Source organism: Podarcis raffonei, chromosome 3, assembly GCF_027172205.1.
Source record: "Podarcis raffonei isolate rPodRaf1 chromosome 3, rPodRaf1.pri, whole genome shotgun sequence".
NCBI classification, from domain to species: domain Eukaryota; kingdom Metazoa; phylum Chordata; class Lepidosauria; order Squamata; family Lacertidae; genus Podarcis; species Podarcis raffonei.
The window spans coordinates 15,655,255-15,799,433 of record NC_070604.1 but is presented as its reverse complement, the minus strand read 5'-3'; the positions used below and the strand labels follow the sequence as shown (position 1 = coordinate 15,799,433).

Sequence of the window (144,179 nt, the reverse complement as noted above, 5' to 3'; positions counted from 1 at the left end):
TAAGTGAGCATAAAGAGGAAAAATGTTAGCCGGCATAGTATAGTGGCAATGAAAGCTGTGTTCCTATAGATATTTACTTGGAAGTAAAATCCAACTGTATAGTTGTCCATATAGTTAAAGCTATGGTCTTCCCAGTAGTGATGTATGGAAGTGAGAGCTGGACCATAAAGAAGGCTGATTGCCAAAGAATTGATGCTTTTGAATTATGGTGCTGGAGGAGACTCTTGAAAGTCCCATGGACTGCAAGAAGATCAAGCCTATCCATTCTTAAGGAAATCAGCCTTGAATGCTTACTGGAAGGACAGATCCTGAAGCTGAGGCTACAATACTTTGGCCACCTCATGAGAAAAGAAGACTCCCTGGAAAAGACCCTGATGCTGGGAAAGATGGAGGGCACAAGGAGAAGGGGACGACAGAGGACAAGATGGACGACAGAGGACAAGCTACGAACATGAGTTTGACCAAACTGCGGGAGGCAGTGGAAGACAGGTGTGCCCGGCGTGCTCTGGTCCATGGGGTCACAAAGAGTCAGACACGACTAAACGACTAAACAACAACAACAAATCCAACTGAATTTCATTTCTGAGTTTGTTGTTCTCGTCCTCCATCTCGAGAGAGAGACTGGAGTGCACCTCCAGGGGTGAAGTCAAACTGCTGTGTTAGTAGCACTGAAGTGACCTCCCCAGGGTGCAAGTGTGAGCAGTGTGTACAGAGGTCCTGGGCTACCAAGAGGACAAGATCTTGGCCTTGCTGATGTGATCCAAAGGAAACCAGTTGGGCTGCAGGAGTTGCCAGAAGGAGGCATACAAGATGCCATCCAACCCTCTTAGAGACTACACTCTGGATTTGTGTAGGGTTTACTTCTTAACCCTTTCTTCTCCCAAAATATCTCTCAGAGCAGCAGAGATTTAGGATCACAGTTTCCCTTCTACCTTCCCAGGTTGATGAGCCCCACCTGCACCTCACTTCCCTTCTTGACTCTTGGACCCACTGTTGGTCTCAGCCACTAAATCCACTGGAGCCTATCTTCACACTCCGGAGGAAGTCCCTAATGTACCGAGGCTTTGAGACCCATTGGCTACCCTCTGAGTAGACATGGTAGAACTGTACAGTGGTACCTCAGGTTACATACGCTTCAGGTTACATACGCTTCAGGTTACAGACTCCGCTAACCCAGAAATAGTGCTTCAGGTTAAGAACTTTGCTTCAGGATGAGAACAGAAATCATGCTCTGGTGGCGCGCCAGCAGCAGGAAGCCCCATTAGCTAAAGTGGTGCTTCAGGTTAAGAACAGTTTCAGGTTAAGAATGGACCTCCGGAACGAATTAAGTACTTAACCCAAGGTACCGCTGTACTAGAAGAGACCAAGCTATGAATCACAATGATCCGACTTCAAATCTTGCCTCTACCAGGAACACAGCTTGTGGTCTCACCCTCTGCCTCTTCCAACAATATGGGGTTCTACATTTCAGGATTCTCGAAAATATTGGAGCAATGTAATAGCTCAATTCAGACCCACAACCAAACCATGGTTTGGAGATGCTGAAATACGCCACACTCTCATGGATTTGCTTTACTTGCAGTTTAGTGCTCACCATAATTCAATGTGACATCAGAGTTGGAACTCTATAGTTAGTGCTTGCTCTCTGGACCAGAATGGATGGAAAACTCAATTTCTGCATTTTTAATATTTAGATCCTGCCTTATTACCCAGACACAAAACTGAAGGTGGCTTGTTCCAGTCAATAAATGCTTCTGTGGGCCAAATATCCACATCACCACCAGCACCACTCTCACAGGACCAAAGTGTCAAGGAGCATCATACCCTTGGTCCAGACGTAGGCAATGTGATCACCTGCAGACATTGCTGGACTATAAGTCCCACAATTCCTGACCATTGGTCATGCTGGCTGGCTGGGACAGATGGGAGTTGCAGTCCAACAAACATCTGGAGGGCACCATATTGACTTCTCCTGATTTGCAGCATTCTGCAGAGGCTAGCCATGCCAGCCGTTGAAGGAGGAACATCAATGGACTGATGTTGGCAATGTTCAAAAGAAAGGGGGAAAACTTCTTGCCATCTCATCTTGAATAAATAAAAAGAAGCCTCATGAATATTTATCTACCATTTGTGGGCATCTCTCCTCTAAAATGATGACTCTGGGCCAGATTCTTGGGCCCAGTGCTTACATTCAAAATTACAACAACAACAACAACAAAACCAAAAACCCTAATTCAGAAAACAGCCTGATCTATAAAATTCTACTTTCTTGCTTTCATAAATATGACCCTTTAAAACTGGGGAAGTTAGTTCAGGTTGCCTTGACCATGCTGAACTGCTGAGGCTGTCATAGTCCAAGCTATGGCGACTGTGCCTATGCTCCCTTTGCCAGGACTAGTGGCCCTTTAAAATTAGGAGGGAGAGTGCTTGTGCATGTGGGAGTACATGCAGCCATCACAGGGTCATGCTGCTCTTCTCCTGGCAGAGCAGGATGGCCTGGACTGTCCAAGTTGCCTATCATAATCTTAAAAGGGCAAAGGTAAAGCAGCTGGGGGGACAGAATTGCCTCTACATTGTGGGAATGTTCAGGGATGCAGGAGAGGATATATTGTCTGACAATGGAGCTTTCCAACTTGTGTTAACAAGTTCACAATTTAGCAGAATAACATTCCCCCTTTTAAACTTGCAGCGGATGCGTTTGCTCAGGCTCACTAAAGCCTCTATAATAACTGTTCCGGTATTTCCCCCTTATTCGCTCATAAAAGATAAGACACGACACAGTCTTCTATAAAAGTATAAAAAGGTTTACTCACACATCATTCTGTTCACAATAGGATCCCAGAAGGCAGACTTAGCTTAGAAAAGTAACATATATCTAGAAACTATCTCATAAGAAGACAGTCCCTTTGTCCTCTCTTAACTGGAAGCCAAGAGGGCATCTTTGGCTAAGCAGATGTTGCTTCTTCGATGCATGTAGTCAAAGCGAGAGAGATGGCTGCCCTGCCCTGTGCTTTTGTCGTTACCTGCACAGGTGAGGCCACGCCCACCTCTAGTCACATGCAGAGGAAGACTGTCCCAGCCCAGAAGGAAACAGAAAGTTTACCTGCTGGCTGGACAAACATTCCTCCCCATGTGTAAACATCTTCACTCTAGGAATGTTGTACTTGACTGCTCTTGTGTTTCACATTCCACATACATTTATGTGGGCCCTGCAAATGGTGGTATGTCACTTTGCAGTGCAGGCAAAGGAAACATATTTTAACCCTGGCAACACAGCCTTTAGCTAAACTGAAACAGAGTGAAACAGCCATTTTAAACATGCAAGAGTTGGTCCCTTCAATGTGTTGTCCATTCGCTCTAACATCATTACTACTACTACTTATACTCCACCCATCTGACTGGGTTGCCCCAGCCACTGTGGGTGGCTTCCAACACATATAAAAACATAATAAAACATTACTTTTAAAAAACCCCAAAAATTACCTATACAGGGCTGCCTTCAGATGTCTTCTATTTATTTATTTTTGTATATACTTTTTATTAAATTTTCTGTTTTACAATATTAAATACTCATTTAAACGTACTTAAAATATCGATGACTTCCCTTCTTCTCTTTCCATGGTTCATTTTGCATATCATAAATCCCTGCATATTTTACAAAAACTAAACCATTCAGTATTCCATTATTACATCCATCATAACTTATTTACACTGCTGAATTTATCTTAATGCTGCCAATGTTTTCAAGTGTGCACATTTTTTCCGCATATATTCAATAAACTTTTTCCAATCTTCTCTAAATGTATATTCTTCTTGTTCTCTTAGTCTGTATCTTAGTTTTGCAAGCTGTGCATATTCCAACAGTTTAAGTTGCCATTCTTCTTTGGTTGGGACCTCGCTCATTTTCCATTCTGGGGCTAACAAAACACGGGCTGCAGTAATGGCATACATAAATAACCCTATTTGACAATTATTTGATAATTCCATCTGAATTATCTCCAACAGAAAGGACTCTGGGGGTTTTTGGGAAAGTACTTTTAAACATTTTCTTCAGTTCATTGTTATTTCAATTCATGATTATTTCCCAATACTCTTTTACCCTTTTACAAGTCCACCATAACGTAAGATGTCTTCTCAAGATTGTATAGTTACTGTCATGGAACTGCCATCGGAACGAGAGGAGGAGGAGAGGCTCCACGACGATGCTGGAGAGGGGCCAAGTAGGGAGAGAGGCAGGTCTCCTGTTGGGGAAGAAATTCAGCACGACACCAGGGATGGAGGGGGGCCAATGGGGGAAGCGGAGAGCAGGCTCCGAGACTCTTCACTGGACACCAGCGGAGAGAGCACAGGTCCTCCGCTACCCACGCCCACCCTGCGCAGAAGGCTTCCGCGCAGGGAGGCTAGGAGGAGACTGGGCGTCAAACAACTTTTATGTTGGAAAAGGTTGAAGAAACGCCCACTGTCGGATTCTGCCAGCGACTGAGCAGCCACGAAGTGAGGGGCTGTCCAGCCAGGAAAGGTTTAACCAGGCCACCTAGCCAGGAGTGGCGGCAACTTACGCACGAGCAACCCCATAACCATTAGAGTTACTTACCTCCTTAGCTTGGGGGTCACATAATTCCATACCCTCCAACATTTCTCCAATGAAAATAAGGACATCCTAAGGAAAAGTGGAACATCAGAAACTGGGATGGCTTCTGTAAATCTGGGACTGTCCCTGGAAAATAGGTCTGCTGTCCTATTTCAAGGGGTAGCCCTGAGGTCATAGCAAGGAACTCCTCCACCCTCTTCAGTGAAGGGCATGGAAGTTATTTCATGAACCGGCCTTTGGCAGAAATGTGAGTCGCTTTAATCATGCCAGCCAGACACTTAAAAGATGAGGAGGCAGGGAAATCCTTAGCGAATTTCTCATTAGCACTGTGAAGATCAAACATGGAAAGTCACTGGCAACGAATGTTCTGTTCTTTAGAAGTGAAGGCTGATTGCTATGTGAGATTTTCGCAGTGCTGCCAAACCTCCAAAATGCAAACAAAATTAAAACCCCAATTACAGAGGTTCCCAAGCTGTAGACAAGGGACCACCAGTGGTCTGTGAGTTTTATTCAGGTGATCTGTGGCATACCTGTGGATTTGTTGCTGAAAATGGGAGATGGCCCACCCGACACATTAAATAGACATATTGATTTTTAATTGTATTTTTATTGCTGCTTTTATTTCTTATATTGTATTTGAGTGTATTGCACTTTGAGTTGTACGGAATACAATTCAATACAATATATAAGAAGTAAAATAAGCAATAAAAATGTAATGGAAAATCGTTCGGCATTTGGCACAGTGCACTACAATTGCTATAGCAGGCAGAAAAATCATTAAGTGGTCCCCCAAGACCACCAGCAACTTTCAAGTGATCCATGGGGAGCGGAGAGATTTGGAAACCACTTCCCCATAAGGACCTGAAGAAGATACCCTAATTTGTATGTGGTCCTCCAGATATTGTTGAACTTCCAACTCTCATCAGTCCTAGGCAGTGAAGCCAATGCTCAGGGATGATTAGAGCTGTTTTAACTGAATTCACCCAATGGGCATGACTAAGTTAGAGCAAGGACATCAGCAACTTTCATGGGGAGTGGGGAGATTTGGAAACCACTTCCTTATAAGGACTAAGAGGAATTAAATAAGGCGGCCGAGAGAAAATGGCTTGGGCAAGGCTTTTAGAGTTGTTGCATATATGGGTTGAAGGGACGCGGGTGGCGCTGTGGGTTAAACCACAGAGCCTAGGACTTGCCGATCAGAAGGTCGGTGGTTCGAATCTCCATGATGGGGTGAGCTCCCATTGCTCGGTCCCTGCTCCTGCCAACCTAGCAGTTCGAAAGCACATCAAAGTGCAAGTAGATAAATAGGTACCGCTCCGGCGGGAAGGTAAACGGCATTTCCGTGCGCTGCTCTGGTTCGCCAGAAGCGGCTTAGTCATGCTGGCCACATGACCCGGAAGCTGTACGCTGGCTCCCTCGGCCAATAAAGCGAGATGAGCGCCGCAACCCCAGAGTCGGCCACAACTGGACCTAATGGTCAGGGGTCCCTTTACCTTTACCCTTTACCTTTTATATATGGGTTGAAGTAGGGTTCAACTGCCCAGTCACCATGTATACATAGATCACCGAGATCTTTCTGGTGGTCCTCTACAACCCCGGAATTTGCTTGGCCTTTCCTAGGGACTGAGCTTTTAGAATCAGCTGGGGAACCTCTGGCCTACTGTTGGTCTCCAAATCCCATCAGTTCCAGCCAGTGGTCAGGGATGATGAGAGTTGTAGTCCAATAATATCTACAGGACCACAGGTTCCCCACTCCTGATTTAAACTGCCCTGCTGAATTGGCACCATAAACAGGCAGCCAGAAAGCAGCATTTTCTATTCCCAGCAGAGTGGAATAGAAATCTCTGTTTCCCGCCCGCCCCCTCTGCCAGTCTCCCCATCTCCTGTCACTTAGTACGATGAGCTTCAAACATCCTTTTTGGTTAGCGGGGTGTGTGTGTGGCAGAATGTATCTCTTTCTTTCATCTTAGACAGCGGTGTCAGCATTTTCAGATGTGTTCCGCATCCTTACCAACTCCTCCTAAAGAATGTTTTATTTTCCCTTCATGAATTCCTCTGTAATTGAGGAGCTGGAGCTAGCTGATTGTGAATGATGGCTTCTCTATTTGGGAAGAGCTGTTCTGCCTTCTGATTCCAGAGCACTGCTAGTACTTTCTGAATAATGCTGGTAGGAATATGACACATAGTTGGAATCGTTGTCTTTCTCGGGGTCTTCGGGGAGCAGAGGGGATGTCTCATCCTTTCTCACAGTGCAGAAATTTAGGACCCATCCGGCACATGTCTTCAGAGTTGAGAAGCCCAGAGCAATAAATGGAACTCTTCTGTTTGCTTTCCCTATTTATAAAAAAAGCCACAATAGAAAGCTTGCTTCTTAGGGGCCGGTGATGGTGGGGATTGCATCTTATGCAAATACCCAAGGTGAATGTTCAGAGAAACAGAGAACAGATCAGAGAATTATATTTCCCTTGTTTTGCAGAGAATTAGAAAAAGAATTTAGGCTGTTGTAAGCAGAGTTACTTTATTCCCATTTGAGTATCATGTTAAAGATCCAGAAGCAGTTAGATTGCTTTTGACCTCGAACCAAGGGCATAAAGACTGCTTGGGATTAGATTGTTGTTTTTTTAAATGCCAAGGTAGATGTGGTCTCGATGGGGCTAAAATGATCTAGGTGAAACGATCTAGGGGACATATTCTGTGCTGTAGCTAATGTCTTTTTGGAGATAGCAAGGAAAAGAGTAATGAAATGCTGAACTGGAAATGTCCCGTGAACTTTTAAGCTTCCCTTACAATAGAACTGGTGGTGGTTCGAGTCCAGTAGATTATGTTTATCATTAAAAGACAGACATATACACACACATAAGCAAATGTTCTGCCATGTGTGTGGCTACTTCTGCTAGCAATGTGATCCAACAAGAAACATCTCATCAAAGTATCTCTTTTCTTTTCGGATAATAATGTTTATTATTTTTCAATTATAATCCAATAATAGCCTCATTATAACAATGCCAAATTATAATACAGTTACTAATACGAATCGTTCAAATACCAAAACATGTAATTTAGGTACCCCCCCTCCACATGCTAGAATTGATGGTTTGATGATTTTCTTTTCTTTCTTTTTTAAATGATATTTATTAAAAGTTTAACAGTTACAGAAACAAGAGGGGGGGGGAGGCAATAAAAGGTTACAATACATCAAAAAATAAAAAGCAGAATAAAAAAAACAAAAAAACAAAAACATTTAAAAACAAAAACATTTAAAAACACATCCAGTATTTCCATATCTTTGTCTTTCATTTACTTGTTTCATCGACCTCCTCACACCTCCCTTTTTTGTATTCTAATTCAATTAGCTATTTCAGCAAATCCTTTCCATCTTTCTCAATTTTTGTTCTATAATTTACCTTAACACAATCTGACCTTAAATTTTGCACTTTGGCCCATTAACAATCCATCTTTACTTAGTTCTTTATAACATTTCTGCTAAAACCATGTAACTTCATTCTAGCATCCTTCTAGCATTCATTAATTTTACAATGTTTCTGTAAATATACTTTAAATTTTTTCCAATCTTCTTCCACCGACTCTTCTCCCTGGTCTCGGATTCTGCCATTCATTTCCGCCAATTCCATATAGTCCATCAGCTTCATCTGCCATTCTTCCCGGGTGGGTAGATCTTGTGTCTTCCAGTGCTTTGCGATAAGTATTCTTGCTGCTGTTGTAGCATACATAAAAAAAGTTCTATCCTTCTTTGGCACCAATTGGCCGACTATGCCCAGGAGAAAGGCCTCTGGTTTCTTCAAGAAGGGGTTTGATGATTTTCTTTATTTCTGCGTTTCAAAATCTTATTAATTTCAATTTCATTCCAGTCAAAATAATAATCCCTTATACAACAACTGCAATATTAATAACTTCTATTCGTATTGACACGTTAAATGATTTATAATTCTGCAAGTGAGACACTCGAACGATATCCTTGTTCTTCCTATGTGTGGCAATTATTCTGTCCATGATGCTTCTTCCTGTCCTTGAAAAATGTTATGTCTATCTTTTCCCAGTTGTTGCTGCTCTCCATCATGCCTTGGGCGGAGTTAATATCCCATTGTTGCTTCAGAAATTTCTCCATTGCTCTGTCCCATCTCATCAAAGTATCTTATTAGCTTCCTTAAGAATGCTAATCAAACAAATGTACCCTGGATATAGAAACCTAGGGAAAAGATTTAGCTTATGGGTGAGGAACCTGTGGTCCTCCAAATGTTTATTTGTTTGCTTTATTTATTTGAAAAAAAGGTTTAAACCCCTAAAAAGACTAGGTTATGGTCAGAGGAGATGACCCACCCAACTTCCACCTCCAAGCCAAGGGCCAGGAGAACTAGTCAAAAAAAGGATCATGAGTCTACAGTTTTGAACAGAGATAGAGCTGAGTTTGGGCCCTGGAAGGTAGTAGAAATTTGAGGAGTCATCTCTACCTTGAGAGCAAAGAGAAATCAGTGGACTTTGTCTAATCAGGTGTCTAAGTTCCACTACCACTTCGGCTGGCATATTTGTAATTAATACATAAACAGTACAAAATGGCATTATGACTTCAGAGCCTAGGACTTGCCGATCAGAAGGTCGGCGGTTCGAATCCCCACGACGGGGTGAGCTCCCGTTGCTCTGTCCCACCTTTGCCCACCTAGCAGTTCGAAAGAACGTCAAAGTGCAAGTAAACAAATAGGTACCACTCCTGCGGGAAGGTAAACAGTGTTTCCGTGCGCTGCTCTGGTTCACCAGAAGCGGCTTAGTCATGCTGGCCACATGACCCGGAAGCTGTACACTGGCTCCTCGGCCAATAAAGCGAGATGAGCGCCACAACCCCAGAGTCGGTCATGACTGGACCTAATGGTCAGGGGTCCTTTACCTTTAACTTCCTTCCAAAGGGAACCAATGGGTTGTATTCAATGCTTTTTTTTTTTAATAAGTTTTATTAGTTTTCATCAAATTATACATTTTATCCCGAATACAACAAATCATGACTGTTTTGGACTTCCTTCAGCGTCTCTGATAATCATCCATATTTATACCTTTAATACACATTCCCTTCTTTCGTATTGCCAATGTTCCTCCTTACTCCTAATATTTCTAATAAACAATACTTATTTGTTTTTTACAGTGCCTCTTGAAATCCCACTAGCGTTGTATTAACACCACATGTATTTTTCAGATAGTCCACAAATTTTTCCCAGTCCTCGATGAACTTTTGATCTTTACTATATCTAATTTTCCCAGTTAATTTATCCAGTTCTGCATAGTCTGTCAATTTTAATCTCCATTCTTCTATCGTCGGTATCTCCTCTTGTTTCCACTTCTGGGCCAACACAATTCTGGCTGCCGTTACTGCATATTGGAAAAGCTTGCAGTCCTTTCTTCTTATGTCCTTTCCTACAATCCCTAAAAGAAAAGCTTCAGGTTTTTTCACAAAAGTATATCTTAACATTTTTTTCATCTCATTATATATCATTTCCCAAAAGCTTCTCACTTTCTTACATTCCCACCATTGATGAAAGAACGTCCCTTCTTTTTCTTTGCATTTCCAACATTTGTTATCAACCTTATACATTTTTGCTAATTTTACAGGTGTCATATACCATCTATAAAACATTTTCATCACATTCTCTTTCAGTAACGTACATGCCGTAAATCTTATGTTCTCTTTCCACAATTTTTCCCATTCTTCAAATTGAATGTTGTGCCCAACATCCCTTGCCCACTGTATCATTACCGATTTGACCTCTTCATCCTTAGTATACCATTCTAACAATATCTTATACATTTTTGACAGAATTTTATACTCATTATTTATTATGTCTTTTTGGAAAATTGATTCTTTTTCAGTATAACCTTTGTCCTTTAAGTCTTTTTTGAATGTTTCGTTTACTTGAAAATAATGCAGCCAATCATTCATATACTCTTTAACTTGTTCATATGGCTTCAATTTCCATTTCCCTCCTTCACTGATTACCAATTCACCATATGTACCCCATTTTTCTCTCATATTAATCTTCTTAACACTCAATACCTCTAGCGGAGACAACCAATGTGGCACTTTTGGTTCCAATATATTTTTATATCTTTCCCAGACCTCTATTAGTGAACCTCTGAAGATATGGTTTCCAAATCCTTTGTGAACCCTTTTTTTATCACACCATAAATACGCATGCCACCCAAATCTGTTGTATTCAATGCTAGTCTGACTCAGTTGAGATGAAATGGCTAACTTAGGTCCATTAATTCCAATGGGACTAACATTTGATTACACTTTAAGCACATTTCTACCACTTTATTAGTCATGGTTTGCCCCAAAGAATCCTGGGAACTGTAGTTTGTTAAGGGTGCTGAGAGTTGTTTAAAAGACCCCTGCAAAGCTACAATCCCCAGAGATCCCTGGGAAGAGGGGTTGATTCACTCTGGAAATCATAGCTCTCATCTTGAGAAGGAAGGATCTGTCCATTTCAATTCTTTCAGTTTCTCATTTTTCTGGTCTTCAATTCAGTTCTCCACATTTCGCAGCAATTCACGTGTTTTAAAAATAATAGCCTTCATGAAAATTCCTCAGCATGTTAGCGCAATTTCTCCTAATTAACTTATTTTTATATGTAGTTTTGACTAATGCTCACATTTTTACAAACAATCCCCCCTAATATAATGCAGTTATGTAAGTTACTTTCACCAATATCTTCATTTTTATGCATACTTTCCCCTAATGTATTTGTAAACACACACTGCTTGCAGAAGTGGGGTGAGCGAAGGAATGCTTTTCCCCCCAAAAAATAAAGAAGCAGTAAATTTGCTTATGTGATTTATTACCATTCCAGACTGTCAAATGGGATCAAATCACTGACATCATATTTTAACGTATTGGTTGTTAAGATCCATGGCTAATGGAATTTACAGTCATACATAAAGTGTCATTAAAAATGAGCTGGCTTAAAATAAACCTCCATGCAATGAGACTCACAATCAGCAAGGGACCATTTGGTCAAAATAAATGGCCTTTCCTATCAAAAGCAAGGCATTTCGCTCTCTCCGTCTGAAACATGTACACATCAAAGGAGATAAAGCATGAAAGTTAAATGAATGGCGGCAAAGAAAACTTTCAGATAGATCTTTTTCTTTTTTTAAAAAAAAAAGGTTGTGTAATTTCCAGAAGCTATATTCTGACAACCAAAATATATATTATATTTGCACTAAGGTCACAATATCAGAAGAAAATACGTGCTAGGAAATGGAATGTGCTTTCTACTGCATAAGAGCTGGCTTCAACTTTGAGGCAGCTGATTTATCCCCAAAGCCAGTGGATTATATACAAATAAGCAATATTTTTGTCTACAGTGTTGTTGCCACTGATAGGCTATTGGTGGTTTGTGGGGGGGGGGTGTTTAAGAGATGTCCATTTAATCCCCCCCCCAATGATATTTTCTTCCATTAATCTCTGTACTTCGGGTTACAGACGCTTCAGGTTACAGATGCTTCAGGCTACAGACTCCACTAACCCAGAAATAGTACCTCGGGTTAAGAACTTTACCTCAGGATGAGAACAGAAATTGCGCAGCGGCAGCAGCAGGAGGCCCCATTAGCTAAAGTGGTACCTCAGGTTACAAAAAGTTTCAGGTTAAGAACGGACCTCCAGAACGAATTAAGTTCTTAACCTGAGGTATTACTGTATAGATGTGTACATAACCCGTCATGCACAAAGAAGGCTTGAGAGTATATCTATTTTGTTGTCACAACTTAATACAGTGTTGAAATATGAAATTTTGCAGGGGGGGGTTTCTTTAGCAGAACAAAGAGCAGGTGAATAAATCTACTCCAAATTATCAGTGTAAAGTCAACTGCATTGATCTTGTGGCCTGACCAAAGCTAAGGACACAAAGATGAGACTATTGTCCTAAAATTTAGGTGGACTCAGGAGGTGATTGTGCCCCGGATTCTTTGATCTATTTAAAGGAGCCCAGAGATTATGTAGTTAGGGGAATCATCTCTTTTTCCAATGTGCTGGGTTGATTAAGATACAGATTGGAGGTTGTACTTCAACAGCAGTTTATATGCATGGTCAATAGCTAGGGATGATGGGAGTTGTAGTTCAGCAATATCAGGAAGGTCAAAGTTTCTCACACCATTTCTAGTAGGACTAGTTAGATTTCAATCCGGCCTGCATGGATGTGTGAACATTTCAATTCTGATTTCTTCTCTGTGGTCATAGTATGGATAGAGGTGCTTCAGAGAGTGTGTCTGACAAGTCACCAGAATTGCAGGTATCACATTTGCTATATGGTGGGTAGTTATAGTTTGATCACTTCTCCTACCTGGGCAGTTATCTTTCCACAAGGGCCAACACTGATGCCAAAATCCAGCATCGCCTGAGCTCTGCGAGTGCAGCTTTCTCCTGACTGAACCACTGAGTGTTTGAGGACCAGGATATTCACAGGGAAACCAAAATGCTTGTTTACAAAGCTGTTGTACTACCAACCTTACTGTACGCTTGGGAAACATGGACCACTTATAAACACCATCTCTAACTCCTGGAAAGATTCCAGCAACAGTGTGTCTGAAAAATGTAACACATCACTTGGGAAGACAGGCAAACAAATGCCAGTGTAATGGAAGAAGCAAACATCAACAGCATCGAAGCAATGATTCTTCAACATCAACTTCGTCGGACTGGTCATGTTGTGCGGATGCCTGATTATCATATTCCAAAACAACTACTCTATTCCAAACTTAAGAATGGAAAGCATCATGCTGGTGGTCAACAAAAGAGGTTTAAAGACTCTCTCAAGGCAAATCTATAAAAATGTAGTATAAACACCGACAAATGGGAAACCCTGGCCTGCGAGCGCTCCAATTGGAGCACAACCTTTACCAAAGGTGTCATGGGCTTTGAAGACATTCAAACTCAGGACGAAAGGGAGAAAGCAGTGATTCTTCAACATCAATTTTGTTGGACTGGTCATGTTGTGTGGATGCCTGATTATTGTCTTCCAAAACAACTTCTCTATTCTAAACTTTAAAATGGAAAGCTGATGGTCAACAAAAGAGATTTAAAGACTCTCTCAAGGCAAATCTTTTTAAAAAAGCAGTATAAACACCGACAACTGGGAAACAATGGCCTGCAAGCACTCCAATTGGGGAACAGCCTTTACCAAAGGTGTCATGGGCTTTGAAGACACTTGAACTCAGGACGAAAGGGAGAAAAATGCTAAGAGGAAGGCACACTTGGCAAACCCTCACCGTGATCAACTCCTACTCGGAAATCTACATCCCCACTGCGGAAGGACATGTGGATCCAGAATTGGCCTCTGCAGTCACTTACGGACTCACTGTTAAAACGTTCATGGAAGGTAATCTTACTCAGCTACGAGTGTTCACCAAAGGGGTAGCTATACTTTTCCTTGTGTATGATCATTAGGGAAGACACCCAAGAATGATGTTGGGTTCAATCCAACATACATTTACTCAGAATGGATCCATTGAAATTAGGGAACCGAATGTTATTTCGGTCCCTAAATTACAGTGGGTCTATTCTGAAGAGAACGAACTCTGGGGAAAACCCATTGTAATCTTTGTTGGAAGCTGCCCAGAGTGGCTAGGGAAACCCAGCCAGATGGGTAGGGTACAAATAAATTATTATTATTATTATTATTATTATTATTATTATTATTATTATTAATTATTCCTCGGCAAAGAGCTATACAGGTTGTGTGGACTCTATGTCCATTATTGTTGGAGTTTTGTGCTTACTTTGCGGGATGCCATTGAGATGGCACTGCTGGTTTTATTACAACCAGACAAACAAATAAATGGGATTGGCTGCCTGAGAACTTAAGGATCAAGTGGCCCTATTTTATGAAGAATTTGCCATACTAAGGAAGTTATCCAACCACCCAAAAGAAAACAACCACTCTATTTAATACCTTGTCTGGTTTCCTAAATACATTACTGATGCCTCTCTCCCCCCTCCCCAATTTACCTTTCCTTGTGAGGGGTAAAAACAATTCCATGCCCTCTTGATCAGTTGCCAATGGGCGATGGTGATTATTTCTCTCTATTAAATCTTTGCTAATTAATCAAATTGTTTAATTCATCTTTATTGGGTCTCAGGGCGACATACAGTAGATACAATAAACGTGACAACAAGCGATTCTACACTGATTCTCAACAATTAACCCCCCATTCCTCAAGTACATTAGTATGCTCAACATTAATACAGTAAACAGAGCACCATCGAGCCGTGGGAGAGAAAGTAAAAATCGATGGGTGGGTGTTATTTTATCAAAGGCCTCTCCTGCCCTCTTCTCCCTTGCACTGAAGTCAACCAGCCATAATGTGTGACTGGCTGCTGAGTGTGCAGAGCCTCTCTGTGGCTTATCACACGCTCGTGTGTTTTCTTCCTCCCCTGCCTGAAACTGTCCCTTATATAGATAGGGCTTTGAAAGGGAAGAGAACATGTATGCATGAAACCCCCAGTGCCTTATACCTCCTCCTCGAGAGCCAGTGTGGTGTAGTGGTTAAGAGCGGTGGTCTTGTAATCTGGTGAACCGGGTTCGCTTCTCCGCTCCTCCACATGCAGCTGCTGGGTGACCTTGGGCTACTCACACTACTCTGAATTCTCTCAGCCTCACTTACCTCACAGAGTGTTTGTTGTTGTGGAGGAAGGGAAAGGAGAATGTTTGCCGCTTTGAGACTCCTTCGGGTAGTGATAAAGCGGGATATCAAATCCAAACTTTTCTCCTCCTCCTCCTCAAATTTTATTTATACTTTTCAGATTAATACATTTCATCAAATTTGCAATCATCTTGATATTTCAAAACTTGACTTCCTTCCCCTTCTTTCTGCGGTTCCTTAAATTTATTTTTGATATCTTCTGCATATCCAAATTATCTTAATTTGCTCATTTATTCATCTTCTTTAAATATATACTCTTATAAATCTGCAGGTTATTACAATATCCCTACTAATGTTTTTATCTGTTTGCAATTTATCTGTAAATATTCAATAAACCATTTCCATTCTTTTATAAAAAGTTTGTTATCTTGATTTCTTATCCTATCTGTTATCTTGATTTCTTATTCATTTGTGCATATTCCATAAGTTTTTGTATCCATTCTTCCTTTGCTGGGACTTCTGCTTCTTTCCATTTTAGGGCAAACAACATTCTTGCCACTGTAGTAGCATACATAAAAATAAAAAATAAATCTATAGAGTTTAGGTAGTTCTGTCCCTTTAATTCCCAAAAGAAAATCTTCTGGGATTGTTTGTTTTTACAAAGGTTATTTTAAACTTTTCAATTCATTATATATCAAATTCCCAGTAAGCTTTAACCTTACTACAAGACCACCACACATGATAAAAATAACCTTCTTTCTCTTTACATTTTCAACACTTAATCGGTTTAGATTTACACATTCTTGCCCATTTACTTGGGGTTAGGTACCATCTATACATCATTTTCATATCATTTTCTCTTAAACTGTAACATCCTGTAAATTTTATATCCATATTCCACAATCGCTCCCGCTGCATCTCTTCCTTCGAATGGAGCCACGCTCTCTTCCCCTCTCCATCTCCCCCTCCACGCTCCTTAGCACGGGGTGAATGAGTCAAAAGTCCTCTGCGCCGAATGCTGCAATAGGAAAGCGAGATACAGAATTCTCCTGCTTGCCTGTGCCAAGCCACTGCTGCAATGAATCGATTCTGCCACACTCGGCCGCGATTCGTTAACCCCCCTCCACCTGTGTGGGGGTTAGCTGGATTGCTGCAGAAAAGCATACTGCTGTTTGTTTGTCTCGTTTAACCACGTGACCCCAGTCCTTGCAGCCATAAACATTTGATTTCTCTGTATTTATATATATATATTTCCTCCCCTCAATGGATGTAGATGAAATGGCTGCGTCTACACTCTCCCGTCTCCAGAATCTTATCAATGGGGAGAAGGAGAGAGAGAGCTCTGGCTTCATTAGTATTCCAGGGCAAGCCTTTTCGCTCCTGCTGCATTTTGTTCTGTGGCACTCCAGGCACAGAAGGCAGAGAGGAGAGAAGCCCAGAAAATCTATGCAGGTGTCTGGAAGAAATCAGAGCTACTCGGCAGGAAAACACACTTAGATACAGCTCATTTTCAGGCTGCAGCCGCATCGAGATATTGCTAACTCATCTCTTTGTTTGTGGCTAAACATCTGAAGGTCAGAGGCTTGGTCAGTCCAGTGGTACCTCAGGCTACAGACGCTTCAGGTTACAGACGCTTCAGGTTACAGACTCCGCTAACCCAGAAATATTACCTCGGGTTAAGAACTTTGCTTCAGGATGGTAACAGAAATTGCGCAGCGGTGGCGTGGCAGGAGCAGGAGGCCCCATTAGCTAAAGTGGTACCTCAGGTTAAGAACAGTTTCAGGTTAAGAATGGATCTCCGGAACGCATTCAGTTCTTAACCCAAGGTACCACTGTATGTTGTACAAATTTCATTATAATTGTTGCTTTAAAAAAAAAGTTATCCAGCATGACATTTCATTCTTCCTACAAAACTACTATTGTCAGTGTAGTCAACATTGAGCAAGATAGACCAAAAGGCACCTCCCAATGTTCTTATGTAACTTTTGCTGATAAGTATATAACAGGCATGGTGCTGTGGGTTAAACTACAGAGCCTAGGATTGCCGATCAGAAGGTCGGCGGTTTGAATCACCGTGACAGGATGAGCTACCGTTGCTCAGTCCCAGCTCCTGCCAACCTAGCAGTTCGAAGGCACGTCAAAGTGCAAGTAGATAAATAGGTACCTCTCTGGCGGGAAGGTAAACGGCGTTTCCATGCACTGCTCTGGTTCGCCAGAAGCAGCTTAGTCATGCTGGCCACATGACCCGGAAGCTGTACACCGGCTCCCTCGGCCAATAAAGCGAGATGAGCGCCGCACCCCAGAGTTGGCCACAACTGGACCTAATGGTCAGGGGTCCCTTTACCTTTACCTTTATATAACAGTCATAGGCAAACTCGGTCCTCCAGATGTTTTTGGACTACAACTCCCATCATCTCTAGCTAACAGGACCAGTGATCAGGGATGATAGGAATTGTAGTCCCAAAACCTCTGGAGGGCTGAGTTTGTTTATGCCTGGTATATAAGGATGGAGGATGGCTTTAATAGATTGCTGCAGCTAAACTGGCAACGAGGAGCGGCTGCTGGGACGATATAACACCTGAAAGACCTATATTTGGCTCCCAGTATGTTTCCAAACACAATTCAAAGTGTTGGTGTTGACCTTTAAAGCCCTAAACAGCCTTGGCCCAGTATAACTGAAGGAGCGTCTCCACCCCAGAGGTCCAGCTCCGAAGGCCTTCTGGTGGTTCCCTCCCTGTGAGAAGTGAGGTTACAGGGAACCCAGTAGAGAGCCTTCTCGGTGGTGGCACCCACCCTGTGGAATGCGCTCCCATCAGATGTCAAGGAGATAAGTAACTGTACAACCTTTAGAAGACATCTGAAGACAGCCCTGCATAAGGAAGCTTTTAATGTTTAGTGCTTTATTATGTGTTTGTAGATGCTGGAAGCTGCCCAGACTGGCTGGAGCAACCCAGTCAGATGGGCAGGGTGCAATTAATAAAATTAATATTATATGGAAATGTTACCTGCTTCAAGCAAGCATACTGTTATAGAGCTCCTCACCTCCAGCACATTCCCAGTGGTGGAGAGTTCCAGGTGCAATACGAGAAGAGGCTTTAGTTGCCTGAGAGTACCCTCAAGACCCTGAGTGTTCTTGTAGTAAGGTTAAAGCTTACTGGGAAATGATATATAATGAATTGAAAATGATGTTTAAAATAACCTTTGGGGAGGGGGGAAACAGAAGCTTTTCTTTGGGGAATTATAGGTACAGAACTACCTAAATTGTATAGATTAGATTAAATGTATGTGACTACAGCAGCAAGAATGCTACTCGTCCAAAAATGGAAAGAAGCAGAAGTCCCAGCAAAGGAAGAATGGATACAAAAACTTATGGAATATGCAGAAATGGTGAAACTTGCTGGAAGAATAAGAAATCAAGATAACAAACTTTTTATAAAAGAATGGAAATGGTTTATTGAATATTTACAGATAAACTGCAAACAGATAAAAACATTGGCAGGATTATTGTAATAATCTGCAGCTATATAATATATTTAAAGTAGATAATTAAATGAGCAAATCAAATGAATTTGGATATGCAGATGATACTACAAAAAATAATTTAAGGAACCGCAAAAAGACAAGGAAGGAAGTCAAACTTTGAAATGTTAAAATGATAGTAAAATTAATGAAATATATAAATTTGAAAAGTATAAATAAAAACTTTTTTAAAAAGAGTACCCTGAAGAACGAAGGCATCTTTGTAACCCTGGTTGTATTTAAACCTATAATCCTGGCACAGTGAAGACAATTGGATACACTATTAAGGAGTGAGCACAGCCTACATCAGCTTTCCCAAGAGAAACTTACAAAGTCCTGCCAAAGTTTCCAGCTAATGAGGTCCTCACAACTCCCTTTGCAGTTCCTTCGCGGATGAAAGAACATTTTGCTATCTCTTCATCCATTCTCCCCAAGTGGAGGACTGTCACCATCTTTGAGCTCTGATGGGTATCTCATTCCAGAAGCTCGAGAGATATCTTCAGCTATCAGGAGGCCATCATTTGTCATTTGCTCCCACCGATGAAACATCTGCTGATCATGCTGAACTCTTTATCAGATGATCTGCCTAGAGGAAAGATGGTCTGTTGGCAGCTTTTAGCAATATAGAAGATAAAAAAAGACTCCCCAAACACATCTTTGACTCTCTCACCTAGTAGCTTCAAATCCATACAACCCATTTTTGCCAACTGAAATGAGTACTCTCTGCATTCTCATTGAAATATGTAGCTTATTAAGAAGCATAGCACAGGGTGAGAAAAGCCTAGGTGTACTACACACACACACACACACACACACACACACACACACATATATATATAGTGCTTTTGCAAAACATTTTGATTGCACATCGCCCTTAGATGTGTGGCCAAGCAACCCAGAGACACGTTGAAATCATATTCTAAAAAGTACTGTAAATGTTAATTGGCACAAAATGCCATCTTCCTTAACTGACTTAACCGGCTGTGCTCTTAGATAAATAAGATACACTATTCATTGTATCAAATTGTAAATTTCAACAGAAGTAACTCATAAAGTTCAACAAATGAACAAAGCAATTGGTTGGGCCATTTGTCTGGTTCATTCCGATAACGAACGAGACTCTGGCATGCTAACTAGTTATGCGACCCCCGAGCATTTTGTGGAACTGTAACAACATTTCATGTGGATAGTTTGGACTTTATGAACAGACAGGTGGAATAGACACCATTAAACGGATGGACCTTATGCATGAACTGACTAGAGAATGATCTGATCCACTGGGTCTTCTGCTTTGAACTTTATGAGTTACAGTGGTACCTCAGGTTACATACGCTTCAGGTTACATACGCTTCAGGTTACAGACTCCACTAACCCAGAAATAGTACCTCGGGTTAAGAACTTTGCTTCAGGATGAGAACAGAAATCGTGCAGCGGCGGCACAGTGGCAGAAGGAGGCCCCATTAGCTAAAGTGGTGCTTCAAGTTAAGAACAGTTTCAGGTTAAGAACAGACCTCCAGAACGAATTAAGTTCTTAACCCGAGGTACCACTGTACTTCTGTTAAAATTTACAATTTGATACAATGAATAGTATATCTTATGCATCTAAGAACACAGCCAGTTACGTCTTGTGTGTTTATTGAGGATGCTTTACGTGACTGTAAAGGGAATTGGGGGTTGCTTGTGTGTAAAGGGTGTTGCAGCTCTAGGCAACGTTGCCTGGCTAAACCTTTCCCTGGCTGGACAGCCCTTTCTCCATGGCTGTGTCAGTCGCTGGCAGAATCCGTCAGTGGGCGTTTCCTGAACTTCTTCCAACATAGAAGCTCTTTGACGCCAAGTCTCCTCCTAGCCTCCCTGTGTGGAAGTCTCCTGCGCAGAGTGGGCGTGCCCAACGGAGGTCCTGGGCTCTCCCCGCTGGTCTCTGTGGCAGAGTCTCGGAGCCCTCTCTCCGCAGTCCCCCCTTGCTTCCTGGTGTCACACCTATTTCCTTCCTCAAAGGAAGTGTTCTCTCTCTCCCTGCTGGTCCCTTCTCCTGCATCGTTGGGGAGCCTTACCTCCACTCTAGGCTCCGATGGCAGTTCCCTGACAGTGACCATAGGTTTTTTTGTTGTTATCTTCCTTAACTGAGGCATATATTTCCAGCTATTTGGGTCGTCTAGGACTGACCCCTTTAAGCATAATCTAGCACTGTAAACAAGCAACAAAACCAGACCTAGAGCCTGGTCTGTGTGCCTAAATAATGCTCCTCTCCCTTGACCTGAACCTCACCTCCCAGGTTTCTCATCTCCCCTGTGACAAGGCAGCCGCTGACTCCTGATTTGCCATATTGCAACGCTCCCTGGCAACTGCTCTTACCGCTACAGGCTCTGAAGAGCCGCTTCAGACACTATGGGAAGAAGAGGCATGGGGACACACCAGCTCCATCTGAAAAGGCACTGTTTTATTTCCGCACTATTTATTTCCTCAGCGCAACTGCAATATCCTGGAAGGCATTTTGAGACTCAGGGGCTGGATGCAGATGACCGTTTGCTGCACGACATCAGCAGAGAAACCGGGTATGGAGAGGCAAATCTGACTCTGCCAGCCTCAGCTCACACCGTGAGGTTTTCTGCGTGGTCAGATACCACCTCTTGTACGTGGCCTGACTCTACCCCCTTTTACAAGGGATTTCTTCTGGGCAGCAGCAAAATATGGCAAGGTATTCTGGTGGCTTTCTCTTCTCTGTCACCTGGAATCCCACTGAGCCGTGCACCTGACAAGGTTGCTGAAGGCGGCTCACATTTATATTCCTTGCCAATGACCTCTGGGTGCCCAAATTCTTGCAGCTGAGAAGTTCAGCACATTGAAGTCTCAGTCTCAGCTTGCCTTCCCTCTGGCCTGTCACTCCTATGAATAAGTAAAGGGTAAAGGTAAAGGACCCCGATTGGCAAGCCCAAGAGGCTCAGTGGTTTAGACCACAGCGCTGTTGTAGCCTCTGTATGACCGAGCTGTGAAGGCTACTCCTCCGGCTTTCCTCCGACGGTGATCAATGACCTAAGCCTTTGAATGAGACTTCAGGCATGCTCTCCATTCTGCAGAGTACCCAGACAACAGCAGAAGGAGACAGAAATATGTACTACATTGCTGCTTTATTTCTGACTACGCAGGACAGAAAAGAATATTCGTCTGCTCTCTGTGAGAGACAGAAAACAACAGGAACAAAGAAACAGGAAACCAGTAACTTCAACATCCGTCTCCCATCTCCCATGAGGAGAACATAAATTGCGTGGTGGCGGCATGGCAGCAGCGGGAGGCCCCATTAGCTAAAGTGATATCTCAGGTTAAGAACAGTTTTAGGTTAAGAACGGATTTCCAGAATGAATTAACTTCTTAAGCCGAGGTACCACTGTATTGTACATTATTGTATTTATAGTTCAAATTGGGGGAAATAAATACAGTAAATGGACAAAAGTACAAAGATGCACAACATGTTTAGTCGTAAGCGTACCCCAGAAAAAAGAACTGTATATCCTGAGGCAGAACTAGCCCAATAAGGTCTATTCTTGGATACCAGCTTTCCAAGGTCTCAGGTAGAGAACTTTCCCAATCCTCATACCAAGGAAGATCCATTTTTAAAAAGCCAAAGTCCTTTGTTAGAGCTAGAACAATCTGCATGCTTGCTGTCGCTGAACTACCTCTACCATTAGGCTGAGTGAGGCAGCCGTCTCAGGCAGCTGATTCTGAGTGTCATGAAAGAGTAGCAAGTTCTTATTTGTTGCTGTTGTTGTTTTCTTATTGTTACTATCAATTGTATTGTATACAATGATATGCAATATAATTATACGATGTAATATACAATAGGGATGCGGGTGGCGCTGTGGGCTAAATCACAGAGCCTAGGACCTGCCGATCAGAAGGTCGGCAGTTCGAATCCCAGCGATGGAGTGAGCTCCCGTTGCTCGGCCCCTGCTCCTGCCAACCTAGCAGTTCGAAAGGACGTCGAAGTGCAAGTAGATAAATAGGTACCACTCCGGCGGGAAGGGAAACGGCGTTTCCATGTGCTGCTCTGGTTCGCCAGAAGCGGCTTAGTCATGCTGGCCACAGGACCCGGAAGCTGTATGCCGGCTCCCTCGGCCAATAAAGCGAGATGAGCGCCGCAACCCTAGAGTCGGCCACGACTGGACCTAGTGGTCAGGGGTCCCTTTACCATACAATATGATAATTATTATTATTAAGAATAATAATTTTTATTTGATTTTACGAATATAAAATTATTTAAAGATTTCTCCAAATCTCTGGACTTTCCACCTTCCCCTCCATGGGTCCTATTGTACACCCTCTTAACTGCATATTATTTCATGATCCATATTTTATATCTCTCCATATTGTCCATAATATTCACTACATTACAAAATCCTGCTAATGTTTTCATCTGCTTACTGTGGTCTTCTAGATAATTTTTTAAAAAAATTCCATTCTTTGTTGAAGTTTTGATCTTCTTGGTTCCTGGCTTTCTGGTCAGTTTTGCCATTTTGGCATAGTCCAACAGCTTGGTTTGCTATTCCTCTCTGGTTGGGACTTTGTCTTCTTTCTATCTCTGGGCTAGTAACATCTGTGCGACTGTGGTCGCATACGTAAAAAGTATTTTCTGTTCCTTTGGAATGTCTGTACCTACAATTCCTAATACAAAAGCTTCTGGGTTTGTTTTTTTTACAAAAGTTATTTTAAACATTTTTTTCAATTCATTGTCTATCATTTCCCAAAATGCTTTTATAACCTTACACAACCACCACATACGGTAAAAGGTACCTTCTTTTTCTTTACATTTCCAGCAGATATTTGTACTTGTCTAATATGTTTTTGCTAATCAACTGGGTACAATACGATGATTCAATAATACAATCAAAATAATACTGTATTATTTTGGCTACTGGGGGAAGGTGATTGCATGAATTGATCTGCTTTTTTAAAACTCAAGTTTCAAGATAACTTGACCGGCCTCAGATACTGAGCACCTTAACTTGTGGGGCAGCATTTGATTCTTCGTCTCAGACAGCAAAATGTCTTGGTCTGCCTTGTGAGCTATGACCACCACCAACCCCTCCAGCTGTCAGGGGTTCTACTAAGACACCAGATTCCTCCATCCCTATCCTTTGGTGCTGTCCAGCTTCCTTTTTAATATTTTTTAGTATGAATCTTCTGGAGGGAAGTGCCTGTGGCTCACAGCCAAACATTTCTGCCCCCTCGCCAAGTTTTGAAGTAGGCAAAAGAGTTGGAGCATACATGGCATGATCTAGCCTATGGCAAGCAAAGCTGTCAAGGCAATTATCCAGCCATCGCCAGGACCTGTACAACTAGCAACTAGCGTGACTCATGAGCTGATGCTGTTCTTCTGGTGGGAAGACTGTTCCAATTTTGTAAAATTCTCTGGAAAATGATCACTAATCATGCTCCCATCTTTTAAGAATCCTGAATTCAAGCCAGGTTTCTGAATTCTGAATTCAATCCCGTGGACCTCTTGTTAAATATTAAGGCTGGGAATCTTGGGTCCAAATACCTATTTTAAGCATTCCCAAATGATTGCCCACACTCAGTGGGAGTCTGGATTTCTTTCTTTCGTTGAACATTTCCTCTGTGTTGTCTTTGCCACATGGCATTACATAAAGCAAACACATACACACCAATCACAAAATCCTTTTTGGCATGCAGACTTGGTTGAGCAGTTCTTTGGAACTGAGAGTATTTGGGCAGGCTGCTGCTGTATCGCCTGAAATACATGGGGGAATATTGGAACATCTGGAATGAGGAAGCTGGGAGGAATCAGTTATGACCATGCATGAGAGCCTGTTCCCTTCATTAAAGCAGCAACAACAAAAATAAAATGATGGCTATTTATATCTTTCTTGGGTTTAGAATTCGCAGGTTGAAATTGTTATGGTTTTTAAGCTGGGGGGGGGGGTTATGTTAATTTGGAATTATTTTTAATATAATGTTTTTCTGTTTTTCCCTGTAGCAATATACATCTTTAATGACAAATTGAGTCATTATTGCAAGTCTGAGCATGGGTTGAGAAAGTGGTCTGATTTGAACAGAAAGCCTTTTTTGCAGCACAGAGGTGCTGCATTCAAGGTATCTCATAATAATAATATCATAATAATTTTTTATCTATACCCCGCCCATCTGGTCGGGTTTCCCCAGCCACTCTGGGCGGCTTCCAACAAAGATTAAAAAGACATTAAAATGTCACACATTAAAAACTTCCCTAAACAGGGCTGCCTTCAGATGTCTTCTAAATGTCAGGTAGTTGTTTATCTCTTTGACATCTGATGGGAGGGCGTTCCACAGGGCAGGCGCCACCACTGAGAAGGCCCTCTGCCTGGTTCCCTGTAGCCTTTCTTCTCGCAGTGAGGGAACCGCCAGAAGGCCTCGGCGCTGGACCTCAGTAGCCGGGCAGAACGATGGGGGTGGAGACCCTAAAGAATGATGCCTGGTCATCAATTTGGAATATATTTTGAAGCTTGGATTGTGGGGGGAAGGGCCTCTGCCTTCTTCAGTATATGAAGCATCAGGTAACAGGTGATGGGGCTATTCAGATTATGTGAAAGGCATCTTTCTACCTCATACCCTTGAGAGCAGGCCTCTCTAGCTGCCCCTTCAGACTCTCCTCATGCCACCTTGAGCCACGCCCCATAGCAGCCCCACTTTGCCTCCACCTCGAGGGTGCACTCCAACGTGACCCTCAATCTTCCGTTCCAACAATGCAAGGATTTCTGCTTGTGCAATGAGAAGTTTGCCCCTTCTCTTTCACCTCTTTCCATGCCCTCCCCCAGCCCAGATCTGTTCCTGGGAGTTCCCCTGACCCTCTGGAGCAGATCTGGGGAGGGCATGGGGTTTGCACAGGGAAGGAGAGGGGGGAAGCCCCATTGTGCAAGCAGACATCTCTGCATTTGAATACCAGTTGAATGTTATTGTTGTTGTTTAGTCGTTTAGTCGTGTCCAACTCTTCGTGACCATAGACCAGAGCACACCAGGCACTCCTGTCTTCCACTGCCTCCTGCAGTTTGGTCAAACTCATGTTCATATCTTCGAGAACACTGTCCAACCTCCTCGTCCTCTGTCATCCCCTTCTCCTTGTGCCCTCCATCTTTCCCAACATCAGGGTCTTTTCCAGGGAGTCTTCTCTTCTCATGAGGTGGCCAAAGTATTGGAGCCTCAGCTTCAGGATCTGTCCTTCCAGTGAGCACTCAGGGCTGATTTCCTTCAGAATGGATCGGTTTGATCTTCTTGCAGTCCATGGGACTCTCAAGAGTCTCCTCCAGCACCATAATTCAAAAGCAACCACTTGAATACCACCCCACAAATGCTTCTGCCTACCTGCAATGTTGTCCTTAAACTCTGATCAAGCATTTTGCTTGCCTGGATGCAGGACAGAAAGGGGTGGGTGGGGGTGGGTGTAGAACACGGGTGTCAAACACAAGGCCCGCGGGCCGAATCCGGCCCACCAGACCTTGTTATGTGGCCCGTGTAGCCGCCGGCCGCCAGCCTTCACCTTTTATTCTCGCTTTTTTTTTTTTTTTTTGACACAAGAAAGCCGCCTCTTCAGCGCATGCACGGCAGCCTGCAAGCCAGAGAACGTCTGCGCTCTAGCGGCGCCTGCCGTTCTACACAGGAAACCTCCACTTTACATGCATTCAGGAAACCTCCACTTGTTTTTATATTGAGCGCATATTGAGTCCTATAGATACAACCGGCCCTTTGAGGGTGACCAAACTGCTGATGCGGCCCCCGATGAATTTGAGTTTGACACCCCTGGTGTAGAATGTAGCCTACTGTAAAAAAATAATAATGCAAAATCCACATTGGTTGCTCTGCCTACTTCTTTCCTCTGGCAAGAGGAGAGCTATTGCCAGTTGGAATAGCACTGGGCTACATGGACAATAGCTCCTTTCACCCCAAAACCTTTCCTCATCTGTTTGGCCCCTCCCATCTCATTTTCATTCTCATCTTGGCTCACCTGGCCCCTTCTGCTGAGCCAGAAACGACCCGGTTGCCTGTAGATTTCTGTAGATCTTCCGCACCCACTGCCCAGATTTAGTATGCACAGAGCAACAATTCTGCATCTTTCACCTCCACACACACACACACACAATCAGCAAAGCGAGAGAAGCTTTTGTGGCAATCACACATCTTGGCTTTTATTTTTAGCTCTCCTCCTCTCCTGCTTCCCTTTCAGTGCCGCATTGCTCTGCATACTGTCTCTTCTCCATCAGTCTTGCCAGGGCTGTTTCTCTACCCGGCAGGAAAATTCTCATTGTGATGTTTTGAGCATCCCTCAGGTGAAAATTCTGGCCTGGAGTTTTGCATTCAAACCCAGTCCTTGGCATCTGCTTTATTTATGTTAATGAACCAACCCTTCCAGAAAGGTAGCCCCCCCTTTTTAACAGTACCTCTCAGGCCAAATGTTTCTAACCATGCACCCTTCTTTCTAGCCTATTTTTGGTAAATAAATATTTTATTATGGTATGATAGGCTGACAAGCTGTGTTTATTCCATTTCTGTTCACATGGCCTCATATACAAGGGGGAGGGAATTATTTACACTGAATGGGTGGCATCTGTTTCTGGCCCCTTAAGACTGCTCCAGTCTTTTTGAGGTCAAGCATTCAAAGCTCTTCATAGCTAGTGAAGAATATGAAAAGCCTTAGGCTATAAAGAGAGAGGGAGGAAGGGAGGAAGGAAGGAAGGAAGGAAGGAAGGAAGGGAGGGAGGAAGGGAGGAAGGAAGGAAGGAAGGAAGGAAGGAAGGAAGGAAGGAATAAGTTATAGGTTATGCAGGAGTTTGTCAATAACATAAAATACTAGTGGACCACCAGATGCTGTTAGACTACAACTCCCATCATCACTGACCATTGGCCTTACTAGCTAGAGACTGGTGGGAGTCAAGCATCATAGTGTTAAGAGTTCAAGGGTGCTAGACTCCCCTAAAGTCCTGCGTCTGGTAGAGGTTAGAATCATATAAATACCAGGAGTCTTTACATGGGTGGCAAATTTGGTGAGTGTTAAAATATAAGACAGGCCAGCTTCCTGAGTTCAAGAAATCACCTGGGAGAAGAACCATTATGAAGAATGAAAGGAAAGTAATAGGCCATTAACAAAGCAAATACTCTGTGCATGGCAGAGAGAGACTTAGTCAGAAGACAATGCCAGATTTTTAAGACTGAGTTTAGGATTGCAGTGATGCTGATGTGACCTAGAAGTAAGAGGTTGCAGTCTGTTAAATGCGGAAAGCTGCAGAGAGACAGAGCCATGGTTGGTGTCTGTTAGTATCCACGGCTGCAGTTATGGGAGAAGCAAGACACTTGGAGTGTTAATGCTGTGAACCCCTCCGTTGCACATACAGTGGTGCCTCAAGTTAAGTACTTAATTCATTCTGGAGGTACGTACTTAACCTGAAACTGTTCTTAACCTGAAGCACCACTTTAGTTAATGGGGCCTCCTGCTGCCACCACGCTGCCGGAGCACGATTTCTGTTCTTATCCTGAAGCAAAGTTCTTAACTTGAAGCACTATTTCTGGGTTAGTGGAGTCTGTAACCTGAAGCGTATGTAACCTGAAGCGTATGTAGCCTGAGGTACCACTGTATGTGTAAATAAACCATATATCATAAAGACACCACAGTCTCTGCTGTGCCTCATTTCCAAAAGGAAGCATGGACCCTGGGTTAGCAAGACAGTAACTCCTAGTATCCCACACCACTAGGAGGTTGGGTGCTGTGCAACAATATGGAGGGCCGAGGTCAGGCAAGAGCCAGAACGCGCAGTTTCGTCAGTAGCAAGGGAGAGTGCTGAGCAGGAACTGGCGGAAGAGGAAGACAGAGAACTGACGCATGAAGCAGAGCAGGGGGCGGGCCGTAGTCAGGAGGAGCAAGGAGTCAGGGATGGTGAAGAGCCCTACAACCCACCAGAGCCGGTAGGGGGCTTTCACACCAGCACAGGCAAGGAGGGAAATGAAACATAAAGAGCAAAGACATATCGCAAGGTTTCCACACCTACTTTGTTGGCACTGAAATCGAAGGAAACCACTCTCCGAATCTGACTTGACAGTTTCGGAAGCATGATTTTGAACTGCAGCTGTTCTTTGTATATATGTAATAAAGACTGCAAATATCACACTGTGTGTGCTGGAGTTTTACTGTGAAGAGGGAACACCACCTTAACAGCCACTGATTGCCCATCACTGACCTAAAAGAAATAAATGGTGACTGGATCTAGCTTGTTGGGAGACTGTTTGCTTCAGTTCTAGATATGAGATGCCATGGGGGTGGGGAGTTAAGCCAAATGAAAATAAAACTGAACCAGAGCTTGAAAGCTCATGGCAATTTAGTCTACAATCCAGTGTGAGGTTCCATTAAACTGAACAGGGCTTACTTCTGAGTAGACTCACATAGGACTGAATTGCTGCTGCTGCTGCTGCTGCTGCTGCTGCTGCTTCTTCTTCTTCTTCTTCTTCTTCTTCTTCTTCTTCTTCTTCTTCTTCTTCTTCTTCTTCTAGCTTTAGTAAAAGCTGAACCGTAAATCTCTGAATTGCCAAGAACCAGAACTGGAACTGATTCCCTAAGGTTAAAAAAAAAAGTGGGAACCATTTCAGAATAACAGGTTTGATGTTTAATCAAAAGAATGTATTGTTAAATTATATGAACCCAGTGATTTCAGATGTTTCCATTGCTTACTCTGGGCTTTGGTTACCTTTGAATGAGAACACAAGAACCTAAGGTGCTAGATTAGGTCAATGGCCCAACATAAGGTGCTAGATTAGGTCAATGACCCATCTCTGTTCTCACAATGGCTAGCAAACAAAACCTGAGCACAAGAACACTCTCCTTTCCATTGGTTTTCAGCAAATGGTATTCAGAAGCACCAGAGAAGGCCTTCTTGGGTACCAGGTTGACAATCCCTGCCCTGGAGCATCAGAAAACAAACTTGGCTCCATCATCTATGTGATAGCCCAGGAGATATTTGAAGAAGGCTATAATCATTTCTTCTTCAGACTAAACATACCTGACTTCTCCCATTTTTCCTCCGAAGACCTGGTCTCTGAGGTCCTCACTGTTTTTGCCATCCTCCTCTGAACGCATTGATACCCCTTTTATATTGTCATCATTACTCAAAACTGGATGTGGGGCATTCATGCTCCTCAATGTGAAGGTGCGGGGTCAGATCTCACAAAAGATTTCAAAGCCAGAGTGAGTATATTACTCGTTCTTGAGAGGAGGAAACATAGCAGCACAAAGGAGATGATAGCGAGCGAATGCAGAGGGGAATATGGGATGTATTTACTTCAGGACAAAGAAAGGAACGTAAGCACAACCTAATCATGGCTTGGCTCACTGCACTCAAGCTTACTCAACCCAGGTCAGGGATGAAAAAGGTAGCAGGAAACAGAGAAGTGCCGGCTAATCAAAGATTCTCAAGGGAAAGCTAAAATACTGAGGGAGAAAGAGGGACTGTCACACTGGGTTGCCGGAACTGCCTGTCAAGATGAAAGGAAGTATATAATAAATAACCACATAGCCTGCCTCCTTGCCTGCCTGCATTAGAGTGATTCAGAATGAAATGGTTGATCAACACTCTATCCTTGAGAAATGATCCTGGCTTCTGCCCAAACACACACAGAAGCCCTTACTTGGAAGTAAGGAACAGGTCTTCATTTAGGCAAGTCATGGTACGTATTCAGCAGCAGATACAGTTCTCAGACAGGGCCAGCGCAAGAAATTCTGGCACCTGAGGCGAGCCACAAAATGACTCCCCCTTCCCCACCAGGGAAGAAGCTGGGAGTAAAGATTGACATCAGGAACAAAGGGGGGGGTGGAATAAAGATCTACATCAGGATCCACTGCCCCTATGGATCCAGCCACCTGAGGCAGCCACTTCACCTTGCCTCACGGGTGGGCCGGCACTGTGCCCAGGAGTCACGATTTAGGAGTTCAGGAGCAGGGCAAAAAGGTCAGAACCGGAAGGAAGTGACATAGGTGTATGAACGAGTTTTTCCAACCCCTTCCACCAAGCTTCTAAAGAGGAGGCATGGCGGGACCTCTCACAAAGCTCCCTTGCCTTGTGAGAATAGCAAGACTTCAAGAAAATTCTGTAGCGGCAGGTGGATCTGCTCATACCTACCAAGGCAGTGCCTGGTTTGAAGTGAGATGACTGCACCCTCTGATTCAACATCCTGCTCAGTCACTGTCACTTCCTGTTTAGCCCCCACCCCACCCCACTTCATTGATCAAAGCCCTCTGCATTCACAGAAAGTTTCGAGGGGAGAATCAACATCCCTGCTCCCCCTTCCAAATCAACTGAAGTTGGAGTGGAAACGGAAGACCCTCTTCCAACGCAGTTCAGCCACCTCCTTGTTTCTTCTTCCCAATCCCAATCCTGACAGTGCTGAGGTACTTGTGACAGAAAACAGGAAAACTGGGTTGTGAGAGTCCTTTGCTTCAAGGAAAGCACCGTAGATGATGTTCCACTAGGGTTTGTAATATTTCATACATATGCACACATTATTTTTGTACCTAACATAGTTTTGTTTTTGTTTTCTACTCTGTGTGTGTTCATGAAAATGTCATGTATGGGATCTCAGAGCTGGAGAGAAATAGACCATGGTCCATCAAGACTTTGGTTATGACTACAAAAACCCACATTGCAGTGCAAGTGTGAGTGGAAGTGGATACACATTTCTATATATTTTAAAGCTTAAACCCTCTGGTGCATTGGTCTACTTTCAAGTGTGAAAGTTTCCTGATCGGTGGGGGGGTGGGTAGGGGCAGGGAATGAGAGAGTGGAAATGCAACCATAACTAATATTAGAAGCTGTGGATCGTTTTCCCATGAAAATCCACTGCTTTGGGACAGGGGAATTGAGCGAGAAATTAAATTATTTCAATTCATTCATGCAGGAGAGTGCAGAGAAAGCTTTATCCTTGCAAAAAAGTGAAAGGGGACTTTAAGTTAAGTTTGACCAAACTGCGGGAGGCAGTGGAAGACAGGAGTGCCTGGCGTGCTCTGGTCCATGGGGTCACGAAGAGTCGGAGAGGACTAAATGACTAAACAACATGAAGAAGAAGTTAAAATGAGTTCTGCAGAAACCATCCCACTGTCATTACACCCAACTGCTTTGTTTTTTATCTGTTTTGTGGATCTGAACCCAGTGACTCAGAGATCATATGCCTATCTGTGGCTGATTGTATGAAATGCAAAAACATTTTGGTCACAAAACCAGAGTTATTCAAAACATGAGCATGGCATTTTTATTGCAATGTGTCATACCTGTGCAAAGGGTTATGCACATTGAAAAAACAATCCCAGATGCACATAGCACTTTAGCAGCGAGTCTGACTTTGTTTTTCCAGTGTGGGGGAGTTGCTCCTGTGTGGGAGACTTTCTTTCTATTGCAGATCTATACGCTGTGCCATGAAGGAGAACACAGACACACACGAGAGAAGAAGCTATAATTACCAAATAAGCAATAGAACTGGTGCATTGCATGGTAGGGATCCCAATAGAAATAGGATGAAGCCAGAGGGATAAAGACAAGCAATTGTTAGGCAGGTAAGCTTGACAGAACCTGCCATTCCAAAATGGGCTATGGTCTATTAATACACACAGAATGCTTTTGCCTGCACACGCTCATCATTTCTGCATACTAATTGAGCGCAAAATAAGAAGACTTCAAATGTCAGGCTAAGCAGGTCTTACAACCTCTTGATCCTGCTGAGAAATGCACTTCCACCAGGACTTAAGTAGCTTTCATCCCACCACCATTGCGCGACAAGGCCACAATACCTGAAGGAGCATCTCCACACCGATCATTCTGCCCGGACACTGAAGTCCAGTGCTGAGGGCCTTCTGGCTGTTTCCTCACTGTGAGAAGCCGAGTTACAGGGAACCAGGCAGAGGGCCTTCTCGGTAGTGGCACCCGCCCTGTGGAACACCCTCCCAGAGAAGAACAACTACCAGACTTTTAGAAGACATCTGAAGGCAGCCCTGTTTAGGGAAGCTTTTAATGTTTGACAGACCACTGTATTTTAATATTTTGTTGGAAGCCGCCCAGAGTGGCTGGGGAAATCCAGCCAGATGGGCAGGGTATAAATAAATTATTATTATTATTATTATTATTATTATTATTATTATTATTATCTACCCGTCTACCCTCCCAGCATTGGGCCATGGTTTAAATGGGCCCCATGGACACTCCCCCCCACGCTCCCATTGTAGCCCACCTCCCTGGGGTGACCATGGAGCCATACTCCATCGCGAGACAGGACACCACTGCAACCAGTGCTAAAGAGGGGGTGTCCTGCGGCCAGCGCGCAACCTGGACCCTCAGTTAAGAGGACCCGACTTCCACACAAGACATTACTGTGCAAATACAATGGACATATAAGCATCGTTTTAGATTAGGAAACCAACACTGGTTGCTACTAGGATCACCATATTTATAGAAGTACACAAAGGTTTTTTTCAATTCATTATAAATTATTTTATTTCCCAATAAAAAGTTATTTCCCAATACTCTTTTACCCTTTTAAAAGTCCGCCACATATGAAAGAATGTTCCCTCAACCTCTTTGCATCTCTAGCACTTATCTGATTCAATCTTATAGATCTTAGCAAGCCTACTCAGAGTTATGTACCATCTGTAAATCATTTTCAAGTAGTTCTCCTTCAAGGAATAACATGCTGTAAACTTCAGATCGCTCTTCCAAAGTTTTTCCCAGAGATAAAAATCTATATTATGTCCTATATCTATTGCCCAGTGTGTCATAGAGGCTTTGACAAGCTTGACTTTTGTTTCCCAATCTAATAACAGATTGTACATTTTAGATAAAAGTTTTTCTTTGTTTTGTATAAGCTCTTTTTAAAATTGTGAGCTTTGGTCCGAGAAACCATTTTTCTTATCTATTTTAAACATTTCTCTCTTTTTAAATTTTTATTAAATTTTATTGAACAAGAAAAACCTTAAAATACATACAATACCGACATACAAACATTCAGTGAATTGTAGAGATTGTAAAGAGTATAAATAGAAAAAAGAACAGAAGAAGAAAAAAGAAAGAGAAGATAAGAGATGAAGGTGTGAATAGAAAAAGAATGTAATTATATCTGATGTGTGAATCAGTGAAGAAAAGAAACTTCCGACTAAGCCCATTGTACTGATTTATTTAAACTATTATTTACACAGTTACATAAAGTTGTTTTTCTTTGACTTAATTTGACATTTTCCAACAAATATTTTATATTGCATGGCTCATTCAATATCTGCCAGGAAGCTTTTATTGTCCCAGTACCATCTGAGATATTCCTTAATAAGGATATCCATTCCTTATTAACTTCTTGTGTTGAGTTTCTTTTCACTGTCCCCCTTCTCCTTGCTAGTTATAAGTACTCTATTAATTTGGCTTGCCACTCAATATTTGAAGGGATGATTTCGCTCTTCCAATTTTTTGCTGTGAGAATCCTTGCTGCAGTTGATGCATACATGAATAGTGGTCTAAATTTATTTTCATTTCTACTGTCATAAGTCCTAAAAGAAATGCCTCAGGTTTTTTAGGGAATGGGATCTTAAACATTTTCTTTAATTCGTTATAAATGATGTCCCAAAAATCTTTGATCTTTTCACATTCCCACCACATGTGCATATAAGTTCCAATACCTTTTTTACATCTCCAACATAACTCTGACCTATTCTTGTACATTTTGGCTAATTTTGCTCGTCTGTTATCTATTTTAAACATTTCATGTAACTGATGATATTGTAGCCAGTCCGTAACATGGATCCTTACAATTTCCATTGATTTCAGTTTAGGTTCCCCCAATTTTGGGAAACAATATATAATGAAATGAAAAAAAAATGTTCAGATATTCATTTAGGAAAACACCAGAAGGTTTATTATTAGGAATAGTACCAGGAAGTCTAAAGGAAGAAGACAAGACATTATATTTATACGCAACAGTAGCCGCAAGGCTATTGATTGCGAAAAAATGGAAAAGTGGTATTATACCGACAAAAATAGAGTGGCTTGCCAAATTATTGGAATACTACAATATATCCAAAACAATGGGAGAAATTGGAAGGATCTCAAAAGAGAAGATAGACAGGGACTGGAAGGTGTTTAAAGGATACTTGCAAAACCATATTGAAAAATCAGAGCTCCTATTAGAATAAACAAGTTCCATTTTAAATACTGGAATACTAAATAAGATGGAGAACAATGTGTAATAGAAAAAGAAGCATTAAATTAAGTTAAAGGTGTGTGAAAGAAAGTAATAGAAGTGGAAAGAAATTGCAATTGAGTAGATTGGAAGTCTAACACAAAGGTGGGGTGAGGGGTGGTGGATGGTGATGCGAAAAGGAATTATCTGTGGGATTGAGTGTAAGTTAAAAAAAAAAAAAACAGTTTAGGTTCCTCCTCTGTGAAATGCAACAATTCCCTGTAAGTTGCCCATTGTCCCAGAATCAATCTCCATTAAAATGTTGAGTACACACAGACTAACTTGCGTACAAAAGCTCCGTGACCCGCAGTTCCTCATTGACCAATAAACACACAAACATGTGCATTTAGGATTATGGGCTAAAACAGGCCACAACTTTATTGGTTACAGATCTGAGCAGTTTGGCTTAGGCATTGGGTGAAACCAGGCTATATCTTGACTCCTGCCCTTCTTCAGGGAGTCTAACTAAGGGTAAACCACCAGAAGGGAGAGCCCTAGGTGAGAGAGAGAAACCCCCCCCCCCAGCCATGCCATGGTTTAAGACACCCGCAACCACGCCCCCCTCACCAGCCCTGATTGGCCAGGCAAGCATGACACGGTCAGGGTTGGCACAAGGGGGGGCATCATGAAAGGTGGATGGTCTTTTAAAAAAAAACACCTGTCATAAATTATTGATTGTTTATGTGCAGGATATTTTTTTTGAAAAAATAAATTTTATTAGAGTTTATAAAAAAAAATACAAAACTTAATATCAAATATCCAGCATTAGTCTAAATAAGATTTAGAAAAATAGCAAAAGAGAAAAGAGAAAAAGAGAAAAAGAGAGAGAGATACAAAGAAAGGGATAGAAAAAAACTTAAGAGAAAAAAGAAAAGATTTCAAATTCTTCATTTGTCTGTTCTGTATAATCAATACTCACTTCATCTACTCCAATATAAGACCCCAAATCCAAATGTCATTATTTCACTTTGTTTTTCACGCAAAAAGTCTATGAGAGGTTTCCAATTTTTAATAAACATTAACAATGACTTTCTCTGATTAAACATGTCATTTTTTGCAATCTCAGCTAATTTTAACAACCATTCTTTCATTGCTGGTAATGATGAGTCTTTCCATCTTTGTGCGTATAATAGTTTTGTCGCCTGCATGATTTTGATTTATTTATTCATTTGTAGTACGAGAAAGCTTTCAGATTGGCTGTTGCCTGTTTCCAGTCTGAAATAGCATTATCCAGGAACAGTGTGGTCACATAATAATTTTGTACAGGGTACCACATCGAGTTACAATTTAGCATTGTTCTGAAGTAGGTTTCATGGTTGCAGTTGCAGTCACAGCTCCACAGTCCCCTGACAGTGACTAAAGTAAGATATATATAATTTATACTTTAAAAGTTTATACATTTAACTAATTTTAGACATTTCACTAATTTCACAATCATTTTGACATTTCAAACTTGACTTCCTTCCCCATCTTTCTGCAGTTCCTTAAATTGGTTTTTAACATCTTCTGCATATTCAAATTAGCCTAATTTGCTCATTTATTCATCTTCTTTAAATATATACTCTTATGAAACTGCACGTTATTACAATAATCCTGCCAATGTTCTTATCTCTTATCTGGAAATATTCCATAAACCATTTCCATTCTTTTATTATTTTTTTAAAAAATGTTGCCTTGATTTCTCATTCTTCTGGTAAGTTTTGCCATTTCTGAATACTCCATAAGTTTTTGCATCCATTCTTCCTTTGCTGGGACTTCTGCTTCTTTCCATTTTGGGGAGAGTAACATTCTTGCCGCTGTAGTCGCATACATGAATGAGTTTCTATTTTATTTTAGGTTGTTGTTGTTTAGTTGTTTAGTCGTGTCCGACTCTTTGTGACCCCATGGACCAGAGCATGCCAGGCGCTCCTGTCTTCCACTGCCTCCCGCAGTTTGGTCAAACTCATGCTGGTAGCTTCGAGAACACTGTATATGCCTGTTGTCTTTCTCCATGGAGTTTTCTTGGCAGGGATACTGGAGTGGCTTGCCAGTTCCTGCTCCAGGTGGATCACGTTTGGTCAAAACTCTCCACTATGATCTGTCCATCTTGGGTGGCCCTGCACAGCATAGCTCATAGCTTCTCTGAGTTATTCAAGCCCCTTCACCATGGCAAGGCAGTGATCCATGAAGGGGTTATTTTAGGTAGTGAGGTGTTATAAAATGGAATCAAGCAGACAATGATCTGGATTCCAAATGGCCACAACTTTATTGATTACAAATCCAGGTGGAATTTTGGCTCAGGCATTGGGTGCACATGGGTTCAAATCCCAACTTAGCCATGAAGCTCAATGGGTGACCTTAGGTCGTTCACTGCCTTTCAGCCTAACCCAGGGGTCAGCAAACATTTTCAGCAGGGGGCCGGTCCACTGTCCCTCAGACCTTGTCGGGGGCCAGACTATATTTTGAAGGAAAAAAATAAATGAATTCCTATGCCCCACAAATAACCCAGAGATGCATTTCAAATAAAAGCACACATTCTACTCATGTAAAAACATGCTGATTCCTGGACCACCCGCAGGCCAAATTTAGAAGGCGATTGGGCCAGATCTGCCCCCCAGGCCTTAGTTTGACTACCCATGGCCTAAACCACCTTGTGGGATTATATGAGGAGGGGGTGGCCATTTATGCCACCTTGAACTGCCTGGAGAAAAAAGTGGGATAGAAATGAAATAAATATATTAATTAAAAAAACAAACCTATTTACATGGAAGTAAGCCCCACTGAACACAGTGAAACTTACTTCTGGGTAAATATGCAGAGGTTTGCACATTAAGACTCATTCATCCATTCCTCTAATAATATTTATCACATCTCCTGAAACCTGATGTGCCATTCTCTCGCTTTCAATAATACATAATTCTTCACAATTACAGTCATATTAAAGTTAGAAATAACATTTTAGTTCACCAGTTGCAGGCTCTCTCTCACTCTCTCTCTTTTAAGCTGGCCTGGAAATTTGGATGATATAACAGGGGATTTTTTTAAAACAATCTTCTCTTTCACTAAAAATTAAATCTGAGTGTTGCGGGGGTGGGGGGTGTTGTCATTTTTAGAAAGGAGAGTTGTGAAGCGGGGACTGTTTTCCTAAAGGACCTCCAGCAACCTCTTCACACATCCACAATGAGAAACATGCTGTAATGAATACATTTTACTGAACATGTCATGAGCTGTATACAGTCGATTCCATTATAGCAAAATGTCCAGGGAGCTCGTGTGCTTCTGTGCTGAGGTGTCATTGATGAGTGTACACGTATTTTGTTATGGAATCACATTCTGCAGACCGGTGTGGTTTCTCTGGCGTCTAGAGTCAGATCTTATTAGCATTGCCAGGCCCTTCTTTATGTGCAGTCAGTTTCTTAGGAAATCTGTACATCTGCATGGAATATTTAAACCTTCTTTCATCTGGTCTCAGAGTGTTAAGGGCTCCCTGACCATCCCTTAAAGGGCAATGTCCATTTCAAGTTGTGAGTGTGTTGTATTGACACCTGAGAGTAATGACAGGTCTTCTGAGGAATCCCTGCATGCTTTAAAAAAAAAGTGAGGGCAGGGTCTGGACTTCCTCTGTTTAGGGAAGTGTTTCCCAAACTTGGGTCTCCAGCTGTTTTTGGACTACAACTCCCATCAACCCTAGCTGGCATTACCAGTGGTCAGGGATGATGGGAACTGTGGTCTGAAAATAGCTGGAGACCCAAGTTTGGGAAACGCTGGTCTAGGGCATAGGTGCCAGCTCCTTAGGGGTCCAAATTTTTGGGGAGGGGGTGGTCTCCCTCGATGTTCAGAGGGTGTTTGGCTCCACCCCCTGGTGATATCGTGTGCGTGATGTCAGGGTGTCGCATTGAGCCCTCTCAAACATCTTGAGAACTTGGTGTCTCTGGATGAATCCCAGTGATCCCATTGGTAGATCACTGTCAATTTCAGTTGCATGCTGCACTGAGCAGAGGAGTCAGAATGGGTGGTCTTCAAGCTCCCTTTTCAGCTATGTGATTTGGTGGGATTTTACAGTCTTAGCCAACAAGGACTTTCTCCTGTTCTTGAACCAAAATCAATAAATGAATGCCTACTTAGGATCATTTAACACAAATTAGCTCTGCCTCGATGCGGGTGGCGCTGTGGTCTAAACCACACAGCCTAGGGCTTGCTGATCGGAAGGTTGGCAGTTCGAATCCCCGCAACGGGGTGAGCTCCCGTTGCTCAGTCCCTGCTCCTGCCAACCTAGCAGTTTGAAAGCACGTCAAAGTGCAAGTAGATAAATAGGTACTGCTCCGGCGGGAAGGTGTTTCCGTGTGCTGCTCTGGTTTCGCCAGAAGCGGCTTAGTCATGCTGGCCACATGACCAGCATGCGGGCCACATGACAAACGCTGGCTCCCTCGGCCAGTAAAGCAAGATGAGCACCACAACCCCAGAGTCGTCCACAACTGGACCTAATGGTCAGGGGACCTTTACCTTTTCCGTTTAGCTCTGCCTCAGGTGTCGAGAGATCCTGAGGGCACACTCTTGAATTGCCAATTTAAAAACACAAACTGTGGACCAAGGAGATGAGGATAAAAAAGAATGGCTATCCAAGATGGAAGGCATACTATAGCACTGATCAAGGTCCTAAATCACCATCCTATTCAATTACAAATTGGATGGAGAATATTGGCTGAAAGGGGGCTTTTCAGTTCATTGTGAGTCTCACTGACTCCTTGCCTCAGCTGAATCCACCTTAGATGGCATCCAACATTTCCCTGCAGCCCAAAATTGCAGGGGGAGCCTGTCCATCATCCTCAGCCTTCTTACTTGTGAATCCTGCAACATAGTTCAAAAAGCACTGACCTAGAATCCTTGCTAAACGATGAGGGAAGCATGCAGCGAACTCAAGTGAGTGAAAACGCTATTGGAGGTAAAGAAAGGAAGAAAGAAGCTCATATCCTAGACTTCTTCTGGTGGGAAGAGCTGATACATTAATGCAGGCGCCCCAGGCTGCCTACATCAAGTGATGCTGAAGGAGGGGACAGGCAAAGCACTGCCATGTTTATTATAGATATTTCATCATTACATAACAATAATAAAGCCACACTTAATAAGGTTGTAAAGTGATGGTGGAGTAAAAATGTGACATGTGAACAAATCGCTCATGAGGAATGCATGGGAAATTGCATGCTTTGGACCTACCATTATTATATAAGTGCTCAAGTTATTTCTGGAGAAGTCGAGGGAGAGAGGGAGGGAAGAAATTCCTTCAAGCAGGCTAATCAGCTAAGCAGCATTCAAACCTAGAAAGGCTTCTGTGCAATGCTGTGCAGAGACAACATTTCTTTGGGACTGCTATCCGAAAAGGAACTTGCTGGGAAGTAAGCTCCGTTTAACTGAGCTGGGCTTACTTCCAAGTAGCCCTGTATAGAATTGCACTGTCGGGTTTCTATGAAGCAATGGGAGATGGGTTTTGTGCAAGAAACCCAGGGTGCTGCAGTAGTTAGAACAATGACCTAGGACCAGGGTTGGAGTCCCCACTCAACAATGAAGCTATCCAGGACTGGCTGGACCCAGAGGAATGGTGGGAGACACCTGCTGGGGATCCCCCAAGGGAAGTAGGCTCAGAGACTGGGGATTGATGATGGGATGACAATGAGTGGTCAGGGGGAGAAGACTGGGGAAATGAGTTGTTGGAAGCTGATGGGATAACTAAGCTTCTTCTTCTTCTTCTTCTTCTTCTTCTTCTTCTTCTTCTTCTTCTTCTTCTTCTTGAATTTATATGCCTCCCTATACCCGGGGGTCTCAGGGAGGTTCACAAAATAAAATCAAGAAATAAAACCACAGAATACCTAAGAAAAATAAAAATAACAACGAAATAGCCACCCCCCCCAAAAAAAAACACATTTTAAAAGGGCATAGGATGTCAATCAAATAAACCAAAGGCAGGGTTAAAAGGGAACGTTTTTGCCTGGTGCCTAAAGGTGTATAATGAAGGCACCAGGCAAACTTCCCTGGGGAGGGCATTCCACAGACGGGGAGCCACTGCAGAGAAGGCCCGTTCTCGTGTTGCCACCCTCGGGACCTCTCGAGGAGGAGGCACACAAAGGAGGGCCTCAGAAGATGATCTCAGGGTCAAGTTCATATGGAAAGAGGTAGTCCTTGAGGTATTGTGGTCCTGAGCTGTTTAAGGCTTTATGGGTCAAAACCGCACTTTGAATTGGGCCCAGAAACTAATTGATAGCTAGAGCAGTCGGACCAGGATAGGTGTAATATGCTCAAACCATCTTGCTCCAGTGAGCAACTTGGCCGCTGAATTCTGCACTAGCTGAAGTTTCCAAACCATCTTCAGAGGCAGCCCTACATATAACGCATTGCAGCAATCTAACCTTGAGGTTACCAGAGCATAGACATCAGTAGTTAGGCTATCCCTGTCCAGACAGAGGCGTAGCTGGGCCACTAGCCAAAGCTGATGGAAGGCACTCCGGGCCACTGAGGCCACCTGAGCCTCAAGCGACAGCAAAGGATCCAGGAGGACTCCCAAGCTACGAACCTGCTCCTTCAGGGGAAGTGTAACCCCACCAAGAGCAGGTGATCTCCCAGCCATCCGGTCTAGGGAACCACTCACTAACAGTGCCCCCATCTTATCTGGATTGAGTTTCAGTTTGTTGGTTCTCAACCAGTCCATTATCAAGGCAAGACACTGGTCCAGCACTTCCACTGCCTCACCTGCAGATGTAAAGGAGAAACAGAGCCAAGTGTCATCAGCATACTGCTGACAATGTACACCGAACCTCCAGATAACCCCACCCAGAGGTTTCATGTAGATGTGAGCAGGGGGAGTCTGGGGCAGAGAGAAGTCTAGAATCAGAGGCAGAAGCTGAAGGAGGAGACAAGGAGACAAGGAGGAGGGAGACAAGAGGCAGACAGGAGTCAGGCTGGTGAAGAAGCCAGTCTGTCTTCCCCTTCCTGCTGGGCAAGCTCCCTTCCCTACTTGTCTCCCAGGACCAAGAGAGGTATGAAGCAGGAGGAGCAGAGACAGGCACACCGGCGTAATCTCCAATCACTGGGAAGGACCTGGGGTAGGAGGAAGATTAGACAGCTGCAGGATGGTGGGGACCTTCAACCTCTACAACTGCCTCATAGGGGAAAGATCTACTGAGAAGAGTTTGTGCTCATTAGGCCTGGAACTCCTGAGCAGAAGACCTTGGTTCTTCTAAGAAATAGTTAACTTCACTTACTCTGTGTAATTTATTGCTGTCTCTCTTCTGACCATGGGTTCCAGTCATTCACTCTCAGCCTTTGTTGTTGTTGTTTAGTCATTTAGTCGTGTCCGATTCTTCGTGACCCCATGGACCAGAGCACGCCAGGCACTTCTGTCTTCCACTGCCTCCCGCAGTTTGGTCAAACTCATGCTGGTAGCTTCGAGAACACTATCCAACCATCTCGTCCTCTGTCGTCCCCTTCTCCTTGTGCCCTCCATCTTTCCCAACACCAGGGTCTTTTCCAGGGAGTCTTCTCTTCTCATGAGGTGGCCAAAGTATTGGAGCCTCAGCTTCACGATCTGTCCTTCCAGTGAGCACTCATAGCTAATTTCCTTAAGAATGGAGAGGTTTTATCTTCTTGAAGTCCATGGGACTCTCAAGAGTCTCCTCCAGCACCATAATTCAAAAGCATCAATTCTTCGGCGATCAGCCTTCTTTATGGTCCAGCTCTCACTTCCATACATCACTACTGGGAAAACCATAGCCTAACCTACCTCAAAAACTTGTTTTGGAGATTAACTGGAGAGGGGAAGAACCAGGTGGGCCACAATGAGCTCCGTGGAGAAAAGTAGGGCTCTAAATGAAATCAATAAATAAAGCACCATTTTTAAAATTAAACACACAAAAAACCAGATAAACATTAAAGTGACTGGCTAATCAAAAATAAACATCAATAATAAGCATTAAAAGGTATTTAAGAGAAAACTGAAAGTCAAAGGTGAGGACGCCTGCCAAATCCCTTCTAGAATTAACAATTTTATTATTTATAATAATAAAAGAGTGTTCCACAGTATGGGACCAGTGACACTAAATGGCCAGCTTTAAGTTGAAGCCAGTTGGGCCTCTGTAACTCGGGGGCAACTAAGAGAGCTCTTCAGTATGGGCTCAGTGGCTCACACTTATAATGGGGGTCCCAAGTGTATTTATTTATTGGAAATGTAATTTATTATAATACGATGCCTAATTAGTGTATGCCTATAAGATATAAGTACATGAGATATGTGCTGATTAGTATAAGATTTGTATTTAGTATTCACTTAGACGTTGTTTTCAAGTAATCTCACAACATATAAGTAGCAAAAGCAACACAAAATCCCCACATCCCAACCGCAAATCGAAAACCTCGCCGATAATCTTTAAGCCTTAAAAGAGTTTAAGACAGCCTTTCCCTGTTCCTTATAAAGGCTTTGGAGCCAACAGCATCTGACACTGAGAATTTTGGACAAAATCCAAATGAAGGGAACATAAAGCTTGTGCAAGCACATTTGAGTCAGGATAATTGGCTTGATAATCCCTTCCCCTGATTTCAGATTCATACTTCATGCCCTCTCTCTAAGAAGAATGAGAAGAACTCTGCTGGATGCAAACAAGCGGTCATCTAGCCTAGTTTCCAGCAGCAGCCAGCAACCAGAAGCTTCTGGAAAATTCGCATGAGCAAGGCCTGAGCACAGCAACCTTTCCCTGCTGGTATTCTGAGATAAACTCCCTGTGCATATGGAAGTTCTATTTAGCATTAAAGGCAGATTGTTGCAATGAAGCAGTCAAGCCCCTCTGAGAGTCATCTTAAGCCATCGTGGGGTAGTGAATGCTTCCCTCCATGAGGGAGCCTTCCCAGACCCGCTGAAAGAGGCGGTTATTAAACTGCTTCTTAAAAAACCATCTTTAGATGCGGCCACGATGGCCAGCTATCGCCCAGTCTCAAATCTTCCATTCTTGGGCAAGGTGATTGAGCGAGCGGTTGCCGAACAACTCCAGGCACGCCTGGAAGAAGCGGACCATTTGGATCCCTTCCAGTCGGGATTCAGGCCTCATCATGGGACTGAAACTGCCTTGGTCGCACTGGTTGATGATCTCCGGCGGGCTAGGGACAAAGGTGAGAGCTGTTTCCTAGTTCTGCTGGATCTCTCAGCGGCGTTTGATACCATCGACCATAACATCCTTCTGGACCGTCTTGAGGGGCTGGGAGCTGGGGGCACTGTCATACAGTGGTTTGGCTCCTTCCTCCTGGGCCCTGTTCAGAAAGTGGTGGTGGGGGATGAGTGTACAGACCCCTGGGCTCTCACTTGTGGGGTGCCTCAGGGTTCTGTCCTCTCCCCCATGCTTTTCAACATTTACATGCAGCCGCTGGGAGAGATCATCAGGAGGTTTGGGCTGGGTGTTCACCTGTATGCGGATGATACCCAGCTCTACCTCTCTTTTAAATCAGAACCAGTGAGGGCGGTGAAGGTCCTGTGTGAGTGTCTGGAGGTGGTTGGAGGATGGATGGTGGCTAACAGATTGAGGTTGAATCCTGACAAGACAGAAGTACTGTTTTGGGGGGACAGGAGGCGGGCAGGTGTGGAGGATTCCCTGCTCCTGAATGGGGTAACTGTGCCCCTGAAGGACCAGGTGCGCAGCCTGGGAGTCATTTTGGACTCACAGCTGTCCATGGAGGCACAGGTCAAATCTGTGTCCAGGGCAACTGTTTACCAGCTCCATCTGGTACGTAGGCTGAGACCCTATCTGCCTGCGGACTGTCTCGCCAGAGTGGTGCATGCTCTGGTTATCTCCCGCTTGGACTACTGCAATGCGCTCTACGTGGGGCTACCTTTGAAGGTGACTCGGAAACTACAACTAATCCAGAATGCGGCAGCTAGACTGGTGACTGGGGGCGGCTGCTGAGACCATATAACACCGGTCTTGAAAGACCTACATTGGCTCCCAGTACGTTTCCAAGCACAATTCAAAGTGTTGGTGCTGACCTTTAAAGCCCTAAACGGCCTCGGTCCAGTATACCTGAAGGAGCGTCTCCACCCCCATCATTCTGCCCGGACGCTGAGGTCCAGCGCCGAGGGCCTTCTGGCGGTTCCCTCATTGCGAGAAGCAAGGCTACAGGGAACCAGGCAGAGGGCCTTCTCAGTAGTGGCGCCCGCCCTGTGGAACGCCCTTCCAGCAGATGTCAAAGCGATAAACAACTACCTGACATTCAGAAGACAACTTAAGGCAGCCCTGTTCAGGGAAGTTTTTAACGTGTGATATTTTACTGTATTTTTGGTTTCTATGGAAGCCGCCCAGAGTGGCTGGGGAGGCCCAGCCAGATGGGCGGGGTATAAATAATAAATTATTATTATTATTATTATTATTATTATTATTATTAGCCCAAAAATGGAAAACGAGAGAAGTCCCAACTAAAGAAGAATGGCAACATAAACTGATAGAATATATGCAGCTTGCGGATCTAACATATAGAATAAGAGAACAAGAAGAATATACATTTAAAGAAGATTGGAAAATGTTTGTTGAATATATGGAGGGAAATTGTGTATATTTGAAAACGTGGGCAGCATTAAGATAAATTCAACAGTGTAAATAAGTTTTGATGGATGTAATCATGGAATACTGAATGGTTTATATAAAATATCCAGGGATTTATGTTGTGCAAAATGAACCACGGAAAGAGAGGAATAGAGGTCATTGATAGTTTAAGGTTGTTTAAGTGAATTTTCTAAAATGTAAAACAGAAATTTATATACTATTTATATCAACTAAAAAGGTAAAGGTAAAGGATAAAGGAACCCCTGACCGTTAAGTCCAGTCGCTTTACTGGCCGAGGGAGCCGGGGTTTGTCCGCAGACAGTTTTTCTGGGTCATGTGGCCAGCATGACTAAGCCGCTTCTGGCGAACCAGAGCAGCGCACGGAAATGCCGTTTACCTTCCCGCCGGAGCGGTACCTATTTATCTACTTGCACTGGCATACTTTCGAACTGCTAGGTTGGCAGGAGCAGGGACCGGGCAATGGGAGTTGAATCCCCATCACGGGGATTCAAACCGCTGACCTTCTGATCGGCAAGCCCTAGGCTCTGTGGTTAAGACCACAGCGCCACCTGCGTCCCAATTATTAACTAAAAAGCACAGAGCTTAATCTTTTCATCATATGAAAAGCATCCCAGCCCCTTGGTTGTCCTTTCTTTTTTATTTTAAAATAAGAAGCAGAGAGCTTCCCTCGCTCCCTTTCCTAACCTGAGTCCACACTTAGGTAATAACTCATCTTCACAGCTGTTTAGGTCTTGTGGGTTTCCCCCCTCCCAAAAAAATTATTATTTTCAGTTTGCTGAGTCACAGAGTGTTACCCAGAATTTTAAGTAGTCGGACGGACAGCAGCATCGCTTTTCTTATATCTGAGAGGCATATCAAGGCAATATAAATTCAAAAAGCAGGGCTAAATAAAAGCTTCAAAAATCATTTCATGTCAAGGGTAGATGTCTCCTGGTTTTGATCAATGTCCTGTCATTTAAGTTGTTCTTTTTTAAAAAACAACACCTTTGTAATGTAATGATAGGCTTTAAGGGAGAGGCTTTCTGGAGGAGCAGCAGGTTTCGACATTGTCAATGCCACTCTGGGAAAGTGTTCTAGACATTCAAAATTCCCAAATTCAGGAAGAAGTTCAGCAGGGTAATATTTGCAGCAGTGCTACTCAGCATCCAAAGCAACTGCCTGGGAACCAGATGCCATTGTGCCATAGGGATATTAATGAGAAGCATTATAGTAGCAAACCTAGAGAGTACAATTTGCTGCCATGTTAATTAAATCGCCATAGCGATTGTGTGGTTTTTTTCCATAGTAAATGGTTTTTTCTGCAATCCTATACACACTTGCAAAGAAGCAAGCCTTCTGGTTTTGAGCAGTCATGTATAGGACTGCACCTTTTAAAATTTTCAGTTCATTGATATTTGTTTGTTTGTTTGTTTATATCAAAGGCCTGTGAAAGGAGCATTCATGTTGCGGGAAAGCTTTTCCAAAACAGGTATTTTTAAGGGATATGAGCCCAATAGTCTCCCATTGTACTTATAACTCCCTTGCATGCCTGGCCATGAGTGCAATTGAATGGTTGGTTCTCCATAGATACTTAAATGCTCATAAACTACACTGTGTACATGTGTTTATATGGCGTTGCATGAAACAGGTACTCTGCCTATTGTGGGGACACAGATGCTGCATAGTCCATGCTGTGAGCTCCTTAAATTCAGGGGGGGGTTGGGGGGTTAAAGTGTGTGTGCGTCATAGCTGTCAAGCGTCCCTTATTTGGTGGGACAGTCCCTTATCCCAGCACCATGTCCCGCTGCTGTCCCTTATTGATGATGTCCCTTAAATAAGCTACTGAAGGTAATGGGGCCCTTTCTATGTCCAGCTGTCCTTTGTCAACAACAAATTGTTGCTTTTTGTGTTGAATAAATGCTATATGGTAATTTATGGACCTAATAGGTATCTAAAGCCATTTGCACGCAACAAAATATGTATTTTATCAAAGTAATTGTTGATCCCTTATTTTGGCTGCTGATCCCTTATTTTCGAGGCTGCTGGTCCCTTATTTTCAAATCTGTAAGTTAACAGCTATGGTGTGTGTGAGAGAGAGAAAGAGAGAGACTATTCTGTGTTATTCAAGAGCTTTAAACCCTTTAGGCAGTAATTCTATACTCACTTCTCCGGGAACAAGTCCCACTAAACTCAGTAGGACCTACATCTCAGGAGACATGCATAGGATTGTACTGCAAGCCTGCAAGTCTATACAAAATTTACCTGGAAGCAAGCCCTAGTGGGACTTACTTTTGAGCAGACACGTACAGGATGGTGCTTTTAAAGAGCCTCGGCAGCCATAGTATAAAAAGCTTTCAAAGAGAAGCAAAAAAATGTCAGAGTCCAGTTTTCCTAAAGAGCTGAAAATCTCCCATCGTTTGTAGAGTTTCTGTGAAGGTTTCAGTGCTGCAATGCAGTGCTATTTTAGAGAAACAGAATGTGAAATGGAAGCAAGCTGCGAGGATATATTGTTTTTCTCAAATGGCTGCTGATTTGTTTTTTGATCTGTATCTCTGAAACCTTTAGCCTGTAAAAAAAAACACACATACAAAAAAACCACAGTGTCCTTCACTGCATGGTTAAAATGTCCCTCTCGGGATCTGTGCATATTCTTTAATTCCGTGAGTTATTTCAGTGAAACAGTGCTTCATTCCAGGCCCTGTTTTAAGTACTGGTTCTGACCTTTAACACCTTCACAGCCTATGAGCAGCTTGCTTGAAAGATCGCCTGGATCTATATATACCTGGTGTTATAGGAAAATCCTTGGGCTCACTTGGGTTACCAAACAAAGACACCAGCCAGGAATATAGGAGCAGAACAGCAGCCTGTAGGCCTGATCTTTATTAAAAGAACTGTTGCAACAGGATTTCTACCCACCACATGGAAGAAGCAGGAAGAAGCCCTGAACAAAGGATGGCTCCCTTTTTAAAATAATTTTCCCCTTTTACCCACAACACCCTTAGTGAAGCATCACATATACATCATAAATGATCATAATCATAATTTATTATTTATACCCCGCCCATCTGACTAAGTTTCCCCAGCCACTCTGGGCAGCTCCCAATCAAATGTTAAAAACAGTACAGCATTAAATACTAAAAACGTCCCTAAACAGGGCTGCCTTCAGATGTCTTTTAAAGATAGGATAGCTGCTTATTTCCTTCACATCTGATGGGAGGGCATTCCACAGGGCGGGTGCTACCACCAAAAAGGCCCTCTGCCTGGTTTCATGTAACCTCACTTCTCGCAATGAGAGAACCACCAGAAGGCCATCGGTATTGCTTCTTCTTCCTCTTCCTCCTCCTCCTCTCCCATTATTCCCCAGCTGTCCCCCTCAGGTTCCTCTGAGCCATGACCTCGCTCAAACCCCTGTTGTAATTCTGAACTGTCTTCTTCTTCTCTGGAAGGGTCAGGCTGGGGATGTGGTCTCCACCATTCCTCCTCTGCCCAGTCCCTGACAAGTACAATCTGTAGAAGATACGGTCAGGAATAACAGGAAAACTGCAACTCTACGAAATCAAATCACAGCCTTCTTCTCCTGCTTTGTTTTCAGAGCTATTCCCTTACAAGGGAGTAGTGTTTTCATAACCGAACATATGCACAGCAGTTGGTAAGCTGATTTCCCCCCATTATTTTATTTTATTTTTTCACCGAAACAAAATGGATCCCATCCAAAATGCAGTCCTATTAATTGGAAGTCCATAAGAAGAAGCCACTTTTTGGGGCCATGGCAGTTCGCCCTGTTGCCTGCTGACAACGTCAGATGTGCATTTTGGCCCTGCACTTCTCTTCACTTAAATCCAAGAAAAGTTCAAGCTTATTCCCATTGACTCTAGGGGCCACTCCACACAATAGAGCCAGGCAACCGTGTTGTTATATGTCACTACAGTGGTACCTCGGGTTACATACGCTTCAGGTTACATACGCTTCAGGTTACAGACTCTGCTAACCCAGAAATAGTGCTTCAGGTTAAGAACTTTGCTTCAGGATGAGAACAGAAATCGTGCTCCAGCGGCGTGGCAGCAGCAGGAGGCCCCATTAGCTAAAGTGGTGCTTCAGGTTAAGAACAGTTTCAGGTTAAAAAACGGACCTCCAGAACGAAGTACTTAACCCGAGGTACCACTGTACTACCTGATTTTGCTGCAGCACAATTCATACCAGCCGTGTTTCCCTTATTTAATGAAACAGAGTACTTTATGATCTTTATGGCTGTAACCCTGGCAGCTCCAATAGCTGTTACTATGCATTTGTGTGGACTCAGGGGGAGTCATGATTGTTTTTCTTTGACCACCTGCCCATCCTTCCCTCCCTTGTGCTGCGTTTCAAACTGCTCTCATTTTCAGAAGTAGCTTTCTGGAACATAGGAAGCTGCCTGGTACTAAGCCACTGGTCCACTTAGTTCAGTTCTGTCTACTTTGCCTGGCAGCAGTTCTCCCGGGTTTCAGGCAGGGGACCCTCCCATCTTTGCCTGGAAATGCTGGAGACTGAACTTTCTGCATCCAAGACCAAGACTCTACAACTGAGCCATTGCCTTTCTCCAGCTACAGTCCTTCTGTGACATAAGGATGGAAAGAGTATTATTTTGGGGGATATCAGAAATCCAGCTGTGTGCAGTCCTCTTGGGTTTTGGCCTTTTTCATCCGCCAGCTCAGCTTCTATGATGCCAGCGAGGAATATTCCAATTTCACATAGTGGAAATAGACACCAGAACTGAAAATGAGATGACTTGCCAAGAATTTCCAGTAAGGACACGCTACACTGGAATTTAACAAAAAATAAAAACAAGTATCCTACGGCACCAATCAACATATATTAACGGGAAAACATTTGCCTTCCCAAAGGGGAAGCGAGTGGGGAGCGGGTACATGACATTTACAGGGGTAAGAGAGGGGTAAAGTCCTGTTGCACAAGTGCTAATCCTTGCACTAGCACAATTACTTAGTTGAAGGCTGCCCATGATAGTACATCATACTCCCTTCCTCTCATGCCCTCAGAAGTGCACATTTTCAAATCCAGTTTGAATATGATGGGCCACATTAAAGGTAAAGGGTAAAGGGACCCCTGACCATTAGGTCCAGTCGTGACCGACTCTGGGGTTGCGGTGCTCATCTCGCTTTATTGGCCGAGGGAGCCAGCGTACAGCTTCCGGGTCATGTGGCCAGCGTGACTAAGCTGCTTCTGGCAAACCAGAGCAGCACACGGAAATGCCGTTTACCTTCCCGCTGGAGTGGTACCTATTTATCTACTTGCACTTTGACATGCTTTCAAACTGCTAGGTTGGCAGGGCAAGGGACCAAGCAGCAAGAGCTCACCCCGTCGTGGGGATTCAAACCGCCGACCTTCTGATTGGCAAGTCCTAGTCTCTGTGGTTTAACCCACAGCGCCACCCGCGTCCCTGTGTGCCACATTAATTTCTGCTTATTTCAGTAGGCTGAATCTCTTTCCCAGTGCCTTTTTAGAAATGCATCCAGACATGGCTCAATATTTTTGAGATTATTACAGTGCCACCAGAGTATTTAGTTTGAATATATTAGAAATAATCTGTATTCTGATGTGTAGAAGGTGGCAGCAGCACTCAGAAGGAATTGCAAGGCCATGCACACATTAGCATCTTAAAATGCTGTGGGATAACCAGCCTCATATAACCAATATGCTTAAGTCTAATTAATGCATGGAGGGGTTAATACCATAGAGTAAGCTGTTCTGCTAGGCTTAGCTAGGTCACTTCCCTTTACCTTGGGAGGAAATAGGCAATCAACCTTATTGTCCCTTCACCACTGTCTAGCTGAGAAGCTCAGTGTGCAAAGAGGTTTGAGCCGGTTGCTCCACCTCAACCGCATGGCTCTCACAAGCCACTCTTGAGTTCTTATATCAATAATTTAGGAATTTTCACCACTTTGTAACTAAGCTAGGTTTTACTGCCTGTGCAACATTTCTGACTGATGTATGAAAAAACACAAGAATCAGACCTTTGAAGAGTTTGTAAGTCAAGCATTTTTAAACTTACCAAATGTGTAGTCTTTTCCTATGCTGGAGGAAGTGGGAAACTTTGGAAAGAACTTGGAAGGGCATAGTTTAATGGTCTAACAACTTATATTTCCACACTGTACTTTGCTGCACATTCTGTGACTTTAAATCTCTGCTGGGGTTCTTTCACCAAAGAGTACTTGCCCACGCAGAGGGCAACAGCCAAGTACATTTGGAGGGCTGGCTGGGGCAGGGTAAGGGGTCCTGCCATCTGCTTTTTGGTTTGAGTTTATAACTTTATTCTAACAAGACTCCCACGCCTCAGACTAACTTTACAAGGGCTTTCAAATTGCTCCAAACTTGGATCTTGGCATCCAAGAATGGATGGTTTGGTTTCCCTGCCTCTTTAACCTCCTACCCCAGAACTCTTAATCATTAAGGTATAATCTGTACATGCACTGTCATCCATGCATGTGCAATGGCCATCTCAAATGTACACACCTCAGTTTAACTGCAAAATGAACATGGTTTACATTTTTTAATCTGATGGAAGCTGGTTTGAGGGGAAACACTTCATATACTATTTCTCAAGTGTGCATGCACACCAAAGCTCATACCAATAACAAACTTAAAGGTAAAGGTAAAGGGACCCCTGACCATTAAGTCCAGTCGTGACCGACTCTGGGGTTGCGGCACTCATCTCACTTTATTGGCCGAGGGAGCCGGCATACAACTTCCGGGTCATGTGGCCAGCATGACTAAGCCGCTTCTGGCAAACCACAGCAGCGCACGGAAACGCCCTTTACCTTCCCGCCAGAGTGGTACCTATTTATCTACTTGCACTTTGACGTGCTTTTGAACTACTAGGTTGGCAGGAGCAGGGACCAAGCAACGGGAGCTCACCCCATCGTGGGGATTCGAACCTCCGACCTTCTGATCGGCAAGTCCTAGGCTCTGTGGTTTAACCCACAGCGCCACCCGCATCCCATAACAAACTTAGTTGGTCTCTAATGTGCTACTGGAAGGATTTTTTAAATTTTGTTTTGACAACGGCAGACCAACATGGCTACCTACCTGTATCAAGAAACTACAGGATAGATATGGCTTGTGATGAAATGTCAGGTGTACAAGGATTCAAAAGACAAATCTTGGACAGAAAAATAGCCCGTGGCTTGCTTGCTTTTTCCCCCTGGCTCAAATGATAGGAACTTGGGTTATTTATTTATTCATTAGATTTATATTCCACCTTTCCTCCAAGGAGCTCAAAATAGCACCACACATGGATTTTCCCCTTCCCAATTCATCTTCACAACAACCCTGTGAGACAGGTTAGGCTAAGAGACACTTGACTGCTCCAAGGTCACCCAATGACCCCTGGTCTCCCAGCTCCTAGTTCAACACTCTTAACCACTACACCACATTGCCTTATGTGGCATGAACCTGGCTTTCTTGGAGCTGTAACATGCACAGAGCACAACTAGTGGAATGCATGCAAAACCCTTTTGAACATTTGTTCCCTTCACTTGTCATTTCTACTCTGAAGGAAACCTTACTTGACCTGGCTGCCTTTAGGCCTTAAATGCTTGGTGTTGCCAATGCCCGCCAAAACCCACTTCCTTACCAGGCAAGGCCCATTTCCTGTTTCTTCCCCACATCCCTCATGATGTAATCTCCCGCAAGACCAGGGAACTTGTCTCTGTTGCCTGGTAACGTGGCCGACATTCCCCTCCCAGACTCAGCTTCAGGGCCACCCCCACACATCTGTTAGGCATCCTCAGCCTTTTTTAAAAAAACAACCAACAACTAGCAATCGAATCAAGAGCCAGATGGAATGATACATTTAATAACATTTCCTTCAAATGGAGATTGGAGATGTGCTGCAAAAGACCTGCAACACCACATTGCAAGTGATCAGGTGGACTTCAGTACATGGGTCAATGTGTCTGTGGGGAATGGGGGAAGTGGAGTTAGATAGGAACCTCAGCACATCTTATATAAATCTTACCATATATCTTGCTCTTCTGCTAAAAAATACCCTGGAGATGATCAAGATGGTATATGTGGTTCTCCCCATTTCATCTTCGAAATAGGGTAGGCTGTGAGATAATAATAATAATAATAATAATAATAATAATAATAATAATAATAATAGTTTATTTCCCCAGCCACTCTGGGCAGCTCCCAACAGAATATTAAAAACATGATAAAACATCAAACATTAAAAACTTTCCTAAAAAGGGCTGCCTTCAGATGTCTTCTGAAAGTCAGATAGTTGTTTATTTCCTTGACATCTGATGGGAAGGCATTCCACAGGGTGGGTGACACTACCAAGAAGGCCCTCTCTCTGGTTCCCTGTAGCTTCACTTCTCACACTGAGGGAACTGTCAGAAGGCCCTCGGAGCTGGACCTCAGTGTCCGGGCTGAACAATGGGGGTGGAGATTGTAACTGGCCCAAAGCCACCCAGTGAATTTCATGGCCTAGTGGGGATTTGAACCCTGGTCTACCAGCTCCCAGTCCCCTACTGTAACCGCTACACTACACTGGTCACAAAACCATATAATGTCATAATGCTTTCCCCAGGACAATGCAGAACTGGCATGCAGCATATGCCCTTTGCATTGACTGTGTTTGCAAATCTTTCAGTAGCGTGACTGGCATGATACTGTACTATGGAGCCATGCACAACCACACACCCCCTTGCTCCATATGGCCTTTACACTATGGTTCACAAGTGTGGCCCTGTGCTCTGGATCACTGCACAATCGCCTCAAAGATCTCCAAAGACGGCACCTAAATAAAGATTTTCATGAGCTGTCCTTACAAATACGTATCTTTTGGGAGGTGAAGTTAGGGGGCCTAAGTTATGTTTAACTTGTTCCAAAAGTGTCATCCTATCTCATTTCATTCAATGGGAGTTTTGCTGTTGCAATCGAAAGAAGGAAGGACTGCACTCACAGCCAACATAAGCCGGAAAACCTGGCAAAATCAGGCTCTTGTTGGAGCAGCAGTACAGATCACACAGACTGTTGAAGAGCATTCTTTATTACGTGTTCTTCCTTTCCTTGTCAGAGACCTCCTTTTCCTCGTTTTAGAACACCTGTATTTAAATGAGGGGTTTTTTGTTTGTTTTTTTGGGTGGGAGAGCTGTCCTTTCCTGGGTTTTCAGTGCACAATTAACTATCAAGGTTTTGGTGGGGAGGGAGGGGTGAAGGAGAAACAGCAATGCTCTTTTTTAAAAAAAAGATATTTATTAGAGTTTTACAAAATGAAAAAAGAAAAAAAGAAAACATACAAATAAAAAACAATTCCATCTTTCCATCACATTCTTTCATTTGCTTGATTCTCGGACCTCCTCAAACCTCCCTTTTTGTATTCCAGTTTAATTTGTTAGTTCAGCAATGCTCAAGGGGGCCAAATAATCTGTATTTCTGCTTTTCTCCATGTCCCACACAAGCTCAGTGCTTGACAGGCACACTTTTAAATTTTGCATGGTATTTGATCTCTCTCCTGCAGGGCCCCATGAATCCAGCCAGAAATGTTTTTTAGTGGAGAATGATACATTTCAGTCTCAACTCATAATGAAGCTTAGTTTCATTATGATTCTGCTATACTGAAGTAAGCATGCAATGGTGTGATTGATGCTTACTTGTCTTAATAATCTAGGAGTAATACTTTGCGTATGTCATTAGATATGGATTAAATAGAATTTGGCATTTGAGCAGATAAGAGCAAGAAAGCCTTCTCAGAGTTTAGCTTAAGCTTTTAAAATGAGCAAAATAGATACGATCTGAGAAATTTGGATTCATTCCATCCGTGTACGGCTGTTCTTTAGACTAGGGGTTTTTATACACTGTAAATATAAAAAATAACCTTTGAGGTTTTAACAGCCACTGTACATTGTAAAGCTGTCGACAGGAATGTAAAAACAAAACAACAACAATGCGATTTTGTTTGCATTCTCTTTGCTAAGGAGGAGGGGTCCCAACCAAACAGATTGGCATAATTAAAGCCCCTATGCAAAGTTGGCTTGCTTGCTGGGGGCACAGAAAAGAACACAGAGAAGGAGAGAGAAATCTTACATAAAAATAGAAGCCCACGTCGACGGGCCATATATGGAGTACTGGAGACTTCAGAGGGATACCCTTTTCGGACCACCCCTTTGGCGAAAACAAATCATTACCGCATTATTGCTCTCCCTCCCCGCCCCCAACCAAAGCTTCAGCTAACAAATGCCCTGCAAAGGTGAACAAAATATCTTCAGGCTACGGTATGCACTAGGAAAGGTCACGCCCCGTCGTGTCTCCTTTAAATAATTTTAAAACAGATTTATCGCTTTTAATAACCGGTGGAGCAAAATGCAAAGGATTGCGGTACAGTGCAGCAACAGCAGCAGCTTCTGATGAGTCAAGCTCCCACAGACGCCAGCCTGCTTCTCCAGTTCCCCGCGCCCCCACCCGCGCGAGCCCTCCTTTCCCTCTCCTCCTCCCCTCAATAGATGTCTATTAAAAGCTGCTGACGTTGGAAACGACGGCCATCTTTGATGAGGGCACAGCTCCCATTCCATTGAAGAAGGAGACTCGGGGAGGTCAGCAGCGGCTGTGCTTACTTCCCGACTGCAGCAGTGCACCCCAGTCTCACATCCTTCGTCGGAGGCAACCGGACAGAGCTCTTCTGCAGCCAAGGTAAGAGAAGCACCGGATAAAAGCCTCATAGGAAGCCTTTTCTCCTCCCGCTTCCCCCGCTCGCAAAGGTGTGGAGGAAATATATTGCTGGGAGAGCTGTAATCTCACCAACCATGTTGTTGTTTTCTGACTGAGCAAAGAAGAGGAAAGGAGAAGAAATGAAAGCCGATTTTAGTATTCTTATTATTTTATGTTGTTGTGCGTTTTAAGAGTTTTCCTGCAGCCTTAACTCTTTGTGCGTGAGGGGGCGGGTTAGGGAGAGAATATTTAAACCTATATCGTTTCCTACTTTTAAGAGATGGTGGTTGTTTTCCTGTCTGGGAACAACCAACCTCTCTCTCCCGCGTTGTCGTGCATGGCTCTCGTCTGCGTATCTGGCGCTGGAGTGTCGAGGTGGGATACGATATCGGGCGGAGGTTGGGGTTTTCTTTTCGGTTGTTTTGCGCCCCCGCCCTCCACATTAGTCGACAGCCTTCAATGGCAGATAGAGGTTCAGCACCCTGGATAGCGGCTACGGCTGCGGACTGCGTCGCAGCGGCGGTAGAAATCCATCAGGGCAGCTTGCGCATCGAAAAGCTTCACTGCAGCAGTGGGCTTCGATTCAGCACCTCGGACAGCTAACCTCCTGCATGGAGACCGTAGGGTCCTGGTCAGTAACTTGGACAGCGCCCGCCTGGTTGCAGAGACCCCGACTTGCAAATAACTGCAAAATGATAACGTGAAGTGAGGTGGGGGGGGGGTAGGATTAGAAGGCAGGGGACTGAGACCAAACTTAAATATGTCAGATAGATTGTATGTGCGCGTGTAGAGGCACATTAAAATCTTTAAAAGGCGACTCCGATCTAGTTCCAAGTTTCCAGCTTCTCCTTTGCGTCTTTTTGTCAACAATGCTTTACCCCCCCCACCGCCCAGCGGTGCCTCTGTTTACACGCCATCACTCGAGATCACGCTGTTTCTCCATCTCAGAATATCTGCATTCATCGCCACTTAGGAAAGGCAAAAAGCAAAAAGCCTTTCCTAACCTCCTATTGCAGAGTCCAGAGCTGCGAAACCTCGGCTTTTCGCCCACCCAAAAAAACCCCCCGTGGATCCTCGTTTTCCTGCGAGGAAAGCCTGTGTTTAAGCAGATAAATTCTAAAAGGTGACGGGGGAGGGGAAGGCGGTGGGGGAAGGGGCGTAAGATAGCTTTTGGTGCCTTCACTTTCCAATATTAAAGTTCGTATTATTTGCTTGTCATGTTGTGTGCTCTGTTTTCAATAAGTTTTTTTTTTAAATCCGGTATTTTTTTTATTTCTCTCCCTGTCTCTCCACCCACCCCGCCCACCTCATCATTTTAATGACGACGTTTGCAATGGCCAAATTGCTAAACTTCCATTGGGTTTGAAAACAAACCACTCGTGAGCCCGGCGCCCTGTAATTTTCCCATAGACTGGGCTGGGCACCTTCATTCATCTTTTCTTTGCTAGTACACGTCGGAGGGCCATTCCTACGAGCCTATGGGAAGCAATGGGGCCAGAGCCTCTGGGATGCAGTAGGGAGATCGGTGCTGGATGGGTTTTTTTAAAAAAAATAAAAAACAAGAACAACTGGCCAACCCACTCCCAAGCCCTCGACCGGAGGGGAGGGGAACCGAGCGAAGAGGACTCTGGTCTCGTGTGCACCGCAGAGCTTCCCTTAACTGTGCGTGCATCTTATGTAACCGATTTGCTGGAATGTCTAAAGCAACATTCCTGGCCCACATAGAACATGCGGGGTTCTTCCTGCCAAGGGGGAGGGGTTGCATTGAGAGGAGAGAAAAGGACAGCGGACCGGGGGGCCCTAAGCAAGGAAGCTTCAAGGGAGATTGTTTACTTAAGGGTGGGGGGGCAGGGTATTCACAAATACAGCTTTGCGCTTCCTCGGAGCTCCGGGCCAAAGAGCGCTTCACATGTTTGCGTCAGAGGAAAGCTCTTACGTGCGAAATCACCAGTAAAAACGATTCCTGGTGGTTTTATTTTTCATCGAAGGGGTGAAGAAGAAGAAAGCGAGCGGGAGGGGAGGAAGCCTGCAGTGTTACAGGGAGCGGGGGCGAGGGAAAAAAATCATTGCGTCTGAGACTGATAGGAAAACTAGGGGACCGTGAGGCTTTGTTTCCATCTTAGCAGCGTCTCTGGATAAGTGATGCGGGGCGAGATCTCAGGTGGCGCCCATTCATGGCTGCAGGGTGGAAAGAGAGAGAGAGACGCGTCAGCTCAGCTCAGCTGACGGATTAAGAGGGCTGATTGAGAAAACTCCCGGAGATCAGGCAGCAAGCACCAGATTTGATGCGCCCAGCCCGGCGTTTGCTTCCCACTGTCACGTTTCCTGGCCTCTGCATCCATCTGCTGCATTAACTGCTGGCGTGGAGGAAGCACGTTTAATCAAGGGGTGCCTATACATCGAAAAGAGGCTACTTAGCTGGGAGCGGTGAGGTGCGGTGACTTCCTCCTATCTCCCACCCCCCACCCCACCATTCGGTTGTCTAAAAAGCTTTCAGGTCCAAATCGCAGGGGCTCTACTGAGCAGAGCTTGTTTTCCGCTCGGGTCCTTGTCTTGGTGATAAGAATCAGGTGGGGTTATTATTAATCTAGCTGGCGACGGCTGCCCAAGGCCAGCTCTCCCAGCAGATCTCTACGCAGCAAAACAGAAGCGAGCGAGACTCACCACGTGACAATCTAAACACGACTGATATATCTTTCCCTTAATCGATTTGTTAAACAAATTAACCCCTCCATGAGATTGTTGTTATCGTGTTTTTGTTGTTGTTTTGTTTTGTTTTAAGGTGTGGGCTTGTCAGGTGCATTTGGACAAAGCAGGGAGGGGAAGAGGGGGGTGGTTTGAAGGATGCTGTCGCAGCAGACAAGGCGAGCAAAGGGTGTCTTCCTCAGGCTCATGATGTTAAGCAGCAGCAATGTCCTTCGGGTGCCTCGTGACTCAGAGAATGGGAACCCAGAATAATCTCGAGGAACCGCGAGCAGCCACGACCGAGGAATCGTGCTTCGCAGTAGGAAGAAGAAACGAGGTGGGAGTGGAGAATGCAGCTGGTAGATCAGAAGAGGACCGATTGGGAGGGATGTGGGGTAGGCTGTAACCCCAGAACCTGATATCGATGCCAAGCCCATCATGGTCTTGCTGCTTCTGAAGCACAGATTCTGCTTGAGATTTTCCCATAGGCATCTGGTTGGTCCCCTATAAGAACATGATGACGGGTCACTGATGGAGCAGGAATCTTCTTATATCCCTATGAAGCAATAACAGCGTTTCTAAGCATGGGCAGAATGCCTTTCTTGCAACAGCCATGTCCAGGAAGGTTCTCCATGTATGACTTCCAGGTACCTGGATATCAAACACATGAGAAGATGGACCCTAAAAGAACTGACAGCGTCACCTTGCAGTGGCTGGCATGTGGAACAGAGACAGAGGGTGCACCAACCAACCGGCAATGCAGACCTGGAAGCAAACAAGCCAACACAAGCAGAAGCAGAGACCATCTCTTAGGGAACAACCTGAACAAAATCTTTCCATTAGGACCTGCCAGTGCATAATTCCACAATGGCTTGTTTGATTGCCAAATGTTGCAGGCAGCGGGAATTGGATGGCGCTGGTGGCTGCTGCTTTTGCAAAGAGTGCAAATCAGCCAGGAAGATATTTCCAGACTGCAACAACTGAGATGACTTTGGGCCTTTGGTTCCAAAGAGCTGTCAGAGGGGGTATCCCAAATAATGAGTAATGCATGCGCTAGCGTGCCAAGATTATTATTGTTGTTGTTGTCGTTGTTTATTAAATTTGTATAATGAATTTGTAGCGCCACCACAGAGGGCCTTCTTGGTAGTGGTGCCCACCCTGCGGAATGCCCTCCCATCAGATGTCAAGGAAATAAACAACTATCTGACTTTTAGAAGACATCTGAAGGCAGCTCTGTATTGGGAAATTTTTTATGTCTGATGTTTTCCATTTTTTTATATGCTGTAAGCCGCCCAGAGTGGCTGGGGAAACCCATCCAGATGGGTGAGGTATAAATAATAAAAATTATTATTATTTTTATTATTATCCCTTCAAAACAACCTTCTCCTGAGTCCGAACACTGATTTGTTTAGTCCAGGCTGGTCGTAAGCTGACTCAGGCAATGGTCTTGCCCATTCCTAACACCCAAGTTTCTCACTCACTCAAGGATTTATGGCAAGGATTTAATGTTTACTTTTATATCTTGGAGCAGCTAACTTTTTTGCCCTGAGCATTGGCTACCCCTCAGAGGGTTATATGCCAGTGATGACCTGAAGTGGGTGTGGTCAATGCACACTCACATGCATGCACCCCAACACACACACACACACACGCCTATGGACCACACTCCAACAGCAGAGTGTTTTTCCTGCCCGTTGCTGCCTAGGAGTCTCTTTTCCTACTCCAGTACTGCAGTGGGGAAGAAGAATAAATGATTGATATGCCTTTTTAATTTGCAATGACGCCTCTTCCCTGTCTGATGCAGCACCATTGCAAGAAAGTTTTAGGGCTCGGCGAACAGGATGCTGTGTTGCCTTGGGTTTCCTGTTTTCTTTGGACAGTTGTATGTCTTTAAATATTATTCACAGATGGGGAGAGTGATGTTATGCTTAGGTTCTGCTAGCTATGGGCATCTGGTTGGCCACTGTGAAAGCAATGTGCTGGACCAGATGGACCTCTGGCCTGATCTTCTGTTCATTCACATTTCCTGCTCCCTTTATGTTTTGATATGAGCAAATGCATATTTGAATATAGTATATGTTTTTTATATTACATTTATGCCTTGCTCTCAGCTGCCCATCCACTTTATGCTTTTCCTCTCTGATATTCCTTTGCCACTGTAGGTGGATTGGGTTGGGAACTGAAAATAATACCAGGCAGGGAACCATCTGACATTTGAACATTTTTCCCAATCTAGGAATAGCTACTTTTAGCTTCTCATAGACTGTTTAGATTATGTCCCACATGTGGTATAGTGTTTTGCCTGTTGGTCATTTCAGTTCTCAGACCCACTTCCAGTGCCAAGATAAACTAGCAAGGGGTGAACTGGCCACATCAGAAATCATAATAAATAACCTCAAATCAAAAATAAAACAACTTGTGCTGCTTTGTGAGACTCACGTCATGATAGTCAATAGCAGGCTTCCTCCAACTCGGCCCTCCAGATGTTTTTGGCCTACAACTTCCATGATCTCTAGCTAGCAGGACCAGTGGTCAGGAATGATGGGAATTGCAGTCTCAAAACATCTGGAGGGCTGAGTTGGAGGAAACCTGGTCAATAGGGTGCCAACCAGAAGTTCTTATAATTTATTACTATTCAGTTTCTCTCCCACCTTTCCTCCAAGGAGCTGAAGGTGGCATAAATGGTTCTCCCTGCCCTCCATTTTACCATCACAACAACCCTGTGAGGTAGGGTAGGCTGAGAGAAGGTGACTGGCTGAAGGTCATCCAGTGAGCTTCATGGCTGAGTTGGGATTGGGCTCCAGGGTCCATTATGCCATGCTGGCTCTCAACTCCTGTTAGCATGGCCAACAACACAGAAGGTGTCAGGTTGGCTACCCCTGGCTGTGTGGCTGCCCCTGGTGGTGCTGTGGTCTAAACCACTGAGCCTCTTGAGCTTGCTGATCAGAAGGTCAGTGGTTTGAATCCCCGCAATGGAGTGAGCTCCCGTTGCTCTGTCCCAGCTCCTGCCAACCTAGCAGTTCGGAAGCACACCACTGCAAGTAGATAAATAGGTACTGCTGCAGCAGGAAGGTAAACGGCATTTCCGTGCACTCTGGTTTCTGTCACGGTGTTGCACCAGAAGCGGTTTAGTCATGCTGGCCACATGACCCGAAAAATTGTCTGTGGACAACTGCCGGCTCCCTCGGCCTGAAGTGAGATGAGCGTCACAACCCCCTAGTCGCCTTTGACTGGACTTAACCATCCAGGGATACTTTACTTTTTTACTTTTTCTGTGTGACAAAAAATAGAGGAAAGCAATTCAATCTTTGGATTGGGGCAGGTTAAAGTGGCTTTCTGCAGGTGACACCATAAGGAAGAAGAATGGGTGGGGATGCTTTAATGGTGCAAAAATAAATGCCTTAATGGTCAGCAAGTGGGAGCTGTAGTCCAATGACATTAGAGGGCACCCTGTTGGCTACTCCTGGAGCAGCCAGCATATACTGTATGCACTTAGGAAATAATATAAGCATGTACTAAATTGCATGGCAATGTTTTCCGTCTCACAATAGGGAAGCAGGAGCTTAGCAATAGAGCATAGCTGTCAACTTTCCCTTTTTTTAAAAGGGAAATTCCCTTATTCCAAATAGGATTCCTTGCAAGAAAAGGGAAAAGTTGACAGCTATGGCAATAGAGACAAAACACACCCGCAGCAGCGCCATGTGATGTATCTGTGGTTGGACTGCACCACATCAGACTGTGCTGAATGGTTGAATGCCCCTGCTGCGTAAAGCAAATCAAAGTTAGCATGTGCCTAGCTAGATCATTCTCTCTGACATGCCATTACCCACCCCCAAACTCCATATATAGCCTTCTTCCGAGTCAACAAATTGCAGGCATTCACCATCCCATTCTTCTTCTGCCCCATCTGAATTGGCCATACTGTCTGGCCGCCATCTTATAGCATGGAGCTGCTGATTGTGGAGCTCAGTTGCCCAGACACATTCTTAGCCGCATTGTTGAACCCGAGCCTTAGGGCTCAGCTGACATCCTTTGACAGAGTCTTGAAATATCATTACTGACATAAATTGATGGAGCTGAAGTGAATTCATTCTACTGTAGTTAATTCTTCTGGTGTTGATGCTGGACAATGGCCTGAGCAATCTTCCTTGCCAGCTGAATTTAACTTACATTGATGAACATCTATGCTGAACAGAGCTAAACTGTTTGCATTCTAATTTACTGGACTGGGAGGGCAGTTTTTATATATCTGCATTTCACCTCTGTAGCCAGCTAGATCTTTAGTAAGCAGCATTTAAATGTTATGGCTCATGTGGGGAAACCCCTGTCGTGCAGAAGAGCTTGCTTTTCTGGCCTTGACTCTATACAGTGGTTCCTCGGGTTAAGAACTTAATTTGTTCTGGAGGTCCGTTCTTAACCTGAAACTGTTCTTAACCTGAGGTACCATTTTAGCTAATGGGGCCTCCCACTGCCGGAGCATGATTTCTGTTCTCATCCTGAAGCAAAGTTCTTAACCCGAGGTACTATTTCTGGGTTAGCGGAGTCTGTAACCTGAAGCGTCTGTAACCCGAGGTACCACTGTACCTATTTATCTGGGAGTTAGTTCCCTTGAACACAATGGGACTTGCTTCTGTGTAGGCATGTATAGGGCTGTGCTGGCAGGATCTTCCACACTGGGGGCTATCATCCACCCAATTATTTCCTCCTCTAGGGGTGAGTGTTACAACGTTGCTTCTCTGTCATAAATGCAGTAGGAATGTGTAAAGTAGAGCGTGTTATATAATTCCAGGACATGCAATTCCAAGATGCAGTGTTGATTCTCCCATCTCAGCCAGTTGGGAATGACGCATACAACCAATTTTCTACAGCTTACTTACACTGCAAATTTTGGAAACCTTCTGCAATTTAAACATTAAGAGGCTACCCATGCACGCACATGGGTGAAATATATTGTTATGCCTCATCCCCTTTATCATAGCTTTATAGTATTCCTTCTTTGGCAGTGGTAGATACGGTATCTCATCTTTCCCAGTTGCAGAAGCTGAATTTCTAATCCAAGGGGAAAGAAAGACAAGAAGCAATTTGTCCTGAATGTTTCACTGTTACTTTGGATGATGAATTCTCATCTGGCATTGACCAAATTGAATTCATGCTGGCTGCAGCTATCAAATGCATTTAGCTTTTCAGCTGGAACTATCCCAAGCCATGTGTGTTTTGTGTTCTAAAAAGCCCCCATTAAAAACTGAGATCTGGGCATCAAAATCATTTATAACCACATTAATGACACCTAATGGGAATATGTTGATTTACACCCATCAGGTATTTTCTCCAGTTACATGTGTGCCACTACATTCATACAGACTGGTGATTTAATCTCAGGATTGCAAATCTGATTTTTCTTCTTCTTTTATGCATTCATTGTTTCATAGGTTTTGAGGTATTAGAGATTAAACTGTTGTGTGAATAGGTGAAATAGTTTCTCCTACCCCGACCAAAAAGCATTTCTTTCAAACTGTGAAAGTGATGGCGTGGTTGAGGGGTTTGCTAAAGAAAGAATATGTAGCCCTGTGCTAAAGGGGGAGAGGGTTAGTCTTAGGAATTGGGTTTGTTGCATTCCTGGAAGTAATCATTTTTGGTCAAACCTTATGCCAAGAGTCTGGTAATTCTGGGTCAGAATCTCCCCTTTCTAACAAGCAAAAATAATTTTCAGTTGACGGGTTCACATATAAAAGTCTAGTGCTGATGTTAACAATTTGAAAATATGAAACTGCTTCGAACATATGAAAATTGAGCCCCAGACACAGGCTCATCAGGCTCAAGAGAAGACATCCTTTCAAACCCTTCTGCTACCCAAGAACCTCTTAAGTGCAGATAGTGGGACCTTGTGGGCTACGAAGAAATGCATCTATCAATCTTAAGCATAAATAAATAAAACTAATGGATGAAAGCAAATCTCTTACTTTGAAAAGAGCAGCATATTTTGCTTGCAATCATTGCCTTACCATGTCTGCAGGTAAGCCAGCCCTCCCCAACCTGGTGCCCTCCATATGTCTTGGACTTCAACTGGTAGGGATGATGAGGGTTGTTGTCCAAAACATCTGGAATGGGGGAGGCTGATGTTAAAATTTTGCTGGATTTCAGAATTTATTAATTTTGTATACCACCCTTCATCCACAGATTCCAGGGCAGTATAGAAATTTAAAAATTATATGTCTTTGTCTTGAAATATAACATTTTTTAAATGCACACACACACACACACAAACACACACAAATCATTCTATTGTTGTTCTTCACTGTGCTTGGGATATGACTCAGCAATAAGAATATTTACATGGTGGAGGGAAGGAACTACCATTTAATGTACACTTCTAGCGAGGGAGGAAGGGACCGTTTGTATACATGTTCAAGTAATTATGTTTTGCACATCATTTTAATTTTTCAAATTTTTAACGTCCACTATTTACTGCTAGAGAAACTCGATAACTTTAGAATGGTTGTAGCTGAGCATAACTGCTGATAATAACTGGCGACTTCTGTCTTTAACCATGAATATGAAAAGATGCTTCTTTACATGTGATTTCTGACATGACTGCCTTGTATTTGGTTTCTCCTTTGAAGCCTATTGTCTAATTTATTAATGCCCCATTAGAGCCACAAACAAAAGGAAAACTTCTCATGAATCGTATCAACAAGATCAATAACTATTAACTGGGCTTGTTTGTAGTCAGTAGGCTTCAACACAAGCATACCCCACCTTAAAAAAAAAAAAGGTCCCTAGCCATATCAAGACCAGTAGGAAGTCAGTGGAGTGGCAGGGAATATTTTTCAAACAATATCCAGAGCTATATTCCCTCCAGTACAACATTCTGGAGCCCTAATAATAATAATAATAATAATAATAATAATAATAGTTTATTTATACCCCACCCATCTGACTCGGTTTCCCCAGCCACTCTGGGAGGCTCCCAACAGAATATTAAAAAACACGATAAAACATCAAACATTAATGCCAATGGTGACCAGGACCAGAGTCAAAAGTGGGAAGGGCAAAGGATGTGGGTTCTTACTTTCGCACAGTAGGACTATATGTTGGTGTGATGTAAACAGTGAGTTAAAATGCACAGGCTTGAGCTCGAGCTCTTGCACATTCCCCATGCCTGGATCTGGTGAGATAAGGGTGCCGGGTGCACTGGGTTACCATAGCAACACCAGCAAGGTTGAATGTCCAACTTGTTGAGTCATTCAGCCTCCCATTGGCTCAGGAAATAAGCCTACACGTGGAGGCAGGCATAGTAGTCTCTAGGCATTGCTTTCATTACGTCTTGTCCTGTTGCACATCTATGTCCTGTCATGTTTGCTGTCAGGGGCTGACTCTGCGAGAGTCAGGAGAAGAGGCTGTGGGTTTTACACAGCAGCGTTTGCTAGCATGGTGATAGCGTTAGGGGATCTTCCTGCACGTATGTATCTTCAAAGGCCAGAAGAAATGCATATATAGTAGACAGTAGTGTTTTGCTGCATCTTAGAAACACTTTTTTACTTCGAACTGTGCAGGAGAGGCATCCTTGCCCTCCTGTAATCGGGGACTCTGGGAGAAGCTGTCTGCTGGTGACAGGGAATCTCTGGAAGACTGCTGGGGCTCTGAATACTCTGTTGACATATCACACTGGTTGAGATGTGGTGACGTCAGGGAGTGGGCAGAGGAGGAGTGGTGGAGACAGCCTCTCCAGCCTTTTAATTCCAAGAAAAAAGAAGAACAGTGAGTTGAGGGTTTGAAGGGGGGGCGAAGCAGTGGGATTGCCACTGACACTGCCCTTCCAAGGGCTTGACAATCCACCTACCTATAGTTGTCACATTATCACGCTGTGACTTGGTGCATGAAGCCCCTCAGAAACAATATGGGGTGGTCATGTAATCATCTGAAGTGCCTTGTAGAGTCTGCCCAACATGTATTTAACTCCACAAATAAACTGCGTCACCAGCCAGAAAGCATTTCCTCTCTCATCATACAGGGCACAATCTATTTAAGATGCTGATAGTCATTATCTAGTGTCATTATCCAGTGTATATTTTTTGAAAATAGGCAAATGGCTCCGAGAGAGCTGGATTTTGGATGCGGTAGCAGTTAGTGTTTGTGAAAGCCTGTTCGTCCGGTACCCTTTAGAAAAGGAGAGCATAATGAAACAGAATGGAAAAACCTCCAGGGTTCTGAGTAGTCACTGAGCACTGATACATAGATGTCATCTTTCATGTTGTGCTGTAGGGAAAGCTTAACTTTTTTAAAAAAAAAACAGAATTCTACACTGTGCAGGGATTTCTATGACATCAATATTCTCTCCTCCCCTCTGGTGGCAGAAGCCTATTAGGCTATTGTGTCCATCTATTCTGTATCTCAAATCTCACAGTTTCGGTCCCTGCCCTGAGAACACATTCTGACCTTGAGAATGTCCCATTCACTTATTAATAAAAAAGTACACCCTTATATTTATGGCCACAGAAGAAGTGACAATCCATTGCAACCTACTGTTGTCAAGGAGAAAAACGGCGCCCGAGGAAATTATCATTTGTCGTTACTGAATCTATCATGTTTGTGTACCACCGTTCCCTCAGTAAGATAAAGGTGGTGTCTAGAGATGGGGAATAAATGTGACTCTGTTCAGATTCATGAAGCTGAATATATCTAATCTGTGCCTTCCAAACAATATGAGCATCGAAACACAGCCATCCCTCAAGATTCACACTTATCTGAATTTTGTGATGCAGTTCTCCAGCCAAGCAGTGTTTATAAAAATGCATATATTAGGGGAAATGTGTGCAAAAAGGAATATATTTGTGAAAATGATATACAAAAATGCATTGCTTGCAAAAAAAAGGTGCATATTAGCCAAAACCACAGAAAAAAAAACTATTTCTTAGGAGAAATTCACACTAAAATATTGAAGGGTTTTCATGAGGTTTTTTAAAAAAATGCAAATTGCTGCAGAAACATGAAGAACAGAAATTAAGATTAGAAAGTGAGAATCTTAGAGAACTGAAATTAACAGACCCTTCTATCCCTAGTGGTGAACATAACCTCCTTCCCATTGGGTATAGGTTAGACTGATATATTAGGATTGGTCCAAGCTGAGATAGTGAGCTTCATGACTGAGAGTGTATTTGATTTAAATCTCCTAATTCAAAATCCAGTGCTCCAGTCCCTATACTACACTGGGTACATGAAGGGTGGAGCTAAGCAGTTTTTACTGTGCAGCAGAATAGATTAATAACACTCAGCTATCTCTGTGTGTGTGTGTGTCTGTGTGCGTAAATACTAGCTCTCTGAATGAAGGACCTTAGCCATTGCTAGATACTCAGAGCAGACACAATGTATTTTGATGCCCTGGGTAAGAACAGCAAATGGTGCCCCCATCCCAAAGTCAAGATGCATAATACTAAAGGCAGGCAAGTTATTTTGACATCTGAGGCAGAACATTCAACAACCACCTCTCCTACTCCCTAGCAGTAAAAACACAATAAAAATAAATTGCATAACTAACATTTTTGCTGCCCTTTCCTGACACCCAAACTCTGCTCCCTGAGGTGGTTATTTTACTCTGCCTAATGGGAGGGCCCTCCTGCCAACCTAGCAGTTCGAAAGCACGTCAAAGTGCAAGTAGATAAATAGGTACTGCTCCGATGGGAAGGTAAACGGCATTTCCGTGCGCTGCTCTGGTTTGCCAGAAGTGGCTTAGTCATGCTGGCCACATGACCCGGAAGCTGTACGCCGGCTCTCTCGGCCAATAAAACGAGATGAGGGCCGCAACCCCAGAGTCGGTCACGACTGGACCTAATGGTCAGGGGTCCCTTTACCCTTTACCTTTAATGGGAGGGCCAGTCTGAGTGCATTGCAGAACAGGCTGGTAGCATTCAATGGATCTGTAGATATGCATTTATTCATATAGGTTTAATATATGTAGACTGCATGCATACCGATACTCTCTCTCTCACACACACACATACCAGTAAATATTTGGGACCCAGGAAATGAGGCTAGTATTTTGATAATTATCAGTTTTCTCATTTTGCTCTGGATTTGGATGATGACTGGCTGGACGCAAAGGAATGCTGGGAGGAACCAGCTGGCAACCACCAAGGGAAGAAGGCTCAGAGCCCAGGGAGTGGCAGTCGGACAACAAAGTCAGAGGGAGAAGACTGGGAAGAGGAGGTGTTGGAAGCTGATGAAGAGACAGGGCTTAGTGAGCTGGGAGAGTCCATGGCAGAGAGAAGTCTAGAATCAGAGGTAAAAGCTGAAGTAGGAAAGGAGGAAGAACAAGATGTAGATATGAGTCAGGCTGGTGAAGAGTCACAGATGTATCCCCCTCCTGCTGTGACAAGCTCCTCTCCCCACTGTTTTCCAGAGACTGAAACGATCAGAGCAGCAGCAGGCTGCATGTGGGCACTGATAATAATAATAATAATAATAATAATAATAATAATAATAATAATAATAATAATAAATTTATTTATACTCTGTCCATCTGGTTGGGTTTCCCCAGCCACTCTGGGCGGCTCCCAATAGGATATTAAAAACATGATAAAACATCAAACATTAAAAAGCTTCCCTAAACAGAGCTGCCTTCAGATGTCTTCCAAAAGTCGGATAGTTGTTTATTTCCTTGAAATCTGATGGGACTACCAAGAAGACCCTCTGCCTGGTTCCCTGTAGCTTCACTTCTCTCAGTGAGGGAACCACCAGAAGGCCCTTGGAGCTGGACCTCAGTGTCTGGGCTGAACAATGGGGGTAGAGATGCTCCTTCAGGTATACTGGGTCAAGGAAAAAGCCGTTGAGAGGAGGGGACTTAAATGGCTGTGAGGATATAGGGACTTTCAGCCTCAGCAAGTGATTCATGGGTTAAGACTTTTTGCAGCTGGAACTCAGTTCTGGCACCTCTCAGCTGGGCACCATTGCCATTCTAAGAGAACAAGGGAGGTGTTCGTGGTGAGTTCCGGCACCTCTTTTTCTAGAAAAATAGCACTGTCTACATGAATGAGGTGCTGTGCTCATTAGGCCTAACATTCAGCCAAGTCTGTGCAAAATGTGTTTTTGTGAATAAAGAGTTAACTCCAACTTTGAACGGTGTGATTTCCTGCTAGCTCACTCTTTGACACTTACTGGTATCAGAAAGAGGACTAATTATACCTTGTTATGATAGCCAGAAATAGCAAGTAGTCTCATAGCATCTTGAAGAGTATTCTGGCTGGCCTTACATGGGCAACAGCCTACTTTGCCAGACGTGTGAAGAGGTCCAGAAAAAATTGTGTGTGTGTATACTACTATGAAAACGCAAACTAGCACAATGTAGCAAAGGAAATGCAAGGAATTATAAAGTCAGGTGTAAAAAATATTACAGTCCATTTACAGTGATGAAGGTAGATGCAGAATCTATTGACAGTCTTTCTGCAGATCTATTTGTCCTAAATTTGATTAATTGGGTTGGGAGTTATGGTTTTTTCCTTCATCAATTCTTCTTCCATATTTCTCATTCTATTTGGCTTTTTGTCAAACATTCTCTCAGCTTTATCATTTGACCTTCCTAAGCTCCTGTAAAAATGATTGATCCGGAATCCTTAGGCCAAAGTTTGATAGTTTCAGCAAAAATGGTGGGGACAGAGTGAGCCACTGGAAACTCATAGCTTGGTACCTTAATTGGGTCTCCAAAAATCAAGTGAAGCACTTCGTTTGAATTTTGCCTATAAACCAGCTTGAAGATAGTGAAGATCTTTAAGTACCGGTGGAATATGTTCATCATGACAACTTGGCAGCCATCGGGGTGCCAACTTGAATAAAATATGGGGCCTTACCTGCCCCATATAAACAATCACAAGACACAGTGCATGCACACCATTTGAATGGCAAGGCCCGTCAACTTGGGGGGGGCAGCCCCCTCAAATATTTTATTGGGGGAGCCAAAGGGCCCCAAGGAGTTGGCTCCTATGGCTGCCATATTCTAGAACCACTGAAATTTCCCAACGCTTTTCAGAGGTAGCCCCATGTATAACACACTGTGATAATCATGGCTGGAAGTTATGAATAACTGTGGGCAGGCCATCTTAGACATTCTAAGCTTTGCACAAATAAAACCTTTTAGATGCTTTGGTCCTTGACATACATCTATAACAATATGAAACTGATTTGATTACAAAGAACTTTGACATGCCCCTTAGATGATTGTGGACAAGTGTTTTTCTCTTACATTAGCACCTGTGTGCGATGAAAAGAAGATAAGAGAGAGAGAGAGAGCACTTGATGAAGTATAAAGTAAAGCCATTGCACGGTGGTTGCAACCTATGGTTCATTGATTGGCAAGACACAAAGATTTGTATGTTTTAAGCCACCTTCACCCCATTAGCACAAAACTTTCTGGCATATTTCATCCATCTGGTAAGTGCGAGTTATAGAGGAAAACCCAGAATTATCTGTGAAACTGACTCCATCTAGACTGCAACCACAGGAATCACTATGGCAATATCTTTGTATAGCCCAGTTCATTCCTTTCTCTCTGTCTGTGATTATATGCACTTGTATGTAGGAGAATACAGGCCTTTGGGCAACCTCAGCACAAAGAGTGAATGACATTGTAATTCCTTCCTCCTGTACAACTTTAGTGTTTGTGAGTCTAATGCAACAGAGGACAAAAGAAACCTCTTGACCTCCATCTCCACCCCACCAAATCTAGCTCTTCCGAACAGGTCCAGCAGGTCAACGATGAACCCTCAGCAGTCTAACTCTCTAGAGATTTTGCGTGGGGAATGTGTAGGCCGATTATTGCATCTCTTTAATGTTTCTTCGTTTTTCAAATCTAGCATCCACAAATCAGCTTTCCTGTTGTTAGCTAACAGCACAGCTGGCACCAGCCTGCATATGCCCAGATGCCTGCAGGAAAGCAATGTTTGCAGAGGGTGGGTATTTTAACGGCAGCTCAGATGGCATCTTATCAGAGAGTCAGGCCTGTGAACAAAGCAGTAAATATTGTCACACAGTTGGGTGTGGCATTTGAAATGCATGGTGGAGACCCGGCAGACTTTCACAGCATGCCAGCAGCATATCAATGTTTTGGATTGACTCAAGGTGTAAAATGCTTGAGCAAATGTTCAGTGGGTTTCATCAGAGGGGGTTGGAATATTTCTGAGATGATACAGCTGAAACGATGCATCCTCAGCAAATATTTGAAAGTCAGGGCAGAAAAGGCTCATTCTTGTGTTGCCATACACACACACCCCAGACCTCCTGTGGAGCAGGCACGCGAAAATGGACCTTTGATAATTATTGCAGGATGTAGGTCGGTTCATATGGGGAGAGGTTATCTTTGAAGTATTGTGGTCCTGAGCCATTTAAGGCTTTATAGGTCAAAGCCAGCACTTGGAATAGGGCCTGGAAACTAACTGGCAGCCAGCGCAGTTGGGCTAGGATTGGTGTTACATGCGCAAAATGTCTTGGTCCAGTGATCAACCCAGTTGCTGAATTTTGCACCGACAGAAGTTTCTGAACTGTCTTCAGAGGCAGACACATTCTAGTAATCTAACCTAGAGGTTAGCAGAGCATAGACAACAGAAGTCTGGCTTTCCGTGTCCAGATAGGAGCATAGCTGGGCCACCAGTGAAAGCTGGTGGAAGGCACTCCATGACACCGAGGCCACCTGAGCTTTCAGCGACAGGATGGTCCAGAAGGACTCCCAAGCTGCATACCTGCTCCTTCAGAGGGAGTGCAACCTCATCAAGAGCAGGCAACCTCCCATCTATCCAATCTAGAGAACCACCCACTATAAGTGCCTGTCTTATCTGGATCGAGCTTCAATTTATTGGCTTTCATCCAGTTCATTCTTGAGGCAAGACATCAGTCCAGCACACCCACTGCCACAGTTGCAGATGTAAAGGAGAAGTAGAGGTTTGTGTCATCAGCATGTTGCTGACAACATACTCCAAAACTTTGGGTGACCCCACTCAGCAGTTTCATGTAGATGTTAAACACCATGGTGGTGCTGGTGGGGATTCAAACCCTGAGGAACCCTACACTGAAGGTTCCACAGGGCTGAAAACACTCCCCAAGCACCACCCTATGGAAACAACAATCTAAGTAGGACCAGAACCACCACAAAGCAGTCCCACCCACCCCTAACTCAGACAGCCACTACAGAAGAATACCATGGCTGATGGTATCAGAAGCTGCTGAAAGGTCAAGGAGAATTAAAAAGGACACCTTTGCCCTGTCTCCTGACAGAGATCACAATCCAGGGCAACCAAAGCAGTTTCTGTACCAAAATCAGGCCTAAATCCCAATTGAAATGGATCGAGAAAATCAGTTACCTCCAAGAGCACCCATACTGATAATAATAACCCATAATTATGGTACACATTGTTTATGGTCTAAGAAAGCCTCTGTATTTGGGTCCAACCTAAGGATCTAGCCCAGAAAAGAAACTTTTGAAATCATTAGAAAATGATGCAAAAAAAGAAGTGCCTTGATTGTCAACATCATATGCAAGAGCTAGCGTGTTCAGACTTCCTAATTTATTTATTTATCAATCAATCTATCAAGCCAGAAATGGTTCAATTGCACCTAATTATTTAGCACGGAAAATGAAATATCAAGCAGAATGTCGCAGGGAGCCAACCAACTCAGCAGTTCAGTAACTGTCTGACCATCTAAAGAGAAACACTTGAAGTATGACTCAGCTGTTTATGTGGGATGATAATTTGCATCCAGTCATTTCTAATGGAATGTGGCATCTCTTTTTCGTTCATGGATATTCTATTAGCATGTTCCCAAGACAGGTAACCTGCTTACAATTAATTGCTGAATTTCTACAAATAATTATTGCCTTATGTTCTGGGTTTCTTATGAATTGACTGCAGATATTCAAGTTTTAACCCTGCACTGCTTTGTTTTCAAATGGGAGTCATAACATACGTATACCATTCTATAATGTTGATGCTACGTATTGATATTTATTTATTTACTTGCTTACTTACTTACCTTAGAAATGTTGTTTGCATGTGAAAATCCTTTGAGAAACATATAGGTTTTGTATTTTTCCTCCTATAAATTCTTTATTTATTTTGCCTCACATTCTTAGCACACACATACACACAGAGAGTTACATAAAATGCAACACAGCAAAATCTGGTAGCTATTAACTTTATGAGATTGAGTAGTTAAGTCAAGGTACTCAAAGTCCAAGAATGAGCTCTGTTCAGCTCAATTTGAAATTGGCTTGGTATTCATAAGCTTTCTTGATGAGTATTGGGGGAAAGCTAATCTCCTCTTTGAAGGTTCTGTACAAACATGTAATGTTTGCACACATGACCAGCCCACCCTTGAGGCAAGGTGAGGTGGCTACCTCAGGTGGCAGAATCCACAGGGGCAGCAGATCATGAACCCAAACATCATGAACCTTCTGCTTGCTTCTTTCACACAGAGAAGCTTCCAGAAGCTTCCAGAACCCTCTTGAATTAATTAGAATAGGAAAGATCTCTACACCTCAGATCAATATTTTCTGCACTAAGAAATGCAAACTGACAGTGGGTTCTCCTGGGCTCTGCTCCCGGCTGGTGTGATTCAGAACAGGGGCCCTTTGCTTCCACAACAGCCATTGGTTTCCACTTCAACTGTTGGGTAAGGTTGATTTGATTCCCCACCTTGCTCCCAATGTAGATCTTCACTCCTCCTTGTTCCTGAATTAGATCTTTACTCACCCTTTCTTCCCTGGTGGGGGTTGGACGCCACTTTGCGGTCTGGCCGGCACATAAGCTAATAGTGCTACACATGTGCATTACAGTGGTACCTCTGGTTAAGAACTTAATTTGTTCTGGAGGTCCGTTCTTAACCTGAAACTGTTCTTAACCTGAGGTACCACTTTAGCTAATGGGGCCTCCCACCACCACGGTGTGATTTCTGTCCTCATCCTGAAGCAAAGTTCTTAACCCGAGGTACTATTTCTGGGTTAGCGGCATCTGTAACCTGAAGCGTCTGTAACCCGAGGTACCACTGTATTGCATTGCTCCCTGGTGTTCTGGTTCGAGCAGCAGGCAGGGCTTGGCCTGGTTTCAGTAGCACCCTGGACAGCTCCATGCAGAGATCACTCTGGAGACTCCGTAAGAGGAGCACTCAAATGTCGTTTCAGCACCAGGCACCCTCAAGCTGAACCTGAGGAGCTGCAACTCTGTCTCAGTAGCTACCACTGCTTTCCATGCGAGAAATCTCTTCATCTAATGGGGCACAGCTCAGTTAGAGTCTTCAGAATCAGAGGAGGGTAATGCACCAGTGCTTTGGGTTCAGTATACACATCTGGGGCTCACCCTGAGAGCAATTTCACCCTGAACCCTTGACTACATCCCCTGAAGAAGAAGAATCATGGCACTTCGGTACCTGGAGTATTATGTCCATTTATACACATATACTAGAGTGTGCAACCAGGATGATGAGGGAGAAGCTTTAGGAGACAGTCAGCTCTCTGCAAGATGCTGCTTCACAAAATGGCCGACACCCCAAAAAAGGCTGCCCAAATTCCAAGCAGTGTTTTACAACAACATAATGAAGCATGAAGCACAAAGCCAAAGTGTAAGAGGAAGCAACTTCTCCCTTTCCTAGGCAGAGGCCCAACTGAATCTCGTACCTTGTCTTGTAAGTCTTCCGCAATGAAAGAGGATTCAGCATTTCTGTCTTATGACTGGAACATTCTAGAGCTGGATTGTGCAGCAGACGAAAAATCCTTGCACAATCCATGTGCTGCAAAAGGGCAGTTAGCATTAAATATTTAAAAAGCAGCTGATTTTCCAGCATTATTTAAAAGGAGTTGCAGTGCAATCCTTACCATGTCTCCTCAGAAGTAAGTCCAGTTGCATTCAGTGGTGCTTACTCCTCTGTGAGTAGGGTTTGCTGACTGAATAACCTGTTTTTTTGGAACATGTACTCAGAATGCAGTATATATTCAGAGTGCATATATTTCTGAGGCCCATGCTAGGTTGCATCACAATCACCAAAAATATTACTACTACTACTACTACTACTAGGGACGTGGGTGGCACTGTGGGTTAAACCACAGAGCCTAGGACTTGCCGATCAGAAGGTCGGTGGTTCGAATCCCCGCAAGGGGGTGAGCTCCTGTTGCTTGGTCCCTGCTCCTGCCAACCTAGCAGTTCAAAAGGACGTCAAAGTGCAAGTAGATAAATAGGTACTGCTCCGGCGGGAAGGTAAACGGCGTTTCTGTGCGCTGCTCTGGTTCGCCAGAAGCGGCTTAGTCATGCTGGCCACATGACCCGAAAGCTGTATGCCAGCTCCCTCGGCCAATAAAGCGAGATGAGTGCCGCAACCCCAGAGTTGGTCACGACTGGACCTAATGGTCAGGGGTCCCTTTACCTTTACTTTACTACTACTACTACTACTATTACTATACCCCATCCATCTGGCTGGGTTTTCCCAGCCACTCTGGGCGGCTTACAGCATATATCGAAACATAATAAAATGTCAAACATTTAAAAATTCCCGATACAGGGCTGCCTTCAGATGTCTTCTAAAAATTACGTAGTTCTTTATCTCACTGACATCTGAAGGGAGGGTGGTCCACAGGGAGGGTGCCACAACTAAGAAGGCTCTCTGCCTGGTTCCCTGTAACCTCACTCCTGGTGTTTCTTGTCATCTGAGTTGTCCGTTGATTATATCTCTTTAAATATTACTTCATCTGACTGTAAATAAAGAGAGATGTTTACTTCTGTTCATCGTGATTAGCTAGGATTATATTCTGGTATCGGTAATGAGACACCAAAGCAGTGTTCCAGAGTCTATTATCTTTGCGACAAGGCAGCATGCAACAGCATAAATATTTTGTGTTTTTGATACAATGGTGCTACCCTCTGTCTCCGTGCTCAAGGACAGGAGAGCCCTCGGACGTATCTATCATTCCCAGGATAGAATACCCACAGTCTAGGGGAAATTATGGGAAGAGTCATAGCCCAGAGGTAGACCATCTGCTTGCATGCATCAGTCCCTGGCATTCCAGGCAGGGAAAGATAACCCTAGAGAGCCCTTTCCATTCAGTGTATACAGTATTATACAAGATGGATGGTTGGTCTGATTCAGTAAAAGGTAGCTGCTGTTAGAAATGGCGAAACTGACAGAGAAGATCAGGAACCAGGAAGATCAAGTATTTTTAAAAAGACTGGAGTAAATTATTAATTTATTTAAAAGGCCACTGTAAACAATTAAAATCATGGGCAGGGGTGTAATGACACTTCTAATGTGGAACTAATTATGTTAACTATGGATATATAACAGATGCATAATGGTAAAAGATGCAGAAACCCTTATCTTAAATATGGAACCCATGGAGGGAGGGAAGGAGGTTTGATGGTGCAAAAGAACCTTTTATTTTAATGTTTGAAATGGTCAAAGTTAAACCAATAAAAAATGTTATTAAAAAAATGAACACCCCCACCCAAAAAAGGTAGCTGCTTTTGACCATTAAAAACAGTGGTGCAGTTTCATGCCTCGCAACTGTGTCTACATTCCTGATTTCTTAGAGCAAGCTAGCAAAGAAAACATTTGCCAATCTTGATTTTTTTATTTGGGGGGGGAATGAAAAGAAAACAAATGCTCCAATCATGCGCAGCTTTGCATATAAATTGAATCATAGCAGTATCGTGACGAAGGGAATAAAGATGAGATTTGGTTTCTGCTGCTGTGGTGGTTAGCACATTTGCTGAGAAGAATAACTGCTTTGCTGAATATTTTTAAAGTAAATATAAAACCATGAGTGTCTCAAAACATGTACTATCCATTCCCCTGACATATATACATATTGTTACAAAAGTTGGGTGCCACCTCCATTCTCTGCCGAGCGATAGCAAGATCCCAGGGGGTTCCAGGGTTTAGGTTCCTTTGGAGAATTGGGACACGGCAGAGACTGTTGTAGCTTTAATAAATATGGTTTATTCACCTGTTTACGCCTTTAGTCTGCATGGAGGGAGTCCAGATCTCATAGCATGAACATTTCAAGAGGGGCTTGCCCTCCACAGCAGGGCAGCCATGGAATTCCAAGCCATATCTCCCAGATAGTCCTCACACAGCCTGCCCAAGTTGGATCCCATTCTTTCTTCCTCCTCCTTCTCCCCAGCAAGGCTCCCTTTCCCAGTTACCCTGGCAACCTTCCCAATCCCCAGTCTCTGTTCACATCTCAGGGCAAAGTGGAAGGGCAGTTCTATTGCATTGCCAATGGCTCTCAAGGGCCCTGTATTGTTTCTTAATGGCCCTTGCTTGGCCAGGTCGCGTTACGTAGGCTAGCTCAAGAATTCCTCTGCAGCTTGTATTCTATCTTCATATTCCAAATAAGCAAAATCCTGCTGTTTATTGATTTCTAGGGTTTAGGGCTGTCCACCCCTCTCAAATCTATAACAATATGAAAAAAGGAAAGATGCTACAGTGTCCAGCCTCGGTAGACCTGTTTGCTGCTGGCCACATCATTTATAGCCCACCCATCTGGCTGGGTTTCCCCAGCCACTCTGGGCGGCTCCCAACAGAATATTAAATAGAATAACACTTCGAATATTAAAAACTTTCCTAAACATGGCTGCCTTCAGATGTCTTCTAAAAGTCAGATAGTTGTTTATTTCCTTGACATCTGATGGGTGGGGGTTCCATATGGCGGGTGCCACCACTAAAAAGGCCCTCTGCCTGGTTCCCTGTAATTTTGCTTCTCGCATTGTGGGAACCACCAGAAGGCCCTCGGAGCTGGACCTCAGTGTCTGGGCTGGATGATGGGGGTGGAGACACTCCTGCAGGTATACTGGGCCAAGGCCATTTAGGGCTTTAAAGGTCAGCACCAACACTTTGAATTGTGCTCGGAAATGTACTGGGAGCCAATGTAGGTCTTTCAGGACCGGTGTTATGTAGTCTCGGTGGCCACTCCCAGTCACCAGTCTGCTGCCGCATTCTGGATTAGTTGCAGTTTCTGGTTCACCTTCAAAGGTAGCCCCACGTAGAGCACATTGCAGTAGTCCAAGCAGGAGATAACTAGAGCGTGCACCACTGTGGCAAAACTGTCTGCAGGTAGGTAGGGTTCTTTTTAAATGAGATTCAGAAATCATACAAAATGCAAGTGAGTGAGAAGATTAAAGATTTTTTAAAAAAAAAAACAACACAGCAAGCAATATACACATACCAAGCAAGCGCGTCAAACTGCCACTTGGAAGCCCTCAAGAAGCGGCGAAGCGATTTCCCTCAGATAGTCTCAGTTTGCACGGCCCCACAACCGATCGATCTGTGCACAAGCTTCTCCCTAACTCTGCCCAAAACCATCCAATTTAGACATAGCTAGCCTATGTGGCTTGCCCAAATGACTACATGAAGCTCATTCATTAGTGGCTATGTGCAGATTATTCATTAGTGGCTATGTGCAGATTATTCATTACTGGCTATGTACCGATTATTCATTACTGGCTACATGCAGTAGTGGCTATGTGCAGATCATTCATTAGTCACCTCCTCCCAATGCCTCACTTTCTCAAAACAATGTCCAACATCAAACAAGATACCTAGCACTACCCCTTTCTTCCAGCTGATTAGGGCATTAAAGGCTGTTATTATGTCATCGAAGAACTTAACAAGAGATAAGAAGGGGAAGGAACAGAGGCAGTAAGGGCAGCCATGTCAGATCACTAACTCCTCAAAATACAATTTATCTTCCAGATAGATTGCCCATACAATGCCCTCCAGTGGACCACAGCTCCCATTATCCCTGACCATTGATCATGCTGCCTGGGACTGATGGGAGCTAGAGAGCACAAGCATATGGAAAGTATCATGTTGCCTGCCCATGCTTTATAGCGTAGCTTTGTTGCCAGACTGTTGGAGAAACTGCTTTTCTCCAGAAGTGGCCATGCATCCAATCCTGGTAAGCCTGGCTCATAGCCAAACAGAGGGTGTTTAAGTTATTGCAAGGCCACTTTATTTCAAAACTGAAAGTGCAGTAGACCAGCCCCCAACACATCAAAGGTGAATGGAATTAAACAGAACCTTCCTAGGAGATGGATTTAGAAATCCACTGGTAAATCCAGAGGATCTTTAAACACAGCCATTCATACTAGAGCTTACTCCCCATTCGTTGCTGCCACTTTGGGGGAAACAAAAGGAACATCACAAGCAGATTTTTCAGGCCAAGGAAGTTAAGGTTGCAATGCGCACTTAACCTGGGAAGAAAGCCCATTGAACTCGAGGGGCCTTACTTCTGAGTAGGCATCTTTAGGAGTGCACTGCTCAGCTCTCATGTGAGAATTACAGTCATACCTTGGAAGTTGAACAGAATCCGTTCTGGAAGTCCGTTTGACTTCCAAAACATTCGGAAACCAAGGCCCAAGGAAGCTCCTGCAACCAATCAGAAACCGCATCCAATGTTCGGGTTGCAAAGAACGATCGCAAACCAGAACACACACTTCTGGGTTTGCAGCGTTTGGGAGTCAAAATGTTCGACTCGCAAGGCGTTCGGGATCCAAGGTAAGGTAAAGGGATCCCTGACCATGAGGTCCAGTTGTGGCCGACTTTGGGATGCGGCACTCATCTCGCTTTATTGGCCGAGGGAGCCGGTGTACAGCTTCCGGGTCACTAAGCCGCTTCTGGAGAACCAGAGCAGTGCACTGAAACACTGCTTAGCTTCCCGCCGGAGTGGTACCTATTTACCTATATGTACTTGCACTTTTACGTGCTTTCAAACTGCTAGGTTGGCAGGAGCAGGCACTGAGCAACGGGAGCTCACCCCGTCGTGAGGATTCGAACCGCCGACCTTCTGATTGGCAAGTCCTAGGCTCTGTGGTTTAACCCACCACGCCCCAAGGTACGACTGTGCAATAATTATCTGAATGGTTGTCTGGAGCCATCAATTTGTGTAAGAGGCACAGTTGAACATGAACACCACTTCCATGAACTCCCACCTCCCATCCTTCCCCAAAAATCTTATTTTACTCATGTTTCTATGCTTCTACCTGTAGATTCTATATGCACACCCACACAATCCCCCCACCTCACCTCTCATATACCAGAATAACAATGAAAATGAAAGACTCTGTATGAATCAGCTTGTTTTATAGTTCTCCTGCCGCCTGGTAATAAAGCAAGGCAAAGATTGTTAACGTAACAATTAGTTTCAAGCAGTTAGCTTGCAGTTGGATTTTCCCTTGGCGGGAGTGTCATGGGGGAATGGGGAATTAAGGTTCGCTGTTAGAAAGGAGAAGGCTGTCGAGGGGGAAGTACAGGCTGCAATTTTCGAATTGTTTGCTTCCAAGTTGACATGCTTGCTCGATTCAGGCATCACACTAAGCCATGGTTTGTGCTAACAATTGTTTAGAGCTGAAGCCTATACCTACAGCCACGTGCTTCTCTGAGTTCCGTCGCCAAATGATGATGGGTGGCTATGAGAAACAGAGTGTTTTCTTGGTGGTAGCACCCCAACTGTAGAACGCCCTCCCCAAAGCAGCATGCCTGACTCCCATGTGGATTTCAGTGGGTTTAAGGTCTTTTTGCCCTGCTGTCATCTCTGTGGTAGGTATTTATTCCCCTGCTGTTTTACTCTGGTTATTGAGCATGTGTTGTTTATACAGTGGTACCTCGGGTTAAGTACTTAATTCGTTCCGGAGGTCCATTCTTAACCTGAAACTGTTCTTAACCTGAAGCACCACTTTAGCTAATGGGGCCTCCTGCTGCCGCCATGCCGCCGGAGCACGATTTCTATTCTCATCCTGAAGCAAAGTTCTTAACCTGAAGCACTATTTCTGGGTTAGCGGAGTCTGTAACCTGAAGCGTATGTAACCTGAAGTGTATGTAACCCGAGGTAACAATGTATTTTGAATCACCAGAGAGCCTGACAGGAAATAGTTTGCTCGGCAGAGCTAGGGTGGGGTTAGGGATGTTCTGACACCGATCTCAGTGTTGGCCACGTCGGTGGGCTTTGTTGCCCCCTGGCCTGGGGGAGGCAGGTAAGATCCTCCCCCTATTGTGTGGGCAGGGTGGTCCCTCCCCCTACCTGGCCTGATCACCTTGGCAACGCCTCCCCAAGCGGGATTGGGCAGCTGGCTGAGGTAGGCGAAGACCTCCAGGTATCCCAGCTGGGGAAGGCAAAGCCAAGCCTGTGCTAATGGTGCCGCATAGGGTCCAGGGGGCTGCGCGCAACCACACAGTGAGCACCCCCCCATTTAATGTGTGGGGAGCAGTCATTGCTGAGATGTACCGAGTGCCAACCAGCTAGAGGGCTTTGCAGCTTGCAAGCCACCGGCTAAAGTGATGTATCACATCACACTTTATAACGACACAGAAAGGACACTGCCTCCACCTGCGGTTCAGTCCTTGGCGCATGAAGGTAACAAGATGAGTTTGGCAGCAAAAGGAAGAACACCTGCTCAGAGTTTCGTCCCGTGAACCTGCATTGCAGCAAGCTAGTTGCATTGAGAGGGTAGAGGCGTCGCAGAGTCCTGACTCCATTTGAGGCCACAGCGCACCAGGGATCATGCCAGGCAACGGGCGAGAGACCACTGCGGCGGCAGAAACAGCAGCGCTGCTTGGGATTCCTCTTTTTCTCCGGGAACTCAGAGCTCTCGAGCCAGAGCCCCACAGATGACAAGCAGAAAGGCGCAAAGTGCTTTGTCACCCAGAGAGATCAATTTTTACACCGTTCTCCAGGAATCTGCAGTAGTGTCTGGTTCCCCTCTGTGCTTACCGCAGTGGATGTCAAACGCAGCGTTTGTCTTACTCATGCTTGCCTTGAAATGCAGCCCGGCTCTCAGAGAGAGGCCTCCCTGTAGCATTGTAGCCATGATGATGCTGATTTGTGCCCGCATGCTGTTTCCTCGGTGGTCTTGTCAAATCCTCTGCCTCATCAGGCCAGCTCCGTATAAGGCAGGATGAATTTGGAGCTTGGCATCCTCAGTGCCACCCTGTGGTCAGCCAGAGTCAGAAAGCCTTGTGACTAAGGCCATATTTTAAATTTTTATTTTTTTGCTTTCGAGTATGGCTGCTGGCTCTGAGTCATTCCTCCCCCTTTGGCCCCCACCGCTTTTTTAATATGTTGCTGTGGAGTCACTTTTATTAACATTGCTCTTGGCCTGGGGCCCAATGTGCCTCTAATTCCTAATGACAAGAGTCTAATGCGGCTCCGCTGAAGGTTACTTTGGATTCCTAGCCATGTAAATAAGAACAAATGTAGCCCACGGAGCATTTGTGTACAGTCCAACCTGCCCTTTTCATGGGGGGGGGGGGCAATTCTGTATAGGCTTATAGAGAAATGTAATGCTTGTTTTTCCGCCGCTCTTAATGCGTGCTCCTTTTAACGATTGCATTTTGTGGTTTTAGTATTCTGTATTGGGTTCCGGTTTCTTTTGTAAGCTGCTTTGAGTATTTGTTTTAATTGAAGACTGGAGTAGAAGTTGTGGGCATCCATCTGTCTTGGGAGATAATAGAAGGGGGCATCTTGTGTAATGCCTGCTGTGGCTGTAGAGACCAATACAGGAGGGGTAGGAGGATTAAAATAATAAACAAGAATTTGGAGGCACAGTTCATTTCTTGAGGAAAGGGACTTCTGGTGAGTGCTGTCCTCTGTCCAAGGTCCCTAGCGGACTGCCCTGGTAACAGCCACAACAACGGCGTTCCACAGGGCGGGCGTCACTACCAAGAAGGCCCTCTGCCTGGTTCCCTGTAACCTCACTTCTAGCAATGAGGGAACCGCCAGAAGGCCCTCGGAGCTGGACGTCAGTGTCCGGGTTGAACGATGGGGGTGGAGATTTCAGGGTGGTAAACATAGTTATTTCAGATAAAAATAAAAATAATTTATTATTTATACCCCGCCCATCCGGCTGGGTTTCCCCAGCCATTCTGGGTGGTTCCCAACAGATTAAAAACAGGATAAAACATCAAATATTAAAAACATCCCTAAACAGGGCTGTCTTCAGAAGCCTTCTAATAGTCAGATAGTTGTTTATTTCCTTGACATCTGATGGGAGGGTGTTCCACAGAGCAGGCGCCACTACCGAGAAGGCCCTCTGCCTGGTTCCCTGTAACCTCACTTGTAGCAATGAGGGAACCCTCGGCGCTGGACCTCAGTGTCTGGGCTGACCAATGAATGTGGAGACACTCCTTCAGGTATACTGGGCCGAGGCCATTTAAGACTTTACAGGTCAGCACTAACACTTTGAATTTTGCACGGAAACATAAAAAGGTAAAGGTAAAGGTACCCCTGCCCGTACGGGCCAGTCTTGCCAGACTCTAGGGTTGTGCGCTCATCTCACTCTAGAGGCCAGGAGCCAGCGCTGTCCGAAGACACTTCCAGGTCACGTGGCCAGCGTGACAAGCTGCATCTGGCGAGCCAGCACAGCACACGGAACGCCGTTTACCTTCCCGCTGGTAAGCGGTCCCTATTTATCTACTTGCACCCGGGGGTGCTTTCGAACTGCTAGGTTGGCAGGCGCTGGGACCGAGCAGCGGGAGCGCACCCCGCCGCGGGGATTCGAACCGCCGACCTTTCGATCGGCAAGTCCTAGGTGCTGAGGCTTTTACCCACAGCGCCACCCGCGTCCCGCACGGAAACATACCAGGAGCCAATGTAGGTCTCTCAGGACTGGTGTTATACGGCCACTCCCATTCACCAGTGTAGCTGCCACATTCTGGATTAGCTGTAGTTTCCGGGTCACCTTCAAAGGTAGCCCCACCTTCGGGGCTATGAGGAGGACAGGGGTCCTGTGTTGGTAGCTGCATACATTTCAGTAAGTTTAGCTTTTGCAGGAGAAAATTTCCACTTCTAAGATGGCTGTTGCAGCCCTTTTGCTGGGCTAGAACTCCAACCACCCCCAACCATTGACTATGCTGCCTGGTACATAGACTTGAAATCAAGCAACATCTGGGAATCCACAGATTCCACCCACCCCTGCCTTAATGGTATAGGAAGCTCTTCCTTCTCTCATCTTACCACCTGAATTGGTTTTAGGGGTAGAGTGTTAGATATTTGAGATCCCAAGAGAGGAAGGCTACTAAGATTACAACTAAGATTGCTACATCAACATCAGCTGTCACTCAGATTGATTGATTTGCAATGTTCACATTGCTAGAAATATACTCTATATCCTACAATATTAAACAAAGTCAGAAACTTCAGCTAGTGCAGAATTCAGAGGCCACGTTGCTCACCAGAGGGTTTAAGCATATTACACTGATCGTGGTCCAACTGCACTGGCTACCAATTAGTTTCTGGGCCCAATTCAAGTGCTGGTTTTGACCTATAAAGCATTAAGTGGCTCAGGACCGCAGTACCTCAAGGACTGCCTCTTTCCATATGAACCTACCTGGATCCTGAGATCATCTTCTGAGGCCCTTCTTCATGTGCCTCCTTCTCGAGAGGTCTGGTGGGTGGTAACATGAGAACGGGCCTTCTCTGCAGTGGCCCCCATCTGTGGAATGCTCTCCCTAGGGAAGTTCACCTGGCGCCTTCAGTATACACCTTTAGGGGCCAGGCAAAAATGTTCCATTTGTGAGTTTCATGACTAGGCAGAGATCTGATTCCAGCATTTGGTGATTCCAGTTCATTGCACTACCCCAGGCATAGGGAAACTTGGCCCTCCAGATGTTTTGGGACTACAACTCCCATCATCACTAGCTAACAGGACCAGTGGTCAAGGACGATGGGATTTGTAGTCCGAAAACATCCGGAGGGCCGAGTTTGCCTATGCCTGCTCTATCCACTACACCAGACTGCCTCTTGTTTTTTCTGTGGGATTCCTCTTTCGGAGCTGCTTGAATCATTTCCTTATGTTTCAGCTCCTGAACCTTTCAGTGAATATAAAGGTGGCCAGGGAAAGAAAGTGAGGGGGGAATAGTAACCCCAAGCTGCGATTTGATAAGATTGAAGTGAAATGTATCTTGAAACATGCTAAGGTCATTCCCTAACTCCTTCTGCTGCATTTCAAATCGCACTTGCATGTTGCAGAACACATCAGTATGGTTGCATGTGCTCCCAAGTTCACACTGTTCACACTGAAGGAAAACACATGAAAATACAGTATTTCTCAAGAAAGTGCAGGTTGGTTGTGGATTGCAGGTAATGCAGTCTGTACAATGTTTCTCCAATGAAAATAGGGACGTCCCATTCCATAATGATAATTTTACTTTTAAAAAAAAAATGTATTTGTCTTTTTAAATTAAAAATTTACAGAACTATATCCAACATACATCATACAAACAAGATTCCAAGGAATCTCATGGACTTCCCTCTTCCCCTTTGTGGGCCCTATTGTTAGTCATTTCTGTAGTGACGTGGGGTTTGTGATTTCAGCTCTCTTGACATAATATGCTGGAGACAGTTCTGTAGTAACACTTCTTTATTAAAGCAAACAAGACTGAGAACTGAGGAGGGGAGAGCTACATTTATAGGGACAGGGAACTAGCTAGAAAGGATACATTTTGGAGGGAACAATATCAGGCAATCACAGTCCTGCCTTTTGGAGAAAACCAATAAGACAGAGGATCCAAATACAGCAGCTTAAATGAACCAATAGTAGCTGTACCCTCTGGAACCAAAAGGCAGTTACTTTACCCTAATGCAAATACAGACAATAATAATACAGATATAAAATCCTTTGACTCAATACACAACAATTTCCTCCTGCATCTTTTGTAATAATCCAAGTCTTTTACAGTGGTACCTCGGGTTAAGTACTTAATTTGTTCCAGAGGTCCATTCTTAACCTGAAACTGTTCTTAACCTGAAGCACCACTTTAGCTAATGGGGCCTCCTGCTGCTGCCACGCCGCCAGAGCACGCTTTCTGTTCTCATCCTGAAGCAAAGTTCTTAACCCGAGGTACTATTTCTGGGTTAGCGGAGTCTGTAACCTGAAGCGTATGTAACCCGAGGTACCACTGTACATCTCCAATGTGTCCAGAATTCACCCTTAAACCACAAGTGATATTCCAATCCTGCTAACAATTTTAACTGTTTACAATGGTCTTTAAGATAAATTATAAATTTCCCCATTCCTTATTAAAATTTTGGTCTTCCTGATTTCTGATTCTCATGATGATAATTTTAGTATTTATACCCCACGCATCTGACTGGGTCTCGCCAGCCACTGTGGGCAGCTTGCAACATTTATAAAAACATAATAAAACATTAAACATTTTTTAAAAATACTTCCCTATACAGGGCTGCCTTCAGATGTCTTTTAAAGGTTGTACTGTTCCTTATCTCCTTGGCTCGGGGGTCACAAAACTCCATACCCTCCAACATTTCTCCAATGAAAATACGGATGTCCTAAGGGAAAGCGGGACATTCTGGGATCAGATCAGAAACCAGGATGGCTTCTATGAATCCTGGACTGTCTCTGGAAAATAGGAACACTTGGAAGGGTCTGGCAATGGCATGTGTAAACAGCTTCACAAACCGTCAGGAGTGCAGAATAACAGGAGCCTGTACCCAGGCTGTAATCTACTCTTACAGATTTGACAAACACACTACAAAAATGCCTTCTGCTGAATCAAACCTCTGATCTGTTTAGCTCAGAACTGTCTGCAGCTATCCCAGGTTGTCAGTCCAAAGCCTCTCTCAGCCTTGACACTTTTTGACTAAAAGTATCAGGGATTTGGGAAAATATGAGCCCTGTATACGATCTGTGATCCCTTTCTACAATCACAGGAAAGAATGAATGGACAGTGAATCTGCATGTAACGATAGAAGGAATCAAAGTGTTCTCTGAGTCAGTACATGGAGAGAAGCAGTTCTGGGAAACACCAAGAGAGGATATAAATCCAGAGCAGAAGCCATTTTGAATTCAGTTGTAGCAAAGGTATCACATTTATTCGTACCATCCTTCAGTCCCTTGTGTTGTCTTTTTAGAAAGTTTGCAGTAGCAAACAGGGAAACTCGGGAGCTATGCCGACAATCGCTTTGTGAAAGAAGATCCAATATATATATAGGTTTTACATAAATTTATACAGTATAACTTTAACCGTTTCAAGACATTAAAATAAAAAGGTTCTTTCAAACCTTTGGAACTCCACTCCCTCCAATGGGTTCCATTTCCAAAGAAAATAAATTCTTTTTTCTTTCTCTGCATCTTTTACTGTTAGTAAAGGTAAAGGGACCCCTGACCATTAGGTCTAGTTGTGACCGACTCTGGGGTTGCGGCGCTGATCTCGCTTTATTGGCCGAGGGAGCCAGCGTTTGTCCGCAAACAGCTTCCGGGTCATGTGGCCAGCATGACTAAGCCGCTTCTGGCGAACCAGAGGAGCGCACGGAAACGCCGTTTACCTTCCTGCCAGATTGGTACCTACCGTATTTTTCGTTCTATAGGGCGCACCGGCCCATAGGACGCACCTCATTTTTTGGGGGGCGGAATGAATAAAAAAAAAATTATTCCCCCCCCCAGCCGCGGCTGCCGCCCCAAGCCTTGCGAACACTCGCCCGAAGCACGGGGAGCCCTCTGGAGGGCTCCCCGTGCTTCGGGTGACAGGCTGCCGCCCCAAGCCTCGCGCGCCCGTCGGGACCTCCCGCCAGGCGCGCAAGGCTTGCAGACACTCGCCCGAAGCACGGGGAGCCTTCTGGAGGGCTCCCCGTGCTTCGGGTGACAGGCTGCCGCCCCAAGCCTCGCGCGCCCGTCGGGACCTCCCGCCGGGCGCGCAAGGCTTGCAGACACTCGCCCGAAGCACGGGGAGCCTTCTGGAGGGCTCCCCGTGCTTCGGGTGACAGGCTGCCGCCCCAAGCCTCGCGCGCCCGTTGGGACCTCCCGCCGGGCGCGCAAGGCTTGCAGACACTCGCCCGAAGCACGGGGAGCCTTCTGGAGGGCTCCCCGTGCTTCGGGTGACAGGCTGCCGCCCCAAGCCTCGCGCGCCCGTCGGGACCTCCCGCCGGGCGCGCAAGGCTTGCAGACACTCGCCCGAAGCACGGAGAGCCCTCCGGAGGGCTCCCCGTGCTTCGGGCGACAGGCTGCCGCCCCAAGCCTCACGCGCTCGGCGGGACCTCCCGCCGGGCGCGCAAGGCTTGCGGACACTCGCCGGGGCTGCAGGCTGCTGCCCGCAAGCCTTGTGAGCCCGCAGGAACTCCCGCCGGGCTTGCAAGGCTTGCGGATAGCTTCCTGAAGCCTGGAGAGCGAGAGGGGTCGGTGCGCACCGATTCCTCTCGCTCTCCAGGCTTCAGCGAAAGCCTGCATTCGCACCATAGGACGCACACACATTTCCCCTTCATTTTTGGAGGGGAAAAAGTGCGTCCTATGGTGCGAAAAATACGGTATTTATCTACTTGCACTTTGACGTGCTTTTGAACTGCTAGGTTGGCAGGAGCAGGGATCGGGCAACGGGAGCTCACCCCGTCACGGGGATTCGAACCGCTGACCTTCTGATTGGCAAGTCCTAGGCTCTGTGGTTTAACCCACAGCGCCACCCGCGTCCCTCTTTTACTGTTATCTATCTGTTATAGATTCATAATTTCCAAAGTTCATTTCACATTACAAGTGTCACTGTATCCCTGCCAATGATTTTAACTAATGGAATCCATTATCCAGCCTATGATGGTGGAAGACGAGATCAGCCATTTCCCGTAGTTTTGTATCAGCACCTGCACCAAAACGCAGCAGCAAAACAAACCTAAAGAAGGAAATCAATAAAACCTTCTGCAAAGGGGAAGGGCTTGATCCTTGGATAGAAACAGTCTGAGCAGAAAGGATTTTGCTTGCTGCATCTCTCCATTAATCTGCTGCTCACGCGACATGCTGATGCCCTAGAAGCCTTGCTGATTGGTCACGGGGAGACAGAGGGGGGTGCAAGTTCAATGCCTATATTAGCACAAGATAAATCCTCTCCTGCCAAGCTATGATTTAATCGCTGGAAACACAAAGGTTGTGTGTTTGCGTGTTGGTTTGTGTTGAGTAGTCTGAGGGGTGGAAACGAAATTTGGTGTTCACGTTCCTCTATCCTGGTTTCCCAAACCAGGTGTGTGCAACCACTTTAGTGAGCCAGTGTGGTGTAGTGGTTAAGAACAGTAGTCTCGTAATCTGGGGAACCGGGTTCGCGTCGCCGCTCCTCCACATGCAGCTGCTGGGTGACCTTGGGCCAGTCACACTTCTTTGAAGTCTCTCAGCCCCACTCACCTCACAGAGTGTTTGTTGTGGGGGAGGAAGGGAAAGGAGAATGTTAACCGCTTTGAGACTCCTGAAGGGGAGTGAAAGGCGGGATATCAAATCCAAACTCTTCTTTAGCGTCCTTGAAATATCAATGACTTCCCTTTTTCTCTTTCCATGGTTCATTTTGCATATCATAGATTCCTGCATATTTTACAAAAACTAAACCATTCAACAACAACAACAATAATAATAGTTATTATTATTATTATTATTATTATTATTATTATTAATGCCCCGCCCATCTGGCTGGGTTTCCCCAGCCACTCTGGGCGGCTTCCAACAAAAGATTAAAAATACATTAAAGCATCAGTCATTAAAAACTTCCCTAAACAGGGCTGTTTAATATTCAACATTCCATTAATATAGCCATCAAATGTTATTCACACTGTTGAATTTATCTTAGTGCTGCCAGTGTTTTCAGGTGTACACAATTTTCCCCCATATATTCAATAAACGTTTTCCAATCCTCTCTAAACAAATGTTCTTCTTGTTCTCTAATTCTATATGTTAAATCTGCAAGCTGCGCATATTCCATCTGCTTAAGTTGCCATTCTTCTTCAGTTGGGACCTCACTCATTTTCCATTTGGTGGCTAACAAAACATAGGTGTGCGGTTCTTGGGGCTCCTTCGTATTAACATTGCTGAGCAGGATGCGTGCCGTAGCTGAGGACCAGAAGTCGGGGAGTGAATCGGCACCATGCTTTGGAAACGAGCAAATAAGAATTATGCGTCTGTGGGGTTCTGTTGAACACTCCTGTGGCTAATATAATTTGTTAGTCAGCCTACAAATGTCAAACGCTATCAAATGTGTATGAATAGCAAAGCTACGGGTTTTTATGCAGTCGTCGGCCTCGGCTCCGAAACATTATCGCAGGAGCAATTTGACCTCCAATTAACGGATTGGCGTGAATGCTTATATGATTTTGCCTTTCAAGTGGATGAATATGCCTGCCAAAAGGCAAGCCTAAATCAAATCATTTGTACCTTTTCTTTAACGAGTCACACCTGGAGAACCCAGGGATTTTATTTCCAACGTCAAGCCGTTGCTGTCTAATGATCACGTTGGGAACCATTGACGTTGGTGAATGTTTGCTTACTTTGCCTGGGCCAGCAACTAATGGAACAAGCAAATACAGTGCTTTTTTTTCCTGGGGGGGGGGGGTGTCGCAGGGGTACGCATACCCCTAAACATTTTGTGAATCTTTGTACTTTTGTCCATTTACTGTATTTATTTTTCCTGATCTGAACTATAAAATGGTGGTTTTCTTGAGTCAAAATAGAATACAGTGGTACCTCGGGTTACATATGCTTCAGGTTACATACCCTTCAGGATACAGTCTCCGCTAACCCAGAAATAGTGCTTCAGGCTAAGAACTTTGCTTCAGGATAAGAACAGAAATCGTGCTCCAGCGGCGCGGCAGCAGCAGGAGGCCCCATTAGCTAAAGTGGTGCTTCAGGTTAAGAACAGTTTCAGGTTAAGAACAGACCTCCGGAACGAATTAAGTACTTAACCTGAGGTACCACTGTACCCCTAAACATTTTTTAAGGAAAAAAAGCACTGGGGAAATGTGTTGACTATCTAGGTTTCTGAGGCTCTTGGGACCATTCCAGTCAGATGTCGAGGGATGGAAAATGATAAGGAAGACACAGCACAGAGCTAAAATCAAAGAACTTCCACTTTCCCCCCTTCCAGATGTGTAACACATAGGCAAATTTATGCAGTCTTCACCAACTGATTCATAACAAAGCAGCATCATACCACTTTCAAGAGTCATGGCTTTCACCCAAAGAATCATGGGAACTGTAGTCAGTGGTAGAGGAAGCCTCTCTGGCACCCGGGGCAGGGTGCCGAGGGGCGGGGCAAACCGCCTGACGGCACACGTGCGATGCCCATAGAGACGGCGCACATGCGGCAGCCCATTCGGACGCCACATGCGTGGCAGCCCGTACCCTCAGCCCCCCCGCCCCTCCCCTTCATATGCCCCTGACTGTAGTTTGTTAAGGGTGCTGACAGTCGCAAAAAGGTACAGTGGTACCTCAGGTTACATACGCTTCAGGTTAAAGACTCCGCTAACCCAGAAATAGTACCTTGGGTTAAGAACTTTGCTTCAGGATGAGAACAGAAATCGTGCGGTGGCAGCGGGAGGCCCCATTAGCTAAAGTAGTACCTCAGGTTAAGAACGGTTTTAGGTTAAAAATGGACCTCCGGAACGAATTAAGTACGTAACCAGAGGTACCACTGTAAAGGTAAAGGGACCCCTGACCTTTAGGTCCAGTCGTGGCTGACTCTGGGGTTGTGGCGCTCATCTTGCTTTATTGGCGGAGGGAGCTGGTGTACAGTTTCTGGGTCATGTGGCCAGCATGACTAAGCCGCTTCTGGCGAACCAGAGCAGCGCACGGAAACGCCGTTTACCTTCCCGCCGGAGCGGTACCTATTTATCTACTTGCACTTTGACGTGCTTTCGAACTGCTAGGTTGGCAGGAGCAGGGACCGAGCAACGGGAGCTCACCCCATCACAGGGATTCGAACCACTGACCTTCTGATCGGCAAGTCCTAGGCTCTGTGGTTTAACCCACAGCGCCACTCACATCCCCCTATTACCCTCACAGAGCAACAGTTCTCAGTACAGTTTAGCAACCCAATTGCTGTTCCTGGGCAACTCAGAAATGTGAGGGGGGGGGAGTAGGAGGTCTCCTCAAAACCCTCAGTGCCCTTAGCAAACTACAGTTCCCAAGATCCTTTGGGCGAAGCCATAACTATTTAAGGTGGCATGATGCTGCTCAAAATGTACAGTGCAGATGGAGCCTAACAATTTAATAACTTATAGTGCAATCCTAACTATGTCAGCTCGCTTAAATTCAACAGGGCTTATTCCCAGCTAAGTGGGGTTAGAAATGGTAGCCTGAGATTGTTTCAACTGCCTAACTCCTAATTTAAAGGAGTATTTGAGAGAGTTCAGTTAAATACAAGAGGGAAGGGAGTGGAGGGATGCCTCTGGAAAGAGAGTAAAAAAGACCACCTCAAACTACAACTGCTCAGCAACGATAAGAAGTACATTACCAAATATTCCTTTGCACACTCAGGACAGTTTATATTCAGTGCTAAATGCAAGTCCTCTGCACCCACTTCAAGTCAGGTGGGTAGACTACCAAACCAATGTGATCCCATGTCACATCTGGAGGGGGGGTTGGTTTTTGCATTTTGGTTAAATGGGAAAAATACTTTAGGGTAATATCACAGAATCACAGAACTTAAGAGTTGGAAGGGATCCAAGGGTTATCTAGTCCAACCCGCTGCAATGCAGGAATCTCAGCACATGGTTTCCCATCCAATTTGAAACCATACCAGACCCTGCTTAGCTTTGCAAGTGTGCTTGTAGTTTTATTGCGGCACCCCTAGGAGGGGTTAACAAAAAGGGGAAATCCTCCGATGCCAAGAGCCAGGTTAGAAAACTCCAGCAGAGATTATTTTAAAATCACAAAATATGCAGCAACATAAAGCCTAATTTACCGTTAAATCCATAAAATATCCCCTTCTAAATTGCTCCCAATTTTCCCCAGTTACCTTAGCATAAAGAGAGATGACCCATTTAGTAAGTTTTGTTTTTTTAAAAAAGTTTACTTACAAATTCCTCAAAGGTCAGAATCATGTGCTTTTCCATACAACAGCAAGAAAAGACAGGCAGTAGAACCTAGGTTCTAAAACAGTAAATGTTTCTAAATTATTTGAAACACAAAGATGGCTTGCTTAAAGCCACACAGTCTAAGCTTGGAGACTCCAGATTAGACCTCCTTACTGGTGAGATTCACATGGTGGAAGTAGGAGAACAAAGAGTTTGATAACCCTTCCTTGCCCAAGGAGAGGAGGTGTGACCTAGCTAACCCTGGCAGGACAACTTAGTCTATGGTCTTAACCCCTTCATGCATGAATTAAGCATGCTGATTAAATGAAGCTGGATTTATCCCGCAGAGGGCACCACTGTGTTACCCCTGCACTCAAGAATGGACACACACTTGTGTGGGTCAGCCAACGATTACTCAATTGGTTGCGGTGGGGGGACAGGACGATTGCAGGATTTAAGAAAAAGCTTGGGGGAAAGACTCTGCAGGCTGACTTTGTCTGCACATCAGCTCTGTGAAAGGTCTGGCATGTGATCTTGCCTTCCAGAGGGATTCAGGGAGCTGCTCCTCACAGTTCACGGAGAAGGTCCATGTGACAGGCCTCTGTGCAGGCGGCACGAGGGGGTGGAAGCTGCCTGTTCCCTCCCCCCTCCCTCCCCTTTAGTGCTTACTCATTTGCCTCGGGGCTTGCCACAGAGCTGCTCCGATCCTGCTTATTAGTCATGACCATACGCTGCTTCAATCAGTTGGCTTCGTAAGATGACAAGGCTTGATTAAAACACAGTCATATCTGGTGGCTGAAGGGAGATGCCGAGGGCAGAGTGTGTGTTCCATGCACGCATTATGCACAGCAGTTAACATGGAGGGGTGGGTGGGGACTTGCATGGCTGTTTACCATTCCTAAGCTACACACGCACACACGGCACAAGGAGTTAGCCAGTATTATGCATTAGCACACATGTGTGGGTATGCATCAGATGATAGTGGAAAGCCTCCTCTGTGTGTGCATGTGTGCATCTTTGCACATGTGTGTGTGTTTGCACACATGTATATGCACAAGCATGAGTGTGTTCATATGCAAAGGTGTGTGCATGTTTCCTCCTGGTGCATTTATTTTATTTTTTATTTTTTTGCATGCTAGATCAGATACTTCCACTGAAAGCCGCTCCTTCTGCTTACATCTTAATATTAGTGGCTCCACTGCTCAGAAAACGTAAAGGGCTGTGGCGATTTCTTCTCTTCGCTGCATTTTTTATTTTTTTAAAAAAAATACAGCAGCCATTCTGCAATGATATTTTGTTTGCTTAGCTTTTACTCAGAGCCGAGAAGGAATAAAGAGATGCACATTGCCAGAACATCAGGCAATGAAGTGGAGACTAGAAAAGAGAGAGGAGATTAATCATCCGTTCTGTGAAATACAAGAGCTGTATTACAAGAGTTCTCTGTTGTTGGCAATTTGGAATTATCTTGTTATGAGTGGGGGAATAGGGTGGGAAGTAGGCTGTCTGCAATACCCTTCTAACCCCTGGATCCAGTGTTAAAATATAACCAGGCTAGCTTTAATAATAATAATAATAATAATAATAATAATAATAATAATAATAATAATAATTTATTATTTATACCCCGCCCCTCTGGCTGAGTTTCCCCAGCCACTCTGGGCGGCTCCCAATCGAGTGTTAAAAACAAAACAGCATGAAATATTAAAAACTTCCCTAAACAGGGCTGCCTTCAGATATCTTTTAAAGATAGGATAGCTGCTTATTTCCTTCAAGTCTGAAGGGAAGGTGTTCCACAGGGCAGGTGCCACTTCCGAGAAGGCCTTCTGCCTGGTTCCCTGTAACCTCCCTTCTCGCAATGAGGGAACCACCAGAAGGCCCTCAGAGCTGGATCTCAGTGTCTGGGCTGAACGATGGGGGTGGAGATGCTCCTTCAGGTATACAGGACCAATCACCTGGGGCGATGGGCCAGTAAGAGAAGAAAGGGTTAAGGGGCTTGGTGTTAGATGGCAAATGGATGGGGGCTCCCTTCCTTAACAGACAAAACCAGAGTTTGGGGGCTGTGGTGTGAATGAGAGGGAAAGCAGCAAGCTGGAGAGAAAGCACAACGTTTGATTTCTGTTTGAATCCAAGGCTGCAGCTATGGGAGAAACAGGACCCTCTTGGAGCGTTAATGCTGTGAGCTCAGGTTGCATATTTGTGTGAATAAACCATATATCCTCCAGACACCACAGTTTGTGGTACTCCAAAAGAAAACACAGACCCTGGAATCTCCCACTGCTCAGAGATTGGGGTGCCATGCAACAATAGGTTACCAGGGTAGAAGTTAATCATATTTTTACATAACTAAGGCTTCTGTTTTGTTCTTGTTGATGATGATGCTGATAACGATGTTTTAAAAAACAAGCACTGTCTTAGCTTGCAACGCGTGCATTTGAAAAGAAAAACAAAACATAACATCGGGGGCAAATAAAGCACACAAATAAAATATCCGCTGTTTGTTCAGGCAACAGAGCTAAAATGTATTTGGGTTGGTCTTCACTGCCTTTTAACAGAATAGACCCCAAGGCAGCTCTGTCATGTTGATGCTGCCCCTGTGTGCATGCTTTGAAAGGGGCCGGACTTTTAAAAGGGAACCTTGTCTGTCCAATGTGCTGGTTTTGCTATGGAAAATTACAGTACTTTATTTGACTTTCCTGCAAGGCATGCGCACACTTCAGCCGGGTTGCCCGGCCAAGATTGTTAATTCTAGTTTTCCTTTGTTATGGGAAGAGAGACAAACTGTGGAATAACAGCACGGCATCTGGGCAGGAATAAAACTGAGCATTAATAGAATACTATCCAAATTTCAAGTTCATAATAAAAGGAGCAGCACTCGATTGCTGGGCTGTATTTGTTTGACTTCCTTTCGTTCTTAGGCTGAAGTCTGAAAACTGATGAGTAGCCTCTATAGAATTTCACTGGAGACATGGCGTGCTTTGTTTTGTGACCAAACCATAAAATAAACAATCGGAGGCATATGGGATCAAGGGAAGAATGAAGCAAGCATTGCATGGACTCGGTGCAGCTGCATGCTGCTCTTCCACATAGAACCATAGTTTAACATTACATGCTAACCAGTTTAGCATATGACTCAGGGAGTTCCAGATTTGACTCTTGCCATTGTCCTGAACTCTCTGCAAGTCTCTTTCTCTCAGCCTCAGTCTGGTGTCTGCAATATGGGCACGATGATGGTTGTTTGCCTTACATAGTTGTTGTAAGGTTGCAGGTTTATATACATTTGAAACACTTGGATGCTAAAAACAAAGCAATTATGAGGCATTCAGGGTGAGGTGCATCCTTCTGTCTGAACCCTCTTATCTGTGTACATACAACATTCAGGAAAGTTTGGGGTTTGCTGTCGCTGGGGGTTTTCAAGGAGAGAGAACAGATTGGAACCGCTGCAGATACGCACCCCATTTCCTGCAGGTGGAAGATGCCTTCAATGCACATATTAACCCATACTGAAAAATTTGCACATTTGGATATGCATTACAAGTGCATTACAATCATCATCTCAGTGTCTTTGAACACATTTAATGCAGCTGTGTGTGAACATCCCCATCCAAAATTATTGGGCGGAATGAGGGCCAAAGCATTCTTTGAATCAAGTAAGAACAAATGAGCTCTGTGGTCTTCCCAACCAGTTGTGCGAGCTAAAAAAAAAGTACACTGGGATTAGGACCCAGTGGGCTAACGAAGTTTTACTCATAGTAGACCCATTGAAATTAATGAACTAGCCTAAATTAGGTTAATTATGTTCAGCAAGTCTACTCTGACTAAAACATAAGGCTTATCCACACTTAGGTTTTGCTCTGTTCTATCCAGGCAGGTCCACACTTAAAAGCTCTGTGTCCAAGTATATGCTTTGTGTGTGTGTTGCCCTGAGCTTTCCCCACGAAAGCCCGCTCTTTAGCGTTCAATTGGAGCAAACGTCAAACTGGGATTCCTGCAGATTGCTGTTTGTGCCAAGTGAGCTTTAAAGAGCGGGCTTTTGAGGGGAACACTCTGGAGCAAAAGGAAAAAAGGGCACTCAGACGCAAAGCTTTAAAGCGCGACCTGCACCTGGAAATAGTTGAGGAAAAGTAAGTGTGGATAAGCCCCTTGTAGGGGACGCAGGTGGCTCTGGGTGTAAACCATTGAGGCTCTTGGGCTTGCCAATTGGAAGGTCGGCGGTTCGAATCCCCGCAACTTGGTGAGCTCCCATTGCTCTGTCCCAGCTTGCGCCAACCTAGCAGTTCAAAAGCATGCCAGTACAAGTAGATAAATAGATACCGCTGCAGCAGGAAGGTAAACAGCGTTTCCATGAGCTCTGGTTTCCGTCATGGTGTTCCATTGCGCCAGGAGCGATTTAGTCATGCTGACCACATGACCTGGAAAGCTGTCTGTGGACAGATACTGGCTGCCTCAGCCTGAAAGCGAGATGAGCACCGCAACCCCATAGTCACCTTTGACTGGACTTAACCGTCCAGGGGTCCTTTACCTTTACTTTTACAGTAGACTCCATGATAAAATTGCTGCTTGCATCAATAATAGCATCATTACAAGAGTTATGAGTAATCAAAGATTTGATCCTGTGCTTGGAGAGGTCAGATTACATTGACATCAGCCCAACCCAGCGCTCTTTAAAAAGAGCTCTGCACCTGACTTAATATGTATGATGCAGCAAGCATTTGAGAGCTAACCTGAGGCAATCCTGATGTCAACTCCCATAAGCATCAGCCAGTGTGACCAAGGGTCAGAGGAGATGGAAACAGTTTTGCCGCAACATCTGGTTAGCTATCCCTGGCTTAGCGCTTGAGCCATGGAACCATTGCATACAGTGGCGTAGCGTGGGGGGTGCAGGGGGGGCCAGCTGCACCGGGCGCAACATCTGGGGGTTAGGGCAAATCCACGGGTTAGGGGGCGCAAATCCACGGGTTAGGGGGCGCAAATTACTTGCCTTGCCCCGGGTGCTGACAACCCACGCTACGCCACTGATTGCATAGATTTATTTGCTGAATTTGACCAGGGGTTGTTGAGCCGAGGAGAAAAGGAATCTTGGCTTGCAACCGTGGAGTGCATCATAGCCTTTTATCCCCCAGGAAGAGACACACAGCCTGCAGTTCCACAGACAGGGAAGTGAACAAAGGATATTTCTCACCAAGAAAAGACTTCTTATACTTTCCCTTGGATCTCTGCACAGATAGATTGAGCAGAACAGAAGTGATTGTGCTTCTGAGTATTTCTGAGCCATAGGATTTCACCACAGCTACCCTGAGGGTGGGAAATGAATTTCCCAGCGCCGGATCTTCTCTCTGACTTAGCTTCTGCCCCCAGTGGCTTGGCATCTGCTGCTTGAAAACTCTTTCCAGCTACGGAAAATTGCAGAGAGCAAGGCGTGCAGCACTATTTAGAAGTTCTTTCCAGTACAGTGGTACCTCTGGTTAAGAACCTAATTCGTTCCGGACATCCGTTCTTAACCTGAAACTGTTCTTAACCGGAAGCACCACTTTAGCTAATGGGGCCTCCTGCTGCTGCTGCGCCGCCGGAGCACAATTTCTGTTCTCATCCTGAAGCAAAGTTCTTAACCCAAGGTACTATTTCTGTGTTAGCGGAGTCTGTAACCTGAAGTGTCTGTAACTTGAGGTACCCCTGTACTTGGGAACGGTCATCTATCTATGGGTAGATGCATCTGGTATGAACCAGAGGAAACTCAGCAATTTTAGTGTAATTCAGAATTAATGCATGGATTAAGATTCTACAGCAGGTTTCCCCTCCCAATACTAAGGGTTATTTCAATCCCATTGAGTTCTTTATTTATACAGTGGAACCTTGGTTCTCGAACGGCTCAGTTGATGAACAAATTGGCTCCTGAATGTCAAAAACCCGAAACCGTTGCGGTTGTCACTATTGTTTCTGGGGCACCTGTGCCAGTTGGAAGCCGTGCCTTGGTTTTCAAATGTTTCAGAAGTCAAACAGACTTCTGGAACAGATTACGTTCAAGAACCTGTGTGTGTGTGTGTGTGTGTGTGTGTGCTTCTTAATAATAATAATAATAATAATAATAATAATAATAATTTAGGGGTACTCTCATTTTCCTACCCATATTGAAATAATGCCCCTCAATGAGGCCAAACTTAGATTCACAAAATGTTTAGGGGTATGTGTACCCCTGCACCCCCCCCCCCAGAAAAAAGCACAGTGTATAGATATAGATATGGATGATATAGATGATATAGATGATATAGATGATATAGATGATATAGATATAGATATAGATATAGATGATATAGCTATAGATGATATAGATATAGATGACGCGGGTGGCACTGTGTGTTAAACCACAGAGCCTAGGACTTGCCGATCAGAAGGTCGGCGGTTCGAATCCCCGCGACGGGGTGAGCTCCTTTTGTTCGGTCCCTGCTCCTGCCCACCTAGCAGTTCAAAAGCACATCAAAGTGCAAGTAGATAAATAGGTACCACTCCAGCGGGAAGGTAAACGCCGTTTCCGTGCGCTGCTCTGGTTCACCAGAAACGGCTTAGTCATGCTGGCCACATGACCCGGAAGCTGTACGCCGGCTCCCTCAGCCAAAAAAGCAAGATGAGCGCCGCAACCCCAGAGTCGGTCACGACTGGACCTAATGGTCAGGGGTCCCTTTACCTTTACCTATAGATATAGATATAGATAGTTTTCTGTTTTACAATACTCCTTTTACATCCTTAAGATATCAATGACTTCCCTTCTTCTCTTTCCATGCTTCCTTTTACATATCATAAATCCCTGCATATTTTGCAAAAACTATACCACTCAGTGTTCCATTATTGCATCCATCAAAACTTGTTCACGCTGTTGAATTTATCTCAGTGCCACCAGCGTTTTCAGCTGTACACAGTCATTTCCCATATATTCACTCAACGTTTTCCAATCTTCTCAGTCCCATTGATTTCAGTCAGATGTATATAACTGGGATAGCTCAGTTAGTAGAGCATGAGCCTCTTAATCGCAGGCTTGTGGGTTTGAGCCCCATGTTGGGCAAAAGACTCCTGAGGTTGAACTAAATGATCCTCAGGGTCCCTTCCAACTCTATAATTTTATGATTCTATTATTTAAGCATTATTTAAGATATTGCATGCAATCAGCTTTCATTGGCTTATGTTCACTGTGTCATTCTGATTACGGAAGTCAGTAATTTGAATATTTTTTTCATTGTTAAACTTTGGCTACAGTCCACGGTGGAGCTTACACTGCAGTGCAGGCATAGGGGAACTTTGGCCCTCCTGATGTTGCAGAATTACAACTCCCATCATCCCAGTCCATGGGCCATGCTTGCTAGGGCTGATGGGAAATGTAGTTCAGCAACATCTGGCCAGCCAAGGTTCCTCACTCCTGCTGTGGTGGGCAGTTCTTTGAACCAAGTGGCTCTAAACCTTTTCGGAATGGCAACCCCCAAGCCGAAATTTACTTGGTATGGTGACCCGGTGATTTATTGTCCCATGAACTGTGTACCGTAGGTCTTTGCCAGTCATTAGTTTCATAGATTTTAACTTTTTCTATTTTATAACCATTTTTTGAGGCATCCAAGCAACAATTTTCTTGGTGTCCCTATTAATGTGGAATTTCTTAAAATGTGCACAGCACTGACTGGAATGTAATTGAAATCAATAAGATTTTAGTACGCAGAAATAAAGAAATTCATCAATACTAGCACGTGTAGGGCCACCTTATCTAAATCATATAATGTGATATTTGAATGATTGATATTATTAATTGTATTATAAATTGGTCTTGTTATAATGAGGCTATTATTGGATTATAATTGAAAATTAATAAAAATTCCTACCAGCAAAAAAAAGAAGAGAGAAGGAACCATAGTATAGAACACTAAAAAAGAAAAGAAAAAGAAATTGTGCACAGCACTGACAAAGCTATTTGCCATTTATTTTGATGGGAATATCAGAACCCCAATCACCCAACTGCAGGATATTGCCTTGTAAGCTATAAAACATTATTATAATATTGATTTAATCTAAAAATGGTTTACTCTAAAAATGGTTACACAAGCAATGTTATATATAACCAACTATAAATATTCTTTTTTTAAAAAAAAATCACAATGAAGTCCCATTTGGGCAAGTGTCAGTGGGATAGCTGAGCTTGCATTTTGCCAACAAGTAGGTCAATGCAGGGTTTGATGGCTGTCACCCATAGTCTCAGATCATTATTGATATGTAGCCTGCCGCTGTATTTCATCTTCACAGCAGTCGTTGCTGAAAAATCTGTCTTGCAAAAATATGTACCACCAAATGGCAGCAGCACAAATATAGCTTCATCGGCAAGGTCAGTGGAAATTCAGTAATTCTGGTAACATGAAGCCAGAATTCAGGTAACCTCTCTTCCAAAATCTATCCTTGAGGGTCCTATGTATCGCGTGACAATGGGTTGTTCTTCTCGTGCAGTCAAAGACAACTTGGTGACATCATTTGCAAATGAGTTTCGCACCCACTTGAACATCTGTTCCTTTTTAAAATATATATATATACTTTTCAAGTTTATACATTTCACTACTTTTACAATCATTTTGACATTTCAAAACTTGACTTCCTTCCCCCTCTTTCTGCGGTTCCGTAAATTTATTCTTAATATCTTCTGCATATCCAAATTAACTTAACTTGCTCATTTATTCGTCTTCTTTAAATATATACTCTTATGAAACTGCAGGTTACTACAATAATCCTGCCAATGTTCTTATCTGTTTACAATTTATCTGCAAATATTCAATAAACCATTTCCATTCTTTTATAAAAAGTTTGTTATCTTGATTTCTTATTCTTCCAGTAAGTTTCGCCATTTCTGCATATTCCATAGGTTTTCGTATCCATTCTTCCTTTGCTGCGACTTCTTTTTGTTTTTGGGCAAGTAACATTCTTGCCACAGTAGTCGCATACATGAATAAGTTTCTATACAGTTTAGGTAGTTCTCTCCCTATAATTCCCAAAAGGAAAACTTCTGGTGTTTGTTTGTTTGTTTACAAAAGTTATTTTAAACATCCTTTTCATTTCATTGTACAGACATACCTTGTTTTGCGACTGGGATCTGTTCCAGAGCCCCAGCCGCTAGCCGAAAAGGATGCAGGGCAAACCGCCACATCTGCGCATGCATGCGGAGCGGTTTGTGCTTCTGCGCATGCGTGAAGCGCAATTTAGCGCTTCTGCGCATGTGCAAGCAGCAAACCCGGAAGTAACCCATTCTGGTACTTCCGGGTTTGCCACGGACGTTCGCCGGAATGGATGCTAGACAAGGCGGATGTTAGCGGAGGTATTACTGTTTAACATTTCCCAGTGGAAAATGAACTTCTGTTTCTTCAGCAGAAAAGTAGTGACAAATTTTGACTAAACAAACTTCAAATCACCCTTGGCTAAACTATTAATTAGCCCTGGTGGCAGATCTGGTGAAACTACAGCTAATCCAGAATGTAGCATCTAGACTGGTGACTGGGAGCAGCCGCCGAGACCATGTGACATTGGCTCCCAGTACGTTTCTGAGCACAGTTCAAAGTGTTGTTGCTGACTGCGTCCTTTATCACCTTAACCATCATCTATGTTATATCCAATACAATATTTATCACTCATGCAATTTGCGAAAATTAATCCAGGCTAATAGAGATTTTAGTTGGGAACAATATTGTTTTAAAAAACCCTCTATAACATTCCCACCCCTTTGTAAACTTTTGGATTGTTTGATTCCTGATTATTTCTTTCATTTTTCAAGTTGCAAATACTCAAATATTTTTATCTGCTATTCCTCATTCGATGGGGTTTTTCCAATCTCTGGCAACCAACATTCTCACTGCTGTTGTTGCATATAAAAGTATCCTTTTCTTATCACCTTGGATGTCTGTGGACAAAATACCTAGATGGAAGGTTTCTGGTTTGGGGTTGTTTTTTTTACAAATGTTTGTTTGAACATTTTCTGGGTCCGTTATTAATCATTTCCTCCTGCATCTTTTATGATAATCCAAATCTTTTACATCTCCCATTATGTCATGAATTCAACCTTAAACTACAAGTGATATCCTACTTATGATTTTTAACTGTTTATACTGGTCTTTAAGATAAGTTATAAATTTTCCCCATTCCTGCCAATGTTCTTATCTGTTTACAATTTATCTGTAAATATTCAATAAACCATTTCCACTACACTTTCACACCCCTCTGCAAAGGAGTCTTTAAAAATACCCCAAACCTGGGGGCTTAAGTCATGGATGATGAAATGATCTTGAAAGATGTTGTCACCATCCTTCCCTCATATTTGGCTTAACGCTACGAGAAACTATTTTTCTAGCTGCTACAATGAGTGGTTGTCTGAGGCTCTGAGCATCAAACAGATTCAGAATCATTACCTGAGACATTTTTTGTCTCTCCCTTCTCTAGCCTATGCACCACAGCACAGCTGTAATGTTAATTGCATGCAATTAAGACAATTTATTGCAAAGATATCAATTAGTAGCAAATTGTGCAGATTCTGCAGGGTCCGTAGATGGAAATCTGGAATTATTCTTCTGTGCAACGTACTTTTTTTGCAAATGAGTAACCTTGTTGAATTGCTCTGCTGTTTCTATAAATAAAGATGAGCCAGGCCTCCTGGGGGGCATTGTTAATTATGAATAAATACTGGTATACAATCCCCTTTTCTTAAAGAAATCATTTGCGGTGCTTTACAAACACAGATGACCTTGTCAGAGCAATCCACATATTACAAAACACTTCTGCTGTTTTGACCCCTGAGGAGCTGGGTGTGGGTGGTACAGCCCATCAGAAGCTACATTTCTAGGAATAAGGAAAACCTCTGTTATAAGACAGCATCTTAAAAAGCAGAGACATCACCTTGCCAACAAAGGTCCGTATAGTTAAAGCTATGGTTTTCCCAGTAGTGATGTATGGAAGTGAGAGCTGGACCATAAAGAAGGCTGATCGCCGAAGAATTGATGCTTTTGAATTATGGTGCTGGATGAGACTCTTGAGAGTCCCATGGACTGCAAGAAGATCAAACGCATCCATTCTGAAGGAAATCAGCCCTGAGTGCTCACTGGAAGGACAGATCCTGAAGCTGAGGCTCCAATACTTTGGCCACCTCATGAGAAGAGAAGACTCCCTGGAAAAGACCCTGATGTTGGGAAAGTTGGAGGGCACAAGGAGAAGGGGATGACAGAGGACGAGATGGTTGGATAGTGTTCTCGAAGCTACCAGCATGAGTTTGACCAAACTGCGGGAGGCAGTGGAAGACAGGAGTGCCTGGCGTGCTCTGGTTCATGGGGTCACGAAGAGTCGGACACGACTAAACGACTAATCAACAACAACAACTGTTATAAGAATCTCAAATATAAAATAAATATTCATAAATGCAGTGCTTTTTTCTAAAAAAAATGTTTAGGGGTACTCTCATTTTGACTCAAGAAAATCACCACTTTATAGTTCAAATCGGGAAAAATAAATACAGGAAATGGACAAAAGTACAAAGATTCACAAAATGTTTAGGGGTATGCGTACCCCCTGAAAAAAGTACTGCATAAACGTACAAGGCAAACACACATACACAAGCATATAAACCACGTGTCTGAAACAGTACAGGAGAACAATCCTGAAGCCATTTTGACTCTCCCAAATTGACCTCAAATATTTCTCTGCAAGGAGGAAGGAAATGGGAAAAGCTTTCCAATTGTCTTTGGACTCTAGGGGCTTACACCTCCCTTTTCAAATACAGTCGGGTAAGTATCTGTTAAGCTGAGCAAACTATCAATATGCATAAGAAATTCAGGAACTAAAGTACAGTGGTACCTTGGTTCTCAAACTTAATCTATTCCGGAAGTCCGTTCCAAGACCAAAGTGTTCCAAAACCAAGGTGCATTTTCCCATAGAAAGTAATGCAAAACGGATTAATCCGTTCCAGACTTTTAAAAACAACCCCTAAAACAGCAATTTAACATGAATTTCACTATCTAACAAGACTATCTAACAAAAAAATAAAGCAATAATCAATGTACGGTACTATAAAATAAATAAGACAGGATAGTATATGATAAAAATTAAAATTAATTGTTTTTCTTACATGCACTGATGATAGTCATTGTTTGGATGGGGGGCTTTTATCCATTTCCACAATCAATCAAACAGTAGCTGAACTTAGTTCCACACAGTCACAAAAACAAATGAACCGAAAAAGCCTCAAAAACGCAAAATAAATAGCAAAAACAAAAGCGCCAAATATAGTGGTACCTTGGTTCTCGAACTTAATCCACTCCGGAAGTCCGTTTGACTCCCAAAATGTTTGAAAACCAAGGCGCGGCTTCTGATTGGTGCAGGAGCCTCGGAAACAATAGCCGACAGCTGCATCGCATGTTCGGCTTCAGAAAAAACGTTTGAAAACCAGAACACTTACTTCTGGGTTTTCAGTGTTTGGGAACCAAGGCATTTGAGTACCAAGGCGTTTGAAAACCAAGGTACCACTGTATTTACCATCTCAAAGGAATGGCCAGGCTATCCAGAAAATGCAACCAAGTAAGGCATTATGAGGTATCCTGGCAGACAGGAGAGAAGCAACACTCAAATTTCTGCTGCAGACCTCTTCCTTCTGTGATGTATGTATGATGTTTCGGAGGGGGTGGTCTTGGGCTCCGGGGGGGCATTTCAAAAGTCTATATAGGGGCTCACACACCATTGTTCTGGGTTCTCCTCCCTCCTGCATGTGGTTTATTTCCTTTAATAAAGATCAGGCTTACTGGCCAGTTTGCTTCTTAATATACTCTGGTTGGCCTCTGTTATTTTCTCCTACCTATAGGGAACTCACGTAAGGACTCTATACGGGCTCTGGAATACCCCATATGGGAAAAGGAGCAGTTTTTCTTATAACACCTTGCGCAGACTCAAGACCATATAAGCTGTGACATAGCATCCCAACCAAATAGGGAAAGACAATTTCAGTTTCTCTTTTTTTCGATCTTAAGTTCGCTACATTTCTGAATCAATTTTCATTTTTTTTAAAGTCCTCGTGCAAAGCTGTCAGCAATCTCTACTAATGGACACCTTTTCATATACACCTTTTAACATACACATTTTGGCCAACGAACTTCCCTAACGTAATTCATTTTTAGTTTTTTGAAATGATTCTACTCTTTTAGGACCCTGTATGTTTGTGTTTTATTCTGTTTGCATCTCGTGCACTGCTTTGATGGCATCATGCTCTGAAATGCTGCATAAATTTGGTAAATAGATGGTGATATTTTTGTATATTTTCATGAATGTATGCATTTTCTCCACATTTCTTTGTCTGGAGCACCGCACGGCAAAAATGTAGAGAAGTGCAAATGTGAAAGGATAGCTGTAATTCAGTTTTCACGGTTTTTCAGTGAGTTAAAATTAGGTCGCTTCTCATTAAAATGTGAGCTGAGCTGATCTCTCCCCGCACAGACTCATCCTTACCGCAAGAAGTTCTAAACAGCTTAGGTGCAGGATCCTTTAAAGATCACCTCATCCCATACCATCCTGCCTGCTCCCCTAAGATCCAAAGAACAGGCCTTTCTCTGTGTCTCACTGAGGCACAGCTGGGTGGAAAATAGGCAGGGCCTTCTCAGTGGTTGCCCCATGTAGGAATGAAATACTTTGCTCTGGGAAGTGCAGATCCCCCACACGTTTTTCTCTTGTTACTGAAGCCCTATTTATTCTAGAAAGCTTTCATTTTATGTGACTGTGTTTTTATTATTCCTTTAAACTACTGCACCCCCCTTTTTTTGTTTTATACTATGTTACAAAAGCACTTTATGTTGTTGCAAGCCACCTTGAGGGTGTTTTGACACTTAGAAGGGTCCGATAAAACTTTCAACTAAATAAATACATTGCTGTTCAATAAGTCACCAAGAGGCAGCTTACAAGAGTTGCTGTAACGTTTGCAAGATATTGGTCTGCAGAACGTGAATATTAATGTGTGAAAAAGTATATCAGCTTACTGTGAAGAGGAGATGCACAGCCCTGGGCTGTAGTCCTTGTATTTTGCCCTGTCTTGCAAAAGTGGCATAGAAAAAAGTTCTCATAGCATATTAGGAAATCTTATTGTCCCATCTCCTGAAACCTACTATTTAGCTGCTTGAATGGTTTTATTCCTTTCAATTTTATTGTGGCTACATCATGTATTTGCAATCTCCCTGGTCCTGAATGAGAGAACTGTGCCCCTGAAGGACCAGGTACGCAGCCTGGGAGTCATTTTGGACTCACAGTTGTCCATGGAGGTGCACGTCAATTCTTTGTACAGGGCAGCTGTCTTTGTACAGGGCAGCTGGTATGCAGGCTGAGACCCTACCTGCCAGCGGACTGTGTTGCCAGAGTGGTGCATGCTCTGGTTATCTCCTGCTTGGACTACTGCAATGTGCTCTATGTGGGGCTACCTTTGAAGGTGACCCAGAAACTACAATTAATCCAGAATGTGGCAGCTAGACTGGTGACTGGGAGAGGCCGCTGAGACCATATAACACCAGTCCTGAGACACCTACATTGGCTCCCAGTACATTTCTGAGCACAATTAAAGTGTTGGTGCTGACCTTTAAAGCCCTAAACGGCCTCAGCCCAGTATACCTGAAGGAGTGTCTCCACCCCCATCGTTCAGCCCAGACACTGAGGTCCAGCTCCAAGGCCCTTTTGGCGGTTCCCTCCCTGTGAGAAGTGAAGCTACAGGGAACTAGGCAGAGGGCTTTCTCGGTGGTGGCACCTGTCCCGTGGAACGCCCTCCCATCAGATGTCAAGGAAATAAACAACCATCTGACTTTTAGAAAACATCTGAAGGCAGCCGTGTTTAGGGAAGTTTTTAATATTTGATGTTTTATTCTGTTTTTAATCTGTTGGGAACCGCCCAGAGTGGCTGGGGAAACCCAGCCGGATGGGCAGGGTATAAATAATAAATTATTTTTATTTTTATCTGAAATGTCTAAGTTTACCACCCTGAAATCCATTTCTGGATGAAAGATGATTTATAAATTTTAAAAATAAATAAGCCATCTTGGATCTCGGGGAGATCAGGAGCCACAACTGATATTCCTCCACATAAATGTCATGTGTGCCATCTCTGTCTCTGGCTACTGTCTGTCATTTTTGTGTCACTGTGTCTGTCAATTTTTTACTCCACTCATCTGCACATGTCTAGTCCCTCTTCATTGCCATTCCTGGTTGTTTTTCCTCTTCATATTCTGGTGGGTTCCTGGGATGCTCCCCCAATCTCTACCTACCCCTCACTTCCAAGTCAATCTTCCTGTTGACAGCCAGATTGCTGCACAACTACAGTGGTACCTTGAGTTACAGACGCTTCAGGTTACAGACTCCGCTAACCCAGAAATAGTACCTCGGGTTAAGAACTTTACTTCAGGATGAAAACAGAAATTGCGTGGCAGTGGTGCAGCGGCAGCGGGAGGCCCCATTAGCTAAAGTGGTACCTCAGGTTAAGAACAGTTTCAGGTTAAGAACAGACCTCTGGAACGAATTAAGTTCTTAACCTGAGGTACCATTGTATTTCTGAAGTGGAGGAGACACTGAAAATACATTCATGTGGAATACAGTTTTGACAATCTGAGTCTCCGATATAACGCTTGATGGCTTATTTAAGGTTTGTTTGGTTTGTCATGTCTGCGAGATAGCGGTTATGTCAACATCCAGGCAATTGCCTCTTGTTCAGATTTAATTAACAGATGCATCTTAGTGAGAAGAGTCCTCTCTCCCACAGTGGTGATGCGTCATCGAGGAAAAGCGATTTCATAAACTGAAATCCTCTCACTGCCGAGGGGCCCAGGTTTCGGAGGAGTTCCCTGATGCCAAGTTCATCCTATCAGCTTAAAGTAGTTTAGATGCTCTCTGAAAGCTGGGTCAGCCTTAACCACTGTAAATTATGACTGATGGTATTCAGTCCTTATGGGAGACAGGTGTCAGTTCAGGGACTCAGCTTCCCCCACCCCCACCCCGCTTTGGCAGTAGATAAGTAGAACAAAGAGAAAGGAGTCTCTTACCAGTTAGAAATTTTAATGATTACAGCGAGAGAACAAAGAATCCATTCCGAGGGATGAAGGTGCTCCCAATTAAGGGTTCCACCCACTTCCCCCCTAGTCACCCGCGTCACTTCTGCGTCTTGCAACCTGATCTCGCAACCACTGTGCTTTCTTTGCTGTCACCTTATCTGCTCTCCTTGACCTTGGGCTGAGCGGATGGATGCTTTCCAGCGAAAGTGAGTCTGTTAACTCTCTCTGCCCCAGTTCTTCTTCTCCTAGCTGTTCACCACCCAGTTCTTCCCAACTTCTGTCTTCTGAACTGTGCCCCTCTGCAAACCACTGTTCCAAATCTATATTGTCCTACTGTCCCTGGGAAGATTCAAGATCCTGATCAGGAGCACGGGGAGGGGGAGACTCCCATCATTCCTCATCTGTGCAGCCCTCCTCCGCACGGTCCCTGACAACAGGTGTGCTTCATCAGTTTATGCCAATAGTGAAATTTCACCGTTAGGAATTTATGGGACCTCCCATGGTGTGTCATAGAAAAAAGAAGGACGTCCTTGATGCTTTTCCTCAGAAGCTCTTCCTCAGTGGGGAACATTTCATGCTGTACAACACCCATGATCAGAAGGCATTATGGCATTATGGAAACCAGCTTTGCAAGCATGGCAATGATGCTCAAGGAATATGTTCAGCTTGTATTCCAATGTGAACGAACCTGTTCCATACCTCCTTTTTCAATGCACATTTTCACATGGATTTGAGCATTTCTAAATATCTGCACAATAACATGGAATGGTGGAACAGACTTTAAAATGTGCGACTGACATGGACTGGGGTATACATTATTATTAGTATTAGTATTATTACTTAATAAGTTATCAAGCTCCATTGCTTTATCCTTTCCTGAGGGGGTAACAGAGAAGGACATTTTCCCATATGTCTTCTTTCAGTGAAGACAACTTTCATGCACGACAAAGACCCAACTCACAGTCCAACAATTTCTACTCAAGTTTTGAAGCTTGGGGAACTGGAACAGCTGGGGCTTTGTGGTACATTCTGTTTTAATTCTGTCACCAACTTTGGATAAAGTTCTGACCATCTGAGGTAAAACATTGTTTGTGAGATCTTTCCTTACAGTCACTTTGCATCGGATTAGCAGCTCCACGGAGGCTGACTTGGTGTCTTTAGAAAACAGAAATGAATCAGTTCTTCTTCGTGATTGCACCAAGGAAGCAAACATTTGGGTTCCTATTGAAGAGAGTGACTAATACCCCAGAAATAGAACAACATCACCTTGGGAACAATCTATGACTGTTCTCTAGCTCATAAGAATTGCCTGGCACAGTTAAATGATTTGACGGTGAGAGCAGTAATCTAAGAGGGTTCTTTGAAATTACCTGGCACTGACGCACAGATATAATCCAGAAGAGAATTGTTTGTGTGAGGTCACTAATCTAATGTTGCTTTTCAAAATGATCATCATAGCACGCAAATGTCCAGAGTGAAACCTGTTTGATTTCGCTTCACTGAATTTATTCCTCTTTCTTTCTTTCTTTCTTTCTTTCTTTCTTTCTTTCTTTCTTGTGTTCTAGGCTTGCTGGCAGAGCCAAGGAAATTTGCTTGACGCAGAGGGCCAGCCCACACACCCACAGCCAAAATGGCCGAAGACGCTGACATGCGCAATGAGTTGGAAGAAATGCAGCAGCGTGCTGACCAGATGACCGATGAGGTGAGGGAAATGTGGCTGGAATGATAAGCAAGGAAAAAACCACAGCCTCCTCATGCAGCCTGTTGCCTGCAGGCTAAGATCCTCACCCAGATAAATGCAGACTTTTTCTGTTGGTTCCTGCTTTCTCAGCTCCGTCATTTTGATGTTCTGAACTCAGAAGTGAGAAAGCTGCTGCTACACCTTCCACCATCCCTAGCCATTGGCAGGGGTGGAGAAAGGAGGGTGCGGTGGGTGCGGACCGCCCCGGGTGTCACCACTGAGGGGGTGACAAAATGCCAGGCGGCACTCACCATGGGGCCTGCAGCACGCCCGAGCCATGCATCTCTCCTGGGAGAGACGCTGTGGCTTGGGCACACACAGGCTCCGTGCTGCCCAAATGGTCCACCCGCTGCCTCCCACCCCCCAGCTGTAGGGCGGCTGAGTGGGAGGAGGCAGGCAGACTCCAGAGGCCCCGTGGTGTGCCCTGCCCCTATGGGCAGCTCGCCTCGTCCCTGGGCGCGCCGCCCTAGGTGCCCGAGTTTCTTCCTCCGCCTCTGGCTGTTGGCCATGCTGGCTGAGACTGATGGGAGCTGGAGTCCAACAGCAAGCAGAGAGCCATGGCTTCCCCACCAACTAGAGAGGCAAGGGTTTGAACCCTTCTGCATGAAAAACCAGGTGCTCTACTAATGAGCTGTGACCCTTCTCATGAAAGAATGCAGAAGAGTAATTCCAGAGGGGTCGAAATATTGTCCGACGACAAGGCCTCTCCCAGATTCTGCTGTTGACTTTGTGAAGTCTTCATGTAGGAAGGAAGAATGACTTATTTTTTTAAGTGTCTTTTGTTTGTTTAATACATACCAGAAAGTGCAAATTGAGTCATTTTTCTGAGCCTTTCATTTATGCACCTCGGCAAGCAAAGAACCACCTGTGGCCCTCTAGAAGTTGTTGGACATCAGTTTCCATCAGCCCCAACCAGTATAGCCAGTGACCAGGGATGGTGGGAATTGTAGTCCACCAACATCTGGAGAACTACAGGTTCCTCTTCTCTGTTCTGGGCTTTACAACCAACAAACAAGCTAGAGCATTTAGCTAGGTACAGATCTAACAAGCTTCTTTGGGCAGCCTCTTTGAGCAGTATTTTGGGTGGGGGAAAGATGGCATAAATTATCTAAATAAGCAACCACACATGTACTGCTCATTGAAGGTGTATTGCTCCTTGTGGGATTTAGTCCATGATATGCCACCATCACAAAGAACTTTAGAATGAAGCTTCACCAATGCTTCTCCCAACTAACCTGCAAATTTTTGGTTGTAAGGTTCTCATGACTTCCTCTACTTAGAACCTGGACAAGAACCTTGTCCTTTTCACCTGAAGCAGCCATAGTCTGGTGTGGTATAGTTGGAAAACAATCAGAAGAGTTAGCGTGGTATAGTGTTAGACTAGGACTAGGGGAGAGTCAAACCCCTGCTTCACGAAGCTCACTGGCTGATTGTGGGCCAATCACTATCTCTTAGCCCAGCCTATGTCACAGGGTTGTTGGGGAAATAAAGTGAGAGGGGGAAGAGAACCATGTAAATAAATTAAAATAAGACAGATGTCATGATTTTTTTTATTTGACGTACTTATGCTCTGCATGTTTCTAAGCTGAAATGGTTTAGCAATTCTAACTCTCTTCCTCTGTCCCCCCCCCATTTCCTTCTCAGTCACTCGAAAGCACTCGTCGTATGCTGCAGCTTGTTGAAGAGGTAAGGAATCCATGGCTTAACTTCAGTGTTTTCTCGGGAATGCTGAATGGTTTGCAGGAGTTAACCCATCTCAAAGCCCATGATGCAAATGATGACACAGTGGTTTGTTTTTCTTTCAGAGCAATTCTACAGTTTTGGGTGAATGCACATGCTCACCCAGCATACATTAAGCCAGGCGGTGATGCCCTCTCCAATGTGGCCCGCCAGAGCGCAGCAGAAGAGTCAGCCTCAGAAACTGAGCTAAGCGAGCAAGAGGCCAACTCTGCAGATGAGAGCTGGCTGTCAGAGTCTAGAAAGGGCAGCCCAGCCCCCCCTCCTTCCCAGGGAAGATGCTGTTAGCTCACAAGGAGAGGGAGAGTTAGAAGGCGGCCAGAGCATTGCCAGGCAGCCAGCAGATAAGCCAGTGTCTGATGCTGTGTCCTCTGGGAGTGGGGAGGAGGCAGGCCAGCCGTTCAGTCCCCATACTAGGAGACTGGAGAAGCTCAGAGAACAACAGAAGGGAAGGAGAAGAAAGGCAGGATTTTGGCGTCCTTCCTGTTGGAGGAGGGACGATGATTCAGACTGATCAACTACTGTTACTGCAAGCAGGCATGGGCCGTGCTCTGGATATTTATCTTGTAAATAAACATACATAAAACTGACAGAGAGTCATTGCTGCTTATCAGGCTGCTTGCCTGCCAGAGATCGTTATACTCATAGGCACATAGTTTTCTGGTAACATGAAGGGCAATGCCATACAATGGAAAGCTTCCTGAAGCTGCTTTTTGGTGGTGTGGCAGAAGAATATATAATACCAGAAATGTTGTGTTACTGCTGTCCTGTTAAGATGGATAGAGCCAACAACTTCAAATTGACATCAGCATGAATCCGTCAGATTGACAGGTATCAAAGTTGGCTTTCTCTGTGGTGAGCCATGAATTCAGAGCTCTTTTTGTCCATGCTGTCACTTCTGGATGGAGGTGGTAGCTCTCAATGCACCCTCCCTTTCAAATGCTGTGCTGTCCAGAGTAAATGCAACCCAAACCTGCAAGTGCACTCCAGATTGGGCATAAAATAAGCTTCAGCACTACTGCTCATCAACTGATAGGCAGTAGAGCTGGATTTGGTGGTCACATACCGTGTCTGGGCTGGGCATGGTGTTTTGAAGTCCTGAGACTTCCAAACTCCTAATTGCTTGGCAACAAGGTGGGCATTCCTGCCCCGTCAAATTTGGCCCACAAGACTAGACCCTGGCCTGCATGGAGCCCAAAAGGTTCACGACCCCTGAGCTACTCTGCCCACCAGCAGCTCTCAGACAAGGATCATGTCCATCAGCTGCTTTCTGATCTTTCCTACTGGAGATGCCATTGACTGAGCCCAGAAACCAGCTGAGTGCAAGCTATTTGCTCTAGTGCTGAGCCTCTCCCCTATTGATGGTGATGTCTTGGCTGTGATCATGCAGCAAATTTATATCAGGGCACTGGGGCAGAATGAAGGCCTTTTGCAAAGGGGAAGAAGGCACATTTCACATATAGGTGAGTGTCACCAAATCTGGAGCAGACATCCTTTCCTATTGAAACATTTGACCTCTGGGCCAAGTCTGGAGGAGAAAAACATGAAGGAAAAGGCCAGTTCTCATGATAAATCAGCTTGGCATTTAAGCATTCTGCTTTCAGAAAAGAACAGCTATCAAGGGAAATGTCATGAACTACTGGTGTTAGGGATGGGTTTAATTTTTGTGCTGTTCTATTTTTCATTTTTGCAGTGATAACAATTGGGAGGGTAGGGAAAGCATGTATGAAATCTTCTCCCAAAGATCAGCACTGTCCCAGCATAAAGCTGCAGTCCTGAGCACATTTACTTAAGAGAGTAAGCTCATTAGCCACTGGGAGGGCCATAGCTCAGGAGTCTGCATGCATCAACATTGAATGCAGAAGATGCCTGCTTCGAACCCTGGTGCCTCTAGGTGGGGCTGTTAGTATTCCCTGCCTGAAACCATGGAGAGCCACTTCCATTCGGTGTAGACAATACTGAGCTAGATTGAGTCATTAGTCTTATTAGCTTCAGACTTTAGATTAGCTTCAACCAGAGTCAGGGCCTTTTCAACACTGGCTCCGGCCTGGTGGAACGCTCTGTCTCATGAGACCAGGGCCCTGCAGGATCTGATTTCTTTCCACAGGGCCTGTAAGACAGAGTTGTTCCACCTGGCCTTTGGCTTGGAGCCAATTTGATTCCCTCCCCCTCTTTCTTTTCTCCTCTTGTGATGAGGCTGCATTTTAATATTTTAATGTTTCAATATTTTAATGTTGTATTTTAATCTTGTTTTTAAGTTGTATTCATTCAACTTGTTTTTATTATTGCTTGTTAGCCGCCCCGAGCCCAGCCTTGGCTGTGGAGGGCAGGGTATAAATAAAAATTATTATTATTATTATTATTATTATTATTATTATTATTATTATTAGTGTAAGAAAACTTCCTATATGCCTAATTAGTGCTGCACATCACCTTTTCCTCTGAAGTCATGATTCTCTTGAAACACACACACACACAAATGCACACATTATGGCAAAGATTTTTTCCCATGTTCGCATGCCCCACTGGAAATGAAAAGGTTTCTTTATGATGGGGGAAGGTTCTCTAAAAAGGGGCTCCATTTTTTTGCAGGAGTCAAGAAATGAGCAGGAGTGGGTGGCATCTAGAGGGAGATGGTTGCCTTCCAAGTGATTACCTTTCCATATTTTAATGGGCCATTGGGCTACACCAGCCTTTAACCTGGTGCTCTCCAGATCTTTTGGACTACAACTCCAAAACATAGTAGTCCAAACCATATGGAGAGCACCTAGGTGGTTAAGGCTGGGCTACAGGATGGTGTCAACACACGCAAATGGTAAATAAGGAGTTCCTTGTACAGCTGGGAGGCGCAGGACTGAGAAAATAAATTGTAACTCATGCCTAAGAAGTGGTTCTGCAGCCATTCCTGTGTCCTTAGGCAACTGACACATCCTTTTAGTGTCTTCTAACTGTTGGCAATGTCAGGCTGTCCTAGTAGTTTAATGTCTATCCTACCTCAATCAAAACAAGGTTGCTACCCCAGAGTAAATGAAATAAAATGTATTTAATTGCCTGCTTTTAGACTGTGTGCTCTGTTCCTCCAGCAGACATATGTTCTCTTTCGATTCTAAGGAGTGCTTATGGGAGATGCTGACATACAAGTGTTTGGAGTGGTTTCTCACGCACAATTTCTTGCTGCACAGCCCATCCTGTTCAGGAGGGTCTCCTGACCCCCAGGAGAGGCTTTTCATTTCCATGAGCAGGTGGGAACAAGGGATGGACAAGTCCTCTTCTACCATCCCCCTTCCATGAGCTCTTCTTAGCCAGGCTGGCCCACCTATGAGGCAGAGGGAAGCAGCTGCCTTGGGCGGCCGAAGCTCCCAAGGTGGTACCCCTGTGGGTGCCCCACTGTCCCCCTGCCTCCACCGGTGGCAGAGAAGCAGTGCCACCATCAACACTGATTTCAGTGAGATCTTGCAAGACCTTGCCAGAACCTACAGTAGGTGCTGCCACCTTGCTTCTTAGGATTCAAGCCTTTCTCTTTGCTTAGACAACTTTTGACCCACCAAGCTGAAACCATAACATCTCAGAGAGAGAATCTTCTCATAACTTTTCTGAGAGCTCCCCTGTCCCCCCAGCCTCTTCACTTTTGGGGAAACTCTGCCTCCCTCAAAAGAGACTGTTCAGTGAAATCCTCCACTCCCTATCCCTGTTTGACTCAGCATGGGTATTTGTGAGGGCCATTCTCCGTCAGACTATGTGTGGCATTCACTAACCAAGGTTCAGATTCTGTTTCCGGTTCTCACTCAAGCAGAGACGATTCTTTGTCTTGTCCACATTCCTGCCTCTGCCTTCCTTCACCTTAATCTTGATTTCTGGTTTTTTAATATTGTATTTATTTACCCTTATCGTGACACGAGTGGCGCTGTGGTCTAAACCACTGAGCCTCTTGGGCTTGCCGATCGGAAGGTCGGCAGTTCGAATCCACTTGACAGGGTGAGCTCCTGTTGCTCTGTCCCAGCTTCTGCCAAGCTAGCAGTTCGAAATCACACCAGTGCAAGTAGATAAATAGGTACCACTGAGGTGGGAAGGTAAATGGCATTTCCGTGCGCTCTGGTTTCCGTCACGGTGTCCCATTGCACCAGAAGCGTTTCAGTCATGCTGGCCACATGACCCAGAAAGCTGTCTGTGGACAAACGCTGGCTCCCTCGGCCTCAAAGCAAGATGAGCGCAGCAACCCCATAGTTGCCTTTGACTGGACTTAACTGTCCAGGGGTCCTTTACCTTTTTTTACCTGTAGAATATCACCCACTGACTCCATGACAAAATTGCTGCTCGCATCAACAATAGCATCATTACATGAGTTATGAGTAATCAGAGATTTGATCCTGTGCTCCTACAGGTCAGACTAATTGAGTTCAATGGAAATTTGACTGGACTTAACTGTCCAGGGTCCTTTAACTTTAACTTTTTTTACCATATTTACCCTTAGTGACTAGCCTAACTTGGTGAGTGTGCTTATGCATCACAACTCTCTGTCCTTCACCCAGGCAAACGAAAGGCGCTGCCGAAATTTAATAATACATTGCAGCCAGGCAAAAACACCCAGGGTGGAAAGCAGTGCCAATGAGGGGTGCGGTCTAGATAGACTGGGTGTGGCCTGGAGCAGAACCAGACAAAGCACCCTTGAAGGCCACATTCTGAAGTTCTCCCTGCTTCACATGAACACCCTACCGGATAGTCATGCCCTGTAGGAGAAGGGAGAAGATGTGATCTTATTCCCCCATCATTTGTAGGAGACACTAGAGGAGAATATTGTCCAAATGAGGCCTAGGTCCACAAATACTATGAGTCCAAGGGTTGCACATATTTGATATAAACCATTTCTTAGATGTTTTGCCCACCTTGGTTTCCATTGCCCACCTGTTTCCATTGCATTTCAGGAGTGTCAGGATTTTGGGGGGAAGGAAGAGGATCAGAGCTGCTGCCATTTTGTTTTCTATCCTGGGGTGCATTTTGAATTTTGGGAAGTTCAGAATAGCTACCGCCATAAAATATGGCAGCCACTCTAAACTGGTCTTTGACCGTAATAAATTATTATTATTATTATTATTATTATTATTATTATTATTATTATGGCAGCCATTGGCAGAGGAAGAGGAGTGCAGGGGGAGCACACTGCCCCCGGTAGTGCAATCCCAGTGGGGTGCCATCGCAGCTGCCCCCCCACCCATGCACCACGCCCCCACAGGTGGCATGCCACGCCCCCAGGATGTGTTCCACACCCCCAGGATGTGCAGCATCCCTGCCCCCACCTGCTCTCCAGCCCCCCAGTGCTCCGCCACTGATGGCAGCTACAGAAAAAGACAACCTTTGACAGAATGGGTGAATCGTTCCTCCAACAGCTCATTTGATTGGCGAGGTGCAGTCTAGACAAAGGGCAGTGACATGTTAAAAATGTAATATCACACAGAGCTATTCCATGCAGCTCTTATTTTTAAAACCTGAGCTACGAGGGGAAACTCCCCTGTTTCTTTCCTTCTTTTTTAACAATGTCTTGCAATAAAGCTAAAGGTGATTTATTCAAAAGCAGACCCCAAGGTTTAAAAATGCTGCTTGGGGGCTAGAGAGGCATTGGTGGTTAACAAATTACACCCATGTATGCATGCATGTATGTATGTATGTATGTATGTGTAATCAGAAGTAAGAATAATTGAGTTCAATGGAAATTACTCCCGGACAAACATGCTGAAGAATGAGTGGGAAAAAATTGAAAAAACAAAGAAGAGAAATGGACCATTTCACCTTGAATCATGGGGTCCATTTCACAAATTTTAAATCACTGTTTCTCCCCAGCCCCAAAATTTGGTTCACACATCCAGTTTTTTTAAGACGAGCCTCGCTTTTCCTTTTGCTCCTTCTCAAACTGTCAAGTATTGCAATGAATACTAATGCAGTAGAGAATCTTCCATGTATTTCATAGTGTTAATGGATGCAGTTGAGGAATTAGATTCACTTAGCATTTAAAGCCGAACCTACCTGATTCACATTCCCCCAAAACAAGATGCAAACCGAAACACAGCAATCCCTCAAAATTCACATTTTTCTGAATTTTGTAATGGAGTTCTCCAGCAGAGCAATGTGTTCAAGTATGCATATGCCAAGGTAAAATGTGCATTAAAATGCATATATTAGTGACAATAGCATGCAGAAATGCATTATATTAGGGAAAATAGAAATGTTGAAGAAAAAATGTCTATATTAGGCAAAATTGCATTTTAAAATCTGTATATTGGGATAAATTTTCACTAAAATGCTGGTGACTTCTTTTTTACAAACATTGCAAGCAAATGTGGAAATGTGGAGAAGTAAATTTAAGACTGGAAAAATGAGAAACTAAAAGAAACCAACTGACAGCTTCATCATCTCTCATGTGATGGGTTCCTGTTGATTCCCTTATCCCTTGCCATTCCTTTCACTGTTGATCTTTGAGCTTCTAATTTTTTCCAGATCTAGGGCTGCTTGTTCTCCCACTAATTTCTTTCTTTCTCTATCTCTGTCTCTTCGTTCCATCCTCTTATTCTTACTGGAATGTAGAGCAAAGATGCTGGTATCAGGACCTTGGTTATGTTGGATGAGCAAGGAGGTAAGTTCAGATCATTTACATAATAATTATTATTATGTTATTATTTGTGCCCCTCCCATCTGACTGGGTTACCCCAGCCACTCTGGGCAGCTTCCAACAAAGATTAGAAGTCAAAAGCATCTTTTCAATGAAGTGAATGATTAACTGTAGGTATCTTTTAAAGGTATCAGTAACGCATGCATGTACAAACCTGGTTACCAGTGACAGAATGTTGAAAAAGTCTTTTCCCAGCACCCATCGGATTCAACAGGAATTCCTGAACCCAATGTTTCCAAAATAACCCCACTGCTTTTTAGAGTGTGTGGTTCGAAGACTGTAGCCATTCAATTTTGGCCATGCTTATCTACACAAAGGATCTGTAAGCCAAAGCTCTATAAGTCCGCAGTGCGCCTACAGAATTCTGCACAACCTGACATTGCCCCATCATCTTTGAAGCCAACAAACATAAGCCTTTGCACTCTTAGAACATGGACAACATTGAACAGAATGGGGCACATCCACCTTGCTGTTGGCTCACTAGAGCTCTCTCCAGAGTAGTTACCGTATTTTTCGCTCTATAAGTCACACCAGACCACAAGATGCACCTAGTTTTTGGAGGAGGAAAACAAGAAAAAAATATTCTGAATCTCAGAAGCCAGAACAGCAAGAGGGATCACTACGCAGTGAAAGCAGCAATCCCTCTTGCTGTTCTGGCTTCTGGGATAGCTGCGCAGCCTGCATTCGCTCCATAAGACGCACACACATTTCCCCTTACTTTTTAGCAGGGAAAAAGTGAGTCTTATAGAGCAAAAAATATGATAAATTGAGGCAAGGGTGCTTAGCAGTTCATAATCAGTTTGACTGATGGAAGCTCCGTTTCACTCCTAAGTACAGGTTACTCGGGGGATCAAATTCTCTAAACTCTGGATTTAAGAAGTAATCTTGATACTCAATTCCTATTGAGCATTGAGGCCTAAAGGGCAAAGCTGGATATAGAGAGCATGCAACCATATTGCAGAGGCAGGTGACAAGATTTTGAAAGCGATCACCGCACCAATTTTAATGTTATTTAACCAAATTTGTATCACTTTTTTTAAAAAGCGTTGTGCAGGTTGGATAAATGCGACTTGGGGGAAATGTGATTTGCCTATTGCGTGCAGTTGGAGCAGCTGGGCCTCTGCTGTCTTCGGGGACCCCTCCTGTCATTTGTGCCTTAGCAATGTGTGCCTCGGCAGATGATCCGATTCATGAAACCGTTTGTTAACCTTGCCATGTGATCTTTTCCCAGATGACCCTGACAGCAGAAGTTACTTAGGATTTTAGGTGTTATATAGAGGATTCTGATATGGATCATTGGAACATGCAGATGACAAAGAGTATCACATTCCTTTGTGTGCCATACCCCTTTTCCCTGCCCGGTTTTCTTAAGGCACCTGTTTACTTTGATGCCGCGAGTGATTTGCAAGACAGAAGCCTCTTGAGTCAACCAGTGAAAGCGCTATATAGGAGAACAAGGGTTTGTTTCTGGTATAGAAAGCAAGTGCCTTTGAGATCATCAGTGCAGTGATGTGACGTGCTGAGTGTGCAGCCCACATGGCAAATCACAAAGCACCTCCATGAAGTCTCTTGGTTCTCTTGCTGATATCTTGAGGAATTCAGTTGCGTGTGAAGACCCCCAAAACCACCCCCAAAATAAAGACACAGTAGACACAGATTTTAGTTTAAGGTTTTTGGCATTAATTTTGGCCACAACTTTATTGATTACAGAATGCGAGTGGTTGCTTAAGCATTGGTTCCAGACTACCTGAACCTGCACAGTGGCAGGAACAGGACTGACACTGGGCACCACCATACGTCAGTAAGGGAAAGCGTCCTAGGGGTGCGAGAAGCTGGTTTCAATCTCACAGCTCACCCCAGATGCTCCCAGGGGCTCTGGCGTGGCCCTAGCCCCTTGACAGGGTTTGGACAAAAGCAAGGCAAGCCCCTGGATTCCTTTAACAGAATTCCCTAGCAGCAGTGATGGAGAGGCAGGCACAGCCAACCACGTCCCCTCCACAAAACATTGAACCAATGCCTAACCGCCAACCTTACAAAGTTGTGACGATTTGCTACACGGTAGGCAGAAACCAAATGGCAACAGCCAAGCACCCAAATGGCAAAATTCCTACTGGGCCCCTGCTCCAAAGCAGACGACCCCTAGACAGGCATAGCAAGGCCAAAGAACAGCCCGAAATATAGGGTGGGAGGGCGGGTGATCCGATGCACATCGCAGGAAAGAGAAAACTCCCAGCAACATGCAGCAGCTTAAATAGCCCCTCGCTAGGACAAATCCGAGGAGCTGAAGGACCCCTTTAACGATCCTCCTCCACCCTCAGCAGTTTTTTTTTGTCTTTTTGTTTTTGTATTATCGGTCACTCGATGTTTTAAATCCCTTGTCGCTTCTGTTATCTCTTTTTTTTTTCCCCTGTAAGTATTTGCACAGGACGATATCAACCTTTACCTCCCCACCCCCATTTTATGTTGTTATTTCTATGTATATCATGCTATGGCCACACGGCTAATGCAATAAAATCTAAAATAGCCCCTCAGTAGCCAATAGACAACCCAACAGGCCAAATTTCTGCCCCAGCAACTGAGGGGGAACCAATGGGGTGTTGTGGCTATCCAAATGGTCCCACCCCACAACAGGGAGGTAGTTTAGGTGATCTCACCGCAACACATGCCCTCCATGATGGAGGACACGATCCGCCATTAGAAGGGTTATTAAGCACATTTAAAGGGCCTGTTTTCGTGAGATGTTTTGGCATGTCCCATGTATCTAATTCTCCTCCAGGTGAAAAAAAAATCCAGTTCTGTATGCTTTGGTTGCCTATCAATGGTTAGTAAAACCAAGCCCAAAATGATAAGACTACACTAGTGGCCAAAATTGTGGAAACCTTTTGGGAAAAGTGTAATTCTGAGGTTTGATGGCTCTTAACACCATTTTCTTTTAGAGTAATACCATAAAATTATGTATCAATGGAACGATAATTTAATGAAGAATGTAATGCAACAAAGTTTGTTCAATTATCTGTATTCTATCAAAAGTTATAGCCAAATAACCAGAAAAAGAAGCACAGCTTGCTTAGGTTGATATGCAGTAGCTTTCCTTCATGTGAATGTAGCCAATGAGCATGAGTGTTTAGAGAGCCAATCAGGTGTTATGAACCATCAAACCTCGGAAATACACTTTTTCCAAAAGGTTTCCACAATTTTGGCCACTAGTGTAGCTGTGCTAGAGGGAGCATAATATGCAGTGCTGTCCTAAACACATTTACTCAGAAGTAAGTCCCACTAATCAATAGATTTTAGTGTGTGTTCGGTACTGCAGCCATAGGTTCCCATTCCAAAAACATATAATTCAGTCACTGTGGCTGTGTTACATTGCGTTATATTAGGGGTCAAAACTGGATTAAGTCCAAGCGCTTTAGGTTAATTGGAGTTTACTAGGTCTTAACTTGCAGCAGGTCTTGGTTTTGCTGAATTCTGGGACACACTTTCAGTCCTAGGCTCATCCCCACAACATACAAAGTAAACAACAAAAGGCCTCTGAGCATGTACAGAGAGCTTAGCCTTTGTAATTGAATAATGTTAAAGTGTGCATGCAGCAAGTGATTATGGACATGGAAGTCATGCAGGAGTGCCTGGTTTCCAGGCATGCATGAGCCAAAGCACCTTTCTGTGCAGCAAAATTAATTGTCTGTTGCATCAGGCATTCTTCCTGCGCATTCTCTCTACCCCTGGCAATTGTCCCTTAGCCGGCTGCTCAAGTCTTGAAATAGAAACAGACCAGCTGCTGCTTCTACTCCAAAGCCACCTGAACATTGCCCTACACTGAGGTCATCCTCCTGCGGCTAACTAAGCTGGCTTCCTGGAAGATTTGCACGGGCAGAGCAATATAAAGCTGCCCTCGTGGCAAGCAAACTCTGCCCTGACGTACCTGACTCTTCCTCTCTTGTTCCACAAGCTCACTCAAACCAGGACCCTGAAACTTAGATTTTATTTGATTTTACTCATTATATTTCTAGGCTGCTTTTCATCCACGTGAATCGCAAAGCGGCTTGCAAGCAAGCAATAACTGTAACATAATAGAACATCGGAAAGGCAATGCAAATCATATAGAACGATTGACAAATCGTCAGTAAAACAATTGCAATATGTCCCAATTACGCTATTGGCAAAACAACTAAAAAAATAAGCTAAACAGCACAATTACAACAAAATTCGTATTACAGTCGTACCTTGGAAGTTGAACAGAATCCATTATGGGAGTCCATTCGACTTCCAAAACGTTCGGAAACTAAAGCACGGCTTCCGATTGGCTGCAGGAAGCTCCATCAAAGCCCCATCGGACGTTGGGCTTCTAAAAGAACATTCAAAAACCGGAACACTCACTTCCGGGTCTTGATCGTTCAGGAGCCGATTTGTTTGTGAGCCAAGGCATTTGAGATCCAAGGTACGACAGTATAGGATTCACAAAGTACAATTGTCCCCTGTCTCACAAACCAGTCTACCAGTGCTCGTTGTACAGAGGAAGACCTTGTAAAAGCTCAAGGGCCTTGATTTCCTCCGCCATGATCATGGATGGAATTTTCTCTTTATGTTCTCATGTCTTCCTCTGTTCCATGGATAGTTAAGGCCTCCAGAAGCTGTTGGACTCAAACTCTCATAATCACTAACAACTGGCTATGTGGTTTGGGGCTGATATGAGCTGTGCATCCTAGTTCAGGAGTAGACAATATGGTGCCCTGCAGAGTACCACTCCCATCAACGCCAGCCAGCACGGCCAATGATCAGGAGTGATGGCAGTTGTTATCCGGAACATCTGGGGATCACCGCATGGGCTACCCCTGTCCTAGTTTATGTAGCCTAGACCAGCAGGTACTCTGCATGCATAAGACCCTATGTTCAATCTTGCTTAGGAATGAGGGAGGAATTTAATTCCGTAAGGCTGTTGATGGAAATCTATCCAATTAATGCTTTCCGAAACAGTATGCAAACCATTCTTTTCTCTCTCTCTTCTCTTTAACTTCAGGAACCAGCCTTGTATTTGTTGTTTGTGAATCGATTTCTTCTTTTCTTCTACTAATCTGTCGAAACATGCATCTATATTTTCGTTCCAATGCAGAAAATAAGAATAGAACTTGCTTCAGGATTCTAATATTTCATTTATTTTCCCTGAGTAGCTGCAATGATTTTTCCTCCTTGGATTAAAATGTTTCTTTCCTATAACTGGCTAACACACTGTGCTTGAAAGCTGGGCTCTGAATCAGATTGTTCTCTTAAGGAGAACCAACTTGGGACGGGCCAGTAAAGTGATTTGGTCTACACTGGTGTTGAAACAATTGACAAAGAGGGTGGTGTCTGACCAAGTTTTACTCAGTAGACCCATTGAGATTCATGACCATGACTAAGTTAGGGCCGTTTATTTCAACAGGTCTACTTTGAGTGAAACAGTTGAATACCACCTATTGTCAGTAAGGTGGCAACTCTACCCATGCTTAGATTGTGCTGCATGGTTGCTTCTGCAATCTCAGCACATATCATTACATTGGGGTGGGTTATTTTTGCTTCTATAGATATAATAGTGGCATGGAACCACTGTCTCCCACTTGAGAAAATGGGGGGTGCAATTTGTGCTACCCTAAGTAAGCACCAGGCTGTAGGTGTTCATGAAAGTCATTTATTGTTTGCATGTGAACCCACTGTGATGGGCCGGATAGTTATATTAAACTGTTATGATGAAAAAACAGGTGTAACTCCATTGAAGTAAAAGGAATTACATTGGCCTAATCATGTCCTGGAAGTCATGGCAAAGTGAGGTAAGCAGCAAGAATAGGGAATTATGCTAGTCAAAAACAGGAAAATGCAACAGTTTGTATCCTTACGTAGTCCATCTGCTCTGAAGCTACTTTGGAGCAAATAGAAGTCCTCTCATCCGCTTCTCTGGGCATCAAACTAGGTCTGCCGATTCTTGTAGTTCCTCCTACTGCAGTGGGGTTACTCCTGAAGTATAACAATGTCACGGACAGAGCAATAAGACCCATGGTCTTCTCTTCTTTAGAGATGGACCACGGCCAAAAAATCAGATCTGAAGAGCCTCAGTCTTTGAAAAAGTTTGTATCTAGACATGGATCTTAACTCAACTCCTCATATCCATTCTTAATACCATTATTAACTGTTTACTTTCCCACCAACTCTCAAGTCAAACCAATTACATTTTCAACCACCATCAAACTCATAAGTGGAAGTACTGTAGATATTTTCCATGGAAGGCCACCATTTAAATTGTGTTGGAGTTTTTTTTGTAATTAATGTACATACATACAAGGTAATAACCCCTTTTCTTTCTTTCTCTTGGATGCCATTGATGTCTTAGTATCTGAATGTATGGTATTATGTTTCTGGATACTGAGGTATTTGGTAGCACCTCCACATTTACATTTTGTTCAAATGACTAGACGCCGCAGCATCTCATTTTATTTTTATTGTATGTGAATGTGCGTGTGCTTTACCATATTAGCAAAGGGCGTCACTCTTCAGCCTCTAGGTTTGCTTTCATCTTTGCTTCAATGCATCATTTGCAATTAATGCATTGAAATGCCCCCATCACGATTCAGTTTCTCCATCCATCATATTCATGTTCTGTTGAAGACAAACAGCTGCAACTGCGAAACGAAACAAAAGTACAATTCATTCCATACTGTCATCCCTTTGTCCTGACCAGAGCAACTCGATCGTGTCGAAGAGGGCATGAACCATATCAACCAAGACATGAAGGAGGCCGAGAAAAATTTAAAAGATTTAGGGAAATGCTGTGGCCTTTTCATATGTCCTTGTAACAAGTAGGTACTGGGTACCAGCTCTGCTCTGTAATGTCCAGTTCTTTGTCATGAGTGAATGTCTGAAGTTTTCTTTTCTTTTTTGTCTTTTTTTCTTTTCTTTGTCCCTTTCCATCTGCTTCATACTGTGGGGATAAAATACTTGTGTTTAATCAGAACAACTGGAGCGCATCGAAGAGGGAATGGACCAAATCAATAAGGACATGAAAGAAGCAGAAAAGAATTTGACGGACCTAGGAAAATTCTGTGGTCTTTGTGCCTGTCCATGCAACAAGTAGGTGTTGCCTGCCTGCCTGCCTGCCTGCCTGCCTGCCTGAAATTTTGAGCACCCAAGGCTGATCGCAAGCTAGCAAGCCTTGTGATGCTCATCCTTGCTTAAGGCACCTGGGCAGGATGAGCATGTGGCATGCAGAGAGAACAATTCTGGTTCCAATGCGTTCATCTCATAGCGGAGACCAGAGGTTCCCAAATTTTAGGGACCGACAAACCACTCTTGCCCTGCTTTTATGAAAATAAAAAATAAAACCCTCCCAGGTTCCTCCTCTTTTCCCCACTGTCAGCATCCAAATTCCCAAGCGCTATGGATCCAACCATTTATTCCCAAAAGCAGTTACCTGGAAACTTGAATGTTGACACGGGGGGGTTGTGGCTTCACATCAGTCCCAGTGGAGAAGAAGTGGCATATTGCCCTTCCCCTCCATGGATGGTCACTGGTGTGACATGGGAACTAGACGAGGTCAGGATCATGGTGGCTTCGTTAGCTATTTGAGAGCCACTTGCCATCATCTCAGAGTTCACGAGTGGCTTATGGGTTTAATGTTTGGGAATCTTTGGCAAAACAGTGAGATCACCGTCGCTGCATTTAAAATCAGGCATACCACACTGAAACCTTCACTGTGGACACTTTTAAATGATGAAGATTTCAACATTTTACAGAGTGTGTACTATGTCGTAATAACCTAAGCTTCAAAAATTATGGCGCTATCGCAGAATACTGACTTTTCTCTCTCGTTCTCAAGCTTTAAAGGGAATGCTTTCTTGACCATGAGCTGTGCTCCAAAATTGCATAAAATGACCATTTGGAACCAAAAACAATACCAACATCCTATTTAATCAGTTAATCTCTCTTTGCAAGGTCTGGAGACGTGCCATAGTTTCTTGTCTGATCCCAAGAAATGGGGAGTTTTAAAATTTATTTTTATATATTGGCAGGGAAACTAGACCCATTTTGCTAATTGTCATTCCCCAATTGGGTAGTGTACACCAAGCAGAAATGTTGAAATGTGCTGGGTTTGCTTGCATGTTATTGTCACAAAATGAAAATGCAGCATTAAAAAATGTGATGTCTGGGCTTTGGAGGGAGGCAGTAGACATGAAAGAACAGGCTTTCTGATGGATAGCAGACTTAGTATGCACTGACACTGCATGAAGGAATTACTAAAAATACATTAATAAGTAGGCCGCCCCAAATGGTGTGTATGTCAGCGAGTGACTGTGTTCAAGTGTGTTTGTAATCTTCTTTTTCAGCATTTCATTAGTCCAGCTTTACAGTAGGGTATTCGCCTACTCACCTGGGGTGAATAATAATTCCTCTGGGTGAGTAAATTGCCAAACATTTCTGGGAAGGTATGTTTCTTGTTCTGATGTGCAAGGTCGGATCAGGCCTTCAAAGCAAGCAGCAAAAACCAGCCAGAGCCCTTGCAGAACTTAAAGAGAATATTGAAACAGGAGATGCCAAAATCTGCAATGGCAGTAAAAAGTTTGGATGGCTGAACTTTATACTGGCTACCCTTTTGCATAGATAGGAGAGTCAACCAGAGGGTAAAGTGGTGTGTGTGTGTGTGTGCGCGCGTGTGTGTTTTGAAAGGGGGAAAGAGTCTATTGTCCTAAGTAGACCTGACAATCTAAAGGAAATTCTAATCTCAAGTGTCAATTACTGTGCTAAAAAAAGGCACCTGAACTATCAAAATCCAACTAGCATTCAGGCTGGTAGGACTGTTTGTTTACCTGTTCAATCATTCATTATTATTATTATTATTATTATTATTATTATTATTATTATTAACATTTCTTAGCCACTTTATACCAAAAGAGTCTCAAAGAGATTTAACAAGACAAAACCCAAACAGATAAAATCAAGTCAAAGCCAAAAAGATAGCATACAACACAAAATTTCTGGATTGCTTATCAAGCAACTTCTTCTAACAATCCCTGCTAGTATGCAGCCTGTTCATCTGTATGGTTATTAAGAAGTTTTATGGGCCTTACTACCAAATATCCCTAGGATTTCAGCTGGACTGCACAACCCTAACTATATTTATTCAGAAGTAAGGCCTCTTGATTTTAATGTAACTTACTTCTAATTTAACAATGCAGTCCTATGCATGTCTACTCATAAAGAAGACCCACTGAGTTCAGTGGGATTAATTCCTGTGTTGACATTGAGGGCAATGAAACTAACACCTGGGTCAGCAAGTACGGTATATGTTTGTGCTATTAAGTCCAATGGTGGTTTATGGAACTACCATTTGACTTCTGAAACGTTTGACAACCGAAAACTGAAAGCGGAAGCCTCAATATAATAGGGAAACTCAAAACAGAAGCCGTGTAGCCCATTTGGCTTCTGAAAATCGTTCAAAAATCAGAGCAGTTACTTCCTGGTTTTCGATTTTTGGGAGCCAAAACGTTAAAAAACAGAGCCGTTTGAGAACCGAGGTTTGACTGTAGTAAGGATTCTTCATTCAGCCCACTCAGTCTCCAAAAGTACCCAACTTAAAACATCTTTCTTCACGCAATTTATAAAATACAGCACTCATTAAAAGTGTTGTTGATTAGCACATTGTTTGAAATCTATGGCCAAATGGAAAACATTGTACACTGTTCAGATCATGCGTGCCACTATTACGAAGTAGCAATATTGGACATTTCTTACTAACGGCACCCCAACTTTTCAAATTCTCCTTTCTTCCCTCAGATAGGAGAGCTTCATATTTAAAACACAGACTTGTACATACCTCATTAATAAAATTAATTGTCATCTTTGGTTTAAACCCCCAAGAGAGACTTCCTGAAAGCTGATAATTCTGACAATGAGCTTCCATCACGTCCAATTTGTAATCTCGGATAGCTTTTGTTCTGAAACAACCCAAAGGAAAGCTGCACATGCTAATATTATCTGCCGCCTCCTGGTATGCCTGGATTTTAATTTCTCTGTGGCGACTCAGTCAAAGATGGCTCCTCGGTTGCCCTGTGCAATTGAATTCGCAACGTGGCTCTCCAAGACATGGCTTTTCAGGGCTGAAAGTTTTAAAATTTGCAACATAGCTGAAGATCCATTTTTGCCTGTGTCCCACTCGCTGCGTAGGCTGTTACTGCTAGTGCATTAAGAGAATGTTTGAACCACTGGGGTTAGCTGTGCTTTACAGAGAATGCTTCACTTTCTTATTCATGCCTGTAGCTGGTGCATGAAAAAAGATTATATCTAGAAGAATTTCCCTTTCTGATGCTCAACTGCTACACATGCTTGTATTATAGTTATTTATCTGTTTCTTCATTTTTCCCGCACTCATCCCACTATGGCCTAATTTTACTTTTTGTCTCTGTGGACAAAGGTTTGTACATCAACTCTGGATGTATATTCTTTCCAAGTACCGATATATTATTAAAATATCTAATCTAAATTGCCATATATGACCCCAGAAGTCAAACAAGCCAAGATTGATTTCGCTGGAAATCACTAAAAGTTTGGCGGATACAGAGGTTTATTGTGCCACACATAAAAAAGCAAGTTGGCCATGGTTCTGTGTTCAAAAGAGACGAGATCTGTGTGTTTTTTAATCTTAATCTGTCGCTGTGATGTGATGTACACACTACCCTCGGTGGTTTCTGTCTTCATGTCTGTATGTTCTGGCAGTATGTTCTCTGTGTTATATGTCCAAATGTGTCATGAAATACAGGTTTTCTAGTTGTGTTTCATTTTTAAAAAAAATTAAAACAAAACAACAACAAAAATGCAAGACCAAATTCTTGCTGACTTGGCAATCGCAGGCGACTTCATTGGAAATTTATTATTATTATTATTAAATGAAATTTCTAAACATAGCAGTCGTTGTGGCAGCAAAACGATAAAAATGAAATCAATCCTTTTGTTCAGTTGTATGATATATCGGTATACCAGACTGTCCCGTCCCATCCCCTTGTATGAAACGCTCATTTGCTTGACTCGGCTCTTAGCTTGAAGAAAGAACAATCGTCGCATTTCTTGCAGTTGCTTCCACCCAGGTTCTGCTTCGTTACTCACCTTCTCTTTTTGCATAGGCTTAAATCGAGTGATGCTTATAAAAAAGCCTGGGGGAATAATCAAGATGGGGTTGTAGCCAGCCAGCCGGCACGCGTTGTGGATGAGCGAGAACAGATGGCTATCAGCGGTGGATTTATCCGCAGGTGAGGCTTGTTCTGGGAATCTTATTTTTACCCATTGTTACCCCTCTTTCTTTCCTGTAACTGGCACATTCAGACCATATGGTCCTACGGAGAGGGTTTGTGGTGCTGCTGTACTGTTGTTTATTCTCAAAGTTGACAACATCCAAGTCAAATGAGTCCGAGTCTTTTGTAAATTTCCACTGACATCCTACGTGGGAGGGGTTTTGAAAAACTTCAGATTGACCCGCAGGTTGGTGGACTTGTAAAAGGGTAAAAGAGTACAGTGGTACCTCGGGTTACATACGCTTCAGGTTACAGACTCCACTAACCCAGAAATAGTACCTCGGGTTAAGAACTTTGCTTCAGGATGAGAACAGAAATTGCACGATGGCGGTGCGGCAGCAGCGGGAAGCCCCGTTAACTAAAGTGGTGCTTCAGGTTAAGAACAGTTTCAGGTTAAGAACAAACCTCCGGAACGAATTAAGCACGTAACCAGAGGTACCACTGTACTGTACTAAAAGAGTACAGTGGAACTTGGGTTACGTACCATCATCCTTACGAATGCTTCGGGTAAGGTGGCAAATTACTATCTCAGTCTTTTAAGGATGTATACACCACACTTTAGGATAAAATCTTTCCTGCGTGGCTTAGAAATGAGCACCTGTTTCATGACTTTCTGGCAGTAAGAAGCAATCAAGTGCATTGCTCTGAACAGGCAAAGAAGTCTAGCAGTTTGGGATGAATATGTAGCTTTATGATACAGTTCAGATCACCTTTACTCCTTACTACTTGACAGGGTAACAAATGATGCCCGAGAAGGTGAGATGGATGAAAATCTGGAACAAGTCAGTGGCATCATTGGAAATCTCCGTCACATGGCCCTGGATATGGGCAATGAGATTGACACACAGAACCGCCAAATTGACAGGATCATGGAGAAGGTAAGAGCTGGCCTGCTATATTCCTAGTTCTGAGCATGATAGTAAGTTTTTTTTCTGGATCAAAATGTTGGGATAAAAACTAAGAGTGTGTTTAATTTTCCCATCTTTGTGGGGTTGTGAGGGGTTGTAGGGACGCGGGTGACATTGTGGTCTAAACTACAGAGCCTAGGGCTTGCCGATCAGAAGGTCGGTGGTTCGAATCCCCGCGACGGGGTGAGCTCCCGTTGCTCGGTCCCAGCTCCTGCCCACCTAGAAGGTTGAAAGCACGTCAAAGTGCAAGTAGATAAATAGGTACCACTCTGGCGGGAAGGTAAACAGCGTTTCCGTGCGCTGCTCTGGTTTCGCCAGAAGCGGCTTAGTCATGCTGGCCATATGACCTGGAAGCTGTCTACAGACAAACGCCAGCTCCCTCGGCCTATAGAGTGAGATGAGCACGCAACCCCAGAGTCATCCGCAACTGGACCTAATGGTCAGGGGTACCTATACCTTTACCTTTTGGAGCAAAGCATTTAGCTTCTATGCTAAAGTGATGGGTGCAGGGACTTCCTTTTTAGCAGTATATAAAGCATAAGCCTCATGGCATTTGCATGGAATTTGTTTCTGGTCTAGATAGATACCTCTAGGCCAGCCTTCCTCAACCTTAAATTCCCAGATCATAGAACTGTAGACTTGAAAGGGACACTGAGGTCATCTAGTTCAGCCTCCTACAAGACAGGAATCTCAACTAAAACATCCATGACAGATGGCCATCCAACATCTGCTTTGAAACTTCCAATAGTTTCCAACCTTCCAGAAGTCTTTGGTTGCCTCAAAAGATAATTCCTCCATAATACTTATAGGACTAGGTATCAAAAGATAAAATCAGGGGGGAAAAATAGACAGGTATCTCACCATGCACAAAAGAAAGGAATGTAAGATTGAGACTGCCACAAATGCACACCTTCAGGGAATGAAATCTGCAGCTAGGTAATTTTCTTTATCCAGTAACTGAATGTAGTGACAGTTCCTCACCGGACTCGAGAATAAGTATAGCAACGTTAGCTTTTCAATGCCCAGCTGTACCATTTGTTAAGGGAACTAGAATGGCCCCTTTCAATCCAAATATAAAATGCATCATGCTTTATCCTGAAGTTCTGGAACTCCTCGTCACTGCAGAAGACCTTTTTACACATGCACACAGTAGCTATCAATAGGTGGAAAGCTCAACTCATCCGAATGTGAATTTGACTTTATTGTCTACTCTGCATGTATCTAGAATCAAAGAATCGCAGAATCATAGCATTGTAGAGTTGGTCATCTAGTCCAACCCCCTGCAATGCAGGAATCTCAGGTAAAGCATCCATGACTGATCCAACCTCTGCTTAAAAACCTCCAAGGAAGGAGAGTCCACTACCTTCTGAGGGAGCCTGTTCCGCTGTCAAACAGCATCTTACTGCCAGAAAGTTCTTCCTGGTGTTTAGTCGGAATCTCCGTTCTTGTAACATGAAGCAGAGCAGGAGAAAACAAGCTTGCTCCATCTTCCATGCGACAGCCCTTGAGATATTTCAAGATGGCTATCACATCTCCTCTCAATCTCCTCTGTACTAGGCTAAACATACTCCGCTCCCTCAACTGTTCCTCACAAGGGTTCGTTTCCAGACCCTCTCTCATCTTGGTTCCCAGATGTTCTCGAACCATAACTCCCATGACACTAGCTAGGATTTATTTATTTATTTATTTATTTATTTATTTATTTATTTTTATACCCCGCCCTCCCTGGCCAAGACCAGGCTCAGGGTGGCTAACATCAGGTATAAAAACAATTGATTAAAATACAACTTAAAAACAAGATTAAAATACTACTTAAAACGCAGCCTCATTTCAGTGGAAGCCCAGATCAAAAACTGTTTGGGGGGAGAAAACGTCAAATCTTCACCAAGGCCAACTATCCAGACTGGTCCTACATGGGCCAGGGAAGTCCCCAAATAGGGGTTCCATCACAGAAGGAAAAGGAAAAGAATGATAGTTGTAGCCCAACAATTTCTCGGAACCCCAGGTTGAGAAAGGCTGCTCTAAGCAAATAAAGATGGTGGTTGGCTCGTTTCTCGCCAGCACTGAACTTTTAGTGCACCCAGCTACGCTCTAAGCAACCTGGGTCATCCCCAGGTAGACTGGACTTGAATATTACTCAGGATGAACTTCAGCCAACTCAGTTGCACCTATTCCACAATTACATCTCTCTCTCTCTTTCTCCCATCTAGGCTGTTTCCAACAAAACCAGGATTGATGAGGCCAATCAACGTGCAACAAAAATGCTGGGCAGCGGTTAGATGTGCCCCTGTGCTGATTCTCTTTCTGAACACTGTCCGCAAGGGCAGCACTTTCATGCTTTTTTCTCATGGTATTTACCAACTAGGTTTGCACACATGCACATATCAAAAAAACACCCACACAACAACAACCACCCACCCCTCTCTTTCTGCTCTCCCAGCCCAGCCCATATCCCAGTTGTAAATGTTGTCCTGTGTAGGTTGTCAGCTTTCCAAAAATGATACTTGTAAATTATTATCTTCCAGATCTCTTCCTTTCCAAAGGTTGTATATAGTACTGATTCGATGGCTATAGCTCATGACAACGTTCGATATATCTGTTGGATTTCTATTGCCCCCTCCCTCCCCTCTCCCCACATTTCTTTCTGTCTGTCTGTTTTTGGTTGGTGAGGTTTTTTTAAACAACAACAACAACTTTATGATGTTTTTTGCTGAATGACAAACAAATGTAGGAATGCTCAACGTGCTGTTAAACTTTTAACTATACAGTATTGTTCTTGTAAAACTGTTAACATTCCACAGAGCCACCCGCAAGAGTATTTTCTTTGGGTGTCATGTCGTTTAAGCACTTAAGAATTTGGTGTTTTTCTCTCTTTCTCTCTCTTTCTCGGTTCTCCATCGCTCTCTCCATTGGTCGTTATGAGTTCATTGATTAGACAGTGTGGAATTCTATAAGTTATAACAAGCATTGCACTAAAAGAAATAATACTAATAAATAAAAAGTGACGTGATTTTATGCATTTATTGCATGAGAAATAGACTTTTAGACTCCTTAACTTAAGTGAGACTTTTCCATGGCAGTAGCAACATCGACAACAACAAAAAGAAAAATTTAAAATTAGCATGCTCCGTATTGGAACACTGTCAGGACTATGTTATAATACCAGCAAGTTTGCAGTAGTGCCATTTATTTCTTCTTGTCAATATATATATATATATTATATTATAAATATAAATATATATAGTTATGAGCCATGTTCATTTCTTTTCTTTTCTCTTTTTCTTTTTTTCCCTTACTTTTAATTTCAAAAAGAGGTGGATTTGGCACTCATTTAACCATTGCCAGCAAATTAAATGTTTGGCTGATACTATTGTCAAGGACAAAAAATATATATTTAAAAATGAAGAAAAAAGCATCAACAAATAAGAAATAAGTGTAATATATATAGTTTGTCTGCTGCTTTCAAAGACTGTCTTTTTTCAGGGGGGAGGGAATGGCTATCATATGAAATGTTGCAGAGAAATGTAATTTTTATAAGGCTCTCTCTATCTTTCTAGCTCCTCTCTCTCTCTCTCTCTCCTCTCTCTCTCTCTCTCTCTTTCCATTTCTCTCCCCCTCCCCCAATGTGGTTTGTTATTGGTAGAGTTCTCTGTTTGCTTACCTAGAGCTATGCACACCAAAATCACTGCGATGTTTAGTAGCTGTTATTAATTAAAAAAACAAAAAACAAAAAATAACCTACATGAATGAAAATCTAGATAAAACTGTGAGATTAAATATAGTTGCCGCATGTACTATGAAATTCCTTCTGTCTCCTGTCAGTTTGTGACGTGATTGACATTTTGTAGCTAGTTTAAAAATATTAAAAATTATAGACCCTCCCAAGACTTTTTTCTTAATCTGTTTTTGTTGGCTCTTTGCTGCTCATACCTTGTTATTCCCCACCCATCAGGAAGGAAAGGGATTCTGTGCCGATCAGGTGGCCCAGGTGATTCTGAGCAAGCAGCCTGCCTCCTGAAACGCAATAGAAATTTTGTGTTTGAGGCGAGCAGAGAAAATAGCCCTGCCCTGCAGATCTGTGGCATCCCTGCAGCCCTAGGATATTTCAGTTCTCCCTCTTGTGAGGGTAGAAAGAGAGAGGGAGATGCTGCTACCCTGGGCTCCTCGCCACCTCCGTGAAATCTCCCCTAGAGTGCGCCAGGAGATGTCTTGCCAAATGCAAGGTGCTTCTTATAAAATGAGATTCAGAAGCAATACAAAACACAAGTGAGTGAGAAGTTTAAAGATTTCCTTCTAAACAGCAAGCAATATGTACATACCAAGCAAGTGCTTCATTCTGCCACTGGGAAACCCTCAAGAAGCGGTAAAGTGACTCAGTTGGCATGGCCCCATGACCAATTGATCTGTGCATGAGCTTCTCCTTAACTCTGCCCCAAACCATCCAATTTAGACAAAGCTAGCCTGTGTGGCTTGCCCGACTGGCTACATGCAGATCATTCATTAGTGGCTATGTGCAGATTATTCATTGGTGGCTATGTGCAGATTATTCATTAGTAGCTATGTGTAGATCATTCATTACTGGCTATGTGCAGATTATTCATGAGTGACTATGTGCAGATTGGGACGCGGGTGGCGCTGTGGGTTAAACCACAGAGCCTAGGGCTTGCTGATCAGAAGGTCAGCAGTTCAAATCCCTGCGATGGGGTGAGCTCCCGTTGCTCGGTCCCTGCTCTTGCCAACCTAGCAGTTCGAAAGCACGTCAAAGTGCAAGTAGATAAATAGGTACTGCTCTGGCGGGAAGGTAAACGGCGTTTCCATGCACTGCTCTGGTTCGTCAGAAGCGGCTTAGTCATGCTGGCCACATGACCCGGAAGCCGTATGCTGGCTCCCTCGGCCAATAAAGTGAGATGAGCGCCGCAACCCCAGAGTCAGTCACGACTGGACCTAATGGTCAGGGGTCCCTTTACCTTTACCTTTATGTGCAGATTATTCATTAATGGATACATGCAGAGTATTCATTACTGGCTTCTTGCAGATTATTCGTTACTGGCTATATGTAGATCATTCATTACTGGCTACGTGCAGATCATTCATTAGTGGCTATGTGCAGATTATTTGCAGCCATTAGTGGCTATGTGCAGAATTATTCATTAGCCACCCCCTCCCAATGCCTCATTTTCTCAAAACAATGTCCAACATCAAAGAAGTTCCTAGCACTATCAGTTCCTCCCAATTGATTAGGACATTAAAGGCTTTTCTCGTGGCATCAAAGAACTTAGCAAGGGATAAGAAGGGGGAAGGAACAGAGGCAGGAAGGGTAACCATGTCAGATCACTAACTCCTCGAAAGACAACTTATCTTCTGGATAGATTGTCCATACAACTCGGTGAAGACATGGATCCAAAACAAGCAAAACGCAGTGTTGCAAAATTTGGATGCCCCCAATCTATGCCACGCTGTGGCAAGTTTCTAGGGGGTCCAGGCAATCCCCAAGGGTCAGTATCCCTGCAAGAATCAAGATGCGGCAGAGGCTGTCATAGCTTTAAGAAATAGGATTCATTCACATATTGGCATGGACTGCTTGGATGCAGAGGAATAGTGGGGGGGGGAATCAGATGGGGAACCCCAAGAGAAGAAGGCTCAGGGTTCAGAATGGTGGTGGGGTGACGACGAGTTGTAAGAGGGAGAAGACTGAGAAGAGGAGTTGTCGGAAGCTGAAGGGGTAACTGGGCTTAGTGAGCTGGGGGAGCCTGTGGCAGAGAGAAGTCTAGAATCAGAGGCAGAGGCTGAAGCAGGAGAGTGGGTTGAGGGAGGCCAAGAGGCAGAGATGAGTCCAGTTGGTGAAGAGTCATAAGCATCTCTCCCTCCTGCAAGCTCCCCTCCACCCTGGTCTCTCAGAACTAGAAGAGGGAAGAAAAGAGTGGTGGAGGCTCCTCCCCCTCCCAGCCTTCCCCCTTTTCTTCCTCTGACCACACATCGTTGTCCCACCACCACCAGCCCCCAAACTCTGTGCCTTCTTCCCTCGGGGGTTCCCCAGCTGGGTCCTCCCACCATTCCTCTGCACCTAACCAGTCCCATATTTTCACCTGAATTTAGATGGAGGGAGCCCAGATCTTACAGCATGGTCATCTCCAGAGGGGTTTGTTCCCCACGGTAGTGCAGTTCATGAGTGCAAGGCATCTCCCCCTGCTTGCCTTCAGCCAACTGGCCAGATTCATTCCAATCCTCATGCCACCAACTCTTCCTGAGACATCGCACCCAGTTACCCTGGCAACCTTCCACACCTCCTATTTCTGTTCGCACCTTGGGGGGGGAGAGAGAACAGATGTCTTGCATTACCAATGGCCTTCAATCATTACGTGGTCTGCCAAAACCCTCCGCAGTTTTCAAGTGGTCCATAGGGTGTTTGGGAACTGCTGACTTAAGGCATGCTGAGTCATAGAATAATAGAATTGTAGGGTTGGAAGGGACCACAAGGATCGCCTAAGTCCAAGCCAAACCTTTTGTCCAACATGGGGTCTGAACCCACAACAATCAGATTAAGAGTCTCGTGCTCTCCCAGCTGAGGTGTCAAAGGCCTGTATTATTTCTGAATGGCCCTAGCTTGGCCAGGTCATTTTGCTTAGGCTAGCCCAGGAATTCTTCTGCAGTTAACATTCTCCCTTCATATCCCAAATACCCAAAATCCTAGAACTTCTCTCTGCTATTTACTAATAGACTCCATTACCTCATAGACCTGAATCATTAACACAAATAAAGTCATTAATATTGCAGTAATTGAAATTAATAAGATTTTGGAATGCAGATACCATAAAAAATCATCAAACCATCAAGTCTAGCACACGGGAGGCCACCTAAATTATTTAGTTTGGTATTTTAATGATTGGATTTTATTAACTGTATTATAATTTGGCATTGTTATAATGAGGCTATCATTGGGTTGTAACTGAAAACTAATAAAACTTATTATCATCAATACACTAGACCTGAATTCCACCCCCTTGGGTTCTAGGGGAGGAAAGCAGGAAAGGTCAAAGGAGCACAAGGATGCTCTGACCTCACTTCCGCTTTGCCAGCACAAGCGAAGGACAGGAAATTCTCTCTCCCACCCTGTCCTTTATGGTTGTGGCCTGAATCGTGAGGAATCGTGTGGAATCGCAGGACTCACCAGAAGAGTGGACCTTCTAAGAAGAGATGGAGAAAGGAAAAGGGCATCAGGCTGGTCTTTGTGAGGAGGGTGGCAAGGACAAGGGAAAACTGGAAGGGGGAAAGTAGAAGGGCTAGTTATGCTGGCTGCTGTTTTTGCTGCCCACAATGAACAGATAATCTTCATACACTCCTCTCATTTCACGCCTTTGAAAGGCTCTGCTTTGCAGATTTCAGAAAGAAGAGTTTTTGACAAGCAATGAAGCAACTTAAGCAATGGAACCAGCGATGCTTTTCTGCAGGGATGGAGGAAATGGGACTGTCTCCCATTAGCCCTAGCCTACATGGCAAATGGTCAGCAATTGTGGGAACTGTAGTTCAGCAAGATTGGGAGGGCCACGCAGGCTCCCAATTCCTGCTTTGATGCCCTCACATTATGGGACGCGGGTGGCGCTGTGGTCTAAACCACTGAGCCTCTTGGCCTTGCCGATCAGAAGGTCGGCAGTTCAAATCCCCGTGACGGAGTGAGCTCCCGTTGCTCTGTCCCAGCTCCTGCCAACCTAGCAGTTTGAAAGCACACCAGAGCAAGTAGATAAATAGGTACCGCTGTGGCAGGAAGGTAAACAGCGTTTCCATGCGCTCTGGTTTCCGTCGCGGTGTTTTGTTGCGCCAGAAGCGGTCTAGTCATGCTGGCCACATGACCCAGAAAGCTGTCTGTGGACAAACGCTCGGCCTGAAAGCGAGATGAGTGCCACAACCCCTAAGGCCTTTGACTGGACTGGAATCATTATTCTTTGTGGAAAGAAGAAAAGAAAACCAATAATTTTTTTTTTACCAAAAATAAAAAAAGGTTAACCTTCCTTGATATGTGTTCTTTAAAGGCAAGATCTAAATAGAGGAAAGGAAATAAAACAATCCCATCCAGCGCACAATCCCAGTCATGGTCCAGCAGGCGAACAGCTGGAATTGAGGAATCAGCATTCTAGAGATACTAAATAGCAAATAGCATTCCAGTCAACCCTGACCTCTGGTCTCTTGTTTCCTGTTTTGATCGTCTGCCTTCTGCGCGGAGGCAACGTGGATTGTACTTTGTGTGGCGCAAAGGGGGAAGGGAGGGCGTCGGACTCCCATCCATTAAAGGCTGAGCTGAAAATATACCCAAGTAGGGGCTCTTAAATGAAGCTCTTCAAAGAAAGTGCAGGATTAGACTGGATTAGCCGCCGACGTCACAGAGCCACACACAGAATGAGTTATGTAATGTGATTCTCTTTGTAGTTCATCGACTGGACAAGAGTGCAGTTCCTAAGAATGACAGAAATGGAAGGGAACCTCGTGCGGTTTCACTTAATGGGGTGCACAACAGAAATAAGCAAGAACAGGACCAAGAAGGGGGAAGGATATTTTGACAGGATGTTTTCCCAAAAGCTCACCCCCATTAAAGTGTGTGGGGTTCTTGGCTTCCATGTGTCTGAAAGGACTGCTGTGTTACCAGCACCAAAGCGACCTCCCTGAGGCACAAGTCTAGGCAGTGTCTAGTCTAAGGAGATCCTGGGCTGCCCAAAAGATAAGACCCCTCTTTTGGCCTCGCTGATGTGGTCCAATGGAGAGCAGAGCAAGTCTTTTGGCAAAGGTTTGTCTGCAGGAGCTGCCGGAAGGAGCCGTACAAGGTGCCATCCAACCGATTTAGGAACTAAATTAATCTTGTATTGGGTTTATTCCGAGCCTTTTCTTCTTCCACGGGTATTCTGCAAGGCAGTGGAGGTTCAGAATCACAGTTTTCCTTCTCCTAGATGTCAGGGCGACAGTTTGGCCCAAAACCCTACGTCGTGCGATTCAATCAAAGACGATGCCAAAGGCTGGCAAATGCCCCCCTGAAACTATTAGCAGTGAAAATGCCACGTTTCGTGATAGGCCCTAAAATAAGTCCTCCGTGCCCTTGGGGTCCGTTTTGGCCAAAAACCCGACGTCGTACAATTCACTGGAAAACATTGCCAAACACCTGCAAATTGCCCCCTGCAATGTTTGGCCCTGCAAACGGTGCATTTCCAAGTAGGCAAAAAAATTAGCAGTAAAGAAAGAGAAATATTTGCTTTCTACCCCTGGATTTTTTGGAGATAATCAAGTCATGAAGCCAGGTTTGAATGACGCAACAAGCTGGACTCTTACGGTGTGGCAGAGCAAGAGGAAGGGAGGAACATCACAGAGTTTTTGCACCAATATACTGCTTGTTCATATTAAACCATAGTTTGTTTTAAACCATGGTTTAATGTGGCATGCGGGGACACGGGTGGCGCTGTGGGTTAAACCACAGAGCCTAGGACTTGCCGATCAGAAGGTCAGCGGTTCGAATCCCCACGACGGGGTGAGCTCCCATTTCTCGGTTCCTGTTCCTGCCAACCTAGCAGTTCGAAAGAACGTCAAAGTGCAAGTAGATAAATAGGTACCGCTCCGGCGGGAAGGTAAACAGCGTTTCCATGTGCTGCTCTGGTTCACCAGAAGCGGCTTAGTCATGCTGGCCACATGACCCGAAAGCTGTACGCCGGCACCCTCGGCCAATAAAGCGACATGAGCGCCGCAACCCCAGAGTCGGTCACGACTGGACCTAATGGTCAGGGGTCCCTTTACCTTTACCTAATGTGGCATGAAAACCAGGGCATTATGAATCTAAACTGTAAAAGACACTGACTTTTTACTGGGTCTTTTACTTGTTGTAACACTTTAAAATCTTTACCACAAGCTTCTTGCCCCCCCCCCCCTTTTAACTAAGCTTCTATTCTGTCCTCAAAATAATCAGTCTATTTTTTTCCTGGGGAGAGAGGATCTTTTCATGTGATTATGATAAAACCAAATGCATTTGCTTTCTCTGTACAGAAATAATCCTCTTGGCTGCTGCTCAGAATTGAGTCGTGTCTCCGCTTCCCTCGGTTATTTGCAGAAATCTATTTCTTGCACACCCTGAAATTGCATTTTTGAGGCCTAGCCATTGCCACCGGGTTTGCTGCTACTCTTGCTGCAGACCAATGCCCCCTTGCTGAAAAGAATAGAAATAAAGGGATGAAATTAAGATTTGGACTGGGTTTTTGCTTTGCCAGAGACAGAGTCAAAGCTGTTACAAATCTGCAAAAGTGTCTACAAGGCCTCATGGGAGAAGGGGAAGGTTGATTTCTAAGCAGATTTGCACACTTATTTTCCAGTTCTGACATATGCAATTGAGTCTTGTCACCTTCTTAAACGCTTTGACGGCTGCTGTGTGTGAACAAAGCTGCCTAAATGCTCATTCATTTAGGGGAAAGCAGAAGGCAGGCTAATCCTGTTTTACTGATGTTTTGAGAAATCTGACATGTTCGAATTGAGGGGTGTGTTCAAATGAGCAGGATTATTTGGATTCTAGCCTTTTACAACCGTCACAAAAAGACTTTCTAAGTGGTCTAAATGCCCAACCGTGAAGCAGTAGAGGCAGCGGCATAGCATCGGGGGAGGGGGACTGCTGCTGCTGGGACATTTGCCCTGGGTGCATTGGCGGGGGGCTGATCACACCACGCACCCCCAGCCAGCCCTGCACCACTTTGCATGGCTGGGATCTGATGCTCACAGCTGCTTTGCGGAGGGCGGCAAGAGAAGGATGGCATGAGAAGCCATGTGCACTTCAATCCCAGGCCTTTGGGGGCGCAGCTGTGATCAAAGGGCACAGGATGTCATTCTCACAATACGATACGATAATCTTTATTGTCATTGTTCCATACAGAACAACGAAATTGAAAATCTACATCAGACATTCAGAAACCCACAAGCCTGCTATCCCAGCTATCCCAGCCTGGTTAGCCCCCTAAAAACTCTGATACAGAGGTATCTCAGGTTACATACACTTCAGGTTACAGACTCTGCTAACCCAGAAATAGTACCTCGGGTTAAGAACTTTGCTTCAGGATGAGAACAGAAACCGTGCTCCGGCAGCACAGCGGCAGCGGGAAGCCCCATTAGCTAAAGTGGTGCTTCAGGTTAAGAACAGTTTCAGGTTAAGAACGGACCTTCGGAACGAATTAAGTACGTAACCAGAGGTACCAATGTACCCCATAATTGAATACAATATACTCCCATAGACTTCCTTACACTGCGTTTAAAACCAAAATCACATTTGGAGAGAAACCTGTTTCCCAGGTGACTAATCCTAGTCTTTATAATCCTATACCTTCTTCCAGGGGACGCGGGTGGCGCTGTGGGTTAAACCACAAGTCTAGGACTTGCCGATCAGAAGGTTGGCGGTTCAAATCCCTGTGACGGGGTGAGCTCCCGTTGCTCGCTCCCTGCTTCTGCCAACCTAGCAGTTTGAAAGCACGTCAAAGTGCAAGTAGATGAATAGGTATCACTCCAGTGGGAAGGTAAATGGCGTTTCCATGCGCTGCTCTGCTTCGCTAGAAGCGGCTTAGTCATGCTGGCCACATGACCCGGAAGCTGTACGCCAGCTCCCTCAGCCAATAAAGTGCGATGAGCACCGCAACCCCAGAGTCAGTCACGACTGGACCTAATGGTCAGGGGTCCCTTTACCTTTACTTTTACCTTCTTCCAGAAGGCAGAAGCTGAAAGAGATCATTTCCGGGGTGCGCACACCACCCTCCCAAGAGCAGCTTTGTGAGGCTAGGATCATTCCAGCCTCGTAAGCGGCTCAGGGCTGGTTTTGTTCTGGGGGAATCGGTGGCGAGGGCTGTGTTTGCGTATGGTGAATTCCTTTTGCCTTCCATGCGCTGCCTCATGCTTGAACCCTGGTGCACATGTGCACCCACCCACCCTGGGCATTCTTAAAGCACACTCTGACACTGAGTACAGGCATGCCCTGATCTAGGCACGTTTACTCAGAAGTAGAACCAACTCTATTGAATGGGGCT

At 44.1% G+C, this 144,179-nt stretch overlaps 1 protein-coding gene across 2 annotated transcripts; it reads left to right on the top strand.

Annotated features, from left to right (window-relative positions):
- The first annotated feature begins 56,073 nt into the window (after positions 1–56,073).
- Positions 56,074–136,031, top strand: SNAP25 (synaptosome associated protein 25). Of its 2 annotated transcripts, none has more exons than XM_053380638.1 (8): positions 56,074–56,229; positions 111,360–111,496; positions 113,180–113,221; positions 119,849–119,897; positions 126,643–126,760; positions 131,075–131,200; positions 131,976–132,120; positions 134,361–136,031. In XM_053380638.1, the coding sequence occupies exons 2-8, from the start codon at positions 111,425–111,427 to the stop codon at positions 134,427–134,429; spliced, it is 621 nt and encodes a 206-aa protein (XP_053236613.1). In that variant the 5' UTR covers positions 56,074–56,229; positions 111,360–111,424; the 3' UTR covers positions 134,430–136,031. The 2 variants fall into 2 exon arrangements, with proteins under 2 accessions (XP_053236613.1, XP_053236612.1); XM_053380637.1 differs by lacking the exon at positions 126,643–126,760 and adding an exon at positions 126,914–127,031 and having other exon boundaries at positions 56,079–56,229.
- Positions 136,032–144,179: the final 8,148 nt, after the last annotated feature.

Excerpts from the sequence above, each read along its gene's own strand:
- SNAP25 (XM_053380638.1), top strand. The coding sequence starts at position 111,425 with ATGGCCGAAGACGCTGACATGCGCAATGAGTTGGAAGAAATGCAGCAG. Across the intron at positions 113,222-119,848 it reads TGCTGCAGCTTGTTGAAGAG|AGCAAAGATGCTGGTATCAG; the intron begins GTAAGGAATCCA and ends ACTGGAATGTAG. Across the intron at positions 126,761-131,074 it reads TTCATATGTCCTTGTAACAA|GCTTAAATCGAGTGATGCTT; the intron begins GTAGGTACTGGG and ends CTTTTTGCATAG.